Source organism: Heterocephalus glaber, unplaced genomic scaffold (assembly GCF_053883595.1).
Source record: "Heterocephalus glaber isolate CG9 unplaced genomic scaffold, H.glaber_assembly_v1.0 deba00001594, whole genome shotgun sequence".
NCBI lineage: Eukaryota > Metazoa > Chordata > Mammalia > Rodentia > Bathyergidae > Heterocephalus > Heterocephalus glaber.
The window spans coordinates 16,930,748-17,074,926 of record NW_028258369.1 but is presented as its reverse complement, the minus strand read 5'-3'; the positions used below and the strand labels follow the sequence as shown (position 1 = coordinate 17,074,926).

The following is a 144,179-nucleotide window of genomic DNA, read 5'->3' as shown; positions in this document are numbered from 1 at the left end:
CATTTCCTGCTTAGGAGATTTCAAAAGCCTGGACAAGTAAGGGGGACAAGGAAGGGCTGGCTGGGCTAAGGTCAAAGATCAATGCTTGGGTTTCTGGGAGTGAAGGAGATTGCTTGACTCAGCCAGAGCTTCTGGAAGCATTATGTGCACACAGACTGCCTGGGGTCTTGGAGACTGGCAGATTTCGATCCAGTCTGTGTCGATGCTGCTGCTGGCCCATGAACCACACTATGATTAGCAAGGTACTAGTCTAAAAGGAGCATTCAAATGGCCTCCAAGGCAGCTCTACTCAGTGGAGTCCATCCAGGGTTTAAGTGGGACATAGCTGTAGATGGGATGGGATTTGGGGTGTGAGGTTCTATAACCAAACCTCCCAACAAGACCATAACACCCAGTGGCCAGAAAGAACCTTTTATGCTGAAACTGTGTGTCAATAAGAAAGACCTTGAGTCAGCTACCAAGCATGTCCTGCTGCTTTCCAGGCATGGGAATGGAGGGAGACATCAGAAAACATGGGGAGCTCATGCTTGGGGGAGAGTGAGGGGGGTTAATCTGAAAAGCGTGGCCATTCCATAATATTGCTCACACACATGCACACACACACACATAGACTCATTACTACATGCAAAGAGCTGTCTCTTAAAATTATAGTCTGGGGAATACATCAAACAGCTAACCCTGGTTATCTCTGGACCACGGACTTTGAGGCAAAAATGTTCTTTTGACTTCTAATTTTAGACCATTTTGTTCTGTGCACTCTGAGTCATTATAATAAGCTCACTTGACATTATAATAAGCCCACCCAGTCCACTCCCAGGACACCAGGCTTCAGCTTCTATGCATATGGACAAATGCCCCTACTCACTTGTCATGGTTTAGATCTAGCATATCCCTCAAAAGCAACCTCACAAATTCTTACTCTTCTTTCAAGTCCAGCTCCTAGGCCACCTCCTCCAGGAAGCCCCTTGGTGAAGCCCAAGGTTGAATCCAGGCTCCACAACCACAGTATCCTGTTGAATTCACTGTCAGTCTCACCACAGTCTATTGTATTATTGGGGTCTTTTCTGCTTTCGTCTACAGGACAGCGAGCAATTGGGAGGCACATGTTTTGTTTCTTCCTTTCTGCATCTTCAGTCCCCAGTTTAGGGTCTCATTATCATAACCACTTAAGGTATTCTTTTAATGAATCATTTTATTAATAGATACACACATTCTCTTTTTCATGCACTGTGGGTCTAGCTTTTAGCTGCTACCATCTGATTTTGTGATCCAGAGGCCATGTTGTGATCCAAAGCAGGGCAGCAAAATATGGTCACAATGGTTTACCACAGCTTATATCCTGGGGCAAGTTCCTAATTAGGCACAAGACCCCAGAATTACTGCTTGCAGGGTGTTAAAGTGAATTAGCGAGCAAATTTAGGGTCCTATATTTGATTTTCAACAGCCATATATCTCTGGCTTGAGGTAAATATGAAGTAGCTGTTGTCAAGCTAGTATGCATTCGGGAGCTCACTTTGCCACCAAGCTACATTCCCCATCTGTAAGTAATTCCAGTTCACCTGGCCTTTTGTTTGGAGAAGGTAGCCTAGTCTTGTAAAGACGACTGGCCCAGCCCTCCCTGCTGGAGAGATCTGTCTCAGCAAATCCCCCCAAGGGGCTCTCATTTTCTCAGAGCTAAGCCAGGCTGGGGGAATGGGTAGTGTGCTGGCCTGATGCTCTGTTTTCTGGCTCTCTGTGCAAGAAATCCACTGGGAAGAAAGCAAGCAGGTTTGTTTGCAGGGATGGACTACGCATATGGCAAGCATAACAGAGAGGAACGAGCTGGAGCACAGACATACTTATTATTGAGTGACACAAATGCTCAGGGACATAGCCTTAGACACATAGAAAGGAGCTAAGAAATGCTTCCCAAAGAGGCCTAGAGTTTGCATGTGTGTGAGCCAGATCATTCTCCTTTATCCTCATGAAATTATCTAAGGCTGCACTGTCCAGGTCAGTAGCCTCTAGCTTCATGTGACAATTTACATTTCAATTAATTAAAATGAAATACTCCATTCCTCTGTTGCACTAGCTATATGGCAAGTGCTCAATAGCCGCATGACACTAGCAGCCGCCATACTTGACAGCATAGGTAAGGCATGTTTCTAGCATCGTAGAGTTCTACTGTACAGCACCCAGCGCAGTGGTGTTTTGTGCTCTTTCCTCTTCTCTCAATATGACTTTAGAGCCTTTGTGTTGGTTGTTGGTTGTTTCTGACACCCCCACAGTCCCTTGTCTACTAAGGCAGTTCTCTGAATGGAAGGGGGGGTAGTATCCACTGAGCAGGCAAAAGCTGGTGTGCACGTTCATCATCTTCAAGTGGTGTCATTTTCAGGGAACCCCCTGCGCCCCTGCTTCTGCCTTGCCGCCTTCTTGCCAGGTCTCAGCAGCCCCTGACTAGCCTCCCGGGGCCTGTTTCCACCAGGACATATCTCACACAAAGGAGAACAGGGTTTCTAGAATGAAGGAAAAGTGTGCACTTCTGACATGGGCTTTGGGCTTTCAACAGCCTTCCCATACGGGGGAGGCCAAGGCCACTCTTCTGGGTCTCTGATGCTGTGGATTCCAGCATTTTGAAGACAGCTTTTGAATACCTCTAGATATTTCATAGGCTGAGGAAATTGGGGCCTTGCTTTATAGCATATTTTAAAGGATCTCAGCAGAGTGAAGAGGAAAATAAGTCCAGATTCAAAACAGACATTCATAGAATGTCTTTCATTTTTAAAGAAAACACATATACTTTTACCAAAGTCAGTCTCAAAATATAGTTTATATAATTTATATGTATGTGTGCAAAAATTTAAAGTTTTTTACTTGTTTCTGGCCTCCCCATTAATACCAAGAAGACACCAGAGATGATGATGAATGGGCTTCAGCAAGAGTCCTGGAACTCAGAGAGGAGCCTCAGTTTGGAGGTCGCTAAGCAGACAGACCTGACTTACCTCACATTTAAAAGACATTAAGATGCTTCCATTTCCCCCAACTAATCTCTTCTGGGAGGCCCTAGATGAAAATGGAAACACTATTTGGTAAAGCAAACACGTATTGGACCCCAGCTCCCCTACCTACAGCTGGCCATATTCTTGTAAAATTACCAAGTATTTACTTCATCGGTACATCCAGAATACTATAGTGAAATGGATTAAAAAGCACACAGTCAATATATTTGTAAAGATAGATTTGATAAATTTGTAGCAATTGGTGTCTTTAAGCTTTTCTTGGAAGATAATGTGGTATAAACAAAAGAACAACAACTATAAGGCCCCAACACAGACACTATGGTCTAGAATTCTGGTGCTGCTTGCAATGAAAATTCCTTTCATGTATTAAACAATGGGTGGAAAGGAATTGCATCATATTCAATTTTCTATTTCCATTTCAAAGACAATAACCTTGTTTTGGAGAAAGAGTATTTATGTTGATATAGCTCATGGGAAGTCATTTGAGATTGCTATTTTAACTACCTTGAAGGGTGATGGGAGGGAAAAGAACCCATAGAAGAATTATAAATATATTTTCATGCATGTATTTCATACTTTAGAAAATAACATAAAAGATTTATCCTCTGGATCTAATTTATAGTATTAAAAGGAACTATGACTTCTGCATCCCTAAGAAGATTTAACTTTGTGCCTTAAGATTAGGATTTTTAATTTTTAATGTAGTATTTTCATTGTAAAGTAAGACATGGATATAAGAAATTATGCAATGCAAATATGTGCCTTGATAATGTCTTCCAAGTTAAGCCCCCTTGTAACCATCTGTAGGTCAAGAAAGAATTTTGTCAGCCACTCTTGAAGCCTCTGCCATGTGCCTAATCCCAATCCCAGTTCCTTTTCTCTTTTCCCCCATAGATAACCATCATTCTGGCTTTTCAAGTAATCATTTGTTTTAATTTTGAATATAGGGAGTTTTACAACACAAATATGTGTTCCTAGATATTGGAGTCATACTCATATATGTTAATTTGATATTTTTCAATCTCTTTCAATCTACAGGTTCTCACTCATACTTTGTTTTCCCTACAACTTGTCTGATGAAGAACCTAGACTATTTGAGCAGTAGAGTTTTCACTGAGTGGTGTTTGTTGATTTGTACTTGTACTTTCCAGATTTCCAGATAGCTGCTAATGGCATTCATTTTCTGCTCTTTGTATATTTGTGTAGGCTCCTCCAATGTGGTAGCAAAGTGGCATTGCTAAAGTGAATACTGTGTAACTTATCATAAAAGGCATTGTGCTGCTTTTCTTTTTCTCTCTCACATTGCTCCATAGGGAGACGCAGCCACCATATCACAAAGATGCTCAAACATCCAAGAAGACGCTTATGTGGTGGAGGCCTCCCAGCATCCACCAGTTCGTGTTAGCGTTCCACTGCTGTGACAAAATACTTGAGGGAAACATCTTAAAAGAAGCAAAAGTTTGTTTTAGCTCATGATTTCAGAGGTTGCAGTTCATGGTTATTTGGTGCCATTGCCTTGGGCCTGTGGCAAATCAGAAACATCACGGCAGGGAGTATATGGTGCACAAAGCTGCTCATCTTGTGGTGGCCAGGAAGCAAAGAGAGGAGAAGGAAGGGGCCAGCATCCTACGGTGTCTACTTCAAGGGCATGCCCCTAATGACTTATTTTCTCCAACTGTGGCCCACCTTCTAAAGTTTCACCACCTCCAAATCGCACCACAAGCCTTCAACACATCTGTGGGACATTTAAGATCCAAGCCATGACAAATGCCAAATTGCTAGCTATGTAATTGAGGAGGAAGCAGCTCTGTCAGCCCCAATCAAGTCTTCAGATGACCAGGGCCTCAAATGACAGTTTGAGTGTGACCTCATAGGTGGCCCAGAGCCAGAACCACCCCTCAGCCACTCTTGAATTCTCAACTCACAGAATCTGGGAGGGCAGTAAGTGTAAACTGTTGTTTTAAACCACTAAACTCTGGGAATAATTTGTTACGACCACTAGGCAAATAATGCAACACTCTTGGTGCAGTTGAATGTGTTCTTTTGTTCTTTGGAAATCAGCTGCTAGATCCAGAGATCTGTCAAACTCAGGCCAGATCCTTTTGGCGAGGACACAGGAAGATGATGTGTTTTCCTATCAATTGGATCATAATGTCTAATTGTCTCTCTTACAATAATGCCACCAGCAATCAGTGTCTAATGTTCTAGCATTCATTGGAGATTGCAAAATGGTTATTTTTCTCTTTGTATCCTTCCATTTTCACTTATTAGTTGAATACGTTTGTTTTGTTTTTGAGACAAGGTAGTTCAGGCTGCCTTTGATCTCATTGTGTAGCCCAGGCTGGCCTCAAACTCATAGTGATCCTTCTGCTTCAGCCTCTCAAGAGCTGAGATTACAGACGTGCACCACCACGCCCGGCATGGAATACTTTTATAAAGAGACACTTCCACTCATATATTATTTATTACTCAGTGTAAAATTCATAGAGGAATTGTGGGATAAATATTTGATTCATTTTGTTTATTTATCAGTTTTCAAGATAACAAATTGGTTCTCCATCCCTTTCTAAAGGTGACCAATTGTCATCCTTTTCTTCCTAAATATGAATGCATAGATTTAAACATACAGGATGAATTTCAGTCCATTGCAATTATTATCCTTGTTAAAGCTCAAATGGTACTACAGTCAGCCGGTTGGAGCCTCATCAACATGGTTCCTGAGTATGGTGGCATGATTCTAGTTGTCTTTGAAAGCATCCTTACCATCCTGTATCATACATGTCCCCGGCTCATCTGGTACATTTCCTGGCCCAGGCTTGGAATTAATTATTTCTCTAAGGACCCCTGGGCTTTTTGTAGGAAGAACTTATATTTCCAAAATCAGTTTTGCCTCTGGAGAATGCTCATTTCTACTGAGTCAGTCATCATTTCTAGGGCATTTCCATAGCCCAAGGCTGGGGGCAATGGAGGAGGAACACACACACGCTCATGAGTTCATAATGATACTTCCAATTCAAATATAGGAATACAGAACTTTCACTTAGACACTTCCAGCTCCTTTCTTAGACACTAAGAATCTTGGTTCTGAAAGACATAGAAGGCGATAGAATATCACAAACTTAAATCATTCATTTTACCTCATATTACACAGCAAATGGTCTCAGAATCACAGTACTAATAAAACTACCAATATAGTTAAAGAAACATTACAAATTATAAATGACTCCCCATCTGTCTCTCCCCTACTTTTGAGACAGTCTTGCTATGTAGCTCAGACTGGTGTTGAACTCATTACGTAGTCCAGGCCTATCTCAAATTAATGCCAATCCTCCCGCCTCTGCCTCCTTAGTGCTGGGGTTACAGGCATGCACCACCATACCAAGCTTTGCCCCCTTCACTTTTGAAATGAGTTGTACTGTGTCTGTCTTTTCAGAGAATATAACCATAACATATTGTGCTCTCTCCCTCTGAGTCACTAGTCCTCATTTGGTCAGCAAAGGAGAGTCTGCTAGCAAGGTACGTGTCACCATCTTCTATAACTCACTCCCAGGGATGACATCCCATCACCCATTCTATTGGTTAGAAGCAAGTCATAGGTCTCAAACACAGACAAGGAGAGGGGATTTCACAAGCACATCATATCTTGAACCTGGGATCTTTGATAGCCAACCTAATCTCTGTATGCAATAGCAGACTAATGCAACACTTTAGGGCAGGGAGGAATCACAGAAGCTGAACTGGACCAGTGAAGCCCAGGACAAAATGATGGGAGCAGATGACAAAGGTGTGAGGAAAGAGAATAAGCAAGACTTTGACACTTGGGTGATGAGAGTTTTGTGTCTCTCACAGGGAACCTAAGATGACAGAAGGAAATCTCCAGATGGATGGTCACAGCAACATCTAGCTAAGTTCCCACCAGCTGTTTTCACTGATCAGTGCTGTAGCCCAGTAGAGGAAAATAATGAGAGCTGTGGTTTGGATGTGGTTGAAATTTAATTGCCAGTGTCACAGTACTGAGAGGTGGTAGAGCTGTTTGTGTCATGAGGCTCCACTCTTGTGAAAGGATTAAAGTAGCTCTGCTGAGAGTGGGTTAGTTATCGAGAGGGCAGGTTGTTATAAAGTGTCCAGTCCCCTTTGACCCTTCCTCTTTGCACATATCTGTTTGCCCTTCCACATTCTAGCCAAGCAGCGGCCAGTACATGATCTTGGACTTCCAGGATTGTGAACCAAAATAAACCTCTTTATTTTATAAATGATCCAGTTACAGGTATCCTGTTATAGCAACAGTAAACAGACTGAGACATGAGGTCTATGTTTTTGTCACGGTATAATAATTGGAGATGTGTTTACTGTCCATTTTTGTGAGTTACTATAGTCTGAAATATTGAAAATAATTAAAGGATACTAAATAGGGATATTTCCCTGGATATTGCAAGATTTGGGCATGTTTATGTTTTAAAGTAAATATTTTAGAGGGTAGTTCATATTATGATTAAATCTATTTTACAACTCCAGGGGCTGGATGTAGCACTGTAGCTCAATGCTAGAGTGCTTGTCTAGAATGTGTACAGTCCTAGATTCAACCTTTAGCACTGGGAGAAAAAAAAATGTGTTTTGCAACTTAATTCAACTGCTCCCTGATGTTATCGCTCATCTTTTCATATTTACATATCCTTAAATGTCATGAGATGCTAGGAAATAGTAGGGCAGCAAGTTAGCTTCCATCGTTACTGGATCATGTCATAAGATATATTTATTATCACTGTTTAAAATACTACTTTTTCTTTCATTTCCTCCAACTGTGTTCATTCAACTAATGACTGAAAAGAAGGAGAACAAGGTATTATAATTTCAAGTGCATTCGCCAACCTCACTTTCCCAGCCGCTCCACAGCTTCAGAAGCTAAAGCCCTTCAGTGGTATCCTCAGTCTCCCACTCCCTAGTGGATCACAGAGTGTGGCCAGGGGTGAGAGCTCCTGCTCTAGAGAGAGCTTCTCACACTTCACTGGGCACACGAATCACCTGGGGCTTTGACAAAATGCAAATTTTGAGTACATAATTCTGAATGGGAGTCCATTTTCAGTAATACCTACCAAAATTAGAATTGCCTATGTGCCCTGCCCAGGAAGCCCCAAACTGGTATTCCTTCTAAGGACACACTCACACATACAGAAAATGACAAATGTATTCATTGCATTAGAGTTTGGGCAACAACCTAAATGTCCGTCCACAAGGGATTGATCATGAAGCCTTGACAGCCTGTGAACATTACAGGGAATAAACTATAAACTACATTGTTAAATAAGGAAGGTAGGGATAATGTCAGTAATTATAAACGTTTTAATGAATACACAGACCCTGGAGAAGAGTCTTTAAGAAATGGTTACCTTGATTGCCTCCAGTGAGAATTGGGAGATTGGTATCTGCTATGTTTCACGTCTAAATGTCCCTCTAAAACCTCATGTGATCAGAGGCGGGGCTTCTGGAAGCTGATTAGATTATGGGGGTTTATGGCTGACTTGGTGTTAGGAGGTGAGGTCTCTGGGGACCTGAGGGTCCCTGGGGACACGGCCTGAAAGAGTTTATCTCTTCTAGTTCCTTCCTTGATTCCGTCTGCTAACCAGCCACCATGACATGAGCAACTTCTCTGCTCTGCAATCCTGTCTCGGAGCCAGCCTGCAGGTGTCAGGCATTGTGTCTCACTGATGAGAAAGTGACTAAGACGGTATCAAATGAAAAACAAAACCAGATTTAGTAATTAAAGATTATTAGGATCACTGCAAAGGGGGAAGGGGCCATTGCAATAGGGAGAACATGTCAACTGTAAGATCTACAAGTGTTTCGAAGTGTAGGCAAAAATCTTTTTCTTCTTGGGAGAAAAAAATAAGGCTAGAAAGAACCAGGAGTAGAGAACTAGAATGATCGAGAACACCATGAGAGAGTAGATCAGAGAAGGTTTAACCCACAGGCCAACCTGCTCTCAAGAGGGGCTGTGTGCTGGCTCAAGTGTGGGGCAAATTTCTGGGACGTGGGAGGAGAACAGCCAGACCAAACTTTGGTTGCCAAGTATTTTGTTCCGATTCATCAGTGGTCAAAGAGTTCAATTAGTCAGTTTGAAGGCAAAGAGTGTGGGCTGGGGAATCTGTCTGGCCTTGTTCTAGGTTGACAAAGGGGTCACCTAGGAATTTTATTGAAGTCAACTGGGGCAAGGTGGTTCCTTGTAATAAGCCATTTCCTGGACCCCAGAAGGGTGGGCTATATCTGAGCCTCTTGCTGGTGTCCAGATGAACAAGGCTCACGGGTAAATACAGTCACTGAGGAGAGAAGGAATGGACTTTTCATGGCATACGCTTTTGTAGTTTTTGAATGTTATACATCCAAAAATAAATTAAAAATTAAACCTCCAATTTTAAAATAAATACATTTTAAATTAAATGTACAGAAAACCACAAATTGCAGCAGTTTATAACTTTTCCAAACAGCTTTGGAAGTAGGGGAGTTGTGTGAGTAAAGTTAGCATCCACATTGAAGAAACAACCCCATCTCTCCCTGGCTTTAATTTCATAGGCAGGTATTGTAGTCCATTCTCATGAATGTGCTGAGTTTTCTAATCTCCACTTCTCATACAAACTAAAAGAACAAACCATGAAATAGGAGACAAGCTCTAGTTGAAATATATGCAAATAGAGTGTTGCTATTTCTCTGTTCAAAGGGATTTTGTGGAAACACTGCAATTCGGCCACATTAATCCTTGAGGAGATTTAGCAGAGTGGGAGAATTTTCTTTTACTAATGGGGTCTGTTATTTTTCACACATTTTCAGCACTAGCCAGGAGTCTATTGTTTCCATTTGTTCATCAGCTTGCCACTGGTCAGTCATATTTTGGCCCTGGCCTTTTGATCTACAGGTGCTCAAGCCAAATTTACATAACCAAAGAGGCAGGTCTTATCAGAACCCATGTTGGTTGTAGTATTTGTTAATTTGATCTGCTGCTTCTGAGCACTAGAAACTTGATTTTAATCACCAAAGTTCACATTTCTCTTAGCAATTGAAGAGGTTGCTTTACCAACCATGTCATAATGACAGCAGAAAAATTAGTTCAGAACAGTGAAATTCAGCTTCGGGAAATGGACTGTGGATTATGCCCACCTTTCTTTTTTTTAAATTAATTTTATTGGTACATTTTAGGTATATGATATCATGACATTCTTCATTGGAAATTTGTACCCTTACATGATGTATCTTGGTTCTTATTTTTTTCCCATTCCCCTGCCCTCCCTTCAACCCCTCCATCCCTCCCTATTTACAAAGACTTTGTTTCCATTTTTTCATTTGCTAAATTAATTCCATTCCCTTATTCCCTTTCCCCTACCCCTCCCACTTCCCCCTTCCCCTCCCACTTCCCCCTTCCCCTTTGTCACTTTTCTTCCTATTTCACATTATCTTATATCTTTTAGTCCTTATTTATACTTTCACTTTCTCACACTAGAGAAGCTATTCAGTATTCACACATGTGTCCTATTTATTTCACTGAAGAGTATGGGTTCAACATGCATCCATATGGCTATAAATGTCTCTAATCTCTCATTTTTTATGGCTGAGTAGTACTCCATTTTATTTAAAAAAAACCACACATTTTCTTTATCCAGTCTCCAGTTGATGGGCAATTGGGCTGTTTCCAAGTTTTAGCTGCTATAAATTGTGCTGCTATGAACATGGGTGCACATATATCACTGTGGTATGATTCTTTTAATTCTTTGGGGAAGATACCCATCAGGGGAATAGCTGGGTCAAATGGGACTTCCAGTCCTAGTTCTTTGAGGTATCTCCATACTGATTTCCACAGTGCTTGCACCAGTCTACACTCCCACCAGCAGTGGAGCAGTGTTCCTCTTTCCCCACAGCCCCGCCAGCATTTGTTATTGGTTGATTTCATGATAGCAGCCATTCTTTCTGGGGTGAGGTGGAATCTCAGCACTGTTTTCATTTGCATCTCTCGAACGACCAGTGATGTTGAACATTTTCTCATATGTTTATTGGCTATTTCTACTTCTTTGTCAGAAATGTCTGTTCATTGCAGATGCCCATTTTTGGATTGGGTCTTTACATTTGGGAGGTCTGATTTTTTTAAAAGGTTTTTATAGATTCTAGGTAGTAGACTTTTGTCTGGGGAACACAGGTGAAAAATTTTTCCCACATTGTGGGTTGTCTCTTCACACTGCTGGTGGTTTCTCTTGCTGTGCAGAAGCTTTTTAGTAAGAAGAAATCCCACTTGTGGATTGTTTATGCTACTTCATGGGCAACTGAGGTCTTCTTCATAAAATCTTTTCCTACACCAATGTCTTCAAGAGTTCTACCTAACCTCTGTTCCAGCCAGTTCAGCATTTCTGTTTTAATATTTAGATCTTTAATCCATTTTGATTTTAGTTTAGTGTATGGTGAGAGATATAGGTTTAGTTTTAATCTTTGGCAAGTTGAAACCCAATTTTTCCAGCACCATTTATTAAAGAGGCTATCTTTCCTCCAGTTAGGGTGTTTGGCTCTTTTGTCAAAGATGAGGTGGCTGAGTGTGTCTGGAGTTGTTTCTGCAACTTCTAATCTGTTCCACTGGTCCTCAGGTCTGTTTCTTTGCCAGTACCATGCTGTTTTTATCACAGTAGCTTTGTAGTATAGTTTCAAGTTGGGGATTGTGACATCCCCTGCCATGTCTCTGTTGCTTAGAATTTATTTTGCTATTCTAGGTCTCTTCATGTTTCAAACAAATTTATGGATTGTTTTCTCAAGGTCCATGAAGTATGCTGCCGGGATTTCAATAGGGATTGCATTGAATCTATACAGCAGTTTTGGAAGAATGACCATTTGATTATTCCTACTCAGCAGCAAGGAATGTCTTTCCCTTTTCTGATGTCATCTTCAATTTCTCTTTTCAGAGTGCTATATTTTTCAGAGAGAAGGTCTTTGATTTCTTTTGTTAGGTTGATTCCTAGGTATTTCAGTTTCTTGGATGCTATTATGAAAGGAATTGCCTGCCCTATTTCTCAGTGAGTCTGTTGTTTGTGTAGAGGAAAGCTATTGATTTTTGTGTGTTAAGCTTGTACCCAGCTACTCTACTGAATTTGGTTATTAAGTCTAGAAGACTTTTGGTGGAGTTCTTGGGGTCTTCTATATACAGTATCATGTCATCTGCGAATAATGACAATTTGACTTACTCATTTCCTATCTTTATTCCTTTTATTTCTTTCTCTTGTCTAATTGCTGTGGCTAATATTTCCAAAACTATATTGAACAGGAGTGGTGCTAGTGGACATCCTTGTCTTGTTCCTGATTTTAGTGTGAAGGATTTCAGTTTTTGACCATTTAGTATGATATTGGTTGTTGGTTTCTCATAGATGGCTTTTATCAGATTGAGGTAGAGATCATCTATTCCAATTTTTTGTAGGATTTTTAATATAAATCCTTGTTGGATTTTGTCAAATGCTTTTTCTGCATCTATTGAGATGATCATATGGTTTTTGTCCTTGGCTCTATTGATACAGTGCATTACATTGATTGATTTGCCTATGTTGAACCATCCCTGCATCCCTGGGATGAATCCCACTTGGTCAGGGTGTATGATCTTCTTGATGATCTTCTGCATTCTATTTCCCAGTATCTTATTAAGGATTTTTGCATCTATGTTCATTGGTGAGATTGGCCTATAGTTCTCTTTTTCAGTTGGGCCTTTCTCTGCTTTGGGGATTAAGGTGATGCTTGCTTCCAGGAAAGAATTTGGGAGTATTGCTTCCCTTTCAATTTCACTGAAGAGTTTAATCAGCAGTGGAAGTAGTTCCTCTCTAAATGTCTTGTAGAATTCAGCAATGAATCCTTCAGGACCCAGGCTTTTCTTAGTGGGTAAGTTTTTAATTACATTTTCAATTTCATTGATTGATATTGGGTTGTTTAGAATTTTTAGGTCATCTTCATTCAACTTTGGTAATTCACACTTATCTAGGAATCTGTCCATTTCTTCTGTGTATAGGTTCTCAAAGTAGGTATTGATGATCCTCTGGATTTCTGCTGGGTTGGTTGTAATTTCAACCTGGGAGGCATGACTTTGCTCTAATGGTGGACTCTGACTCCAACACTTCCAGGAAGCTTCATCAAAGCTTCCTCAGTCTGCACCACTGCCTACATTGCTTCCACCAGCCTTCTTCCCCCTCTCCTGGTCATGCAGAGCAACACTTGTCTTAAGGTCTAAAGGCACCCCAGCCTTGCCCAGATCTATCCCCAGCCTCTCCTACAACGTTCCCTAGTGACATCTTTGTACCTTTAACACCATCTTGGAGAATCTTTATGAAAGACCTAGACTAACCCACATCCCTATCCAGATCTTGCCACTGTTTGCTGGTCTTGTTACTGGAGAAAAAATTAAATACCGTACAGTGGAGCCTTGACTTACAAACTCAATTTATTCACGAAGGCTGGTTGTAACTCAGGTTGGTCTATGAAGGCTCAGGCTCCTCTACTCAGCCTTCAAAGTCTCTCTCCTGTATACAGGCAGAGCTCAGTATCCTTAGAGAGACATTGGCCCAGGATTTCTCAGTTAACCCCACACAGGAAAGGATGTTGTCATGTTCCTTCCAGAACTCTTTAAGGTTATATCTGTGTCTGAGACCATCTGGAGGCACAAGTGGCTGTCATTTGGGTCGTAACTCAAAAGCTTTGTTCGTAAGTTAAAACTAAAATTCTGGTCATAACCCAAGTTGTTCGTATGTCAGGCTGGCGATAACTCGAGGGTCCACTGTAAGGTCCCAGCTTCACTTGTGCTTAGTTGACTTAATCACTAACTTTTAGAGCACACAGCTGGTGACAAATTATTAGTCTCCCACTAGCTTTGCTGTATGTAGTGCTTCTTCTGCCTTCTAAGACTAAGTTATGATGGCAACAGTTGCTTAGGTTACTTTTCAGGGATATGAAGGCTGCATTTTCAGGGAATAGTGACATTTGGGCCTAGGTGAGACTTGGCATGTCTGTCTTCACACTGTGTCTCTTTTGCTGCCTTAACCTTTGGGTCAGATTCTACTCAACTCTACATGTTGATCATTTAAGAAATGTTTTGTCCAGAACTATAATACAGGAGTAACTTGATCTAGACTTGTCTAACCTCTCTCCCCACCTTCAGGGCTAACAGCACCTACCAGCCACCATGACCAGAAATGCTAGACCATGAAAAGAGGTGGAACTCAAGTTCCCAGAAGATCTCTGCCTTTTCCCAGAAAATATACAAACATTCTTCCCCTTTATTAGTCTATTCGCCTCTTTGTTCCTTTTCTATATCCACAACCCCTCAACTCCCTACAGTTGAGAAACTGTGAGCAGAATTTCCACATTTCCATTCTTACGCCACTGAATAAAGCTCTTTCTTCTCCCCTCACTCTGTTTTTTGAATCATTGACTTTATCAAGCAGCAACAGAAAGGAAACTTTTCTCAGTTACAGCCTGACTGTGGGTCCCAGGCCCTTCTCATCTCATGTCCCAATACCATTTTACATTTCATGCCAAACTTATTGAGATAGTAAGTTTCTTAGGTCTAGCTTCTCTGTCTGTCCCAATTACAAATATGTCTTAATTTTCTTCTCTGTGATTTCTTCTCGTGCAGTGTACAGCATTTGTTGCCTGTGTTTCTAAGATTTTTTTTTTTTTTTTTGGTACCGGGGATCGAACTTGGGTCCTTGCGCTTGTGCAGCAGGCGGCGAAACCACTGAGCTAAATCCCCGGCCTTGTGTTTCTAAGATTTAGATTCTGCTGTTCCCAATTATTACAGCACAGATTTTTAAAATTCCATCTCTCGCTCTTTGGTATAGCCCAGAAAGTATTGGCCACCATCCCGTTAGCTTTGGCATGTCTTTTGACCTTTCGAATTGTAATTTGGGGACATTCTATGTTCTGCATTGTTTTTTGAGGGGAGGGTACCAGCGATCGAACTCAGGTCCTTGCACTTGCACAACAGGCGGTGAAATCACTGAGCTAAATCCCCCGCCCATATGTTCTGCATTTCTAAGGTGCACTGCACTTGTTGAAAGTGGTTAAAGTTACAGGATTCTTGGTAAAGTGAAGCAACATATAGGTTGGAAATGACCCCAAAATGTCTTCCCTGGCACAGAGGTCATGTCATTCAGTCAAATATACTCACTGTTTTGTCACTTAACCTCTTTACACTCATTAATACAGGTCACATCTAATTTCAGTTCATTGCAAATTTATTTTGTTGGAATGGAACTTCACTACGTCCAACATTAAAAAATATTAGAGGAAAATAATTTGAGCTCAAGACCCATGTTTACTTTAAAAACAAATTATCTTTACACTGGAAAATGATAACAATAGTATCTCTGAGAAGGACATTAAGTGTCCAGGGGGACATTAGTAAAGGGGAGGCTGGCTTTTAACTTATAGCCTTTGAAACTTTTAAATTTCATATTGAGGATACATATTTTCAAGTTTTTAAACAAGAAAAAATGGACCAGCTCTTGATAAGCAACCAAACAATAAAAATGTGATTCTCTTTGGACTATTAAGACATCTTGTTTTACCCGGTTGATTTAATGCTATGCTCAGCCTACTTCAGTAGAAGCTACATGGTAGATATAGCTCAGTGGTAGAACATTTGACTGGCATTCGTCAGTCCCTGGATTTGATCCCCAGCAACACACACACACACACACACACACACACACACACACACACACACACACAAATCTGGATAGTGACAATCTTAATCTACTCCACCTCCAACTCAACTTACCAACCACCATATCTTTCCTCTAAATGCCTTTCTCTCTGCTATTATATAGAGGCTAGTTCGTACTCTTGGCCATTACTCATTGATTCCTGGGAAGGGGAAGTAACACCTTTTGTCTCCAGTGATCACCAGCTTTCAGTTAAAGATAGCATAAAAAGTAGTATAGGCACAAAAATACTAAAAGAGAAATTGACTGTCTGTAACAACATGCTGTTCTTCCCATTTAAAAATAAAATATCCCTAAATATCTTTAAAAGCTGATGGCCTTTCAAGAGGAGAAAAAAGAGAGGCATCGCATTTTTAAGCCAACATATGGAAAGCATTATAGACTCAGGGGAGAAAGAGTCCTGAATTACATCCAGAAGATTGCCCTGGTTATAATTATAAACACTTACGAAATAAAGGACTAAATTACTAATGTATAAATGCAGCATATGAAGCCCTCAGCTCTTGGCCAGACACATGCAAATATTTCTGTTCATTCTGAAGCCAGTGATTTATATTTATAATATTTCCAAGATAAAAACAGCATTGTCATCACATTTATTCACGAAAATGTTAAATGGTCCATTTCCTGATAAATGAGAAGACTTCCTGTCACTTACGGGAAAGTAAGACAGAAAAAAGGGAAAATACCACTCAGCAAAATATACATGTTGCTTCTTTTTTCTTTTCTTTCTGAACTGACTACCAAAAATGCCATGAAAATTGAGTGTCTCACAGTTGCCTAAAATAGAAATTAAGAGAAGATTCATAGGTACAGCAAAGGTAATAGCTACTGAGCTACGATGTCCAACTTTTCACATGTGGCAGCACAAGCCCTGTGGGGAGAGAATGGAGACTGAAATAATCATTCCAAATCTCAGAACTTGGAGGTTACCAGTTCTATGATAATATGATGTAACTGCTGCTGTCAGAACCCAGGGTTTAGCAAACATAAATCAGCAGCTCTCTTGGAATTACAAAGTGAATTTAAAATTGGTCCTTATAAAATAAGTCACCTTTTCAAAACTACAGTTTCTCATCTTTTTAAAAATCAGTGCTACATTTGTATTTCTCAGAATTCCATAATTCTGTTTCTTACAATTGTCCATTCTCTTCTGCAATTTTCCATGCTCACCCACAATTTATACTGTCTCTCACCTTGTTTCTCTTGTTTCCAATATATCTGTTATTTCCACAACTCCATCTTTTCCACAGTTTCACTAGATCCCACAATTCACCATTCTCTCCCACAATGTCTTGTGTTCCTATAATTCCTGCTGTCTCCCATGTTTCTCTGTCTCTTCCACAATTCCCTGTTTTCTCACAATTCATCCACTTTCCCACAATTCACTGCTTTCCTCATAATTCCATGTGGCTTCCACAGTTGTTCATATACCTCTTAAAATTCTCCATTCTCCCTCATAATTCCCCCTTTATCATTGCTATTCTCCATTCTCTCACAATCCTTCATTCTTTAAGTTTTATATTTTCCTCTACAATTTCCATTCTTTGCAATAATTCTCTGTTCTTCCACACACAAATTCTGTCTTACCCACAATCACTTAGCTTTCCCCAAATTCTCCATTGTTTTCATAATTCGCCATTCTTTCCCATATTTCCACATCTTTGACACAACTCCTTACCTTTATCACAATTTTCTATTTCTCCTACAGTTTTTTGTATTCTCTTAGAAATACCCCCATTCTCTCATATGATTCTCCATTTTCACATCTACATTTTCTCTCAAAATTGTAATTCTCTCACAAAATTCCCATTCATTGTATTAATTCTCTAGTATTAATTCCTATAATTCCCATTTTCCCATAATTCTCTAAATATTCGAAAATTCTTCCTCTTCACCACAACTCCATGTAGTCACCACAATTCTCATTTCTTTCCCATAATTACAAACCTTTCATATAATTTCATTTTCCTCTCACAATTCTGTCTTTCCCACAAATTCTCTTCTTTCTCACAATTCCATATGCTTCCTACAATTCTCAGTTGTCTCCCATAATCCCAGGCCTTTCACACAATTCCCATTGGCTCTCACTATTCCCTGTATCTCTCACACTTCCACTTCATTCCCATAATTCCCTATCCCTGCAACAATTCCTCTTCTTTCCTACCATGTCACATGGCTCCCACAGTCCTTAAATCTTTTCCATAATTCTCCCTCATTCCCACAATTTGTTTTTATTTCCCACAATTCCATGTGGTTCCCATAATTATCCATTCTCTTTCATAACTCCATGCCTATCCCATAATTCTAATTTCTTCCCACAATTCCTGATATTTCCCTGTATTCTGAGATTCCCACAATCCTCCACTCTCTCCCATAATCCCATGCTTCTCCCATAATACCAATTTCTCCCACAGTTCTCTGTTCATCTTCTTTCCCACAATTTCATGTAACTCTCACAATCCTTTGTTCTCTTCCCCAATTCACCATTTTCTCCTATAATTATCCCTCTTTTCCACAATTATTCTTCTTTCCACAATTTCATATGGGTTCCACAATTCTCTATTCCCTCCCATGAGTCTTTGATTTATTCATAATTTCCTATTTTGCCCACAATTTTCTGTATATTCTTTGAATTCCTCCCATGCTCTCATACATTTTCCTTTTTACTTCACAACAGTTCTACATTTTCTTTCAAAAATTTATATTCTTCTTTACAATTCTCTTTTTTTCTCTAATAGTTTTTCATTCTTTTTCACAATTGTCCATTGTCTTTCGTAATTTTCATTTTTTCCTTGATTTTCCACAATCCTCCATTCAGTTTCACAATTGTATGGTGTTTCCATATTTCCATATTGCTCCCACAGTCCTCTAGTTTGTCTCATAATTCTCATTGTATCCCATAATATTTGGTTCTGTCTCACGATTCTTTTTTTTTTTCTGGTACCAGGAGTCAAACTCAGGGCCTCACACTAGCCAGGCAGGTGCTACACCACTGAGCTACATCCCTGGCCCTGTCCCACAATTCTTTATTACAGAATTTGATGCAAAATTTTGTAACTATGTCTTTAAATGTGTGTTTCTCGCATTTACCTATGTGTTCTCTAAAGTTATTAAGCTTCCTGTCTTCTATATTGGTGTAATTCACAATGCAATCTGCCAGGAGCACTAGTTCAAGCACCTCCAGTGTAGGAGGAGATGAGGAATCTGTGTTAGAAGGGCAAGCAACGCATTGCTTCGTTCATCAAAAAGTCCTCCTATGATATAAATATCATTCTCTTTAGACACTGTACTTAGTGATATAGGAAGCTGACCTTCTAGTATGAGCTTCTTATCTCAGCTTAGACAGGAACCTAGCAGTTCCTGGATCAGCACCTAAATAGCACTGCCCTTTTACCACAGTCTAGTTCCTGGTATACAGAGGATCAGTCACTGAAGTAATCAGTAAGCAGGTACTAACAGCATAAATGAAACAATGGATCTTGAATAACATAATCCATTCAACAGTATTTGTGGAGCCAGGTATTGTGTTGAACACTGAGAATACAAGGGTGAACAAGCTGGACCGAGCCTCTGCTCTTATGGACTTTGCCTTCTAGTAAACAAATAAGTCAACCAACTAATGAACAGCACAAGATTGGAACTTATTGGTTTTCAATAACCTATCATGTGAAGACATTATAATGGTGCTGAAAATATTAAACAGAATAATAACCCTTGGCAATCTGTATATAATTGTATGTGCTATCTTTTTAATGACTGGCAGAGCAGTGAGGTTGTCTTCACCAGCATAGCCACAGACACGTGGGTGATGTGTTGCACTATGATGTTACCACGACTAAACCACCACTAGGTGTTCTGCAAAGTCTGCCTGAATTCACTCTGTATTCATTGGGACCATGTCTATATCAAAGGCTTGTGTTATATCTCATATTTGAAATAAATGCTACTTTCTTCAAAAATATAATTTTAAATTTTGCAACAAATGCTATAATAGATAATTGTGGGAGAGAACCAAATGCCAGATTATAGATTACCAAAGCTCATCATTCTGTTGAATATTTTCAACACTATTACAATGACTTCAAAGGACAGAGTATTGCTAACCAATAAGCCCCAGTGTTTATACTTTTTACAATGATCTGGACTCTTTTCTCATAAACTTCTAAAAATAGTTTTATTATTCATGTTAGTATTCAAAGAATGCTCTTGATTGTGCATAACTACTTTTTCGCATGGGTCAGTACTTGCTCCTTACTGGCTCCTTATCCCCAGCTCCATACCCGGAATATGAACACAGGCCATTGCTCTTTGGAAGTTTCTCTAATTTATAATTAAATCTACATAAGAATTAACTCTCCATGTTGCCTGTACATGTGATGTATTTTTAAACTGCTTGTTTTCAATCAGTGGGAGGCTGCCAAACGACACCTTAGAATTATCTTTGATATGTTTACTTTATCACTTATATCCATTTTGCTTTCAAATCTTGTACTTTTCTCTGTTGACTCTTTTCCCTTAATTTCTACTGCCAGAACATTAAAGCCTGCATTTATCCTGATGAGTCCAGGTTCTGCATACCTGTGTACCACAGTCCCTCAATTCCAATTCTTGGAATGAACAGAGCACTTGGACATGGTCTTCCAAGAGCCATATTGTCTCTTGGACTTGAGAATGAAATGATCTGTCCTGTGTTTTTCCTGAAGCAAATACAGAAAAAATTCCTCAACTCTACAGCTCTAAACTCAAAATAGCCTATTTTACAACGCATGAAGTATGGGCTGCTGTCAAAACCAATACTTTATTTAAAACAGCAGTCCTGTTTCAGTCAATGCCAAACTCCCTTAAAAAATCTTTAAACTCCCTAAAGTCTGGAAATAACAACCCTGCCACTATCTCTCTATCCAATAATATATTCTTTCTGGCAACTCAAACCAGAGTTGTTCCTATGAACTGCTTTCAGATGCTCAACAGATAGAGTTTGAACTTCAATATTTAGAATATCAGAGACTGACATTTGCAAAACCCGTGACTGTATATTTTGTGTCATGTACAACTTGTTGTAACACAGAGAATCATTTTAACATAACTTTGTTTTTTCTTATATCAGAGGCTTACATTTGGAAACCTGTAACTGTATTTTTGTACCGTATATAATACTGAGAGTCATTTTAGTATAATTTTCCTTTTCTTTATACACTAAAGACAGAATGTTTACTAAAATGATTGTCATCTATTCTGGATGTACACAGGAAAGGCATTTTAATAGGAAATAAAACATAGCCATAGCCCTGGTGACGTCCTAATACCCAAAATATTTAACACCCAGGTAAAGGTTGGAAATTTTCACTTTAGATCAACTACCTTTCTGTCTCTAGGGCTTTCCACATAAATGTGAGATGGTTTTAGTACTTCCCATATCTTCTTTTTCCAAAATCTCAGACTACTCAATTAAGGTTTAACTAGAATATTTTTGTCTTCTTGTTCAAGTTGGAAAAAAATGTATATATTTGGAATGGTTTCATTAAACTTCTGGAAATGTCTAACTTCAATTTCCAATTAAAATTTTTTTGAAATTTAAAATTCCACAAAACAACGGGCAATTTGGTCTCATAATTTAACCTATTTTAGAGGTTGCTTATGGGGTCCCGATCTTAGTTGTACCCTCCAGAACCACAGTCACCTCAGGAATCAGGTGATAAATAGGATAAGGTAGATGTATATAGAGGAAGGAATAGTTTGCATGTTAAGTAGAAATGGTCCTCATCACACCAACATTTGTTCTCTCCCATCATTCTTGAAAATTTTCACCCTGACATTTTACCTTCAATTTATCTTCTTTGGAGAAGAAACTAGGTACAAAGAAATATTTCTCCTCTAAAAAAAAAACAAACTACCAGTTCAAATGGATCAATGAATGGCAACTCCCTTTAGCCTGAGTGTCAGTGAGATGACAGAGTACGTAGTACTCACGCTAAGGGTGGAGCGATGGCAAATGTGTGCCCAGTACAAGGACCTAGACTCTATTCACCCGCAGATAAATTGTGCCACGGCAGAGTTCAGGTCATAGGTTACCATTTTTTTAGAGGAGCCAGAGAAATAGATATGAAGGACAATTTTTATTACTTTTCTTTTTTTTTTTTTTTTTTTTTTGGTACTGCGGATCAAACTCAGGTCCTTGTGCTTGCGCAGCAGGTGACGAAACCACTGAGCTAAATCCCTGGCCCTATTAGTTTTCTTCTATGGGTTTAGATTTGTGTTTTTAACACTATGACAGCCAAATATGCTACAGCCACAGGCCACATTGAACAATTAACCATGGCATTGGACAAAACTTTGCTCAGTATTTAACAAAGCTTGACTGAATGACTGGAGGTCATGCAAGGAAATGATAAAATAGAAAGTGAAATTTTTAAACTGATGACTAGATGGGGCTGCTCTGGTGTCCACAGCAGCCTCCCTGGGCCTGTCGCTATACTTCATTCAGCCAGCCACAGTGTTATCAAGGTCAGCTCGACTCTCTGATGGCATATGACCAGCTCCCACCCAGGAGCCAGCCTCCCCAACCTCCTCAGGAGCCTCTGAGGGGACCCTCACTCCTAATTAGCCACAGGTTCCTCAGTCAAAATAGCCAAGATATCCAGAGAGAACATTTGGCTTTTATAATAATGACAGCCAAAGACGTGGCACAGAGTAGATTAACTCCAAGACACAAGCTTCTTCCTACAGCAAATGCAAATGATCTGGGAAACTTGGGGTACATTTCTTTCTGATTAAATAGAAGGGAAACATGAGCAGCCTTAGAGTAGCTCTTTGTTTCAACACCTCTCTCTCTCTCCCTCCCTCCCTCCTTCCCATTTATTGTAGAAATATTTGCTCTGTAGGATTTCTCACATTTTCCCCACATTCTGGATTTGATTGATTGATCATATCCTTACAGTGTTGCTTAATGTGTTCCCCTATTCATATTTCCTATCATCTACCAGTTAGATCCCAAGTCATAATTGGACTCAGGTTCAAAATTTTTTGTGGTACCATGGATCGAACTCAGGATCTTGCGCTTGCAAGGCAGGCGCGGTGCCACTGAGCTAAATCCCTAGCCAGTTCAAAATTTTTTGAGGAGAGGCAAGAAAACAAAAAAATATGTCCTGCGGAACATGCCGAATCAGCCCGCTGCAGACAGGCAGGTCTGCGCATGCCCTACCGAGGTCCGGAGTCCCGTGGAAGACGCCAAATCACCGCGCTGCAGACAGGCAGGTCTGACCACGTCCTACCAGGGTCCTGAATCACGTGGAACACACCGAATCAGCCCGCTGCAGACAGGCAGGTCTGTGCAGGCCCTACTGAGGTCCCGAGTGGCGTGGAAGACACCGAATCACCCCGCTGCAGACAGGCAGCCACCTGGTTCCACACTACAAAGACGCAGAGTACACCAGACCACCAGACCACAGTAATGAGTCCCACTGCTCCCAGCCCAGAGGTAGGGGCTTCTGAGCCTTTGTCCCACTGCTCCTGGTCCAGAGGAAGGGGCTTCCCAGTCACCATCACTCCTGCTGCTCCGAGCCCAGAGGAAAGGGCTTTTGGGCCACCTTCTGTCCCACTGCTCCTGGCCCAGAGGAAGGGGCTTCCGGGCCACCATCCCTCCCACCACTCCCGGCCCAGAGGTAGGGGCTTCTGAGCCGCCATCCCACTGCTCCTGGTCCAGAGGAAGGGGCTTCCCGGCCACCATCCCTCTGGCTGCTCCCAGCCCATAGGAAAGGGCTTTTGGGCCACCATCCCTACCGCTGCTCCTGGTCCCTGTCCCACCTCTCCCAGCTCAGAGGAGGTAATCTGTGCAGGCGCTGACAGCCCCCCGCCCCAGTCAAAATGAGAAAACACATAAATAAGTCTCAAAACCAGACTTCCAGATCACCTACAGCAAATCCAAAGGGAAATGAAATGGAACACTCTGATACTCAACCACCTGGACCCACTGAACTGGCAACAAAAGGGGATCTGGAAAAAATGAAATCAGAAATAATTTCTCAGATAAAAGGAGAAATTGTGCCCCTAGTACAAGACATGATTAATAAATCTAGAGAGGAGCTGAGGAACATGATGGAATCCCAACATAGGAAACAAATGGAATCCATAAAACAGATGCAAATAGATTTCCAGGACATGAAAATCTCCATTGAAAGTCTACACAGCAGAATGGAACCAATGTGAGGACAGAATTTCAGATATAGAAGATAAGATTGCAATTAGTGACCAGGAAAAGAAAAATTGCTTCAAAATTATAAGGGAACATGAGAAATCAATCCAGCAGCTGCTAGACGACGCAAAGAAGAATAGCATAAGATTGATTGGGCTCAATGAAGAAACAGGAGAGAGTGCAGAGGACATAAAAAAATCTCTTCACAGAAATAATGGCAGAAAACTTCCCAAGCAGGGGAAAAGAGCTTGACATCCAGATAAGTGATGCATATAGGACTCCAAATTGCCTTAATCTAAAAAAAGTCTACACATAGACATATAATTGTTAAGATTCCAGAAACTCAACAAAACAAAGTTCTACAAGCAGTTAGAGAAAAGAAACAAATCACATACAAAGGAAAGCTCATCAGAATCACAGCAGACTTCTCAACACAAACCATCAAGGCAAGAAGAGCTTGGAGTGACATATTCCAAGCCCTAAAAGAAAACAGCCTCCAACCCAGATTGATGTACCCTGCAAAACTATCTTTCAAACTTGATGGAGAAATAAGATACTTTCATGACAAAGAGCACCTTAGGAACTTTGTGAATACCAAACCAGCACTACAAAGAATTTTACACAATATCCTAGGAACAGACATTGAGGATCACAACCCCAGGAAGCAAAGCAGAATGAACCCATCTGGCATGACAAGAAATTAAATGTAAAGGGGGAGAACCCAACAAAAAGAAAGAGTCATGGCAATGAGAAGTCAATACGTTTCAGTTATAACCATCAATGTTAATGGTCTCAATTCACCAATAAAAAGAAATAGACTGGCAGGATGGATCAAGAACCAAAATCCAACAATATGCTGCATACAATAAACACACTTAATTCAAAAGGACACTCATAGACTGAAAGTTAAAGGGTGGAAAACAATATTCCATGTGACAGGAACCCGAAAAAAAGCAGGAGTAGCTCTCCTCTTGGCAGATCAAGTAGATTTCAAACCAACACTGATTAAGAGAGATGAAGAAGGACACTACATCCTTGTAAAGGGAAGAATCCAAGAGGAAGAGATGACAATCATAAATGTCTATGCACCAAACACTAGTGCGCCCAACTATATAAAACAAATACTAATGGACATGAAAAATCATATATGCACTAAAACAATTGTAGTGGGGGACCTCAACACCCCACTGTCACAAATAGATAGATCAACTAGACTAAAAATAAGTAATGAAATACTAGAACTCAATCGAACTCTTGAACAAATGAACTTAACAGATGTTCACAGAGTCTTCCACCCCACAAAATCAGAATACACATTCTTCTCAGCTGAACATGGGTCATTCTCAAAAATAGACCACATACTCACACATAGAACATGTTTAAGTAAGTGCAAAGGAATTGAAGTTATCCCCTGTATATTATCAGACCATAGTGCAATGAAATTGGAGATCCATAGCAAAAGAAACTCAAAAAATTTCATAAGCACTTGGAAATTGAACAACACACTTCTGAATAACCAATGGGTCACAGAGGAAATTAAAGAAGAAATCAGACAGTTCCTTCAATTAAATGACAATGACAATACAACATATCAGAATCTGTGGGACACAGTGAAAGCAGTCTTACAGGGAAATTCATAGCAGTGAATACGCATATTAGGAAAACAGAATGAGCCCAATTAAGCAACCTGATGCTGAACCTCAAGCTTCTAGAAAAAGAAGAGCAGGACAACCCCAAAGCTCATACAAGGGAGGAAATTATAAAGATCAGAGGAGAAATCAATGCAATGGAGACTAAGAGAATGGTACAAAAAATCAATGAAGCCAAGAGTTGGTTCTTTGAAAGAATCAACAAAATTGACAAACCCTTAACCAACCTTGTCAGAAAAAGGAAAGAAAAAGCCCAAATCCATGCAATTAGGAATAAAAAGGGTGAAATTACAGCAGACCCAGCAGAAATCCAGAGGATCATCAATACCTACTTCCAGAACCTATATGCCAATAAGATGGAAAACACAGAAGAAATGGACAGATTCCTAGATACATATGAATTACCAGAGTTGAATGAAGAAGACCTAAAAATTCTGAACAACCCAATATCAACCAATGAAATTGAAAATGTAATTAAAAACTTATCAATTAAGAAAAGCCCGGGCCCTGATGGCTTCACTGCTGAATTCTACAAGACATTTAGAGAGGAACTGCTGCCACTACTGTTTAAACTCTTCAGTGAAATTGAAAGGGAAGCAATACTCCCAAATTCTTTTCTGGAAGTAAGCATCACCTTGGTCCCCAAATCAGAGAAAGACCCAACTGAAAAAGAGAACTATAGGCCAATCTCACTAATGAACATAGATACAAAAATCCTTAATAAGATACTGGCAAACAGAATGCAGAAGATCATCAAGAAGATCATACACCCTGATCAAGTGAGATTCATCCCAGGGATGCAGGGATGGTTCAATATATGAAAATCAATCAATGTAATACACTATATCAATAGAGCCAAGGACAAAAACCATATGATTATCTCCATAGATGCAGAAAAAGCATTTGACAAAATCCAACATCCATTTATGATAAAAACCCTACAAAACATTGGAATAGATGGTCTCTACCTCAAACTGATAGAAGCCATCTATGAAAAACCAACAGCCAATATCATACTAAGTGGTCAAAAACTGAAATTTTTCATACTAAAATCAGGAACAAGACAAGGATGTCCACTATCACCACTCTTGTTCAATATAGTTCTGGAAACATTAGCCACAGCAATTAGACAAGAGAAAGAAATAAAAGGAATAAAGATAGGTAATGAAGAAGTCAAATTGTCATTATTTGCAGATGACATGATACTCTATATAGAAGACCCCAAGAACTCCACCAAAAGTCTTCTAGACTTAATAACCAAATTCAGTCAAGTAGCTGGTTACAAGGTCAACACACAAAAATCAATAGCTTGCCTCTACATGAACAACAGACTCACTGAGAGAGAAATAGCGCAAATAATTCCTTTCACAATAGCATCCAAAAAACTGAAATACCTAGGAATCAACCTAATGAAAGAAATCAAAGACCTCTTCTCTGAAAACTATGGCACTCTGAAAAGAGAGATTGAAGATGATATCAGAAAATGGACAGACATCCCCTGTTCCTGGGTAGGAAGGATTAATATAGTGAAAATGGCCATACTTCCAAAACTGCTAGATAGATTCAATGCGATCCCAATTGAGATCCCAGCAGTATACTTCATGGACCTTGAGAAAATAATCCAAAAATTCATTTGGAACAAGAAGAGAGCCAGAATAGCAAAAGCAATTCTAGGTAACAGAGACATGGCAGGGGGTATCACAATCCCCAACCTGCAACTCTACTACAAAGCTACTGTGAGAAAAACAGCATGGTACTGGCAAAGAAACAGACCTGAGGACCAGTGGAGCAGATTAGAAGATGCAGAAACAACGCCACACACACTCAGCCATCTCATCTTCGATAAAGGAGCCAAACACCCTCACTGGAGGAAAGATAGCCTCTTTAATAAATGGTGCTGGAAAAATTGGGCTTCAACTTGCCAAAGATTAAAACTAGACCTGTATCTCTCACCATGCACTAAACTAAAATCAAAATGGATTAAAGATCTAAATATTAAAATAGAAACTCTGAACCAGTTGGAACAGAGGTTAGGTAGAACCCTTGAAGACATTGGTGTAGGAAAAGATTTTATGAACAAAACCTCAGTTGCCCGTGAACTAGCACAAACAATCAACAGGTGGGATCTCTTCTTATTAAAAGGCTTCTGCACAGCAAGAGAAACCACCAGCAGTGTGAAGAGACAACCCACAATGTGGGAAAAAATCTTCACCTGCTCTTCCTCAGACAAAAGTCTACTATCTCGAATCTATAAAGAATTTAAAAAGATCAGAGCTCCCAAATTTAAAGACCCAGTCCAAAAATGGGCAGCTGAAATGAACAGATATTTCTCAGACAAAGCAGTAGAAATAGCAAATAAATACATGAAAAAATGTTCAACATCACTGGTCCTTCGAGAGATGCAAATGAAAACAACACTGAGATTCCACTTCACTCCAGAAAGAATGGCAGCTATCATGAAATCAACCAATAACAAATGCTGGTGGTGCTGTTGGGAAAGAGGAATCCTGCTCCACTGCTGGTGGGAGTGTAGACTGGTGCAAGCACTGTGGAAATCAGTATGGAGATACCTCAAAGAACTAGGACTGGAAGTCCCATTTGACCCCGCTATTTCACTGCTGGGGATCTTCCCCAAAGAATTAAAAGAATCGTACCATAGTGATATATGTGCACCCATGTTCATAGCAACACAGTTTGTAATAGCTAAAACTTGGAAACAGCCCAAATGCCCATCAACTGGAGAGTGGATAAAGAAAATGTGGTTTTTTAATAAAATGGAGTACTACTCAGTCATAAAAAATGAGAAATTAAAGACATTTATAGCTAAGAGGATGCACATTGAGGCGATACTCTTAAGTGAAATACATAGGACACACATGTATAAATACCGAATAGTTTCTCTGGTGTGAGAAACTGAAAGTGTAAATAAGGACTAAATGTATAATAGGTAATGTGAAATAGGAAGAAAAGGGGCAAAGGGGAAGGAAGTAGAAGGGCTAGGGGAAAGGATAGAAGGGAATGGGATTAATATGAGAAAATGGAAAAATAGGAACAAAATCTTTGTAAATAGGGAGGAATGGAGGGGTTGAAGGGATGGCTGGGCAAGGTTGAAAAATAAGAACCAAGAGAGACTGTGTAAAGGTGCAAATTTCCAATGATTAATGTCATTATATTGTATGCCTAAAATGTACCAATGATTAGAATGAATAATCGATAATGTAAAATAGGAAGAAAAGGTCCGAAGGGTAGGGGTAGTGGGAGGGGCAGGGGAAAGGAAAAAAGGGAAAGGAAAAATGATGACAAATGGAAAAAATGGAAATAAAGTCTTTGTAAATAGGGAAGGGTGGAGGGCGTGAAGGGAGGGCTAGGAATGGGGAAAAAATAAGAACCAAGATGCATTATGTAAAGGTACAAGTTCCCAATGAGAAATGTAATTGTGTTGTATACCTACAATGTACCAATAAAAGAATTTAATAAAATAAATAAAATAAAATAGGAGGAGGAAATAAAAAAAAGAAAACAAAAAAATCCATCATACGTGGTAGAATGCAGAATTGGCCCTCCATATCTGTGGGTTCCCATGCATGAATGGTGTACTTACTAAACATATAAAGATTTTTTTTCTTGTGATTATTTCTTAAACATTACAGGTACCAACTATTTACACAGCATTTACATTGTATTCGGCATTATAAGTAACCTACAGATGATTTAAAATATACAGAAGATATGTGTAGAATATATGCAAATACTACACCATCTTATATAAGGGATTTGAGCTTCCAGAATTTTGGTATCCATGGGAGGGGTCTGGAAACCAATGTCCCACTGATACAGAGGAAGTACTGTACTTCCGATTTCCTTTGAGGAGGGTACATGCTATGTCTTCTCACCCCACGGTTAGTGATCTCCAGAATGAGATGCAGGCTCCAGTGTTGTCAGCAAATAAAATTTTTTTTAAATTCCTATCAATTTCTCGTCAATAGTTTTAGCATCTATTGACAATTGATTCCTAGATCCATTACTTCTTTAGGGGATCCACAATGGCAATTGCCTAAATCTGTGACCTCTGTATTTATTAGCCGTGATCTGTCTGTAAGTATTCTCTCATCCACCACTTGGTAATGATTATGCAGATTAAAAGAAATTTAAGATGCATAGCAGGCAAAAAAAATATGTGGATCTTGTTGGGAACCAACCACAAAAAGACATTTTTGAGGCAACTGGGGAAAATTAAATACACATGGTAGATGATATTAAGAATGATTATTAATTTTGTTGGCCCTGTTAATCAATTAAATTAATAAAATCCTTACTTGTTAGAAGATGCATACTGAAGCATTTACTGATGAAAGTATACAACACCTTACATTTGCTTTAAAATTCTTCAGCAAAAAAAAAATATATGGGGGAGAAAATCTAACAATAGAATGGTAGTAATAGAAGAAGTTGGGTAATGGGTTCATGGGTGTTCATTATATTGCTCTACTTTTGCAAATTTTTGAAAATTTCCAAAGTATAAATTTAAAATACAGCAGCATTCCTGCTTTGAGCTATCAAATTCTCAGAGACAGAACATTCCTCTCTCAAAGCATCCTATGAAATACTCCTTTATATGTTACATTTACTTGCTATTCTATGGTACAAATGCAAGCAGATTAGATACCATGACAGCTACTCCAGGGTCTACACAAGAGATAGCTTTATTAGTCTCTCTAGACTCCCACATTCCTCTCATTTCCCATAATTCCATGTGATACCCACAATATTCTAGTCTCTCCCATGATTCCATACCTTTTCAATAACTGCCATTTTCTCCCAAAGTTTCCTGTTCCACCCATAATTTCGCTTTATTCCCACAATTCCATGTGGCTCCTACAATTTTATATTCTTTCTCATAATTATAATTTTCTACTACAATCTATGTCTCTCCCACAAGTCTTCCTCATTCTCACAATTCCAGGTGTGTTCCACAATCCTCTGTACTCTTTCAGAACTCCTATTTCATCCGCAGCTCTCTAATGCCTTCAACAATTCCTCTGTGTTTCATAATTCCACGTGGCTCACACAATCCTCTATTCCATCCAATAATTCCATACCTTTCTCATAATTCTCATTTTCTCTTATAATTCCCTGTTTCTCCCACAATTCCTTTACTTTATCACAATTCCACAGGTTTCCCGCAATTTTCTATTGTTCCCCATAATTACATTCTTCCCCATAATTCACATTTTCTCTTACAATTCTTTGTGCCTCTTAAAATTCCTTTTATTTCCCATAATTCCACATGGTTCCTATAATCCTCTATTCTCTCCTATAATTCCAAGGCTTTCACATAGTTCACATTTTCTCCCACAGTTCTTGGTCTGCCCATAATGCCTCTTATTTCCCACAATTCCATGTGTCTCCCACAATCCTGCATTCTCTCCCATTCCTTTCCCATAATCCCAATTTTTCCCATAGTTCTTTTCTCTCCCACAATTTCTCTTTTGTCCCACAATTTCGTTTCTCTCATGATCCTCCATTTTCTCCCATTATTGCTTATTTTCCCATAATTCTCATTTTCTTCTACAATTCTCTGTCTCATAATTCCCCTTCTTACCCATAATTTCATGTGGCTCCCACTATTTTTTGCCTTTCTCACAATTTTCTATTTCTCCCACAATCTTCTGTACATTCTTTGAATTCCCCTATCTTTCCATGAATTTTCCCTTTTCTTTCACAATTTCACATTTTTGCCAAAATATATTTTAACAATTCTTTTTTCTCCAATTTTCCTATTCTCCTTCACAATCCTCTATTCTCTCCCACAATTCTATGTTTTCAGAAGTCCATGTTGCTCCCTCAATCCTCCATTTTATCCCACAATTCCATCCATTTCTCACAATTTTTATTCTCTCCCACAATTCTTTTTTCCCCCACTATATTTGGTTCTTGTCCACAGTTTTCTATTATAGCATTTGATGCAAAAAATTTTAATTATGCCTTTAAATGTGTATTTCTCTCATTTGGCTGGGTATTCTCTAAAGTCGAAAAATATATCTTAGTAAGCTTTCTATCTTCCATATTGGTGCTACTCACAATGCAATTTGCCCAGGAGTGCTAGTTCACACACTGCTACCGTATAGGAGAAGATGAAGAGCCTGTGCAAGAATGGCAAGCCATGCATTGGTTCCCTCATCAAGAAAGTTCTGCTATGATATACATAAATGTCGTCCTAATTAGACACTGTGCTTAGTGATATAGCAGGTTGACACTCTAGCACAACCTTCCTATCTAAGCTTGGACAGGCAACTAGCAGTTCCTGGATCAACACCTGAGCAGCACTGCCTTAATCCTATTCCTGATGTATAAAGGTGCGGTCACTGAAGCAATCAGTAAGCAGGTACTGAAGGGATAAATGAATCAATTGACCTTGAATAACATCATCCATTCAACAGTATTTGTAAAGTCAGGTACTATGTTGAGCACTGGGAATACAAAGGCAAACAAGCTGGAGAGAGCCCCAGTTCTTATGGCATTTGCCTTCTAGTAAACAAATCGATCAGTCAACCAATGAACAATAAAATACACAAAGAGATACTGTCGTGTGCATTTAACGGAAGAGATATGTTTTGCGAAATGCCTCACTAAGTTGATTTTGCCATTGGTGAACATCACAGAGTGCATTTACATAAACCTAGATGGTATAAGCCAATCACTTGCTGTGGCACCTTGATGCAATCAGAAGCCATAATAAACACAAGATGTGTGAGGTTTCTGCTAGGGTAACACACCATGTTGTTTTACAGTAAACTTCCTAAATATAAGTAGAAGGAGGTATAAACCAGTAACAGAGTCACCACCTATGACCATTAGCAAGCATTATGTGCTGTACATAACTGTCAGTGCTACACTTTTATCTACTGCCAGTGCAGTAGGTTTGTTTATACCACCCTTACTGCAGACACGTGGGTGATGTGCTGCATTACCGCGATTGAAAATTTCCAAAATGTTAATTAAAAATACAACACCATTCCTGCCTAGAACTATTGAATTTCCAGAAACAGAGCAGCCTCGTTTCAAAACATCCCACTAAATGCGCCTCTACTATTTATTTGTTATGCCACAGTACTAATGCAGGCAGATCAGAGACCTGGTACAGTTACTCCGGGGCCTAAATGAGAGACAGCCTTTTTGGAGTTTCTCCAGGACTCCCTAAGAAATAGTGCAGGCTCCTAAACTCCAGGGCAGCTCTGCCACAAGAGCTGCATGATTTAAACTATCCCATACAGACTAATCCAAAGACATTGCTTTACAGAAGGTTCCCATCTCCATAGGACCTTCCAACCACAATATTTTTGTTTTCATCCTTATTTTGTTGGATTCATTGGCCACTTGCTTATTTTTATGTCCTTGCCTTCCCTGCTCTTTTCAACTCACTGCTCCCCTTCCTGTCGTGCTCTCTTGGCGGTGGCTGCTCTGTGAAAATCACCCTCATATCCTGAACTACAGCTCTGATTTCCTTTTTGAGCTCGAAAAGTACATTTCTAGCTACCCGTGAAATACACAGAGGCCCTTCCAATTTGACGCGGTGCTAGTCTTCTGATCAGAACCCTGACTTTGCATTTATTACCAATGACACCTTGGGACAGTCTCTGTGCCTCAGTTTGCTCATCTGCAACACAAGGATGTTAAACGACAGCATCTACATCTGTGGGTTGCTTTGAGGATTGAGAATTACATCTGCTGATTCAGGTAGAGGATTTAGAGTAATCAGCTCACAGTCTGCCAGAAACATGAGCTGTTGTGTTGTCAGCTGTCATCTTCGTTACTGTTGCTAGGCACTTCATGGCCCCCTGTACCTCCCACCCCAGCACCTTCAGCATTATTAGCTCCTTCAGTAGGAAGCGAGAGAGGAAAATGTCTTTCTGAAATTTTGTATGAGGCAGGGCATAGTGAGCTTGCTCAGGCACATCATCTTTGGAGTTCATGCAGTAATTTCCTCAACCACCTTGGAGTCAAGAAGTGTCATCCTTATCAGTCTGACCATCAGAAAGATTAATTAATTTACTCAAGGCCACACAGCTAATAAGAAGCAGGGCCAGAATTTGACACCAACCCAGATTCTAAACTTCATGCTTTTTCTACTATAAGATGAAGATCATTGAAAACTTATGATTACACTCAAATCTTTACCCTTTTCCAGTAATTCAAACCTGAGCCAACCAATCATTCCTGTTTGTCTCAAGCTGAGGGCTTTGCTAGGACAAGGGACTTTCGGTGCTAAACCAAAAAGTCCCAGATATAGTGAGATGAGTTATAGGGATGTCACCCTATATAATCAAATGCAAATCATCCCTGCCCACCTCTTTAGAAAGTAATCTTGGTCTTTATTACCTACAAAATTGCCATGACTTTGTCCATAGTGAGAATAACTGCTAACCATAAATGTTAGTCATTTCTAGCTTCTTTGAGAAGAAATCAATATATCCCATCCTTGTCACTTAGTTTTTCAATATCCTTCCCTTGTCAATATGGGTGCTCCTGATATTTTTATTTTAACATCAAATTTCATTATTTCTGTTTGAATAAAATTTAGTATGGAAGAGATTGTTTTGTTCCAATTTTAAAACTCTATTGGAGATAAGTGAAAATAAATTGTGGGAAAACTGGCTTTGGAAATCCAATTTAATGAAAGTAATAAAGGCTAAAGGAAGAGCAACCGGGAATTTTTAAGGTATTACACCAGTCCCCCACAAATATAAAAATAATATTTAAAAGGTATGTTTTGTGTTGTATGTATTCATATTATAAATAAACTTCAAATATTTAAACCAAGTATCGACTAGCTTGGATTTTTTTCACTATTAAAGGATAATTTTCAAAAAAGGCAAAATCCTGGTTCATAAAGATATGACAAACACATTAAAGATTTTATATAACTTATTACTGCAGGAACTAGAAAGATACTTCAACTAAGTCCAAGGAGAAACCAAAGAGCAGACACATATTTAGATCAGGAATATTGAAATGAATGTGAAAAAGCAGCTAAAACTGGCCTCTTCCCCAGGGGAGGGGGAGGTCATTTGAACTCCGGGAAGACAGAATATATACGTCTATTAAAAATGATTTTGTGTGTTGCAACCAATCGCCTATAACTTCCAAAGTTATAGACTAGTTCAAAAAACAATGGAACGCTAGACTCAGAAAGCAAGGAAAGATGTGAGCTAAAGGATGCATTGCTTTGCATTAAAGCACACGTTGCCTACACTAGCACACAATAAAATATTTTCTGGACTGACTTTTCCCACTGGCATGGTCATGAAGGTTGGGGATCTTACACAGTTGCAGAATGAAGGCTTAGAGGGTTTATGATAGACAACAGGAGGCTTAATAGAGCATGTCTTTTTAATAAGCTTTTTTAAGTTAGAAAGCATTAACAGAATTCTTGCAATAAACACTGATTTTATGTGCCATTATGCAGAAAACTACGCCTTCCAAAATATATACTTTACTGCTATGTTAGTCAGCAATGGAACTGGGAGATTACCTTCTGTTTGTTTGGGTTTTTGTCCATTAAGTCTATTGGTACATTTTAGGTATACAATACAGTTACATTCATCATTGGGATCTTGTACCTTTACATGATGTATCCTGGTTCTTTTGATTTTTTCCCCTTCCCCTGTCCTCTCTTCACCCCCTCCACCCTTCCCTATTTGCAGAGACTTTGTTTCCATTTTTTTCTTTTCTCATATTTTTTCTTTTCCCTTCTTTCCTTTCCCCTGCTCCTTTAGACTTTTTCTTCCTATTACACAATATCAATTATACATTTTTTAAAATTACAATATCAAAATTTAGAGGACATGGCCAAAGATTTTACAGAATTTAAAAGGATATAGAAAGCATATTATAAAAATCTTTTTGAAATAAATTTGACAACTTCTAAGAAATACCTTGGAAGACAAATTAATGAAGATTAATGAAACTGACTCTGGAGGAAATATAAAATTTGAATAGCACCTATTAAAGAAAGTATATTGCTAGCTTGAAAACCTACCTATATGACAACAACAGGCTCATACACATTTTAACTGATAAATTATATCAAACATGTAAAGCAGAAGAAAGAAGGAACACTTCTCCCTTCATTTCAGGAAATCAACATTGTGCTAATACTAAAACTGGATAAAGATAATAGAAAAAAGTATGAACATAGATAAAAAGTTGTTTAACAAAACAAACTATTAGAAGTCAGACCTGGCAGTATGTAGAAAGTGGTTTTGGTATAGGGATGGCAGTGTTGGTTCAGCATTGGAAGATCCAACCCCAAAAGTCATCATTTTAACAGAGGAAAGGAGAAAGCCATATGACCCTGTCACTAGTTGGAGAAAAAGTATTGGACTAAATTCTACAGCTGTTCATGGTAAAAGCTATCAGGAGACTAGAAGTAGAACAGAAACTTCTCAACAGACTAAAGACATGTACTCCATACTTCCAGTGAGAATGCCTTATATGAATGAAGAAGATACAATGCTTTCTCCCTAAGGTGGGGAACAAGGGCAGATATGCTGACTCTTCATCTGTCCATTAAATTTTGAAACATAGGCCCAAACCAAAATAGTCTGGCAATAAAATGACACAATTAGGATAGGATTGGCAAGGTAGAAGTGAAATCTTTATATGTAGATGAAATGATCATCTACAGAGAAAATACTAAGAAATCTCTAGGAGCCCCTAGAACTTGCATTTGAATATAACAGGATTAGAAAACACAAGGTATATATAAAAATTCAGGCTGATGTATACTTGCTATAAATGAAGAACTGGATATTGAAATTTAAAAGTTATGTAGGAGTACAAAGAACCTAGAAAAGTGAAAAAAAACAGTGTTGGAAGTTCAGGGAGTCCAGGTGGTTGAGTATCAGTGTTCCATCTCTTTTCCCTTTGGGGTTGCTTTAGGTGATCTGAAAGTCTGGTTTTGAGACTTGTTTATGTGTCTTCTCATTTTGATGGGGGAGTTGTTGCTGGCACCCACTTGGCTCACCTCCTGTGCACTTGAGAAGGGGGTGGTACTTCGGCTACCCAGCCTCCTCCTGGGCACTGGAAGTGGCTCACCTCCTGTGAACCGGATTACCTTCTATTTGATCCCCACGTTCCAAAATCAATGTTGGTTTTGACAGTTGGTCAGAGCGTGGGGTTGTGGAAAGAGCACTGAACTGAGAGTTCAAAGCCCTGGTTGTCATTCCCATTCTGCCACTCTCATAGAAAGCAATTCCAACCCCAATGACATCGAACTCGTGGCAGGAGTTTACTTGGTACTAGGTGTCATTCTAAGAGCTGGGACAATATTAACTTGTTTAGCTTCACAACGACCCAGGAAGATGTGTTCTTCCTATTTCCCAGCTGAGGAAAGGGAGAAATAGAAACGTAACTCAAGCAGTGTGCTACAGCTAGTAAGAGACTGGACTTTAATCTCACTTTCTTATTTGTAAAAATGACCCAAATCCTTCATAAATTCCCATGTAGCTTTGAAATTTTATGTCATAAAACAAAGAAAGTCCAAACAGGGGCTGAGGACACAGCTCAGTGGTAGAGCATGTGCTTAGTGTGGGCAAGGCCCTGGGTTCCGCCCCCAGGACCAATGAAGAAAGAGAAGGAGGAGGGGTAAGGGAAGGAGGAAGAGAAGGAGGAAGAGGAGGAGAAAAGGAAGTAGGAGAATAAGAAGAGAAAGTCAAAACAAAAACAATATCAGATAAAAAGGGGCCTACTACTTTTTTTTTGGTACCAGGGATCGAACTCGGGACCTTATGCTTGCGCGCCAGGCACCTCTACTACTTTTTAAAAGCTTGTTTTCCAAAACTTGTCTTGTAATTGATCATTTCCCATATCTACAGCCTTTATGATTAAGAATAGAAAACAGAGTTTTCAGTTTACATTGAATACATTTGAGTCGGGCAGAAAGGGAAGGCCCCGAACAGAATCACTGCACAATATTATGGGCAGTAGGGCTTGACCCACCTCCTTCAAAGGTAGTGTGGAGAATCTGTATTTACTTACACTCAAATCAGAATACAATCTTTCTAAATGCCTTATAGCCTAAAAGTATTCTCACTGGCATTCTAAGGCTGGTGAAGAAATGTGCTATTAGATGATTCATCTTTCCCAAGAATTAGCAGTTTTAAATAAATCACTTGGTTCCTGAGTCTTAGAAGTTCACCTATGTTTAATCTCATAAATGCATGCTTGGGACTCTCTCATTACAGGAAAACAGATTATGCAAATTTCAGGGGGGTGAGGGCGTATCTGGGCTCCACTTCAATAGTATTGTTCACACCCATGTGACACACACAGGCAGGTTGGGGTCCAGTCTTTTGTTCAATTCATTAAGAACAATGGGGAATAGGAGATTCTTAACTTAGTTCTCCCAAACTAGAAGTAAAATTCAACAACTCAGCACAAGTCTTATAAAAGTATTTTCCCTCCTTTGAGGGCTAGTCTATCTCAGGCTGTTTTATGACCAAAGTTCACACTTGTATTGTTTTCCCATATTTCCTGATGTTGAATGATCCCTTGATCATTCAGGACTTAGCAATATTAGGCCTTGGACAGCTGTTTTGCATGAGCTCCAATGTCACCTTTGCAAGACACACATTCTGTGTTTAATACCATTCCCCTTTTATCCAAGAGACCAAATGAATGCTTCACTATTTTAAAAACTCTTTTTAAAAAAAAAGAAAAGAAAAGAAAACTCTTTGTAAAAATACGTTGCTTTGAAAGATGCCTTAGAAAGCAGACGTGGTTTAAACAAATGATGTATAAAGCCAAACATAGACATACAACTTCACTAAAATCTTCAATTTTATTTTCTGTGATTATAAAGAAAATTAGGGAAAGGACTTGGATATATAACAATATTCAATTTACTTCACAAAAATCTTTCTAAAACTAAACATATGTTATATTACTTATGTATTTATTTACTTGCTTATTGTCTGTCTTCCCTCGTTATAAAGAAGGTCTAAAAAACAAAACAAAAATTAAAGAAGCTCTCTTAGAGCAGGAATTTTCTCTCGTCCCCTGCTCTGTCCCCCAGTGCCCACCATGTGATAGGCATAAAGTAAACCTTTATTGAATGAAAGAGCAAACAAAATCAAAACCTGTAAATGTGAAGCAAAGTCAAATATTGCCATTAGATCCGTGATGTTTAGTTAATGCCTGAATATATGTGATCATCTAAAATGTTTTAGTGATATTAATTGAACCCAGAAGCAAACCTGAAGTATTTTATTTTTATAATCCAAACACTGTTTAATACTGACAAAATATTATGAAGTATTGTTTTCTGTTTGGCAAAGATGATGGTATTTAAGAAAAATAATATTATGTTGTGCTTTGGCCATAAGTTCACAGTTGCATAAATTCTTTTCCATGGCATCCAAACAGTCCGATAGATTTGACAAAAGAAGGAAATACTAGAATTTATATACATCATAAATGGGTCACTTAGGGAATGTACAGTGTACTTTGACCAACTGAGAATAAAACATGTGTTTTCTTCATTTTACACCATACAAAAAACACCACATGTTTATGAGTTGGTGAAATGAAAGGTGTGGGGCCAAACAATGAATAAGAATGAGACTCATGAGTTTTATCCCCTTGGTTACCGTCAGTCTGGGATAAATGTGTATGTCCTGCTGAAACAGCCAGTTCTCTGTTAAAGAAGATCAAAGTACCCCACAGCTCTCTATGTGGCCCGGAGGAAGCTCAGAGCTCACACAGTCAACAGAATTGAGGATAAATGTGCCGGTCAACTTTTCATCCCTGTGAGCCAATACCTGAGAAAAACAGCTTAAAGGACGAGAGGTTTATTTTAGCTCATGGGTTCAGAGGTTTCAGTCCATGGTTGACTGGCTCCAAGGAAGGAACATCACGGTGGAAGGATGTGGTGGAGGAAAGCTTCTCACCTCATGGAATCAGGAAACAGAAAAAGAAAGAAGAGTCAAAGAGGAAGGGACCAGAGTCAAGACTTAGTCCCCCAGGTCACGCCCTCATAATTCACTCTCTTCAACTAGGCCTCACCTCTTAAATTTCCATCACCTCTCATTAATACCATCAAGTTGTGATCTCAGTGGATGTTTCATCAATCCACTGACGAAGTTAGAGCCCTCATGATGGAATCACCTCTTGAAAACTCCATATAACACATAAGACTTTAGGGGGACATTTTAGATCAAAACCGTAACAATGGACTTAAAAGGAGCTTCTCTTTCCAAGTCTGCTATACATTGTAACTCAATGTTCAGATGGAAATTATTTCTACCAGTACATATCCGTATTTTGTTTAGCGTTTCCCCAGAGGCAAGTGGGTAAGTGCCAGTAGGTTATTTGGAAGGCAATCCCAGGAAATAAGAGGAAGGGCATGGGGAGGGGAGGAGATGAATAAAGGGTAACTGATCAAGCCAGTTACTCGCACTGAGGACCTTTGGGTGCCAGAGTAGAACACACCTCAGAGTTCTCCCAACCTGGGATGACTTGACTGGGATGTTCTGTCACCAAATCGCTGTTCATCATTGCTTTGGGGCTGCTGTCAGAGATGAAAACTCCCTCTGACAAAGTTGCAGGTGTTCAAGGGAAGTACTTGGCAATGAGTGGAGAACTCCAATAAGATACATGTGAGGCATTGATAGCATCAGCTGCAATAGGCTTCAAAAGTCCAGATGTGTGAAACTGAGTCTTTCAGTTCTTCCATGCATTTTGTTTTCCTGATGAGCACAAACTGGGTGTCAGGAAGAACACTGATCAGTTGGCCTGGTTCTATTCCATTATCCTACTACCTGTAACACCTCAAGGCCAACTCCAAGCTGGAGCTGGGCCCACTTGGATTTCTCAACTATAAAATGGGAACCCTAGATCACATGATCTCGAGAATTTTTTTCCATTGTAAAACTGTGTTGGCTATGAATGGACCTCTTCTTTCCTTTCCTTGACCAGTCAGTGCAGGCTGGGCAGCCCAGGCAAAGGGCAGGAGGCACAATGGAGCAGCATTTTAATCAGGACACCTCTGAAACTGGAAACAGAAATTCACTCACTAGCTCGTGTCCACAGGAAATGGATTTAAAACATTCAAGGACTCCTGCAGAGATGGAGGGCAGCAGGTCATTGCAGGCCTTAATGGAACAAAGAAACCACAGACTAACTTGAGATAGACATAGACAGATAATAATAGTGATAGATACAGCAATAGACATAGAGTAGCAAAGAACTAGAGATAGCTATAGATGTAGTTATGGTTATAGCAGGAGAGGTATAGTGATACATATACAAGCACAGATGAAGTGATAGAGATATAGAAAACTGTACTTATAATCATAGAGATATAATTATACATATAGTGATAGAGAAATATTGATAGAGGTAGTGTTACAGATGTAGATTTATGCAGGTATAGTGACAGACATACAGAAAGAGACTTAGGGATACAGAGACGGAAAGATATAATTGTGCACGTATAGATGTAGTGATAGATACATAGAGTTGTATAGATATAAGCATATGTGAACATAGGGATAGTGATACAGATATGTAGACCTATATATGATTTCTATGTATATAGACATAATACAGATGTAGATATGGATGACTATAGTCATATATGCAGATGTACATCTATCTGGGGCTACTCAGTCCCTGAGCATTTGCTCCCTTCTGACTCCTTGGCCTTGCTCCTCCTGCTTTCCCATCAGTCCCCTGCCCTGACGGCAGTTTGGAAATGCCTTTGACTTCTCCCATCACAACCCTTCAGCCCCTACCACTTACTGTAGTCCTTAATGGAGAGGAACAATACAGCCAGTATATCTACCCTGATCCAACTGTGGCTTAGGATGGGTGGGTCGTAAGGTACAAACCACAACTGACGCCTATTACTTATATGAGATTATAGGAACTCATTTACAAAATGGGGGGGAGGGTGTCATTCATTTGTTGGATCAACATTCCTTCTTTGCTCACTTAACCCACTTTCCAATTTTAGATACAGCTTTGCAGGTTGATAGTTGACTGTCCCCCACACTTCTGCCAGATAAAATGTTAGAATCACAGAACTTTAGAGGAAAACACTTAAAGATCCAGAATCCTTTGCAAATGTCTACATAAAGGTGTAGAAAGAGGTAAACTGGCCTGTCCAAGCTGAGGAAACTAGTTGGTAGAGCCCTGAACTGAAACCTGATTTTCTCGATTTTCAGTCCTACTCTAGAGTAGCACAATTTCTGTGTGCAGAACAATGTGTTTCAGGCAATTTATTATCTGAGAGAATGTATTTTGCAAGATTTCCTATTTCCCTACTAGAAGTCATTTTATAAAATGACTCATGAAAGTAGAGGATAAAACAGAGACAAAAATTTCGATGTATAGAGCACAAAGAGTTGAATGTCTTCCTTCCTGTTTCCAAGGCACCCTGAAGTACTTCTGTTATCACCGATGCCATTAATTTTAGTAATATGTTTGCATTTCTGTCACCCAGGGGAAGGGATTATGTTTTATTCATGTCTCAACCAAGCACAGTGTCCAGCACATTATTGGCAAGGGGACAATAAATGTTTTTTAAAGGAATGAACAAGCCCATACTCTTAAGTGAAATAAATAGGACACACATGTGTAAATACCGAATAGTTTCTCTGGTGTGAGAAACTGAAAGTGTAAAGAAGGATTAAAATGATTAAAATGAATAATTGATAATTTGAAATAGGAAGAAAATCTCCAAAGGGGTAGGGGAAGTAGGAGGGGAAGGTGAAAGGCAAGAAAGGAAAGGAAAAATTATGAGAAAAGGAAAAAATGGAAACAAAGTCTTTGTAAATAGGGAAGGGTGGAGGGGGTAAAGGGAGAACAGGGAATGGGGAAAAATAAGAACCAAGATGCATCATGTACAGGTACAAGCACCCAATGATAAAAGTAAATGTATTGTGTACCTCAAATGTACCAATAAAAGAATTTAAGCCCCCAAAAAAGGAATGAACAAGCCTATAAACCATATATGCAAACTTTTTGAAAATAGGGTTTATATTTTTAAAACAAAGGATCATTTTATTTCAGGAAATTTTGCTATTTTTTTTAAATGGAAAATGACAAATGCAGTTCCAATTTTACAGTCCACAGAATGTTTCTCAACTAAGTTTTCCTAAGTCAAGTTGGAGTGACTTTGAGTAAGTCTTTATTTTTAAGGTTTGTCTAAACTGGGTGGCCCAAGTTCAGCTCTCACAAATCATTATATAGCATTTATTGAGGAAAAAAAATAGACAAGACTTGCTGCAGTATGCCACATTATTACATTCAATTATGAACAGGAAAATAGCAAAGGATATTTATATGGGGACCAAGAAGGAATCCTCAGGATGGACCCAAGCTGAAAGCCTCCCCACCTCACAAGTCAGACAGGAAAGCCCTTGCCCACTGAGAGCCTGTGGTTGGGAGCTCAACAAATTTTGTCAAAAGTCAAAACATCCAGGCAGTGAGACCTTATCCATAGGCAAGGGGACTTTTCTATTTAGTACTGACATTTCAAGCTTTGTGCCCCCGTCAAAATAGGATGAAATCTATATTGCCTCTCATCAGAACAGCCTCCCCTACACATAAAATATTATGCACTTTTTCTGATGGTGAACTGACCCTCCTCTTCCGGCACCAGTTATAGATTTCTGCTACGAAGAATGAAATTTGATGGCAAAACTGATCTCCTTGAGTTCTGACTTCAAATCCCATTTTTTTTCCATCATGTTGCCAGGTAATTTTAGAAAAGATGTTTAACTACTTATACCTTGTATTGTTCATCTGTGAAAATGGGTAAGGATGGCTGTCTTACACAGGTGCTGCCAATGTTAAATAATTACTAGCTATAAAATATCTGGCATCTAATAATCACTCCACAAATATCAGTCTCTTTCTCTTCCTCAATTACCAAAAGGAGAGTTCCAAGAGCTAGGAAAATTTGAGGGGGAGATTTATCAAGGGGTCATTTTAACTTTTAATCTTGCCTTAGGTTTTCTGCTCTGAGAGATAAGAATAACATTGCTAAAGAAGACCAAACATTCTATAAAACACATGTGAAGTTGTACAGGCCACCTTGCCAAGAAGACACAAGAAACAGCAAGTGTCTGCTGGACACATTTCCACCATGTGGCCCCATGGCCTAGCACAGAGCACAGCACTTAATAGGACCTCAATAAATATTTAAGCAACAAAACAGGAAATGATTGGAATGGGAGGGAAGGAGGAGGAGGAAAAAGGAAGGGGTGGAAGACAAGGCGATTGGAAATTTCTTCCACCTCAGAGCTTCAAGAATGGGGGTCTTGACAGGCACAGGGTAATGAAAACCAATGGGCACCTCAAAATACGCCTCCCCATACAGAAGTTAGCGCTGTGAGCCTTGAGAGTCTTGCATCTCTCCACTGACGCCTTTCACTGAACAAGAAGAGATGGAAAGAAACAGACTGGGAAAACACATCCAATTCAGAACACGATACTGGGATACAATGAATATAGATTAAGAATTAAGAGATATCGTTTTTGTCATCAATAGGAATAGTGACCAAGAAAACATCACGACATATGGAGGAGGGGCTATGTTGTGAAACATAGGGACATTAGCTCATCATGTGTGAGATATCTCAGGAAAGTAGCTTCATAGGCTCCAGATGAGGTTTCCAACTGTAAAATGTGGGCATTGGCTCATATCAGTGGCTCACCCCATTGGCTGGCCATTGGAATCACCTAGGGAGTTTCTGAAAGTTTCCATGCCCAACCCAACAGCCCAGACATTAGGACCTATGACGGTAGGGCCCAGGCAGGCATCATGAGTATCAAAGCCTCCCAGGTGATTCCAAAGTATAGCTAGACTTGCCAATGATGGGTCAGGCAACCGCAAAACTTCCATCAACCAAGTGTCCTCAGATGAGCAGCATGAGCATCACTTGGGGACTTTTTAATAATCAAGACTCTTGGGCCTCACCCTAGACCTACAGACAGAATCTGCATTTTAGCAAGATCGCCAGGTCATAGGCACTGGCATTAAAGTGTGAAAACACTGGCTTAGACACTCTTGCTCCTGGCTTTTTCTTTTGGTGCCATTTAAATAATTTTTGAATCTCAGTGCCAGGTACACTGTCAATGTTAAAAGTTGTATGTGCATCAGAAAGCACAAAAAGATCACACCCACCTGTTACACTCAGGTGGCTAAGTGGAAATAGATTGAAACATGTAGCCCTGTACAAGGCACAGATGATTTTATGAGATTCTGATCAAAGATTGCTTTTCCTTTGTAGAATGGAGCCAAGCCCCCTAAAGAGCCATTGCCAGGTTCCTCTTCAAAGTCAGCAGTGCCAGCGCAGTTATTAAAAACACCTGCCTCCAGGTGTCCATTTGGATCTGACATCTCACCTGGCCACGCACCATTGGCAGGTTCCTTCTCTACCCCTCATGCCACCTGCCAGTTCCTCTGTCCACAGCTCACCCCAGGGAACAGTAGGGGTTTGGCTGAGAAGCACTTGACCTCCCCCAAAGTTACCCTAAAGTAATGCTCATCATCTCCTTCAGCTTACCAAGGGGACTTTGGCTCTGAAGAAACCAGAAACAGCACCAAACTGCTGAAATCGAAGCTAAAAACAGATCGCTAAGCATTAATGCAAGATACTATTTTGATCTTTCTAACTCAGCATGCTAAGAAGGCAGGGTGAACACATTAGGCTAACCATGCTTAATTAGGACTTTTATGAATAATGGTTTATTTAAAGGTGAAAGTGGTTCGTATCTGAATGTTTAGGGAGAGGTGGCATGGTAGCCAAAACCCATAATATTCAACTCAGTTCAATTTCCAGACATGAGGTGACAGCCAATGTGGCATTCTGCCATGTCCCCTCAGGCCCTGCATTTCAATAGGACTGTCAACAGTCAGTGTTCACAGCCCTTTGCCCCAGGGCTTGCCTTGGCCATCTCTCCCACTCTGCCCTCAGCACAGAAGGCAGAAGTCCGGGATCAGCACCCTGGGAGAAACCATCAGGTGACGACGGAGTGGAGATGGAGCATAAATACCCTAGCACTCTCACTTTGGGGAGAGAGCACTGGGAGATGTGTGTCCCCTGCTGGTTCTGGGAGATGGCCAGCTCATGGACTTCCCGTTGCCTACAATAACGTGACATATGCCTGATACTGTCTTCTTCCCCAGTTCATCCCTCACTGCCTCCCAGGGATCTCTGTGCATCCAGAGTAAACTCTTCCACTCAGATCCTTGCCTCTGTGTCTGCTGGTTTGGAAACTCACACCAAGATAAATTCTACATTTTATTTTCTGTAAGGTATGTGGAGGTACACAGTTATATTCTTGCCTTTTAATTTTAATATTTCCAGTAAATAAAGCAAAAGGGGGTATGAAGAGTAAAAGGGTTTTGATAAGAGTCTGAAGAGGTCCTCTTATTACCTATTCTTGACACTCCTTTAACATGTGAAGCTGCTAAGGAATAAGAATTCTGACCCCCCCAAAAAATATATATATATACATATATATATATAACAGCAGTGGAGAAAAGCCCTAGCTTCCAAGCCTAGTTCTATGCTTTACTGTGTGACTTTGAGTAAGCCACTTAGTCTCTCTGAATCTTAGTCTTTTGACACTTCAAAACTGGAAGAGCGAATGTGTTTATGAGTTGTGATAAAAAATGCGGTGAGTACCGCTACCCAGTGCCACCCAACAGAAAGGCAGGCTCGGAAAAACATGATGGTGCATTCACCTCTGCCATATTCACCGGATCTGGCACTGAGCAACTTCCGGCTCTTCCCCACAGTCAAAATAACCAGGAATGGTGAACATTTTGAATTGATTCAGGACATCAAGGCAGCCAGGACAGCACAACTAAAGACACTCAGGAAAGAGAACTTCCAGAGCTGCTTCAGAAAGTGTAAGAGCTTAGCCAGGCTCAGTCCACCCTGGTTTCTGGAAGAACAAAATTTGTGTACAAAGAACAGCATCAGTTAGAGAAGCGCCCCTTTGAGAGTGGGGGATCCTACAGAAACACCCAGACCAGGTTCTAGTGATAGCAGAAAAGGCTTCCAAAGCTCAGCTATGGGACCTGGACAAAAAGATACACCTGGTACCTTCTGATCTCACAGTAGGTCAATTCTACTTCTTGATTCATAAGTGAATTCATCTCTGAGCTGAGGATGCCTAGTTTTTCTTTGTCAACAATGCCATTCCACCCACCAGTGATACCATGGATCAGCTGCACTAGGAACACCATGAAATTCTCTTTCTATACAGGGCCTGGCTGATGAAAGGGTGTACGTCTGTGAAGGGGCTGCCCCTGACACACCTGTCCTTTGCCCTCTTTCTTCCCATTTCTTTACCCTGCTTTCCCACTCTGCTTTAGACTTCTTGATTGTCAATCCATCTGTCACACCCAGTGATTATTTTGGGTTTTGTCCCTTTCTAACTGCCCTGGGGGCCCAGAACCTCAATGATCCCTTCCTTTTACTATGTTCTTTTTGGGGTGAGTGGAGGGAAATGAAATTGTGGGGGAAGGTAAGAGGCACATCAATACAGAGGAAACCTCCAAACTGATATGTCTTCTTCCCCAGTTCATCCCTCACTGCCTCCCAGGGATCTCTGTGCCTCCAGGGTAAAAAAGGAAAAAGAAAGGACAAGAATGATGGGATATCCGTATTCGAAGTGGGGGAGCACATCCTAACAGGAATCAATGGCAATGTACCCCTTACTGTAATTTTTTAAAAGATAGACATTCACCATATTTTCCCATCACACTGCAGAACACCCCCGTTTGTGCCGCTGGAGTATGCACTACCATCTCATCTGGGGTCCTACGTAAAGAAGAGATCACTTGTCACAAGTGACAGGGTAGTGCAGGATTGGTGACCATCCAACCCTAGCATCCCATGAGATTTGCAGTGTGGCCGAAAGCCTGGCAGAGTAGAAACCCTAACCCAAAGCGAGAGAACACACTGAGTCGTGTTGAACCCGAACGCTTGGTCGTGCTTTAATTTCTCACCTGCATTCTTAGTCCCTGGAGCTCAGGGCTCCCAGAAACGTGTCCCACGCCCGAAAATACGAGGCTAGCGATGGTGCCTCGAGTCTGAGGACAGTTTCTGGGTGCAGAGGCGGAAGAGGCGCGGGTCGCGCTGGAGGCGGGTCCCAACCAGATGTGCACGGCCTGGGGGCCCCGCCCTCCCGCCCTTGCTCCTGGCTGCTTCCCGGCGGAGGAGCCCACGCACCTAACCAGGGCGCCCCCCAGCCCCCGAGCGGCCCAGGAGAAAGGAGGCGGAGCCCAGGGCACTGCACATCCAGACCAGCGCCTTCCCGGGGGGTGCAGGAGGAGGGCGACGCTCCGCTGGGACATGCGGCCGCCCTGGGGTCTCGCGCTCCCGCTGCTGCTCCCCTGGGTGGCAGGTGGATTAGGGGACGCTGCCAGGTGAGTGTTTGGCTGGCCATCGACCCGGCCTCGCCTCTCCCTTTGGAGCCCCTTCTCGGACCCCTGTCCTGTGAGCACCCTGCGAGAGTGGCTGTCTGTGTGCACGCGTGCCTGTGCGCAGAGACGGGACATGATCAGGGTGCCAGGCCTGGGGTGCCCACACTGTCCTCTCGGCGGCCCTTTGGCCGCGCTTTGCATCCCGGGCGTTTGAATGTGCTGTGCCCCACCTGGCTGGGGGACCGAGGCTGGGCGCGCAGCCCGGGGTGGTGGCGGTGGGGTGCCGGGGCCACTGTGCGCGTGGGTGGCCCGGCCGGTTCCGTGCTCCGTTTGCTGGTTGCCGGTGTATCCCAAGGGCGCAAACTGGTTTTGAGTCGCTGGTTTTGAGGGGGAAGGAGGGATTCAAACTGTGGTCTAAAGGAGATTCCCTCCGCTCCGCTGCTCCTGGCCTGGCTGCCCTCTGCTTCGGGTTGTTGAACTGGAAAGAAAGGACGTGATTGTCAAGGGACAACTGTTCTCAGTCTTGCTTTGGCGATACAGAGCCTGCAGCCACTTCCTTACCCTCCCCCTCCCCCCGAGGAGCTTTTTTGAGTCCCGAAACTTATCTCTCTAGAGGTCTGCCCAGCCGCTTAGCAAAGACACGCTGCCACAGTGCTTGCTGTAGACCTGGCACAGCTGTAAGCACTTTAGAGCTATGAAGCCACAGAGAGCCCGTCACTACTCTGTGTGGAGGGCACTAATATTGTCCCACCCCTGTGTTGCAGAGGAGCAAAACGAGGCACAGAGAGGCCGAGTAACTAGCCCAAAGAGGCACAGCCAGGAAGCGATGGAGCTGGGGGCCAGGCAGCATTGTCCAGTGCCCCTGCTCCTCCCCAGTACAGCAGGGCAGCCTTTTGGGAAAGACGCCCTGGAAAGGTCTCCTGGGTCCCCGGCTGTGAGGGATTCTTTCCCTTTCCGTGTCTGCTCCAGTGGGTTGCACTGTAGCACTGTTGACCGTTTGAGTTGGGCTACATCATTCCTTGCCAGGGTATGGGGCGGCCTCAATGTAGGAAGTTCAGCAGCATCCCTGGCCTCTTCCCACTCCATGCCCGTAACAACCATGGCAGCTCCCTAACTCCCCAAGTTGTGACAAAGAACAGAGGTCTCCGGATATGGCCTGATCGGACCACCCCCGGGCTGAGCTTTCAGTGCTGATTCCCCAGAACCTGGGTTAGGCTTCTTAAAGGGGAGCCCGCCTGAGTTTGCTTGACTTACAGGAAAAGAATCTTTCATCAGAGTCAGCCATGGTATTAAGGGATTTTGAAGTTCAAACAGAACGAACCTCCAACCAGGTCCTCAGAATGTATGAATCTCGAGTCTCAATTTCCTTAGCAGAAGCAATTCGCTTATAATCTCATCTTCCTTGAAAGTGGGCAGTTCTTGTCTTGCTAGAAAGCCCACTTTAGAAAAGCCGGAGTATGATTTGGAGATGAGATGAATAGTTTAGCAGCGGGCAAACTGACCTCCCAGAGTTTCACTTTCAAAGTGCCACCAAATTAAATTAAAACCCGAAAAGCCCCCGAATAATCTGAAAAATATTAAACTGGAGAATCTTTATGTCAGGATTCTGCAGTTTTCAAGATGTGAAATGTGGTTTCTTTGCTCGGGATCGGGTTCCGGAGCCCATGAGTTATCATCTGCTCAACCCTGTTGGAAATGTCACATGACCGACTCTTCAGGAACTTCCCACGGGCCACATTCAGTGAACTCCAAACTCCACTTTAAGGACAACACATTTACAGAGAAGGAAAAAAAGTGTGCCTAGTGGGTATTTTCTGAGATTTCAGCGAAGTCTGCCGTAAAAGCTGTGGCACACAAATTTCTAACATAAGCACCAATTGTTTCTAGTTGAAACACTGTGCCACGATTTTGTGACCTGGAAAATTGTACGCCTCTTAAACAGTGCACAGTGCATGGTAGACAATTAACGCCGATCAAATGCATAATTTATTAGCCACGTGCATTTACCTCTGAAACACCAGGATTTGCCCTGTCTTACACGTTTTCATGTCTTTGGGTATTGGAACTGTTTAGATACTCTGGAACTGCTGTGTCCACTACAGCAAATGTGGTAGGCAGGAGCCCCAGGTGGCTACTGAGTCCCTGAAATGTGGCCAGGCCGAGATGAGATGTGCTGTATGAGTAAAATCTACAGTGGAATGTCAAGATGTTGTGTGAAAAAAAAATGAACAGGAAATATCTCATTAATCATTTTATATCAATCACATGTTGAAATGATAACATTGTGGATACACTACATTGGATAACATACGCTATTAAAATTAATTTCACTTGCTGCACTTTTTTTTTTTTTGTACTGGGGATTGAACTCGGGTCCTTGCACTTTCGAGGCAGGAGGCAGAACCACTGAGCTAAATCCCCGGCCCCTGTTGTACATTTTTTAAACTGTGGCTACTGGAAAATTTTACATGTAGGTGTCTGTTATATTTCTAGCACTGGTCTAAAGCATGTATTGATCTGAGCACCATTTCCAGCACTCTGGGCCCTAACACTGGAATCTATTTGCCTTGGGTACCTAAGGTTAACTTTGCATTTCTTGAGATTAAAGCTCAGAGCAGCTACCTACTTAAAACATATTTCTGTTTTACATTTTTCTCTATTGACTTCAAGTAAAAATAATGTGAGAGATGAATCAATGTCTGGGTTAGTTACTGGACCTGCTGCCTTACAAAGCATACATTATGAGATGTGATCAAAAATGCTGTGAATGTTTAATTTTTTAAATTTACAATAAAAGACACATTTCCGTTAAACCTCTCACAATATTCTCCCTTGCTTTGGACACATTTATCCCGTTGTTGCCACTCTCTAAAAGCGATTCTGGAAATCTTCTTTGATGAGTATTTTTAGTCGCACTGTTGTGGCTGCCTTGATGTCCTGAATCCTTTCAAAATTTTTCCCCTTTCATGATCATTTCAACTTTAGGGAAGAGCCAGAAGTTCCACAGTGCCAGATCTGTTGAATAAGGTGGATGATGGTACACTGTAATGCTTTTACAAGCCTGTGTTTCTGTTGGATGGCTCTTAGCAACTGCATTCACTGTATTTTTTTTATCACACCTTATAAAAGACACTCAAGAGAAAGTACTTCCAGAACTGCTGGGGAGAGTGGTAAGAACAATGGGATATGTGTGTTCGAAGCCAGAGGGAGTATTTTGAGGAAGGAAAATGGCAATGTCTTTTACTGTAATAAATTTTTCACTGAATTTTGTGATCGCACCTCATACATAGAGAACTAATTCTTCTTGGATCCCTGCTGGGGAAATTCCACTGTAACAACTTAACAGAAACCTCATGACTTATAACAACACACATTTATAGTCTTACAGTTTTGGAAATCAGAAGTCCAAAATGAGTCTTATGCAATGAAAATTAAGGTGTTGGCAGGGCTGGCTCCTCCTGGACACTCCAGGGGACAATCTGGTCGTTATTGTTTCCAGTTTCTAGAGACTGCCAGCAATCCTCAGCTGATGGCCACATCACTCGAATCTCTTCTGCCTTTGTCTCCTTGCCTTCTTTCTTGCTCTTCTTTGTCTTTGTCCCTCTAAGAAGAACCCTTGTGATTATATCATGCCCATCTGGATAACCCAGAATAATTTTCCCATCTCAAAATGCTACCTTGATCACATCTGCAAAGTTCCTTTTGCTATATAATATAACATCCACATTTTCCAGGCATTAGTATGTGGACATCTTTAGGGAGGAGGGGACTTATTCAGCCTTCTACAGGGAGCCTGAGCTATGAGTCTGTTGTTCTTGCCTTTTATCCACAAGGGTTTCATCTTTAAACATGATTTTAGTGATTTTTGACTGTTCATCATATCATTCATCTCTTTATTCTTAAAACCAGAATTTGTAAGACTATATCTAAAACTTAAGAGCCAAGTGTTTCTAGGGAATAGTCACCACGGAGCATCTAATCACAACATAGAAATCACTTCTGAGCAACCTTATTTTAGTTAATTTCATTCCTGTAATCCCAGCACTTGGGAGGCCAAGGCAGAAAGATTGCCATGAATTTGAGGCCATCCTAGACAAGGCCAGCCTGAACTACACAGAGAGACTTTGTCTCAAAAAAAAAATAGTTAATGTCATTGACTTAGAAGGTGTTAAAGTCCTGTGTATATAAATCATGGTGATGCAATCATTAAAATTAGAATAAGTATAGTATCTAGCCTTCATAAATTAGATTGACATTCAACAGATTTGAGACCCTACTATATGGTAACTCTCCAATGTTATTGCAGTAAGTTCTCTCAATGACCCTAAGAAACAGGTATTGTGTCCATTTGACAGATAAAAGCACAGAAAAACTTGCAAGGAGCATGTGATTTCTTGCGAATTACATTTCAGTTGGTCTTCTGCTCTAAGACTAGTGCTGCTCTGTGCTCACTTCAGCAGCACATATACTAAAAGACTAGTGATGCTCCAATATTCCCAATTCATTTCCTCCAAACATTGAATACATTTTTTACAAAGCTGATATTTTTACCAAGTTCTTGCTCACACATTAACACCAGTGAATCTGATTAGCCCGACTCTAGTCCTGCGTGATCATGCACTACCTTCCCAGTATCACCGCCTTCCTCTCCAAGTTCCCACCCTCTCAGAAGCAGACAGGTTAATTTGGGAGGTGACTCTAAGAAGTTTGGTAGGGAAGAGGGGAAGTGTGAGGGAAGGGAAGGGCTATAAAAATAAATCACCAGTGATACTTAATCCTGCTGGAGGATTCCAGGGGACAGTTGGACCTGAGCCTTGGGCTTATCCCCGCTGAAGACAAGGAAGCTGGGGTGTTTATACTCCTACTCCTGTCAGCCACTGGCTGAGAGTGTGGACAAGCAGCTTCTGTACTTTCATCCCACTGTGCTCCCAGGCAGAGTGACACAACTCTTGGGTACCAGGAAATGAGGCTGACCATGTACTGAAATGCACCCAATTGTCACTGATCTGGTGAGACAGGATGCTCCCTCTGGGAACTTGTGCTTCTAGTGACAAGTTCTAGAATACCACCTCCTCTGGAGGCAGTGGAGGTAGGGCATCAGCTGACCTAAGGTGAGAGGGGATAAATTATCTTTCTCTCAAATTCATATGTTGAAGCCCTAGCCCGCAGTACCTCAGAATGTGATTGAATTTGGAGATGGGGTCTTTAAATGGGGTAGTGGCACGCACCTGTAATCCCAGCACTCTGGAGGCTGATGCAGGAGGATTGCCACAAGTTTGAGGCCAGCCTGGGCCGCATAGTTTAAGCCCAGCCTGAACTACATCATAGTGAGACCCTGTCTCAAAAAACTCAAAAAGAAAAACTGGGGTGAGTTAAGTTAATGGGCCCTTATCCATACGACCAACATCCTTACAAGAAGAGATCAGGACACAGGCACAGAGGAACAACCATGTGAGCACACAGGGAGAAGGTGGCCATCTGCAAACCAAGGAGAGAGACCTCAAACAAATCCTGCCGACACCTTGATCTTGGACTTCTAGCCTCCAAAACTGGGGGAAAATGGATTTCTGTTCTTCACGCTTTGTTGTGGTAGCCCTAGAAAATCATGGCCTCAGAAAAGACAGAAACTTAATGGAGCAAAAGTTTACCTGATCTTGACTTTCAATTGCATGCAGACTGAAAACTGGGTCTCATAAGTCACTTGACATTAGGGGTGTTAAGCAGGAAATATTTTTTTAAAAAACAGAGAAAACATAGCAACATTGCTTTTTAACCCTTCAAAATTGGCTATGATAGAAAATTCACATAATCTTGGTTTAAACAACGTAGATGTGTGTTACTCTCACACGGGAGTAACTGGACTGATATGGCACTCCACAGAGTTAGGGACCTGCTACAGCCACCTTAGGGCTCCACCAAAAGGCTCTTCCCTCATGGCCTAAGGTAGCCTCCTGAGCTCCAGCAAACATGTCCCCACTCTAGCCAATAAGAGGAAATAACTGTGACAAAGGGCACTCCAGGCTGGAGATTTAGCTCAGTGGTTTCGCCGCCTGCTGCACAAGCACAAGGACCCGAGTTGGATTCCCGGTACCAAAAAAAAAAAAGAGTAGCCAGGGCACTCCATCTGTATTTACAGCCACTTCCTAAAAGTTGCACATAGCCAATCTACTTACATCCCATTGGCCCATGCTCAGTCCCAGGGCCACGCCCCATGGAAGTGAAAGATAGCACTGGAAAATGCCATCTTTATTGTAAGTAGCTGTATAATTGGCCTTTTATGACCAAGAAAGAAGGGGGAGAATAGGTATTGAGGCACCACTCACAATGTCAAGTGTAAATTGTAGATCATATCTCCTATGTGTGAGTTACACATCACATCCCCCATTGTACAGATGAATAAACTGAATTTCAAAACACTAGGTGGCTGATTTGCCCAGTATTTCATGGAGAACAAGTGGCAGATTTAAAGGCCATGGTGTCTCCCAAGGACAACTAAATCACTTTTCATCAGATATAGCATTTTGTCCAGAGGGATCAGAAGTGCCTTCGGTTCTCTCAGTTAAGTTGCCAGGTCCCAGTTTATCAGTGTCAATAATTAACCAATTTTAAACCTATAGGTCTTAGTTATGAAAAAATATTGTTAAAGGAGTCAAAATTAATTCAGCCCAGTTCAACAACAGTAACTGAACATCTGACATACCCAAACATTCTCCTGAGTGCCAGACATACATATCTATCTGCCACCCCCACTAGACAACTTTGTAGCTCCAGCAAATGTCTTTTTCAGCTGGAGGAGCTAGTTGGGGGATTACAACTCCAGCCTCTAGCTCAGTGCTTGGGACATAGTAGGTGTTGAATAAAAATTTGATGGATAAACGAAAGACCAAAGAAAGAAGATTAAAAAAGTATTATTTAATGTTATTTACATATAATGAATGAGTTATTTCAAATGAATGAATATTATTGTGTTTCTTTATATGTGTGTATTTAAATGCATAAAACAATATGTTTTATGTATATAAACATATAAAACATTCCATACACTACAGATTACAAAAAAATCAAGTGTGCCTGAGAGAGTCAGGAAAACTCAAGCCACAGACATTTAAACTGTCCTTACAGATGAATGTGAGTACTTGGTATAAAACAGAGAGAAGGCAAGTAAGTATTACAGTGCTTACTTGATAGTAGGTTTTGCATAATAGAGGAATATATGGATGGTCTATTGGTCAGTTTTCCTGTTGCTGGGAGAAAAACATCTGACATAAACATCTTAAAGGAGATTTGTTTGGCTTATGGATTCAGAGGTTTCAGTCCATTGTTGGTTGGTTCCATTGCTGTGGGTGTGAGGTAAAGCAGAACATCATGGCAGAAGGGCATGGTGGAGCAAAACTACTCACTTTATGGCAGCCAGAAAGCAGAGCACAGGGGAAGAGCACTAGAGAAGAAGGGGCTGGGGACCTGGTATAGTCCTGAAGGTCACACCTTCATGGCCCACTCAGAGACACCCAAATGTGTGGTTTACTAATCCCCTAGGCAGGTTCCAAGTCAATCAAAATAAACTGTCACAGATGGGTACATCCATGCATAAAGAATGAAAAGGACAAGTCCCGAGTTCGATCCCCCATCCAAAAAATAAAAAAAGAATGAAAAGGAAGGAATTTTCCAAGATACACAGTAGACTGGCCAGCACATGCCTGGTGGTCATGAGCCACTCCAAAATAAACCATTTGCACACCAATCCTGGTCTCATGGCCTGCCTTTGGAGGAGCCCAACTAAGGCCCTCCTCACCCTCAGTCTGCACCTAACTCCTGAGCATGGAAGATAAGTGAGAGAAACAGAAGCACAGAAAGCTCCAAATTTGGCTTAGGTTTACTACTATCCTGGTTCCCATACCACTCATGGCATGAGAAATTTGAAGACACAACAACCCACACTGGGCTAGGAGAGCTTGTCAGCCTGGGCCAGGTTTTACTGGGCTCTTGCTCTTCAACCTTTACATATCCGGGGCGGCAAGATGGCTTGAGGTATGCTTGGGCCTGTTGGACTTGGATTATGTTTCTTAAAGAGAATGGGAACCTAAAATTAATTTTAATTAGGTACAATGAACTTGCTGTACTGGGAGTTATGATGAGGATAAAACCAAACAAAAATCAACAACAACAAGAACTCTCACAGCTGGGCCTTGTTATCGCTATTTAGGGAAACTTATTTGCATAGTGATATTTGAATATATTTAAAAATAAGCAAAAGAGTTTAACTTCTCAATTTATCTTGGAGAATATCGTAAAGTTTCCTGGAGCCTGACCATAAACAAGCATACTAAGATTTCTGGCACAGTATATTTTTTGCAGAAAATAAGCAATCCTATGCAGAAATACTATACTACTTACACAATCCCTGGAATGTTTTAAAATTAACTTCAGCTGTGGAGACAGTGATTTTTCTGATTAATTTGATCAATGTAGACAGCAAGTTCTAGAATGCAATAAAGAAACTCTGGGGAGTTCAGCATTTAGCTCAGAATTCCCCAGCTCAGGGTCTCCTCTCCACAGAGAGTTGCTCACCTGTACTGACACTTCTCTGTCTCAAGACTGGTTTCGCTGGGTCTTATATAAGCAAAAATTGTTTAGGAAGAAACTTGTGAAAAGAGAGAGAAATAAAGGGAAGCTGACCACCCCATGCAGGCCTCTCAAGGTGGCAGGTGTTGGTGGGATCGGGACAATCCAAGATCAGAGGTTCTCCTTCTAGGGTGATCAATTGCTTTTGATCTATTACCCAGGTCGTATCAGGTCCCATGAGACTGAGTCTATCCAGGCAAATACATAAAAGCTTATTTCTATTCAGACATCTATGAAATACCAGTGATTGACACCATACCTTAACTGTTTATCTTTTTTTAAAATTTTTAAATGGCCTCTGTTTTTTCTTTAACTTTAACTGTTTATCTTTGATATTCCAGAATGTATTGGCCCAAGTTTTTAAAATCTGCACATCTCATAAATTTGGAAATAAATGCAATTCATATTGATAGCTTTATAAGTTTTCTGTACACATACAAGTGGATTTACATACAAAGGAAAAACAACACGTGCTTGACTTTAGGGAAAGAACTGGTTTTTGTAATACTATTGTGTCGATCAGGGCCGGGGGTTTAGCTCAGTGGTTCTGCTGCCTGCCTTGCTAGTGCAAGGTCCTGAGTTCGATCCCCGGTACCAAAAAAAAGAAGTGAGAGGACTATTGTGTTGATCAGGGTAGGCCACTGCTTCAGACCATCTGGAAATTGCAGTGACTAGCCACAGGAAGGTTCTTTCTTTGCCTGTGTCACAGTAGAAGACCTGCTTGAAAGACTTTGCTGCATGCCTTCACCCGGGGCCAGCCTCCATCTGATTGGGACGCCATCTTCCTCCAGGTCCCAGAGCTCCTCTTTATTCCATGAGCTCATGGGAAAGGAGCACATCGAGGATCCCATTGGAGTTTTGTGAGCCAGGCCTGAAAGTTGCCCCAATCCCATTCACCACATTTTACCATCCAAAACCAGTCACGTGACCCTACCTGACTGGCAGGCAGCTGGGAAATGTAGTTTTGTGCCCAGTAAACCTATACATGGATTTCATGAGCACTTAACCTTCTCTTCCACATTCATGAAGTTGTAACATATGAAATCACAAGTATTTGGTCATTTTTAACTTCAAAAATGGAAATTTCATTGTCTATAATACAACCAGGTATTAAGGTAGAAGAATTATTGAGTTAGCGATGGGAAAGCTAGTAAGTGGACATGGAATTATGGCAAAGGGCAGGTAGAAGGAGAGGATGCTGGGAAAATAATACAGTTCATTTTCTAACATTAACTTGGACTGTCATTTGAAAACTCTGTATAGAGATAAAAGTCAAAGCTTTTTGCGGAGTATTTTTTAAATTTTTACAAGATAATGTGCTCTACTATTGCTGCTTATTTTGTGCTGCATTCCTTCCCTCCCCAGGATCATATTGTTTCACCTTAACATAAATATTTTAATAATTGATTTTCTTTTTATCTATAATTTATAATAGCTGCATATGTATATATTTTTTAAAACTGGCAGCATAGAACACAGAACTGGATTCTTGGTGTAATAAATCAGTTCCTCTGGCATCTACATATCATCAAGTTAATTATTAGCAATTCTACTTACTAATGATTTTCCCCTTTAAACTATTTTTCCATTTTCATGACCAGATGTGCCCTTTGATGATTTAAACCAGTAAAGTCCCTGTTGTGGCTGGCTCTTTGAAGCTATCTCTCAAAACGAAGTGAATACATAGCCCTCACACTCCTTAATTAAAAGGCATGTTGCTCATTTACAGACAGGCTTCTTGGATGGTTTTTCCTACAGCATTGACGCATGCTTCATGGTCTCCTTTAGGAAATATGCTCAGAACATGTTACTGCATCCCCAAAGCAGCCAAGGGCTGCACCAGTGTTTTCTGAGTTGTGTGGTTGTCTGAATATCAGGATCCATTTTATAGTTCTCACTCATGAGTTGATCCTTAAGCAACTATTGTTTGCTCCTTTTAAACAAATGAGAATAAGGCTAGAGTTGATGACAAATTGCTGACGTCTTCCAACAAAGCCGTAATATTAAGCTGCAGTTGTGATCTGGGAAGGGATTCCTAGGTGTGGATAAGAAATCTTACTTTATTCACAAGATTTCAATGGCCCAAATGTTAGTCATTAACACTTTGGAGAGCTTTATAAATGACACCATACTATGTCAAAAATGGTGACTCGGGAGAAATTAATATACCTCAAATTTCCTGGTTTCACCTTTTCACCTGAAGGCATGCATGTGAAAGCAATAAGCCTGGAGAAAAAGAAGATTTCCCTGGAGAGCTGTGGTAATGGAAAAGCAGTATATGAATTTCATCTTCTGGTAACTTTCTCCTGTTAGTTAACCCCAGGCAGTATTCTTTGCAATCCAAACTAATTGGTTTTGACCAGTACATATGAAATAGGTTTGGCCACCTGTACCAGAGACCCTGGGCTGGCTTCTAATTAGGTTTTTAAAAAATATCGTATTTTGACACATTTCCATTTGTTTTTGTGTGACTTCCCATGCAACCATTTCAGCAATCTTGTTTCAGTTTATTGAGCTTACAGTACTTCTCTAGAGGCCGTTGCATACATTGCAAAACCTTTGATGTTTCCCGCTGCTTGAAATCCTTCTATAACTCTCCAGAGCCTTTAGGATGGACAAAATGTTTGCATGGACACGGGCCTTTTCTTCCTGACTCCTGGTTTCCTCCCTACTCCTTCTGTGCCCCCCATTCCTCTAGCTTCTCCTTCCCTCCTCTGCTCCAAACACTGCCCCCTGTGGATATTCCAGTTTGCAGGGCACCAGCTGCTCATGTCCTCGTGGCTGCAGGCCATTTTCTCTTGACACCGCCTATTTTCTCCACCTGGAAGATCTTCTCCACCATGCAGCCTTCTCTCATTTCACCTGGGTAATTTCCACCAGCTACCAGGTTTGTATTGGGCCCCACTTTCTCTAAAAAGCCCCTCACACACCCATCCCAATGTAGCAATTCTTGTATCTTCCCCTAGCTCTGAGAACTCATCCCTTTTGTAGGGGTCATATGTTGGGAGTATAATTATGTTTACTTACCCATCTTTGCCCCTAAAATCTATGTTCTTCGTGGACAGGGGCTTTCTCATACACCCCCTACAGTCTCAGTGCCTAGTACAGTACCTGGCATGTGTAATTAACCTAATATGTGGATTTGATTATGACAAATGGCTGCATTATTTCTCTGTCAAAGCTTCTCAGGGCTGGGGATGCAGCTGAGTGGTGGAATGCTTGCCTAGTATGCTCAAGGCTTTGTGTTTGATCCCCAACACTGGGCGGGGGAGAACTGCACAGAGCATTGTAATGACTCCTGCCATGCCGTTCTATGCCTTAGTGCATCTGTTTACAAGAGATGGTAAGTGAGCATAAGACAGTGAAGACCACTCCTTTTCATCACCGTGTTCTGTGTACCTAAGTCAGTGCTCAGAGCACAGCAAATGCCCAATAATTTTTCACTCTAAAGTAATAGTACTTAATGGCAGACGATCTTGCCTTCCAGAGGACATTTGGCAATGTCTAGAGACATTTTTGATTGTCACAACTGGAGAGGTGTGTGCTACTGGCACCTACAGAGGCCAGAGATGCTGCTAAATGTCCTGCAATGCACAAGACAGCCCCCAACGACAAAGAATCATCTAGCCAAAATGTTCTATAAAGTTTGAGAACCCCTGTTCTGAGCACTTGAGCCAATACTTCCAAATTCCATTTTAAAATGGAAAAAGGGCTTTTCAAGAAGCAAAGAATAAACTCCTCCTTGCATTTTGTACTCTCCGTTAATGAACCGTCCCAAGCCATATGTTTACAGCTCTCAACTGAGCAACTAAGCTCGTGGGAGAGGCTGAGCATGAGGGAAACCTACAAGGTCATTTAACTACCTGACCCTGGCTAAGATATTATTAACTAGCATAGAGTTCAGTCCTGCTGCAGGAAGCACGTGGTAAAATGTGCATTCCTTGTCTGTCAAAGAGCCCATGAACCATGTTTGCAGTGTATTTAATATGCATGAGGAATAGCAAATGCAGCCCTCCATAAAACACACAAGGCAAGTCTTTGCTTCCAATGTGCCAGCAACTGGGTCCAACACCAAGACAGTGAGCTGTTTTATCCCTGGCTGCTACTTAGGGCATTTGCTGGGGGCCCGTGAGCTCCCTCCCTCAATCCTCTGGATCAGGGGTTGTGGGCAAGCTACCACCACGGGCCAAACCTGGCTGGCCCCATTTTTCCACAGCCGGTGAGCTAAGATCAGCTTTTACAGTTTTAAATGGTTGGTCATGAATCAAAAGAACACTATGTCACGACATATGAAAAGCATATTAGATTCGCATTTCAGTGTCCATAAATAAAGTTTTATTGGAACCGTTGTGCTTATTGGCTTGCTCTTGCCTGTGGCTGATTTTGCTCATGGACAAAATAGAGCTTAAAATATTTACCCATCTTGCCACTTACAGAAAACGTTTACCGACTCCTGCCTGATAGAGTTTATTTAGCAAATTATGTTTTCAGGAGGTGGTGTGGGAGGAGAAGGCTCCCAGGCTGGAATCCCCAACAGCTGGCCATGCTGGCTGCAACTCCACTCTATGGGGCCGGGTTTCCCCCTGTGGAACACGAGAGGGCTTCGCACTGGAAGGTCCCTAGTGTGCAGTGCTTCCAGTCTGCTCAGTGAGGTAAAGTGTGGAGCTCTTGTCTCGGCCAAAGCCGCACAGCCTGGAAGTCACCAGATTCAAAAATATAAATTTTGGGTCACTTTCATGTGCCCTTTTTTTTTATTATTTGTAATACTGCCGATTGAACCCAGGGTCCTTGAACTGAGCTACATCCTCAGCCCTGTTTTACTTTTTGCCTTGACAGAGGATCTTGCCAAATTGCTGAGTTAATCAGGCTGGGCTAAAACTTGCAATCCTCTTGCCTCAGCCTCTCAGAGTGCAGGGATCACAGTCATGCATCACCGTGCCTGGCTTCATGTGCCCCAGCTTTATTGGTTATGTAACACAATTGTTTTAACCCTGGGCAAAGGAAATGAACAAACTATTGAGGAAGACTGGCAAGGCATGGTCGCAGAGGCTGACAGCTTCACAATTCAGGCTTTCAAAATGGAATTTAGCACTTTCCATAGGTCTGTTGAAATTAACCAGGTATTTGACACCTGTCCAGTTCCTGTAATAACAGGGCAGAGTCTCCGTTGCCATTGCTGTTTTCTCAATACTAACGTGTGATTCTTTCTGCACAGTCCAAGGAATCACGGCTTGTCGGTGTTGGCGCACCAGCCTGGGCTTTGTCACTATGGAAGTAAACTAGGCTGCTGCTACGGCTGGAAAAGGAACAGCAAGGGAGTCTGTGAAGGTAATTTTCATAAAAACTCGGAGCACCTTGCAGCCCTGACTTGGGCCAGGACCCTTAGGGTTTTATTTGTGGATAACTCTGGAGACTGTGGCTGACACCATCACAGTAGACATGATTTATCTTAGGAGACTGTCTTGTCACTTATCTCTGTTATGATCTTAGTAAGTATAATTTGGTTGTTTTGGCTTTGTTTTTCTTAATCTAGAGAAACTGAGATGAGCAAAAACAAACCAATTAATTCTTTCTCCTAATTATAGTTTTTCTCAACTAATTTCAGATGAACTATACATTTTAATCATTAATCACCCAACCAGTAGGCTTTGGCTGTGAAAAAGCAAGCTTTTACCTTATGGATTGGCTACTCACATTTTTTAAGTTCATAAGACTAGTTTCTAGATGATAGTGAGAAACACATGCGTATAGGGAAAGATTTTAAGTATTTTTCCAATTCTTCTGTACAAATTGCAAACTAAAACCATCGTCTGCCTTGGGACTCTAAGAGCAGCTTCCAGTAATTTCAAGAGGCTTGGAAAGGACAGGTGAGCATAGAGTTCTCTCTTGTTTTGTTTTTTATCTGACTTTCTGTAACGACCAACAGTCACAGTGTAAAATCTAGGAGGGATGCAAATTTGAATCCTCCTCAGTGAGAGAGAATAGAAGGAAAATGCTAGCTAGTTTGAGGAATAAAAATACTACCTTCTTTTGCTAGAAGCAACCTTCCTCCTAGCTGGTCCAAAACTGTCTGGACTGGTCATGGGTGAAGGCAGAACTAGATAATATCTGAAATCCATGAAACAATGGAAGCCATTGATGCCCCTTCCTTATGCTCAGTACTATGCAAAACCTTCTGTCACCACAGTTCCCTTGTGAGGAGATGGTAAGAGTGTGAAGATGCCAGAAAAATTAAGATTAGCTGGGCATGGTGGTGCATGTCTGTAATCCCAGCACTCTGGGAGGCTGAGGTGGGGGAATTGTAATGTCAAGCCCAGCCTGGGAAAGTTAGTGACTTAGTGAGGCCCTGTCTAAAAAAAAAAAAAAAAAAAAAAAAAAAAAAGGATATCACTATTACCCATTCAGATAAAGTTAGACCATTCCCTTGGGAACTGTGTCAATGAAATGGGGAATATATCCTCCCTTTGTTTGGATGTACAATAGTGTCACAATCAGTGGCATTGTTGACTGGACTGACTGATGGTGGATGACCTTGGGCAAGGTAGGTAGCTCACTAAAGCTCCATTTTGCCCCCGCCACATGGACAGAGTAGTACCTACTTCAGAGGGTACAGCATATAAGCGTTAAAGAGTGTGCTTATTACCCAGCACACGTAGAAAATACCTCATAAATTACTATTGATTCAGAAGGGACTAATGATTCTCATCACAGACTCTGGTCCATTAGAGTACCAGGTAAAGGGAGGATTAAATCTGGCTTTATTCTTTTTCTAGACAACATGACATATTTTTATTTGAAGTCAGTCAGGTAGAAAGGGGTAAGAACCACGTGAGACACATGATTTGGAACCTCTCTTACAGTTGCACAAACCTCAATACCTACTGCCATAAAACTCGTAAGGCCTGGTGTATCGCTGGTGCATAAATGAGGGCAAGCTGGGGCTTTCTGGAAGGGCTATTCTTTAACTGGATCAGAGCAGCGTGGCTCATCTGCATAGCCAATCACATCCTCAATGCTTTCATGACTGTATACATCCACAGGCACGAAAGAATTTGAAGTGAGACTTTGAAAGGTCAGATGTAGAGGGTTTAAACACAATGTTCAATATGCAAGTTTTGCAAGGTGAAAAGATCATCAGCACGTCTACTGCCCCAGTCAAATATTTAAGTTTTAAATTGCATGACTTTATATCTAAAGTATGCGTCATATTTTATTCAATTTGCATGGTCCTTCTAGATGGGAAAGTCGTATGTTTCTTTGTTTTCTTTCTTTCTTTCTCTCTTTCTTGGTTTTTTTGTTTGTTTGTTTTTTGTTTTGTTTTGGTACCGGGGATCGAACTCGGGTCCTTGCACTTGCGCAGCAGGCAGCGAAACCACAGAGCTAAATCCCAGGCCCTAAAATCTAACATCTACTCTTTGATTTTTTTTTTTTTTGGTACTGGGGCTCGAACTTGGGACCTTATGTTTGCGAGGCAGGTGCCGGAACCACTGAGCTAAATCCCCAGCCCCTCTCTTTCTTGGTTTTTGAGACAGAATCTCACTATGTAGCCCAGGCTGGCCTTGAACTCACAGTGATCCTCCTGCCTCAGCCTCCAGAGTGCTGAGATTACAGGTGTGTGCCATCATGCCTGGCTAAAGTCATATGCTTCTTGAGGCACCAAATAACAGGGGTGGTTGTTCCCTGAGTCTGGGTTTCGGATTTCTAAGTCGCCAGGCGTGTGGGCTTCGAGGTTAGGAGAATACACATCAACCTGCCCAAACAAGCTCAATCAGACCCAGCTGGGAGATCCCAGTCCACACAGGCCCTGTCCTCTATCCGTCTACTCGCCCACTGTTTTCCTCAAGCCCCTGGTTCTGTGTGTGCTGGAGTTTTCCAGCTCTTGGGCTCTGCCCTGTCTAAATCTGTCTCCAGGACAGGGTCTGTATCAACTCCGTATCATTAACCTTAAAACGTATGTCACATTATCGAGGTGCAATAAAGAGTTGTCCGTGAACAAATCACTATTGAAAAACTACAGATGGAGGAGATTCAGGGAGAATTGAACAAAAGAGTTGTACTTTATGTAAGGCATACTTCACTCTCTGGCCATTTTGGACCCAGACTGAAATTCCCTCTGCTGTGGATTGGCTGTTCAAGTCACAGGTCCAAAGTTACTGTAAATTGAAAACATCTTTCTGAAGATTTGACCTTAGAGCAAGGGTATTATTCACCATTTCTCCTATGTGCTATTTGGCATTTATCCTGGGCTTTCCTGTCTGATCACACTGGAAGTCAGTTTCCAGGGAGCAATAAGAGGTCTTCAGGGCTTAAAAAAATAAGGGATTTATTTTTCTAACATCTAAACTTAAAGCTGCAGCCCCAAGTACACATCCATAATAAAATAGACACTAGAAATTAAGAGTCTATTTCTTTTGTCTCTAAAAGTGGAAAAACTTTGTTGTGGAAGCATTTTTTCCCTACCTTCTCAGTTATGATTTGTCCAGGCCCCTAAATAGGCAGAGATGGGTTGCAAGAGAAGCCGAGCTTCCTCATGGTCCCAGCGAAGCTCCGGGGTGGTAACTGCACAGGAGTCAGACTGCCAGGAAACAAGGTCCTGGGCTGTTAGACCCTGCCGCACTGAGGCACTGGTCACAGGAGAGAGAAGTGCTCAGCCTAATGTCCCAGAAATGGGGGCCAAGATGTTTTCCATTCACTAGATAAACATTTGTTCCAAGGCTGAATTGGTGGTAGAAACAGGGATAGAGTGTTATAACTGAGTGATTGGAGAGCAAGAAAAAAACCGCTGAGATTCTGAGAAGAGGAAACTGGGAAAAGGATGGTGACACGAACAACAACAAAAAATGGAGTCTGGGTTTAAAGATGGTGGGATCTTAGGAACAGGCTTGCTGAGAGGTGGGCCTACTCGGAGCCAGGAAATTAGGGGCAGAGCATGAGCAGCCCTCCTGGGTAACTGCTGGGTGACTCTTTCCTGAGCTGCTGCTAGATCCAGAAATTGCTGGGAGCCTGCAGTACTCTCTGTGCCTCCTTTCTCTTTCATCATTTTTTCTCCTTCTGCACTTCTTTCCTTATTCTCTCTCTCTTTTTTTCCTATCTAATGCTTTTTCCTCCTCATCTCTTTCCTGGGAGGTGGACTCAAACACCCGTCATCTTTCACTACATCTTCCTGTTCCTTTCTTTTCTTGAGAACATACCTCTTAGTATTCTATACGCCTTTATTCCCAATCCTCTCTAGCTCATTTTTCCCCAATATTCTCTAGCAATTCCTCCCAGTACTCTATAGGCCTTCATATCCCAATTTATTTCTAGCCTGTTTCTCCCAGTATTCTTTTGTTTTTTGAGACAGTGTCTCACTATGTAGTTCAGGCTGCCCTTGAACTCACTGTGTAGCTCAGGCTGGCCTCCAACTCCTGATAATCCTCCTGCCTCAGCCTCCCAAGTGCTGGGATTACAGGTGTGGGCCACCACACCTGGCTTATTTTTTTTTCTTGTCCCCACCTCAATCAGTTACATTTTCTCCTGGTTATTGCTCTTCCTACTTTATGCATCAAACAAACATTGATTGAGTGCCGACTTTGTGTGAGGTGTTGGGTTACAGAGGTGAATAACACAAAAAGCAAATTCTGCCCTTATCATGCCACCTCATGGTATGTACCATCATCGTCCTCATCAGCATCCTTTGAGTTCCCATCCTAAGGACTGGAAGCAGCGCCCCCTGCCTCCAGTCTGTGGGTTGTTCAGGTTGACTGATAAGCACAGCATTAAAAAGAGTTTGATGACTCAGAAGAAAAATAGGAGAGAAAATCTGGCAAGAGATGGAAAGAAGAACTTTGGCACTTGCCCCAGGGTTCCACCGGGGTCCACTTCCTCGTTCTTTGGTTACATGTCTTGTGGTGACAGGCAGAACTGTCTGACTGAGGCCTGGGAGGCTCTGTATTTCTTTGCACACCACAAAAGACAGGAAGGTGCTCAGCAAATGAGCACAATCAATTGGCACTGGTGGGTGGCCATGCAGGGATGATCGCGTCACAGAAACCCTGTCTAGTGTCTGAAAGGTGAACACAGACTGGAGAGCAGACAGAGCATCCTCTACGTGTCCCCGAGGCAGTCTCTGTGCAACAACCACTTCCGTGCTTTCATGGTCAGCACGTTTTCCTTCCACAGCCACCTGTGAACCTGGGTGCAAGTTCGGCGAGTGTGTGGGACCGAATAAATGTAGATGCTTTCCAGGATATACTGGGAAAACCTGCAGCCAAGGTAAGTGCACCAGGCCGGGGTCATAGCACAGATTCCAGCACCGCAGTGGGCTTTGGGACAAAATGTGGCGCACAGGATTTCTTAGGTTGCTGTAGTCCAATCTTCAAGTGAACGTGGTTTCAGGATGAGATTTTTCAGCCAATCTCTTCTCTTGATAAAGGGAAAACTTCTGGGTTTTGTCAAGGTGCCCAGTAAAAGGACTTTTAAAAGTACCCAATAATGTACATTTTTTATTTTTAAAAATCCAACAATGCAAAAGGACAGAAATGATAAAGTAAGAGTGGCCATCCCTAATTCTTATTATAACCTAGCTAGCAGTTTGTTCTGGATCTTTTGGGCCCTTTTCTCTGGCACATATATTCTTGGAGGCCTCTTCCCTAGTCAGCACTGAGCTACCTCGTACTTGCCACGGCCGCCTCCTGTCCCTGGTGTGAACACTTTCATCAGTGCTAAACAGATCTTTTCACAACCATCAATTTCCTGCCATTGCAAACAGGGCTCAGTCAAATACCATTCTATTCATATCTTTGCACTCTTGAGTACGTTTGTGGAATGAATATCTAAAAATGAAATTGTTGGGTTGAATGGTGCTCATATGATATATTTTCCTACTTTTCTTTTTCTTTTTTTTCTTTTTTCAAGACGGGTCTTGCTATGTAGTTCAGGCTGGCCTTGAACTCACTGTGTAGCCAAGGCTGGCCTCAAACTCAAGGCAATCCTCCTGCCTCAGCCTCCCAAGTGCTGAGATAATAGCATGCACCACCACTCCCGGCTGTAACTGATATATTTTAAAGGACCATTTGTGACATTTGTCCTATGCTCTTTATCTGAAGGCCTTAAAGTATTTATTTATAACACCTAGAACAGTGGTTTGCAACCTGCATTGATTTTGTCCCCCAGATAAAATACAGATGCCCACTGTATTTTAATAAATAAATTTAAATTTCAGATAAACAATGAATAATTGTATAGTATATGTTTGTTCCAAATATCGTATGGGATTAGTCATTTGTCTGAAATTCAAATTTAACTGGGAATCCTTTATTTTCATTTGCCAAATCTGGGAGCCTTACCCCAGGGTGAGTGTCTGAAGACATTTGGAAGGGAGCTGTGTAGTGCTTAGAGCCCAGGGATGTCACGAAACATCCTGCAGTGCACCGGAAAGTTCCTCACAAAGAAGAACAATCAGATCCAAATGTGGGAAGTGCTGAGGTTGAGCAGTCTTGCGAGCCACTATGGTGAATAAAAATACCTCATTGGAGCAAGTGGTCTGTTCTGTACCACAGACCAGCAGTTTTGAATGGGATGATTTAGTCACCCAGGGAACCCTTGGCAATGTCTGGAGACAATTTTGATTGTCACACTGGGTGTGGATGGACACCAGGGATCCTGCTAAACACAGAACCTGCAATGCACAGGACAGCCCTGCCCCCAGCAAAGAAGGGTCTGATCTGGGTTCTGGGAGTCTGAGCAGGAAGGTCACAAGTTCAAGCCCAACCTAGGCAATTTAGCAAGACTCTGTCTTAAAATAAAAAGGGTTTGAGATATAGCATAGTGCAAAGTCTCTGGGTTCAATCCCCAGTGCCCCTTGTACAAAAAAAGAATGCTCTGGACTCAAATATCAATGGAAGGTGAGAAACCTGGCATGAACAAACCTGCAACATTAAAAACTCCTCCTGATCCTATCAGAAAGTTGAACAAAGAGCAGCAAATCAAGTCTAGCTGCCCTTAAGAACTGCTGCCAGGGTTATAGAAGGGAGGATGGAGACTGAGCCACAGGCAGACATCCACTGCACTCTACCCTTCCTGCTCCTGGCCGCCAATCCCAGAGCTCAGCTACACACACTGGAGTAGCTTTTCTGCACTCCAGCAGCCCTACAGCCTCAGAGAGGGATCTCTGTCTCTCGTGTCCCACCGCCAGCATGGAGTCCAGGCCAGGGCCCCACACGTGCTTCTCAGATCTCCATCCAGCTGCCTGAGAGAGGTGCATCAAGAATCACACACTCGGACCAGGGATTTAGTTCAGAGGTTTCACCACCTGCTGTGCAAGCCCAAGGACCAGAGTTCGATCCCGGGTACCAAAAAAAAAAAAAAAAGAATCACACACTCCTAGTGGCATGCGCCTGTCATCACATCACTCGGGAGGCTGAGGCAGGAGAATTGCCTGGAGTTCCAGGCCAGCCTGGACTACATAGTGAGACAGGTCTCATAAAATCCAAAAAGAATCCTGTGCTCCTAAGTGATAGCTCAGCTGTATTCCTTACCACAGGTTGCACAGCATAAAATTCGGTTTTCCATATGTTCTAGATTCTGTGCCAAGATATTTTCTCAAGAGACTTGGAATAGAGACCATATTTCTCATGCTAGTTTTCAAGTCCCAGTAAAACATTAGCACTGAGGGAGTGGTCCAGTTGGCTCAAGTTTGGGGCTGTCTGTCTTTCCCTGACAGCTTCCCTGCCCCACTGTAGCCTGATCAAAGTCCACAGATATCCAGTCAGGGCAACAGGCCTCAGCCCTCAACTGATGTCTCTCACACAAATCCTCCTTCCAAGGGACAAGTTGGAGCCAGGGGTAGGGTATTCCTGGCTTTGCCATTAGGTCTGGTCAGCATTTGCCAGCTTCCCCTCCTGCTTGAAGCTGTTAGGGTCTTGTGACGGAGAGGATAGGGCAGAGGGCACAGGCAGTGGAGAAGGGAGTGTCAAAGGTCCAGTGAGGGCCTAGAAAATCCCCACATAGAGATTTCGTCAGAAGCAAAAGGCACAGTGTTGTGACTGTGGCCATGCTGAATTTTCATCTTCCATGGAATGTGGTGGTTTTGTCTTTCCTTGGGCGATGTAAGATTTGAGGCCCCCGCACATGACCATATATTCAAAAGTAAGATCCTCTACCCACTTTCCTTCTGTATTATTTGTTTGTATTTTAATAAAAAAAAATGTTACCATTCTCAGGGTTTAAACTGTCTTTTAGAAAGAACTGAAAAGCACAGAGGAGAAAGACACCCTACATCTGGAGTTCCCAACCCCTGGGCCACTGACCAGTCCATGGTACTGGTCCAAGGCTGGTTAGGAACAGGGCCAGCTAGCAGGAGGCAAACCTTGAGTGAGCCAGCAAAGCATTGTCTGTGTTTACAGCCACTTCCCATGGCTGGCATCACCACCTGAGCTCCACCTCCTGTCAGATCAGCTCTCGAATTAGATTTCCATGGAAATGCAAACCCTATAGAGAACTGTGCGTGTGAGGGATCTAGGGTTGAGAGTTCCTTTGAATCATCCAAAACCACCCACCCACCCCCATCCTACCTCAACCCCTGTCCGTGGAAAAATTGTCTCCCACAAAACTGGTTCCTGTTGCCAAAAAGGTTGGGGACTGCTGCCCTACATCTTACCTCCTAAAGACAACCATGATTAGCATGGAGAGCACACCCTCCCTTTTTTCTTATACTTTATTTATTTATTTATTGTTTTACAAATTTGTGATCCATCTATATATAATAGCTTTCTGAACTTCTCTTATCACTTAACAGCATCCTGTGAACATATTTACAAGGGAGTAAATGTCCTCTGTTTTCTCCTCCATTCTTGACATCCAGCAGTCTGACAGGACTGTCTCTAGAATGATATGAGCCAGGACAATTGGGCCAGTCCAGAGCCACCCAGAGAACAATGGAAAGGAGGCTGTGCTGTTGGCGTCTGTCACAGGCTGTCTGGGAAAGCATTTGAGGCAGAAATTTCTAAATTGTATATTTCTAACTTTTAAATTCCAGTAGTATACACATAGAATTGTGCATATAGAAAGTGTGTATAACTCAATTTTCACACATTCATGTAAACTGGTGAACAAATCAAAACAGTACAAACACAACAGTCACTTCCCCAAGTAATCACATGCCCCATCTAGTCACTTCCACCCCAACAAGCAAAGCATCTCTCGACCTCTTGGATCACAGAGTAACACAGTATGTAAGCATATGTGTCCCCCACTTCTTCCACTCAATATCATGTTTGTGAGACTCATCTCATTGCCATGTAGTATTCCGCTGCATGTGTATACAAGGCACTAATCTATCCTATTGGGTAGTATTTGCATTAATTCCCATTTGGAGATATTAAAACTAGTGCTATTAGGATCATTTCAGTGGATGTTTTTGGTCTTTGGTGAGCACAAATCCACATTTCTGTAACATATGTACCCAGGACTAGAATCACTAGGGCATGGGTATGTCTCTAACTTTAGTAGATTCTGCCAGTTTTCCAAAGTGTTTCTACCAATTTCCATTCCCTCCAATGTTGAATGATCATTCCATCTGCTCCACATCCTCACCAGTCCCTCGAGATGGCACTTTATGGTGGTGCAAGAGGTGACTAGGTAGCAGATTCCAGAGAAGCCAGCCCAGCTGTCCTTTCTAAGATTGGCATCTAGGGTTCCTCATCTAGATGCTTCCTCATCCGGTTAACCTTTCTCCATTTTCCAACAACCCCGACAGATGTGAACGAGTGTGGAATCAAACCCCGGCCATGCCAGCACAGATGTGTGAACACACACGGCAGCTACAAGTGCTTCTGTCTCAGCGGCCACACGCTCATGCCAGATGCGACATGTGCCAGTAAGTTCCAGCAGCCAGGCCACTCTCGGTCAACACTTGAGCCTTTGTTTTTGCCATTTCATGCATGGGAAAAGGTGGACTTGAGTGATTTTTTTTTTTCAATCTCCATCATTGTCCCAGGCTAAAACATCTTTGGGCACTTACTTTAAAAAACTTTATGGTAAAATACCTAAAATATGAAGTTCACCATTGTAACCGTTTTAAAAAGTGGCATTCAGTGCCGTCACAGTGTATTGCAGCCATCACCACTATCGAGTTCCCCAACATCTTCACCCCAAAAAGCAACTCGAACCCATGAGCAGCCCCTCCCCACTCTCCCTCCTTGCTGCCCTTGGCAGCCACTCATCTGCTTTCTGTCTCTGTGGATTTGCCTCTTCTGGACACTTACTTTACAAAGGAAAAAGATGAAGTGGGAGGAAAATAAATGATGTATCTATATCCGTATCTCCACATGGGCAGGGGTGGGTTGGGTTACATCATGAAACTGAGCTCATTGACTAACATGAGCATATTGTTTGGGGAGGTAATAAACTTCCATGCCATCTCAGGCCATCAATCCTCCCCTCCAGCTACCTTTCTCACGCCCCCTGCCTCACTCCCAAAGATTAGTGGCTCTTTCTGGAAATGCATTCTGACTCACATTCCTGAAAAGAAAAGCCCTTCTGTGATAAAGAAACGCCCCTCTCCTGTGGGAGAGTCGGAGTCTATATCCATTCATTTATGGAGAGGAAAGGCTTTTCAGGTTTTATGTTGCAGCTGAAAGGCAAACCCTTGCTCCCTGCCCACCTTCTCTCCTCCCCTCCTCTCTCCCGTCTCCATCCTCCACCCTGCAGCCCCAGCAAACCCAGCTTCCTATGTTGAGAGTCGTCCCGGGCTTTACCAAGGTTATAAAATCTGCCCTAGTGGATGTCTCACTGCCCCCCTGGCTCCTCCTTGTCATGTCCCTCTTTGGCAACATGCCCCCACACTGCTAGTCACTCAGATGCTCCATTAGCAGGCAAGCCTGGGAGATAAAGCAGGCACTCAAAGCGTCTTGTTTTAAAAATCCTTATTATTATAAATTATATGGAAACTCACAGGAAGCAAATGCATAGCTTAATGAGTCCTCAAAAAGCCAGCACCCTGATAAGAACAACCAAGTAGAACTTCACCAGAGCCCCCCGCAACAAGGCTTTTATAGTGATCTCTCCAAATTTCTAAAAAGACAGATGCTAAAGGATGCTTCTGCAGCATTCTGTGAGAGCTCAATTGGTGCCAAAAAAGATTTCTTTCCCTAAATGGAAAGAAGAGTCACGTTAATTTTAAAGAGTAAGTTTATTTTATTTAATTTTTTCCCGGTACTGAGAATTGAACTCAGGACCTTGCACTTGCCAGCTAGGTGTGGCACCACTGAGCTAAATCCCCAGCCCAAAAAGCAAGTCTAAAGAGGATGGCCAAAGAGAAGAGAAGACACAAGTAATATAACCATCAATCAGGAGGTGCTTTCTGCGTCCCCTTAGGTCTCTGTTTCTGAACCTCCTTTGTGTTTCTGTATGTCTAGGGGTTACCTGTGCTCCCTGTCTACAGTTTAGTGTCCAGGCTCCAGGCAGCCATAGACCTCTCTCCTGGGTGCTAATTATATCCCACTGGCCCCTCAAAATCCCTTTTTCTTTCCATTGAGTTTATTGGTACATTTTAGGTATACAATACAGTTACATTCATCATTGGGATCTTGTACCTTTACATGATGTATCTTGGTTCTTAGTTTTTCCCCTTCCCCTGCCCTCCCTTCATTCCCTCCACCCTTCTCTATTTGCAAAGACTTTGTTTCCATTTTTCCTTTTCTCACAATTTTTCTTTTCCCTTCTTTCCTTTCCCCTACCTCTCCCACTTCCCCTGCTCCTTTAGACCATTTCTTCCTATTACACAATATATATTATACATTTTTAATTACAATATCAAAATTTACAGGAAATTACCACAGATTTTACAGAATTTAAAAGGATATAGAAAGCATATTACAAAAATCTTTCTTGAAATAAATTTGACAACTTCTAAGAAGTACCTTGGAAGACAAATCAATAAAACTGACTCTGGAGGAAATATAAAATTTGAATAGCACCTATTAAAGAAATTATATTCCTAGCTTGAAAACTGACCTATGATACAACAACAGGCTCATATACATTTTAACTGGTAAATTGTATCAAACAGTTAAAGCAGAAGAAAGAAGGAACACTTCTCCCTTCATTTCAGGAAATCAACATTGTGCTAATCCTAAAACTGGATAAAGATAATAGAAGAAAAAAATATGAACATAGAGAGAAATTTGTTTAACAAAACAAACTATTAGAAGTCAGATCTGGCAGTATGTAGAAAGTGGTTTTGGTATAGGGATGGCAGTGTTGGTTCAGCATTGGAAGATCCACCCCTATTAAGTAACATTTTAACAGAGGAAAGGAAAAATCCATATGATCCTGTCAGTAGTTGCAGAAAAAGTATTGGACTAAATTCTACAGCTGTTCATGGTAAAAGCTATCAGGAGACTAGAAGTAGAACAGAACCATCTCAGCAGATAAGCCATGTACTCCATACTTCCAGCAAAAACGCCTTAAATGAATGGAGAAGATCCAACGCTTTCTCCCTAAGGTGGGGAACAAGGGCAGATACGCCTACTCTTCATCTCTCCATTAAACTTTGAAACAAAGGCACAAACCAAAATAGTCTGGCAATAAAAAGAAATAATTAGCATAGGATTGGCAAGGTAGAAGTAAAATCTTTATATGTAGATGAAATGATCATCTACAGAGAAAATACTAAGAAATCTCTAGGAGCCCCTAGAACTTGTATTTGAATTTAGCAGGATTAGAAAACACAAGGTATATATAAAAATTCAGGTTGATGTATACTTGCTACAAATGAAGAATTGGATATTGAAATTTAAAAGTTATGTAGGAGTACAAAGGACCTAGAAAAGTAAAACAAAAAACAGTGTTGGAAGACATTTAGTAACTAATTTTAAGACTTCCTCTAAAGCTGCAATAATCAAGGCAGTGTTGCCATAAGGAAAGACATATAGATCAATGGAATAAAACAGAGAATCTAGAAATAGAACCACACATATATGGTCCACTGAGTTTTGAAAGATTATTTAACATTAATATTTTATGGAACATAAACTCAATTCAAGAGCAGAGGAAAAGATAGTATTTTCAGCAAATGGTACTAGAACACCTGGTATCCATATGTAAAAAATAAACCTCAACCCTTTATTTCCATACATAAAAATAACTTGATAGGATCTATGAACCTAAATATGAAAGACTAAAACTATAAAACTTTAAGAAGAAATTATAAGGGAAAATGTTCATGAATATAGGGTAGGCAAGAATTTCCTAGGGTACACAAAACATGATGTATAAAAGAAAGAAAATGATAAATGAGATTCCATCAAAATTTAGAAATTTAAATGACATCATTAAGAAAGTGAAAAGTAGTCCTTAAACAGACCATATTTATAATACATATAACCTAAGACCAGAATATTTTTAGAACACTTACAGCTCACTAATATACAACCCAATTAAAAAGTAGACATAAGAAGATGAGAAATAGCCAGTACAGATAGGTATTGACTTATCATTGTTATGACTTTTTCTTTTTGTTGGATTCTCCCCCTTTGCATTTAATTTGTCACGCCCAATGGATTAATTCTGCTGGGCTTCCTGGGGTTGTGATCCTCATTGTCTTTTCCTAGGATATTGTCTAAAATTTTTTGGAGTGCTGGTTTGGTATTCATGAAGTTCCTAAGGTGCTCTTTGTCATGAAAGTATCTTATTTCCCCATCAACTTTGAAAGATAGTTTTGCAGGGTACATCAATCTGGGTTGGAGGCTGTTTTCCTTTAGGGCTTGGAATACATCACTCCAAGCTCTTCTTGCCTTGAGGGTTTGTGTTGAGAAGTCTGCTGTGATTCTGATGGGCTTTCCTTTGTATGTGATTTGTTTTTTTTCTCTAACTGCTTGTAGAATTTTGTTCTTCTGTTGGGTTTCTGGAATCTTAACAATTATATGCCTATGTGTAGATTTTTTTTGATCAAGGCTATTTGGAGTCCTATATGCCTCACTTATCTGTACGTCAAGTTCTTTTCCCTTGCTTGGGAAGTTTTCTGCCATCACTTCTGTGAACAGTTCTTTTATGTCATCTACACTCTCTCCTGTTTCTTCACTGACTCCAATCATTCTTATGTTATTCTTCTTTGCATCTTCTAGCAGCTGCTGGATTGATTTCTCATGGTCCCTTACTATTTTAAAGCAATTTTTCTTTTTCTGGTCCATATTTCCAATCTTATCTTCTATATCTGAAATTCTGTCCTCACATTGGCTCATTCTGCTGCGTAAGCTTTCAGTGGAGTTTTTAATCTCGTGGAAATCTGCCTGTATCTGTTTTATATATTCCATTTGTTTTGATGTCTAAACTGAGAATAAATATGTTGGGATTCCATCATGTTCCTCAGTTCCTCTGTTTTTTTACCTGTGTCTTCTCTAGATTTATTAATCATGTCTTGCACTATGGGCACAATCTCTGCTGTTATCTGAGAAATTATTTCTTATTTTATTTTTTCTAGATCCTCTTTTGTTTTCAGTTCAGGGAGTCCAGGTGGTTGCATATCAGAGTGTTCCATCTCATTTCCCTTTGGGGTTGCTTTAGGTGATCTGGAAGTCTGGTTTTGAGACTTGTTTATGTGTCTTCTCATTTTGAGGGGGGGGTGTGTTGCTGGCACCTGCAATGCTCACCTCCTGTGGACTAGGGGGTGGTAGGGCAGCCCAGAAGCCTCCTCCTGGGTGCTGGGAGTGGCTCACCTCCTGTGCTCTGGGGGAGGCAGTGGTATGGCGACCCAGAAGCCTTCTCCTCCCCTCGAAATCTCTTTTGTCCCACTGGGTGATTGGGATGTTGTGCAAGAGATTGGACAGGGCCAATGTATTCACTGTGCTCCTCTGCTGTGGACATTAGGCTGGAACCATAAGAATATTTTAGCCCTCATGTATTTATGATCCATGTATGCTGGACCCCTGCTAGAGAAGTTACGCTATGTCATACACACATCAAAGGTAGGGGAAACTCAGGGGACAGAAGTGACACAAATGAACGAATACCATTTTCATACTAGTCCCTTTTATCATGTAGCAATATCTTTTTGCAGAAGCTCCACCCCCTCTAATCTTTATAGCTTTATATTTCTTTGGCCACATGAGTCACATGGCCACTCCTTGCTGTGGGGGAAGCTGGGAAAAAGACAAATACCTGGTTTTTCAGCCCCCATGGTGAGAATGACAAGAGAAAATGGGTCCAGGATGGCTTTCGGGCAGCTGATCAGCAGTATGTGCCATATGTTTTAATACATGTACCTGAAAGACCAAGTCTTGTGATTCAGTGACTCTTACTGAGGGCATATATGCATGGGGAGATCTCAAGGATGGGTTCATCTGCCCTACTGGTTTACACTGACAGCCTACACAAGCATTACATTTTACCCCATAGAGATCAACTAAGTGACATAAGGGAGTGACCCAAGGGCACACAAGAGGAGGAAGAGATGCAGTCAGAGAGCTGTCCATCCTCCCTACAGACCATCAGGCTTAAAGCCTCACCCAGAAAAACAGACTACAGACAGGATTCAACCCAAGGGCCAGCAAGACATGGATCCCTGGCCTGATTCCCCTGGGCTTTCCATTTGAGACTCATATACAATAAAACTTGTCCTTTAATGCTATTCCACATGTTGTATTTAACATCTCAGAATTCAGAGATAGTTCTCAGGAGGAACAGGCTAATCCTTGTCTACTTTTGCAGAGTCTCGAACCTGTGCCAGAACCAACTGCCAGTATGGCTGTGAAGACACAGAGGAAGGGCCTCGATGTCTGTGTCCATCGTTGGGACTCCGCCTGGCCTCAGATGGAAGGGTGTGCGTAGGTAGGACAGCAGGAGTGGCCTCCACTTCTACTCTTCTGCCTTGACTCCCCCTTTACTGAATGAACTCCTTTTCATGCATCATAATCACCCTGCTGGCCAGACACTGCAAACTTCTAAACTATAGTGTGTGTCCATTTCTGAGATGATGTTTGCAGTCATTTCTGCTCTAGACACACTTGGTGATGCTAGAAAGAATGCTTCACTAGTGTCATCACTCAGTGAGTAAGATCTTAAGGCCATTGGGCTATATTCCAAGTTCAAGCAGTATTTTCCTAGAAAAAATGTATATACATATTTTTGGACATAACATTAGTGAAAATAGTATACACCATCTCCATTGTTTAACTTAAATTAGCAAGTAGCCAATTTTACCAAGAAAACTTACTGTAAATTACATAAGCTAACTATTCCACAATTACTTTTGACTGGAGAAAATGAGCAGACTAAATCAGTAATATTAATCAAGGAGCACATAAAACTTCATTTATAACTTTGAGTTTCATCAAATCCATGGCATAGAACTTCTATCTCTTGCTCTCTTTTGTCTTATTTTGTATCTCAGTTTTGGGTTCCATGGAAGCTAAGCAAATAACTGGCTGGGGAGATTTCGGGAAACAAACCCCAGTGGAGGAACAGGGAAGTGACATGGGAGAAGGAAGGCACCAACCAGCGCCAGGTGAATTCAGGGAGCAAGTTAAATGAGTTATGGCACCTCTGGGAGACAGGGGAGGCTGCCTCTGAGATTTTCCTCCTGGGGAAGGGTGCTGGGCATGTCTCCATCAACTCTGCCCTTCACAGATAGGGGCCTGCTCTGGGGCATGCCTCTCCAGTACTCCCAGCCTGCCCCAGGTGGGGACGGGAACAGAATATGTCACAGGTCAGGCAAGCAGCCTATGGCAGCTATGGAAACTGAGAGCTAAGAGGGTATGGGTGGAGCACCCACAGGCTTCCCTGGGTAATGGAAACAACGCTATACATCTTGTGATTTGGTTCTTTTGTGAATCTGAATTGTGGTCGTCCACCGAATTGTATATACTCATAACAATTATACTCCATCAAATTGTTATACTCGTAACTGTTGCACCAAATGTACAAAATATTCAGATCAAGTGAGTACAAAGCCTCAGAAGGGAATATCAAACCAAACCAGAATGTTAAAAAGAGTTCTTAATCTTTTTAGATTTCAGTATCAAATAGCAGCATGATTTAATAATCTTCAAAGCAATAGAAATATTTTTCAGTCAAGGTGCTAGACATTTATTTATCCTAAATGTACACAATTTGATAAACTGCATTTAGTAAGTAAACTCAGTCAAATAGGTCCTACATCAGTTAAACACTTTTCAAAAATATATGTGTAAATTAAAATGTGTCTTCTGTTTGAAAGTAGTCGAAGATTGAATTACAGTCACAGCATTTAGTATTCTTTAGTAAATAAGACTCATGGGACAAGGCAAAATCTTGGCCAAACTGAATCCAAATTTCTACCCACCTCTTGGATTTGTTGGGTGCCATTTTAATCGGAAAGGAAAGAGTGTGGGCATGAAAGTGATCACTGAAAGCTACTTTTAGTCAATCCAATTCTTGTTATTTTCACAATGCCCACAGCAGCTTGCACATTTAACCACAGGTCTGGAAGGAGAGCGAAACATCTAGCCGACTTGATGTCTGAAAGTTAAAGCAGAGCTTGAGTCAGTGATTGTCAGCATAGCTGTCAGCCCCTCTTACATGACTCTCAGTGGGTGGAAGAGGACCACGCCTATTTGGGGCTAACACTGCATCATTACACAGTCACCCTTGACCCACAATGTATGGAGAAGTGCATTCCTACACAACCACCTTTCTTCTGTGCTTTGAGTCAATACTGCAGAATCCTTAGAGGAGCTTGAGAATGGAGTCATTCTTTTGTAAAATGTAAATCTTAACTGTGAATTTCGTTTGCTGAAAGTGTAGCTGTTTTCAAAAATTGTATATGTTATACAATAGAGTAGCTGGGGAGAATGTTTATTCACTCACTGCACATATGATGCATGAATCCTAAATGCCAGACACACACTCCCTGACCCAAAACAGCCAAAGCCTGACATGACACCAGATGCGACTATAAGTAGTGACATTACAAGGAGGTACTGCCCTTAGGAAAAGATGTGCATAGGAGTATAAAGATGTCAAGGGAAGAACTGGGTATGTGCCTGGAGGGAATCTAGAGCACTTACTGAAAGGTAGGATACTGGCACCAGATAATCGGGTCTCTTGGCAAGGAGACTGCGCATGTGCGTCCACACTGCATGCTGTGGCTGCGAGTGCATAGTGCATGTGTCGAGGCTACTTTTCTTGTCATTGCTGATACCTTCTGGTTCTACACCCTAGATACTGATGAATGTGCCTCTGGTAAAGCAGTCTGCCCCTACAATCGGAGATGCGTGAACACATTTGGAAGCTACTACTGCAAATGTCACATTGGGTTTGAGCTGAAATACAGCAGTGGTCGATATGACTGTGTGGGTAAGATCCAGTGGTGCCTTTTCCTTTTTTCCTCCCCCACCAAACCAATAGGCTTTCCATGCAGATACTTTGATGTCAGCTCATTCTGTCAGTTGAACAGTCTACTGTAGTGACCAGCTTAACACAGAGAAAAGCTCTATTAAGTTTCCTGCATTTAGGGACAAAATTTATGAAGCCAGATCAATAAAGATTTAAGATATATAGATATAGATATAGATATAGATAGATATATATGGCTATTGTGGAGGGACACATCTTGACATGACTTTTGTGGGGGGGTTGTTTTGTTTATATTTTTAGTTCTGTCTCCAATTACACATATAAAATAGGAACAATAAAACCGTATTTATATTTGGTATAAGGAAGATTAACAAGATCTCAGTGGTCTGTTGATAGCAGTTTCCACTAGGGTAGCTTTAGGAAAATGAACAGAGACAAGAACACATGCTCTTTCCTCTCTTTTCTTTTAGTCCTTTCATAGTTTGAGCTCCAAATAAAATGTTCCTTTCCCACAGTCATCAAAATCGCTCTCTGATAAGATTCTGGTACCTGTCAGCTATTGCCCTAACCCACGTGAAATAAAATATTTTACCCCTTAGTGAAGGGACCCCAAGTCTCAATGAGCACAAGAGGTGGGTGTTTGGAGAGGCCCTTCAAAGTATTCTTCTTACCCTTGCTATACCTTCCAGTTGGGAAATTTGGGCTCCCTTTAGATTCCTGTTCACATAACTTGTGTAACAAAGATGTGTTCATGACATGGAAAGCTAACAGTTGGGAAAAATAGGATTTCTTTCAACCCTATTCTCAGGACTTCCCAGGACATTTCTTGGGTAATGGTGTTGGGGCAACACTCCATTGCTGGGATTTGAACCATCTCGTGAAATTTCCACAGTTCTTCCCTCCAGTCTTCTCAAACATAGCAACTGTCTGAGACAGGCTCGGAGTATCCATGTTTGTCATGAACTCCAACCCCGTGGCGTCCTACAGACCCATCCAGCTCTGTGCTCCAGTGTCTGTGTTACACAGTGTATGCTTGCTGCCTGACACCCCAGGGCAGTTCCATAGGTTGGGTTGGGGATTCACACTGAGCGCTTCACAATTCCCAAGGAAACAAGTCTCCAAGGCTTTCAAAGTAATTAAGATTAGCATCTGAGCTCCCTTTGTGGCTGAATAAAAAACAATAAGCCATTTTGTGTGCCCTGTCTACCAATGCATAGAAAGAAAGCAGGATGGAGAATGGAGTAAATGAACCTCTCACTTGAGTGGAATTTGGCAAATTTTCCACCTCTAAATCCACCAGACGAGCTCAGACCAGCCTGACCCTATCTTCCAGGAGGCTTTAAACAAAATGCCCATGCCTCTGAGTTCGGATGATGTCAATGATTCCTGACTGATCTTGTCTTTTGTTTGTTAGGAGCTTCAAGCCCTTCCAAATATAGGATTTATTTTCTGTTCTTGCTATTTAGCTCTAAATTAGATAGATGAAAAAGTTAAGAAAAAGCCTTGACCAAGTTACAGACTTCCAGGCCATGAATAAGTGGGAGATGCACAGCTAGGGTGAAGGGAGATGAGCTGCAGCTTCCCTCCTCACCTGCTAGGCAGGCAGTAGGCAGAGCCAGGGCTCCTGGCCAGCACCTCTCAGTTCCCAGGCAGTACTTGATTTGCTGGAGGTGTTGAGTGGCTGGCCTCGGAGTTGCTTGAGTATAAGGGATAGTCTCTCAGTGAGCCCTGTTATCATAAAGTTGTTCACTGGAATGAATGTTCGTGTTTTTAGATATAAATGAATGTGCTATGAGTACCCATACATGCAGCCCCCATGCCAACTGCCTCAATAGCCAAGGATCCTTCAAGTGCAAATGCAAACAGGGATACAAAGGCAGTGGACTTCAGTGTTCTGGTAAGTAGCACCTGGCCATGGTGTTTTTGTGATTGCTTCTCCCCCCACCCCCATGTGCCACGTCTACATTTAATTCTGCCTCAGTCTTGTCTCTTTTGTTAGTTGGACCACATTTCCAATACTCACTAAACTTGTAGTCACTAAACTAAAAGAACAGCAAGCGTTCTTCATATTTTTCTGGTCACAACAGACTTTCAATTACTGAAAATAAGATATAAGGACACAAGACACTGAGCAAATACATCCGTCAGAATAGACCAGGGTATGGTATAGTAACACTGAGCGATCCTTCAGGGTGAATTGGGACCTCTTCCAGAATGCACAGTCAAAACAAAGTATGTTGAAGCAGAGAGCATCGCCTTATCACGATCAAGCCTGGATTCACTTTTTTGAATGTATAGTAGAGTTCCATCGTTCTTGCTGGTGAATTCTTTAATGATTATGAGTTAAAACTTTACATTTATAATCCAGATATACAACTATAAAATGTCACTGCTGTTGACAACTACAAGAAAGATCTATTTCTCATGTGTGCTGTGTCCACAGAGAGTTTACAGGAAATTTCTTTTCGATATAGTTATGTAGGGACCCAGGTTGACAGTAGCCATGCCACCTTATGGCACTAGGTCATCCATCCAAGGCCTACAGTTTGTCACAGCAAGAAAAGAAGCATAGACAATCACGTACTAGATCTTAATTAATTCAGCTTGGAAGTGTCTAAGTTCAGGGGGCAAAAACTCCCTAATAATAATCCTCCTGAGTACCCTGAAAGAGAAGAGAACTCGAAATCATGACCGCAGCTGTCTTACCGGCGAACAATGTCTTATGGCGTCTAAAGTCGGCTAGGCTTCTCCCTCTAGTCATGTCCCGTGTAATGCTCACTCATTGTGTGACTATACTCATTTACTTCCCTGTCCCAACTATCTCATGTACCCCTTAGCAGAGTTCCCACATGTTTCAACAAGTATGGCTGCAAGTCTACCCTACGCTTTGTCACATGCCATGCCCCATGCAGTCAGTGCTCCTGAGGATGCAGACAGCTGTAACGGGGCATCCACTTGGTTGTGCAAAAATGAGCTGTGTATACCATGATGGACATTTAGCAGCACACTCATAAAAGGCCATGGCGCCCCAGTGGGCTGTGGTTGGTAACTCTGGCCAAGAGTGTGTGGAAAAGAATCTAACCAAAGAAAACAAGCCTGGAAACCAAGTGCCATGAAGAACTGCCAAAGAATGGGGCAACCTGTAGGCTGGGAAAGAAATAGTATGGAAACACATAAGCTGTGCCTAGCTCTTCACATGTTAAGATGTGTGAAATAAAAATGTCTTCCCAAGGCAGACTAAAGCCAGTGGGTGTAGGTTATATTCTATCTTCAAAACGTCTGTTGGGAATCCAAGAATGGAGCAGGGAGCCCATGCAGTAGGCATTACACTGCCACAGGCCTTCAGGCTCGGGGCTCTGGGGGTGTCTTACAGTGGACCCAAGGTGGGATTAAGGGGCTGCTCTGTCACTGGCAACTCACTGCTGTGCTTTCTATCCCTCTGGGTAGAAGTACCCGATCATGTCCTTCTGAAAGCGGGGAGGACAATTTGGAGGAGGGATTCCAAAGGTTGGGAGGCCTCCAGAAAAGAAATAGAATCAATCAATCAACTTTTCATATTTAGTGAGTGCTCGGCAACCTGTACCCAGTGACCCTTTGCATGCCACCAAATTTGAACACGTGCATTCCAGGCCTGGGTTTAAATCTTAGCTCTATACCACACTGGCTGGGACTTCTAACAAATTTTTTAACCTCTTTGAGCTCACTTTCTCCAATCCAAAATGAGTCTCATGGTAGGCCTGTTGTGGGTGCTTGTCTCTTGGAGCTCCATAACTCCAAGGAGGCAGGGTAGACATTTCTGTGTATATCCCTAGCCATGGTACAATGGACTTTTATTGTATTGTGGCCTCAGGACTTTCTCTATTTTTATATTTTTCTTTCAAATTTTAATTTTTACTGGGCCAAGAATTTAGCTCAGTGGTACTGCACCTGCTCACAAGGTCCTGAGTTCGATCCCCGGTACCATACACAAAAAATTAATTTTTATTAATACCTTAGCGGTACATAATGATTACTTTCCTCGTGGGGAGTTAGTACATGTGTATAGCACATCTTAACTCTTTTTGGTCCCCTTCCCTACCTTTCCTCGCCCCCTCCAGCTCTTGGTCCCTTGCCCTATTTGCAAAAGATCTCTCTGTTTCTTATTATCTATCTTTTATTTTTCTTCTTTAATTATTTATGCTTTGGATTTCTCATATAAGAGAAACCACTCAATATTTCAGTTTGTGTGTCTGATTTATTTCACCTAACATTATGGTGTCAAGGTACATCCATTTTCCTACAAATTACCCAATTTTATCCTTCTTTATGGCAGAGTAGTCCTCCACTGTGTACCAATACCTCATTTTCTTTATCCAGTCATCTATTAATGGACATATAGGCAGCTTCCAAGATTTAGCTATTATGAGTTGCGGTGCTATAAACATGAGTATCAGGGCTTTCTCTAAAAGGCTTCTTAGCCCAGCACCCAGAAGGAAGCTCCCCCACTGCCATCCCAAGCTCCTAGGGCAGAGAAGGTGAGCCGCACGGGCACCAGAAGCACACCCCCCCATGGAAATGAGAAGACACATAAACAAGACTCAAAAACAGACTTCTGGATCACCTATAGCAATCCCAAAGGGAAACAAGATGGAACAATCAGATACTCAACTACCTGGACTCTCTGAACTGGCAACAAAAGAGGATCTGGGAAAAATGAAATAAAAAAAAATTACTCAGATAACAGCAAATGTTGTGCTCATGGTGCAAGACATGATTAATAAATCTAGAGAGGACACAGATAAAAATTAGAGGATCTGAGGAACATGATGGAATCCCAACATAGGAAACAAATGGAATCCATAAAACAGATGCAAACAGATTTCCAGGAGATTAAAAACTCCATCGAAAGTCTGCACAGCAGAATGAACCAATGTGAGGATAGCATTTTAGATATAGAAGAAAAGATTGCAATTTGTGACCAGGAAAACAAAAATTGCTTTAAAATTATAAAGGAACACGAGAAATCAATCCAGCAGCTGCTAGAAGATGCAAAGAAGAATAACATAAGACTGATTGGAGTCAATGAAGAAAGAGGAGAGAGTGCAGATGACATAAAAAAACTGTTCACAGAAGTGATGGCAGAAAACTTCCCAAGGAGGGGTAAAGAACTTGACATACAGATAAGTGAGGCATATAGGACTCCAGCTAGCCTTGATCAAAAAAAAATCTACCCATAGGCATATAATAGGATTCCAGAAATCCAACAGAAGAACAAAACTCTACAAGCAATGAGAGAAAAGAAACAAATCACATACAAAGGAAAGCCCATCAGAATCACAGCAGACTTCTCAATACAAACCCTCAAGGCAAGAAGAGCTTGGAGTGATATATTTCAAGCCCTAAAGGAAAACAGCCTCTAACCCAGATTGATGTACCCTGAAAAACTATCTTTCAAATTTGATGGAGAAATAAGATACTTTCATGATAAAGAGCACCTCAGGAACTTCATGAATATCAAACCGGCACTCCAGAAAATTTTACCCAATACCCTAGGAAAAGACAATGAGGATCACAACCCCAGGAAACCCAGTAGAATGAATCCATTGGGAGTGACAAATTAAATGCAAAGGGGGAGAATCCAACAAAAGGAAAAAGTCATGACAAGGCTTTTAAAACTTTTGACTTCATCTCTCTAATGAGTGTATAATTCAATCTTATTATTGTACTGATTAGTATTTTTCTGATTCTCGAGTTGCACACCATTCCTTGTGCTATACTGGCTATTTATCATCTTCTTATGTCTACATTTTAATTGGGTTGTCTATTAATGAGCTCTAAGAATTCTTTATGTATTCTGGTCATAGGTTATATGCATTATAAATATGGTTTGTTTAAGGACTACTTTTCATTTTAATGATGTCATTTAAAGTTCTAAATTTTGATGGAATCCCACTTATCAATTTTTTTCTTTTATACATCATGTTTTTGTATCCTAGGTAGTTCTTGCCTACCCTGAATTCATAAACACTTTCCTTTATAATTTCTTCTTAAAGTTTTATACTTTTAGGCTTTCATATTTAGGCTCATGGATCCCTTCATTTTCATGTATGGAAATAAAGGGTTGTGGTTAATTTTTTATATACGGATACCAGGTGTTCTAGTGCCATTTGCTGAAAATACTATCTCTTCCTCGGCTCTTGAATTGAGTTTATATTCTATAAAATGCTTACATTAAATAATCTTTCAAAACTCAGTGGACCATATATGTGTGGTTCTATTTCTAGATTCTCTGTTTTATTCCAATGATCTATATGTCTTTCCTTACACCAACACTGCCTTGATTACTGTAGCTTTAGAAGTCTTAAAATTAAGTACTAAACGTCTTCCAACACTGTTTTTGGTTTCTTTTTTAACTTTTCTAGGTCCTTTGTACTCCTACATAACTTTTAAATTTCAATATCCAATTCTTCATTTATAGCAAGTGTATGCAGACCTGAATTTTTATATATACCTTGTGTTTTCTAATCCTGCTAAATTCAAATACAAGTTCTAGGGGCTCCTAGAGATTTCTTAGTATTTTCTCTGTAGATGATCATTTCATCTACATATAAAGATTTTGCTTCTACCTTGCCAATCCTATCCTAATTGTGTCATTTTATTGCCAGACTATTTTGGTGGGGCCTAAGTTTCAAAGTTTAATGGACAGATAATGAGTAAGCATATCTGCCCTTGTTCTCCACCTTAGGGAGAAAGCATTGTATCTTCTCCATTCATATAAGGCATTCTCACTGGAAGTATGGAGTACATGTCTTTAGTCTGTTGAGAAGTTTCTGTTCTACTTCTAGTCTCCTGATAGCTTTTACCATGAACAGCTGTAGAATTTAGTCCAATACTTTTTCTCCAACTAGTGACAGGATCATATGGCTTTTCCCTTTCCTCTGTTAAAATGATGACTTTTGGGGGTGGATCTTCCAATGCTGAACCAACACTGCCATCCCTATACCAAAACCACTTTCTACATACTGCCAGATCTGACTTCTAATAGTTGTTTTGTTAAACAAATTTCTATCTATGTTCACACTTTTTCTTCTATTGTCTTTATCCAGTTTTAGGATTAGCACAATGTTGATTTCCTAAAATGAGGGGAGAAGTGTTCTTTCTTTTTTCTGCTTTAATTGTTTCATATAATTTATCAGTAAAATTGTATATGAGCCTGCTGTTGTCATATAGGTAGGATTTTAAGCTAGGAATATACTTTCTTTAATAGGTGCTATTCAAATTTTATATTTCCTCCAGAGTTAATTTCATTAATTTGTCTTCCAAGGTACTTCTTAGAAGTTGTCAAATTTATTTCAAAACAGATTTTTGAAATATGCCTTCTATATCCTTTTAAATTCTGTAAAATCTTTGGTAATGTCTCCTAGATCTTGATATTGTAATTTAAAAAATGTATAATTGATATTGTGTAACAGGAAGAAAAGGTCTAAAGGTGCAGGAGAAGTGGGAGGGGTAGGGGAAAGGAAAAAAGGGAAAAGAAAAAATGTGAGAAAAGGAAAGAAATGGAAACAAGGTCTTTGCAAATAGGGAAGGGTGGAGGGGGTGAAGGGAGGGCAAGGGAAGAGGAAAAAAAAAAAAAGAACCAAGATACTCAGGTAAAGGTACAAGATCCCAATGATGAATGTAATTGTATTTTATACCGAAAATGTACCAATATACTTAATGGGAAAAAATTAAAATAAAATAAATAAATAAAAGGCTTCTCAGCTCCCTGCAGGTGCAGCCCAGGCACAGGGGAAGTTGACAGCTAAAAGGAGCCTTCAGCCAGTGGAGGACAGGAGTCTCTGGATAGACACTCCACCATCCCCTTCCCAAGGCAGGACAATTCTGAGGCATGATCTACACTGGATCCCAGATGTCCCCAGTGGGACTGAGCCCGAGTTACCAACAGCAATTACCTACCCATCAAGACACCATCTTTTGACTTTGCTCTCTTCTTGTCTCTCTGTCTCCATTCCCCCAACTTGCGCCTCATGGAATCACCTCCCAAATGAACCACCTGCACCCAAATCCTTGTCTCAGGCTCTGCTTGGAGAAACCCACACTAAGACAAATGCCTCTCTCCAAGGTTCATCATGAGGTTTCAGTGAGGTAATACAGGGAGAGAGCTTAGTTCAGCTGGGTACATAGTAGATGCTTAAAAAGTTACTGGTGGTCATCGTTGTTATTAGCACCATTTCTAATAGTTGTTAAGAGCCAGCTATTTGACTCTGAGATGCTATAAAGACAAATGAAAATGTGCTGCGAAAACATAGTAGCAGCCTCAGAAAGACACTTGTTACACTAAATTACCTTCCCCTCTACCCCCAGGCCTAAGAATTGAAGAGATTAGAACGAATTTCCCAGAGTAAACCTGGAGTCATCTTTTTCATCCTCTGACCCACATCGTTTGACCACCACCGTGTGCTATTCCTGCCCATAGGGAGACAGCTGCTTTAAACGTGCCATTAGGTCGTGGTTTGAAGCCCATGGTTTCTACATAGTAACCCAGTGCTTTGCAATTATAAAACTCACATTAACACAAACATTTCTGTCTTTTCCATTTTTTCCTTTTTGTTTGTTTATTGAGACAGGGTCTCACAATGTACTACAGGCTGGCCTTGAGCTCATGTAGATCCTCCTGCCTCAGCCTCCCAGGTGCTGGGATTATAGGAGTGTGCCACCATGCCTGGCTTTTTTTTTTTTTTGCACAAACATTTTTTTGTCAAGAAAACTTCTGTTTTTCTTTGAGCATCCAACTTTAAGTACATTTGGGGGTAAAACAAAATTTTCTTTATGCCTTGAAACCTCAAATTTACTGTTCCACTTGACATCTGCAATTTTTTATTTATCCATTCTGCAGCTGAATCATTTTGTTAGTCTTTCACTAGGATGTTTACTTGAAGGAGAAAACTATCTTTGGGTCATTTATTATATTGTTCAGCCCTTTCCATTTTTAAAAATTCTCTGTGAAATAAATAAACATATTTCTGTTGAAAATCGATTTCAGGGCCGGGGATTTAGCTCAGTGGTTTCGCTGCCTGCTACACAACCATAAGGACCTGAGTTCGATCCCCGGAACCAAAAAGAGAAAAAAAGAAAAAAGAAAATCGATTTCAACAAACCTATTACTTAAAGAAGGAAGATAAAAAGTTTATCCTGGGCCGGGGATTTAGCTCAGTGATTCCGGCACCTGCCTCAAAAGCACAAGGTCCCAAGTTCGATCCCTAGTACCAAAAAAAAAAAAGTTTATACTTATGTTTGTGAAAAAGTTATACAAACAAAAATGAGAGGCAGGCTCCGGAACCACTGAGCTAAATCCCCAGCCCTGTAGCAGCTTTTATCATGAGCTTGTTATTTTGAGAATTCAGACTCTACACTGTAGTAATGAAGCAGATTGTCCTTGCATGCCACCTGTACCCCAGGGACGAAGCACCATCAATGCAGATATGTCTATTTTTAACTATTCTAGGATATGGGAAGCTTAATAATACACAACTAGATATTTTGGTCTTGATTTGACAGGAGCTATACTTTATTCGAAGAAATTAAAAACGTAGATAAAATCCAACTAGGGGAGTAACAGTCGATGTAGAAAGGGAAACTATGTCTTTGAGGAGTGCAGCTTTTGGGATCAGATTACCTTAGTTTGACTCCCAGATCCCTGGCTCCCTGCCTCTGGACTGAGAATAATTATTTATCCTTTCAGTGCCTCATTTGTTTGGTGTGCAAAATAAGGATGATCATATGTAGCCATTCATATTTTTTGATGATTAAATGAAATGATCCGTACAGAATGAACAAATGTTCCTCTAAAGGGCTTAACCCCAGCCCATAATATATTAAATGCTTCATCAGCATGCACTAGTGTTAGGAGTGATAATGACAAAGGCTTGCTTTTTTTTTTTACTAAAATCCAACAATTGTTCCCATCAAAAAAAAAACTTTGTCATTAAAAATGTGCTTATGGCTTCATTCAATTTATATAGAGCTTATTTAAGAAGATGGGTTTAGGGCCGGGGATTTAGCTCAGTGGTTCCAGTGCCTGCCTCCCAAGCACAAGGTCCCAAGCTCGATCCCTGGTACCAAATAAAAGCAAAGAAGATGGGTTTGGGTACAGCCAGGCCATCTCAATTTAATGAGTCTCCATTAGTAATTTACAGGTAGGGCCTGGGAATTTTACTTTTAACTCAGTAAAAGGTTTTAAATATTCTGGTGATGACCTGTCAAAATAATAGCAGACCCATAGTGAGTATGTTGGAAGCACTGATCTTAGTAACTGATGTGTATTCAGTTACTGAACCTCACAATTCTTATTCCACTTTTGTAGATGGCGAGACCAAGGCTAAGAGAAGTTAGGGACTAGCTTGAGGGCATATGGCTAAAAGATGGGAATGAGGAGTCAGATCCGGGGCTCAATGCTCAAGCACACGAGAGGTGTGTTCATACCCTGTGATGGAGAAAGCTCCTCCTGGTCCCCTGCATGACAAACTCTCCTGGCTCAGCTTTCCTTCCATCCCAGCCCCTTCCTATTTCCTGGGTCCCACGGTGCAGTCAGTGGATCCTCCCTGTAGTTAAGCCTGTTCTCCCAGAACTGTGGCCACAGCGCAGACTGGTGGGACGTTTCTCCTGGCGGGCGATAGGGCTTCATCTGGTGGACTAAGCACAGGTGAATGAATGTCAAAGTTATGGTGATCTCCATTACTAAAGTCTTTTTTTCCCATTACTAAAATCTTATCCCAAAGATATGAAATTAAAATCAAGATTTTCAGATAAGTAGATGTTGTAGACAGAGTGGACACTTACAAAAATCTCTAATCCCTTCCAAAAGATATTGTCAGCTTCAGCTACAAGACTGGCTTATGACCTGAAGACTTTGGAATTCCCTGTTTGTGTGTCTGAGTTCTCAAACACAACAAAGACCCTCCTGCTGCAACTTCCACCCACATTTTCATATTCTCAAAAAGATGACACAATAATTAAGAATTTTTACGAGAAAACAGTCATCAGTGATATCAAATTTGAAACACTGATACCCAGGTAAAACCGAATCCAGCTATGCACATCTTTAGATTGCAGTTTTATCTTTGTTCAGCTTTCTCTTTGCATATGAAGGGAATGAAATTGTTGATACAAAGGCTATGATGTTTTGATGATTTTTTTCTTTTCAACAGGAAAATTTGAAATTTCAAAGTAAAAAAGCGAAAGCAGATGTTTAGGATTGCCTAGTGTGGGCTGAAACCCTGTCCTCATTATTTATTAAAGGTCCTTAGTTTTATGTTATTGATTGAACAAAGGAAATTTGCAGGGAATGGCTGTTTCCTGTTAATTTTTCATGTGGGTAGTGGGAAAAGATTCCGAGGAGCGTAGACAGAATTACACGGTGGGGCCTCCAGAGGAAGGGCGATGTGTGGTCAATGCATTTTCATCAAAGCTGCACACACAACCTGTGGCAAAGGAATGAACGCAGCCACGTGAATGTCAGAAACATGGTAATGATGCATTACTTCTGCCAGCACCAGTTGATTTCGTACCTGTAAGTACAGGTTATCACAATGATAAATAACAGGGACATTTCATTGAAAACAGAAATGTTACACTTTTGTCCTACCGACCCTTAGATGGACATCAGAATAATGCACTAATTAACAGCATACATATTTTCAAAGCATTTTCTTTCCCTCTTTGGCTTATCCAAAATGTTGTGAACATCTCCTTGTTTATTTTTCTACTACTTTGGTACAGATTGAATTAGGCAAACGATGAAGAAGGAATGAAGCAGAAGAGATTAAAACATTGCCAAGAAAAATATCCTAATAAAATCCCAAACCAATTTTTAGAGTATTACACTAAGCATCAAAAATGATGTCTACTGCCTTCTCTCAATTCCCTCTGAAGTCTAAACTATAAGTGCATTGGCTCAGGTGTTTACAAACCTTCTGCTTAGTGTTAGACTACCTCATGCCTAGATATTTTATAATAGGATAATATATTCGATTTTAAAGATCTGTGTTTTTAAATTTTTTTAAGTTAGTCACTTTTCCGTATCAATTAGAGATTCTTAGTTAACATGTTTATTCCTGGAGAAAGGACATGTATCTTTGGATCATAGATTTTGAGGAACTTGAACCAGTCTAGAGAAAAGTAATCCTTAAAGCAAGAATAAACCAGAATCAGGAAAAGAATGATTCATATGCTTTACTTTCAATCCACGCCCTACCCCAGCTGCAGAGTGATCTTGCGCGAGTCCCTTACCATGACTTAGTTGCCCCGTCTACGAAGCAAGAGTCGTGAGGCAAATGACCTTTTTCTACCTCTTGAGTTCTTCTACACTAACAGTCCCTCACCCCAGAGTCACTGCAGGATAGGAAGAATCAATCTAGATATGTGTTTTTAAAAGCAACTTAATTTCATGGCCACAAATAGGAAATGGACATAAAACCGTAAATATAGAAGCCTCTGTAAAAAAGAGTTCAATCAATAAAATCACTTAGGTTTAGATAGTGGTTGATTGAGTTTTTCTTCTTTTCATTAAGTTTATTGGTACATTTTAGATATAAAATGCAATTACATTCATCATTGGGATCTTGAACATTTACATAATGTATCTTAGTTCTTGTTTTTTCCCCATTTCCCTGCCCTCCCTTCACCCCCTCCACCCTTCCTTATTTACAGAGACTTTGTTTCAATTTTTTTCTTTTCTCATATATATTTCTTTTCCCTTCTTTCCTTTCCCCTACCCCTCCCACTTCCCCAACACCTTTAGACCTTCTTTTCCTATTTCACGTTATCAATTATAACATTTGAACCTTATTTATACTTTTAGTATTTCACACCAGAGAAACTATTCGGTATTTACACATGTGTGTGTCCTATTTATTTCACTTAAGAGTATGACCTCAGTATGCATCCATTTAGCTATAAATGTCTCTAGTTTCTCATTCTTTATGGCTGAGTAGTACTCCATTTCATAGAAAAACCACATCTTCTTTATCCATTTTCCAGTTGATGGGCATTTGGGCTGTTTCCAAGCTTTAGCTATTACAAACTGTGCTGCTATAAACATGGGTGTGCATCTATCACTGTGGTATGATTCTTTTAATTCTTTTGGGAAGATACCCAGCAGAGGGATAGCTGGGTCAAATGGGACCTCTAGCCCCAGTTCTTTGAGGAATCTCCATAGTGATTTCCACAGTGGTTGCACCAGTCTGCACTCCTACCAACAATGGAGAAGGGTTCCTTTCTCCCCACAACCCCGCCAGCATTTGTTATTTGTTGATTTCTTGATAGTAGCCATTCTTTCTGGGGTGAGGTGGAATCTCAGTGTTGTTTTCATCTGCGTCTCTGGAATAACCAGTGATGTTGAACATTTTCTCATATGTTTATTTACTGCTTTTACTTCTTTGTCTGAGAAATGTCTGTTCATTTCAGATGCCCATTTTTGAGTTGAGTCTTTGAATTTGGGGGAGTCTGATTTTTTTCAGTTCTTTATACATTATAGATAGTAGTCCTCTGTCTGAGGTACAGCTGGTAAAATTTTTTTCCCACATTGTAGGTTGTTTCTTGGCTCTGTTGGTGGTTTCTCTTGCAGTGCAGAAGCTTTTTTTTTTCCAGTACTGGGGATCGAACTCAGGACCTTGGCATTGGGAGGCAGGCGGCGGAACCACTGAGCTAAATCCCCGGCCATGCAGAGGCTTTTTAATAAGATGAGATCCCCGTTGTTGATTCTTTGTGCTAGTTCCCATGCTACTGAGGATTTGTTCATAAAGTCTTTTCCTATGCCAATATTTTTGAAAGTTCTACCTAACTTACCTTCCAGTAAGTTTAGTGTTTCTGTTTTAATATTTAGATCTTTAATACACTTTGATTTTAGTTTAGTGCATGGTGAAAGATAGGGGTCTAGTCTTAATCTTTGGCAGGTTGAAATCCAGTGGTTGATTTAGTTTTAGGCATTTAAAAGGGAGAGAGAGGGAAGAAAGGGAATTAGGTTTGTGTACAGTGAACCAGAAATCACCCTCCTTGGAGGTCACAAATGGCACATTACTGGCAATTTATATGGCTCAACCTAATGCTGTCTAGCTGTATTCTTTGAATATCAAATTTGAACAAAACTCTAGGGCTCCTTGGATAATACCAGGATTGGGGAGTTTCTGAAAACAGAAATATTAGACGATCCTGGAAAAATCAATTCCTTTGAGATCTGTGGCCCAATTGGGTAATAGCAGGTATTTCACTAGTTTCTGAAGCAAAATGAAGTGTGTCCTTAAGCAAAAGGTAGTGGAGGTAACTGCCATAACATTGGAACTGCTCAAAACAGATGCAAATATAGTTTCTCCTAAAATCTCACATGCCAGAGCCTCATATGGCTTGATTCTGGAAACACGAACTTACAGCACTTCTAATGCGTTTCATGGTTTACCAGTGACCTGATTATCAGCTACTAAGAGTGGTACTTCTCAATTTTTTATTTTTTGTTTTAGTTATTCCTGAAAATTCTGTGAGGGAAGTCCTCAGAGCACCTGGGACCATCAAAGACAGGATCAAGAAGTTGCTTGCTCACAAAAACAGCATGAAAAAGAAGATAAAAATGGAAAGCATCACCCCAGGTCCCACTGGGACTCGTGCCCCTAAAGTTACCTCAAAGCCTATCAGCTATCAAGAGAGTCTTTCCAGGGGTGGGAACTCTCCTGGAGAAAAAAAAGAAAATGAAGGAAAAATCAAAGAGGAGCTTGAGGAAGGGAAAAGAGAAGAGAAAGCCCTGAAGAACCTTGTGGAACAGGAACGAAGCCTCCGAGGAGATGTGTTTTGTGAGTATCACGTTTGTTATTTAATGCATTTCATGAAGAATGAATTGTGATTCCTCCTGAAAAATACAAGAAGAAGATCAAGGAGTTTCACACTTTAAGTAAAACAGGTTGGGCCTTAAGTCCTAAGAAGCAGGCTTCTGTGTGAAGTCTAGAGATGAATAACTTCTGCAGATACCAAACCCAGTCTGCTGCTCTGGGAAACAAGCAGGGTAAGTCCTACTCCCGTAGGAGGGGGGTTCATGTTTGGGGCATGGGGAGCTTGTTGGTCCTGAAAGCACAGTTGTCTGGCTGCTGGACGCCACCAAATCAGAGAGACCCTCACTGTGCAGATCAGCCAGGCTCCACCTTTTCGCTTCTCAAAGTCACTTGTCGCAGGCTCGCGCTATGAAAAGGCAACTTCACAGTTGTGCGGTTATGCCTTTAAAAGCCAAAAAAGAAAACCGGACAGGGAAAAATGCTCCAGCAGAGCTTAAGTTTTCTCCATGAACTAGATAAGCACCAAATCCCGCTTTTCATCTGTTGCTGTGCAGAACCTGCCTTAAGTCTTAGCCCCTCCAGGACAGTTTCCATGTTGACTCAGCCTGGATCCCAACAGTGAGATTTTCCATTTCCTTCTTACTGGGCATTCACTGCTCCCTCTCATATTTTGCCTGGTCTGTTCTTGGCTCTGTGACTGGTGACCAAACATACAAATACCAGTTGGATAAACCAAAGGAGAAGCAGACACAGGCCCACCTATCTAAGAGATACCATCCCCAGTGACATTAGCTCCCTTTACAGTGACAGTCCCCAGGAAGTAGATCTCCAAAAACTGGTGAGAAGGGATATGCCAGGAGTGTAGATAGTTGGCTCACTAGGAAAACCCCTGGAAAAAGATGTTCTAAATTGAGATGCTGGGACCAATGTTAATGATTTGGAAATGGCAGGGAGACACTGCTAGACTACTCTCTGTGATTATAATCCATGATGCTGGGGATATAGCTCAGTGGTGCCACCGCCTGCCTTGCAAGCGCAAGGTCCCAAGTTCCATCCCTGGTACCAAAAAAAAAAAAAAAAAGGAGAGATACAATCCATGATGAAGCTTTCTTTGTTCAGTCATTGGATTCATACCTTCTGAGGATGTGGGGTTCTAAATTTTTCTTAACTGATCAATTGTTCTTTATCAGCCTCTAAGGTGAACGAAGCAGGTGATTTGGGTCTGGATCTGGTCCAAAGAAAAGTGCTGAATTCCAAACTGGAATACAAAGGTAAATGAAGCTTTCTCACACTGTCCCATGTCATTTTCATTTCTTCATAGGATGAGGTGATTGTTTTTTAATCACTGCTTCATTCATAAAAACCCAAGGGAAAAGTCATTACATCATGACACATGGTATCCAAATTAAAACAGCCGGCCTTAGCATAATTAGTACCAGTAATTACAAAGCTGTATGGCTGTTTTCTTCTCTCTGCTGCTCCCACCTGATGCCAAGAATAAAGAGCTGAGGCAGACTCTCTGTGTGGATAGTGCTTCACACTCACTAAGCGTCCATAAAGAACTATTTGGGCCCTTTTTGAATCCCCAAACTGACTGTTTTTCGCTTTACTTTTTCTTCCATGATTCTTAATGAAACACAGGAAGTTGCAAATGTTGCCCATAACCACAGCCCTGTGATCTCAACAGTCCTTGAGAAAGGTGTCCTGAAGGGCGCAGTCCTAATCAGAAGACTCAAGTGTGCACTTTAATTCTCCTGCTTGCTTTTTGCCTTGAGCTAGTCACTGAGACTTGCTTACTCTATTGCTTCCGCACATGAACAACACTCCTCTCTTAGGTACTGTATTAGGCTGGTTTTCTCGGAAACAGACCCCAAGACAAGAATTCGGGTGCAAGTGGTTTATGGGGGCAGTGACTCAGGAAACAGTGAGTGGGCACAAGGAAGTGAGATGGGAGAGAAGGAGGCAGCAAGGGGTGTGTTATCAGGCACGTTTCCACTGTGGAGAACTGGGGAAGTCTGCGAGCCAGTGTAGACCACAAGGCACAGAATGATCCTAGAGGAGGTGTAAGGGACCTAGAGGACATGCGTCAACTCCCATCCGAGCTTGACTGAAGGCTGCTCTGAAGAATGCTGCAAATTCCCTGGCACACATGGCCTCCTGTGAAAGCAGGGAAGGGCACTGCTATGGTAACTGGACCTGCATCCCACTTGGCCCTTCTGCAAGGCAGGAGAGCTCCTCGACTCCAGTCTGACTTGAATTCACATCCAATCCCAACACTTACAGGTCCCACTTAAAGGCAAGGAAATGGAAGTTTCCTACCATTTCCTATCCATCTCTGATTGAGGGCTGTCCCCAGGGAAAGAAATCACCAGCATTCTAGCAAACCTGGCTTGGGCCAAGAATCCTCCAGCCAGAGAAGACCTTCACACACATAGCTGTAATTGCACAAGAAAGCTACGTGCCTGCAAGGGAACATAAGTACTGATAGATGCTGATGTGGCACCAACAGCATCTGCTTCAAGGCTAGCATGGATTAAATCGGAGAATGGATTTGAAAGCCCTTTGCATACCTTTAAGTGCTATGCTAATGAACTAGTCTGCTCATGAGCCCAAAGGTTGGCTATGTATGATTCCATTATCTCACTTTACATGCCCCATTAATCGTGTGTTGAGGAGGAGGGAGTTTGGGATAAATGTGCCACCACATAAACCAACTGAAAAATTGATGTTCCATTGTTTGTGGGATGGCAATGTCAATTTCTCAAACTATAAAAGCACTTCTAAGGAATATTGAAGACCAGAAACAAGTATTTGCTTGCCATTTTTTTCATCTGAAAATTGGAACTAAAATTACCTTTGGTGACATAGGGGAAAATGGAGAGTGAAGGAGAAAGAAAAGTGAGAAAAGGGGCAGTGTGTTTGTGCTGAGTTAGGGTATGTGACAAATGGACAGCCCTAGATTCCAGTCTAACTTGAGGTTCACGTTCAGTCCCAGCACTCCGAGTCTGTGGAACTTGGACAAATCACTTCTGAGCCTCAGTTTTACTTTCCTAAAATTGGGTTTGATGATCAACTTTTTTGGGAAAAATCAAATCAAATAACAATGTTTCTGAAAATATTTGGCAAGTTAAAATGAGTCAAAAATCAGCTGCTTTTGAATTTTTCCCCTTCCTTTATTCCTCAGCATAAATAGCTAAGAGCCACAAAATTCACTTTTAATAAGAAATATCTCAATCAGCTCCCTTTCACAGTGTTATTTTGTGTTATCTATGTCAGGAGTTAGTGAACATTTCTCTAGAAAGGGCCAGGTAGTAAATGTTTTAGGCTCTACGAGCCCCATGGTGTCAGTAGCACCTACTCAGCTCTGTCCTTACAGCGCAAAGACAGCCATAGACAATATGGAGATGAATGAGCAGGTATGCCTCAATAAAACTGCAAAACGGGCAGTAGGCCAGGTTGTCAGTATGTTGACCTCTGAGCTACATAAAAGTAACCAGAAGTGCTGGCCTCAAACTTACACTAGCTGACTCTGCGATGATATTTCTTTTTTTTTTCTTAAATTCTTTTGTTGGTACATTTTAGGTATACAATACATTTACATTTATCTTTGGGTGCTTGTACCTGTACATGATGTATCTTGGTTCTCATTTCTCCCCATTACCTGTGCGCCCTTCACCCCTAAACCCTTCCCTATTTACATACTTCATTTCCATTTTTTTTTTCTTTTCTCATAATTTTTCCTTTCCATTCTTTCCTTTCCCCTTCCCCTCCCACCAACCCTGCCCCTTTGGACCTTTTCCTATTTCAAAGTATCAATTATTAGTTATTAATCCTTTTAGTCCTTATTTACACTCTCAGTTTCTCACACTAGAGAAACTATTCGGTATTTACACAAGTGTGTCTTATTTATTTCACTTAAGAGTATCGCCTCAATATGCATCCAGTTAGCTATAAATGACTCTAGTTTCTCGTTCTTTATGGCTGAGTAGTATTCCATTTTATAAAAAAAACCACATCTTCTTTATCCAGTTTCCAGTTGATGGGCACTTGGGCTGTTTGCAAGCTTTAGCTATTACAAACTCTGTCACAATAAACATGGGTACACATATATCTCTGTGGTATGATTCTTTTAATTCTTTTGGGAAAATACCCAGCAGAGAAATAGCTAGAGAAAACAATCCAAAAATTCATTTGGAACCAGAAGAGACCTAGAATAGCAAAAGCAATTCTGGGCAACAGAGACATGGCTGGGGGTATCACAATACCCAACTTGAAGTTATACTACAAAGCTACTGTGATAAATGCAATGATATTTCTCTACTACGTCTAAACAAGGCAATTGTTCTACCATAAAGAACCCAGAAGCAATTTAGAGACTGACAGTGTGTTAGCTTATTTGATCCAACATGTCAGTGGCAAATTTCTAACTGGAATGTTGGAATTCTGAAGCAAAGAAAGGAAAGTTTTGCCACTTAGTATGTCATTTGTACCCATGGGGTTTTAATTGATGGAAGTGACTAAGTGACATGGAGAGGCCAATGGCATTGAAAGGATTTCTTACTTACATTTCCCAAGAGAAGGGTGTGCAGCATGGCACACAGAGCCACAGAGGAAGAAGCATCAGGGAGGGGAAAGCCTAGGCCATGGCCTTTCCTGGGGTTTCTGTGGGAAGAAAGGCAACATAGAGCAGGAGAAATAGCTTAGGGTTGGCCAGTCTGAATAACTGCAGAAGGCCTTGGGGAAAAGGGGCTGTCCCTAACTGCCTGGTACCTAGCACAGGGTTGATTTAGGGCAAAGGAAAGATTGGCTCTGTGTGTGTATATGTGTGTGTGTGTGTGTGTGAGTCAGTTTTCTGTCACTGTGACAAAATACCTGAGGTAATCAACTTGTATGGAGGAAAGGTTTATTTTGTTCATGATTTCAGAGGTTTCAGTCCATGATTACTTGGCCTCATCACTCTGGGCCTGTGGTAAGGCAGAACATCAGAGTGGAGAGTGGGTGGTAGAACAAAGCTGTTTACTTTATGGTGGTCAGGAAGCAGAAAGAGAGAGCAGGAGCCAGTGTCCCAATATTCCCTTCAAAGGCACAGTGACTCACTTCTTTCCACTAGGCCCCACCTCCCAATAGTGTACCGGGCTGGTGAACAAACCTGTAGCATGTGGCCTTTGGGGGCCATTTCAGATCCAAACCATAACAGTGTATGCAAATTAGATAAAGGCCGCAGTTGCCTTTTGAGAAGACATGGTCTCAACTCAATTGTCTGTGATCGTAAGAATTAGCTCACCCTGGACTGGGAGTCTGTCTCCAGGTCTGTAAGGCTCTCTGAGAGTCAAAACATCATACAGTCCAGGAAACAAAAAAACATGATGTACTACAAGAATGTTGATAAGTCATGTGTCATGTACTACATGAAACATCCTATTCTACAAATTATCTAGAAAGTTCTGGCGAGGTCTTCACTTCTTTATTTGTGTAAAGGAGAATTTATTTTCTGGGATAAATTTTATGACCAATTGGTTATATTCCTTGTTTTGCTTTGCTGAGGGAAGTCTTTCCCATTACTCAGTTTTTTAAGAAATCATAGATTTTTTTGTTTTATAAGATTAAAGCAGAATTTATTGAGAGTAGGCTCAAAGATTTAACTCAAAGCAAGGTATCTGGTTTGACATTATACCTAAGGGCATTTCACTTGCTTTGATCTCTACCAGTGATGGCGAACCTTTTAGAGCTTTCAATGATACAAACAGTCTCTGTGGTAGGTATGCCGTAGGTTCGCCACCACTGATCTATACTCTACGTCACTAAAAATGTGACATTTCCTTCCAAAACACCAAATGGTATCTATCTTTCTAATGCTCTTACTGGTTATGAAGTGTGTTCTTTTTAAAGCAGGTTTAAATATCTCAGCTGACTGCAGCTTTGATCGTGGAGTCTGTGACTGGAAACAAGACAGAGAAGATGATTTTGACTGGAATCCTGCTGACCGAGACAATGGTATTTAGATTTGATCATTTCATATTGCATAATATGGCAAAGGGAAAGAAAGCTTTTGAGTGGCAGAGGGTTATAATTCCTGTCACTCCTCAGGTCAGTATTGTCATCTTTGGAAACCTTTAGATCCTCCAAGGTCTCCCCTGATGGATAACAAACCTGGTCCAGCATATAATCCCCTTTAATCCCTCATTTACCTACCTGTCCCCACAAAGGGTGTGGCAGCTAACATCTTTTTTTTTTTTTGTACTGGGGATCAAACTTGGGCCCTTGCGCTTTCGAGGCAGGCAGCAGCACCACTGAGCTAAATCTCCGGCCCAAACCTCCTCTATATTTACCCCCCTGCTTCTGAGAGCGAAAGATGTATGAAGTCATATAAAGTTTAGGAGTGTTGGCAGAATGAAGTTGTTCCCTTTGCCTAGTTTACCAAACAGTGGTGGTCTGTGGTTTTTATGTTCTTTCAGGAGAAATAAATCTTGAAACATGACCTCTTTCCAAACTGAGAGTTTTAGTAGAGTCACCTCCCTCAAGGAATCAAATTAATTGAGTGCCACATACTGAATGTCAAGTCAGCAACCTGAACTCCTGGACTACACTTTCTCTTCAGTTGCTGAACGATGTCTTTCTGGCCCCCTGATCTTAGATTTTTCTCAACCACATCTCTGAGCTGTGTACTTGCTGCCCTTCTGCTCCCTACTTCACAACTACTGATGGACTGGAGCTTTCCCCTTGGGTAGAGTGCCCTGCTTGAAGATCCACTTGGAGCACTTATTAAATTTCTATATCCTGAAGGCTGACTATATAACTAAGGTCAAGTGTTACACCTCGAGGACTTCAGTTCCTTACCAATCAACTTTTTTCTTTGGGGATATACAGGCTCAGCCTTCAGTTAAAAGATTCTTCCTTGGGACTGATTCTTCTCTGAGATCATTCCTTTCAAGTTTTCATATACAATCAGAAAACTTGGGTATCTCTAAAAAGAAATCCTTTTAAATTGTGGGATTAGGGCAGAAGGGATACATCACCCACTGGCAGTTATGTAAATGGGACTATAACTAAAGATTCAGGATGAACACAGGGCACATTTAACCAAACCAGCAATAATACATCTTTGGGGCCTGGGATTTAGCTCAGTGTTTCTGGTGCCTGCCTTGCAAACGCAAGATCCCGAGTTCAATCCCCAGTACCAAAAAAAAAAAAAAAAAAAGGCCAGGGATTTAGCTCAGTAGTTCTGTCCCCTGCCTTGAGAGCACAAGGTCCCGAGTTCAATCCCTGGTACCAAAAACAACACAAAAAACAAACAATACATCTTTGGAGAAACTATCTTGTTGATAACTAAGCTCAGTTCCTTCTTCCTCCATGATGGCTTCTCTAAATTTATTTTTAAAAGAGCTGTATCACACTAGGAGTCCACATGTTATCTCAGGGTCTTGACAGTTCACACAGTCAGCAATGTGTTGCATTGAATGTCCCATCAGTGGCAAGTCTCCTATTTACAACACCCAATTCACAAATAATCCTGGGGTTCTCAGCTTCTCTGCCACTCAAATCATATATTCTCCCTTCCTGCACCTCCACCACATCTCTAGGTAGGTTTATCTTTCCCTACAGGATTAATAGAAAAGAAACATGAGATTAATTGTTTTTTGTTTTTTTTTTGGTACCGGGGATCGAACTCAGGACCCTGTGCTTGTGAGACAGGCGCTGGAACCACTGAGCTAATCAATCAGTATTATTAAAGGGATAAACCCTCAAAGATAGATCAAAGTGAGATGTAGCTAGAAGAGAAGAGTGTGGGTGACACAGTTACTGTATAGAAAGTCTAAATTTTCAGGTAGGCATTGACTACTTTTTAGTATGTCTTGGATCTATTGTTTATCTGAAATTTAAACCCCACTGGGCATCCTGCATTTTTATCTGCTGTATCTAATAACTCTACTAGCTGAAAAAGAAGACCTGGCAGTGTTGGAATCCAGTGAAAACTAAGGCAATGTCAACCTGGGTTCTGCAAGTGTCTCCAAGAATTGCACTAAAAGATTCCACCCCACCCCCAATGTCATCCTCCTAGCTTTTATAGGAATTCCGTCTTCTTCTCAACTTCCTCAGACCCCACTCTGCAACAGTTTTTGCTCAAGTTCATCAAAACCACAATCAGAAGATTGAAGATGAACAAAAAGCTACTGCCGTAGGTTAAAAGATTCTTAGAAGATTTGGGGGCATAGGAAAAGATATACTCCTGGCATCCTAAATCAGAACTCAGAGTGATATGTTACAAATAGTGGTTGAGCTCCATGAAACCATTAGGACAAAGCCAGGTGTGTTGTAGATTAAACACTACTCTATGGCCATTGGACATATCATTGGCTCATTGGGAACTGCATTCCAAGATTCCAACAATCAAGTTGGAAATAAAGTTCTGGAACACACGTTTCCTATTACCTGCAAATTACCTGCAGTGCTAATGGCCCACTTAATTAGATTCTTATCCCATATCTGCTACTACCAAGCTTTGTGAATGTGGACAAATTCCTCCATTTCTCTGACCCTCAATTTGCTTCTTCATATGGCAAAAGGTTTCAACAGTGTAATCCCTAAAATCCATTGTAGCATGAAGATTTTTTTTCCTGTGTTCAAAATGTAAAGGACTTCAGCTTTCTGTATGGGACACTGTTGTTCATTTTTAAGGCTATTTCACATATAAAAGCCAAACACTTTAGAGTGGCCTTATTAACTGCATCTTTCTTCTCTTAAAGCTGTTGGGTATTATATGGCAGTTCCGGCCTTGGCAGGCCACAGGAAGAACACTGGCCGATTGAAACTTCTCCTCCCAAACCTGCAGCCCCAAAGCAACTTCTGCTTGCTGTTTGATTACCGGCTGGTGGGAGACAAAGTAGGGAAACTTCGAGTGCTTGTGAAAAACAGTAACAATGTGCTGGCATGGGAAGAGACCAAGAGTGAGGATGAAAGATGGAAGACGGGGGAAATTCAGTTGTATCAAGGGATTGATACTGCCAAAAGTGTAAGTGGAAAAAAATGGTTAAACTAGATATTTACATCTTTTTCAGTGATTGAAAAAAACAAAACAGGGCCAGGGATCTAGTTCAGTGGTTCCGTCACCTGCCTCGCAAGCGCAAGGACCGGAGTTCGATCCCCGGTACCAAAAATAAAAAATAAAAATAAAAAAATAAAAAATAAAATAAAATAAAAAACAAAACACTGAAGTACCCTAGGCACTGGCGATACAAGGATGAATGAGACTTTTCCCCTACACTTAAAGAGCTTCCATTCTGGAGTAAAATAGTCAAGGAGATTAATCAATACAACTAATGCCAATACTTGTCAGGTGCACGCATATCACGTTCCATGGAAAGGACCTGTTTTTTGTGTCTGGCTCCTCTTACCAGCTTCCTCCAAAACCAGTTGGGACATTCCTTAAGAGGCAAAAAAAAAAAATGTCTTCCTCATTTGTTCTATGCACCAAATGTGGCATGACAAATGGCAGCCAGAGGATGATTTTTTTAAATGTTGTTTTCCACTGAACTGAGAAAGTAGCTGTTGTTGGGTGTCTCTGAGACCACCTTCACATTCAGTGAATCCCTAGAAGTTTGCATAGAATGCTAAAAGCTGTTGTATTCATGATACCAGTTTATAGAGATTAAAATAAGCAACACATAAAAGCACACAGTGCAGAATCCAAGAGGGACAAGGCACAAGCTGATAATTTTCCTCCCCAGTAGAGTCATACGGCAGTTCTTAATTCTCCCAGTAGCCATGTGTGACAACACTCAGCCAGTATTCCCTCCAAGGAAGCTCACCCAAGCCTTGGTGTTCAAAGTTTTGTTAATGAGTCAGCCTGCCCACGTGTCTGCTGATGTGGCTGACTTTAGTTATTCCGTCTCCACCCTCCCCAGAGGTCAGGTTGATATCATGTAATCCAAGTCTCCTACCATAAATCACACTGTTAGCATGAACTATCTGGCTTGGCCCAAGATCTCAGGTAAACAATGTCAGGTACGATATTCTAAGGTTTAGAAGTTATCTTGCAGGAGCCAAGCACGGGCCAAACTTTCTTTAGAATGTACAGGGTTTGGACGACTCAGATCTGCTTAATTAATCCTTCACTGAAGAAGTAGGCTTAATAAAGGAAAAGGAAACACAAAGTCTTAATAGGAAGTTAGTTGATCAATGGTATGAAACACAGAAACAAAAAACCGAATAAAAAGAAAGAGTTTATCGAGTTTGACTACCAAGAGGTAGCTGGTGACCTTTGGAGTTGTTTCTTTAGAAGGAAGGGTCAAAGGCCACAGGGACCAGAGCCTGGAGATGGCCAGAGTGGACCCTGATGGAAAGTTTGGTCAAGGTGAGAAAGAAAAAGGCAAAAGATAGAAGGAAATACATGAAGAGGCAGGCCATCAGAGAGAGACCAACTGGGAGATCCATGAATCGGAATCCATTTATACTTTACTTGTGTAAGACAATGATTAATGTAAGTACAGTCCCATTTCTTGGCAATAGGCATCAGACCAGAAATTGTAGTTAGTCCCTAGTGTCAGACATTAAATTTAACATCTTTTCATTTACTCATCACACTGTAATTAAAGCAGAACATCTTATTTTAAATGCCTCATAAGACATGACCATAGGGCCGGGGATTTAGCTCAGTGGTTTCGCTGCCTGCTGGGCAAGCGCAAGGACCCGAGTTCAATCCCCGGTACCAAAAAAAAAAAAAAAAAAAAAAGACATGACTATAAATAAAAGTGCATGTTGGGTTCTTGTTAATGAATTTCCTAACCACTCTTTCCCTCTGCAGTAAAAGAAGTCAGTGATTTTTCGGGACTGACACACACAGCAATTCAAATGTATTCTCATTGCGGTACATTTGAATCAGTATAAATCCAATCCACATGTTTACGTTGTTGTGCTTGCAGCATGCTTTGGGGACTGTAGCACCCTTGGAGAGTTTAACTATGCCTTTGCACAACATTCATGATTACTTCCATGTTGCAAATTCATGTGCTAGTAGCTTGGGAGAAGGTATATTATCAAAACGGTGTCATTTTAAATTCACATTTTGAAAGCATGCCCCCAAAGAGCACGGCCAGCCATCACATTATAACACAACAGTGCTAGGTTAAGAGGGATGCTGAGACCCAGGCACCTATGTCCTGAATTTTCCAATTCTGTGAGAAATCTTGATGGGGGATATTGGAGGGCGAGAAGGCTGAATAATCCAGACTGAAGAATATATTCCAGTTTACCATTGCTGTACTGGCTGTAGATATTTATGGCATGTGGTTGGTGACTTTCCCGGCATAACCTTGAGTGTAAGAGATAAGTTGCATGCTTCCTGTAAAGGCAATTCTATCTGAATCCAAAGTCCTATCCCAAAGCCCTATCCCCCGCCTGGGGAAGATTCAGTCTCAGCGATTTGCTCACACAGGGTTGGTGGTGGGCCTCTCTAAGGTTTCCCCTGCTTCTGAAAGACTGGGATGGTACAGACATTCAGAAGGAGGCAGCGCATCTTCATTTCATCATGGGGCTATGGATACCCACAGCTTTTGCTTCCATGTGAAGCCATTTATTTCTTCAGCTTCCATGCCACGTTGGGACATAATCTTGTTGCTGAGAATTCAGCCTCAATAGGCACATCAGGCAACCATCTCCCACTCAGGGCTCTGCCAGAGAGAGGTAGTGGTGGTTCTTCCCAGTTGTGCAGAAGTAAGCTTCTCCCCCTCACTTCTACTTAGTACAGTCTCCTCAAGGAAGTTAAATTTGCTGGGAGCAAACATCAAGAAAGCCATTGTCTTCCAGAAAAGTCTGCTTTGATTGTCCAAAATCTCCTTGACAGAAGAGAACATTAAAAGCCTGCCTATGTTTTCTGGGGGAGCAAGGTAAGGAAAATGTAGTGAAAACACACAAATTAATATGACAAATAATTATCCTAAAGTTTATTTTTAATTTTCCATATCAGTGATGGAAAAGACACCATATCCCAAGATGTAGACACACCCACCCTCATTAGTCTGTTCACTGCAGCTTCTGTGAGGGATCTGCTCTTTGGCTCACTTCTACTTTATTAAAATTATCCAAAGAGAATCTCTTCCTGAAAAGAGTTCCCTCCTGAGAAGAGAACAGAGAAAGAAAAGACTTCTATACCCAGTGATGATATCTCTTCTTAGTATTAGCTTGTTTCCAACAGTTCTCAAGAAAATGTATCCATCTTGAAAGCAAAAGAGAGGCCTGACCAATAATAGTCACAGGCTCTTGTCACTCCCATTCCCCACCCCCAAAATTTCCTGTCATCACTTCAGAAAGCCTGGGAAAGTTGGATACAGTGATGATAGCAAGCCTAAAGTTGCTTCACCTCTGTCACGCTGAAAACTACTCTGCAATTCTTTACAGAGCAAGAAGGAAGGCAATCAATGATGGTGACTGAGCATGATTCATCTTCTTTTCTCTCCTCTCCTCTCCTCCTCCTTCTTCCTCTCTCTCTCTTTCTCCCACCTCCTTCTCTCCCCTCCCCCTGCTACTGGAGATTGAACCCAATGCCTTCACAATAAGCTAAATCCCCAGCCCTTTTTATATTTTATTTTGAGACAGAGTCTTGCTAAGTCACTAAATTGCCCAGGCTGTGCTAAAACTTGTGATCCTCCTGCCTCAGCCTCCCAGAGTACTGGGATTACAGGTGTGTGCTACCATTTCCAGCTATGAGCATGATTCTTAAAGGATCTTTATTTAAAATGCCATTTTTGTTTACTTCTGTGTTTTTTTCTGTTTGCTAGTTTTTGTGGTATGGGGGATTGAACCCTGGGCCATTGCACTGAGCTACATCCTTGGTCTCCCCTCCCATTTTTTGAGACAGGTTCTCACTAAGTTGCTAAACTGCCCAGGCTGGGCTCAAATTTCCTCCCACCTCAGCCTCCCAGAATGCTAGGATTACAGCTATGTACCAATTTTCTGAAAGTTTAAATTTATAAAAAATTTAGACTAGAAAAGGGAAGTTTCTTTATTGAAAAAAAGTAGATTCATAATCAAACCACAGTAATGAGTGCTTTCATATTTTGTGTTTTGCTTTTCATGTGAATACATATTTAATCTATTTATAACCATAATTGGCACGAGCTATTGTCAAATTCCATTTTGACAGACCTTATGTGTGTGTGTCATTTTAAAGAACATGTTCCGAATTAAATATTCTTTTCTCTCTAATGCTTTTGTTTCAAGGAAATCTTAATCATCTTTGAATCCGAATCTTCCTTCTGTCTTCTAAGTCTGCTTATTTCTGATACTGAGAATTATAAGAGCCCACTAGGCCCATCATTCCCCTCTTTTTGGGAGACATACAAGAAGTATAGGAGGCAAACTTCTCCTCATACTGAATCATATTGAATAGGTTCTCCATATATTATAACTATTATTTTCATCACTATTAATTTTGAAAGTATTTTGGTGTTTTTTGTTATAAAATTAACACAAACTATTTTAAAAGCATTATAATATTGAAGAAAGATATAAACATTCATTCAGCAAATGTTTATTTTATCAGAGTTATTTGAAAATATTTTCAGACAAGTAGGTAAATATAAAAGTCACTGTGCACCTTTAATTTTGTTAAATGAGTTCTCTGTCATTTTGTATCCAAAGATAATTCTCTTTAGGGTTCATCCGCTCTTCTAAAGATATCAGAAATTTCTAAAATACAAAAAGTTGCTTTCTCTTTTGAATATTAATAGATTTCTCAAAATAAAATGGTTATAGCATCAAATTGTGAAACATTTTTCAACACATGAAAAATGACATTCTAGACAATTTCCAAATACATAAGCAAAAAATTTAAGAAAAACAACTATATACTATAAACTACCAAAATCTGAATGTGTCAAAAATAGTTCTCTTTTGACTATATAGTTTTGCATTAGATGTTCATGGAAATACTCAATTTCTTTTTAACCTGGTTTTTATAAAACTATTTTTTTTGGCTTCATTTATTTTCTTTAAATGGGATTTCCAAAGTTTCCTTCTAAGTCTTACCCTTCTTAGCTTTATAGGGCTTTTCAGAATCTTTAGATTTTGCTATAACTGTGTTTACTCTGAACAGAACTCTCAGTGTGGATACCCGGTGTCTGGAAAACCTATTCCTATACAGTCAAAATATTACTATGTAGTCAGTGTCAAAGCCAGTTTCTGTGCGATAATGATGCACGTCTTAGTTACTCTCTCATTACTGAGACACAATAGCCAACATTCACAAGTGTAAGGAATGGAGGTTTATTCTGGCTCACAGTTTGTAGAGGTTCCAGTCCACAGTCGGCTGGCTCCAAGGCAGGGCGGCATGGCAGAGGGGCATCGCAGAGGAGAAACAGCTCATGGTGTGGCCAGCAGGAAGCAGAGAGATCAAGAAAGGCAGGAGGGAGATAGACTCTTCCAGGCCACACCCCAGTGACCACTTCCTCTACCAGGCTTCACCTCCTAACATCACATTTAGTTATAAACTCATCATCCACTGATGAGTGTGACACCCCCATGATCCAATCATCTCCCCCCGCCTATGAGCACATGAGGCTTGGGGTGGGGCATCTAGATTAAACCATAATAATGCATGAGTTCAGTCCTTATTAATAACTGTTGAATCATTTGGTTAGATCGTTGTTTTGCATATTTTGAAGTAAATTTTTATTCCTTCTCCATTGTTAGATCATTTTTGAAGCAGAACGTGGCAAAGGCAAAACTGGAGAAATTGCAGTGGACAGCGTCTTGCTCGTTTCAGGGTTATGTCCCGATGGTCTTTTACCTGTGGAAGGTTGAATGTTACTATTGTCTTTTAGATCATAATATTTAGCTTTTGGTGTCAGTTCTCTATTTCTTAGTGCTACATCATAAGATTCCCCATTTTAGAAATACAACCTGAAAATTGTAATATACCAATAGAAACATTGTAAAATGTCTTTCTTGTATCAGATGTGCCAATATATGCTTTAAATACAGTGCCACTGTGTCTTCATCATTTCTGAACTTTTCCCCAATATATTAGAAAATGTGGCAGAGACAGTCCATCTCTTCCCCTCCGCCCAGTAGATCTGATTTTTCTACATAGGTTGTTGAGCTTCTCCGTGCAACATTTCTAGAATAACAACAAAATTCCCAGAGAAATGTTTGACTGTTTGACTTTTATGATGCTTCTTGGAAACAATGATATTAAAGATAAGCTTTGCCTATGTGGCTCAGCCTGGCCTTTCATAGCCAAGCATGTATATTTAAATTCTTTGTAACAATATCTAAATAATCGCTTTGTGTTATGGTTTAAATTTTCCTAAGAAAATACGTCGTTGATCCTGTGTTTACATATGTGTATGATTATTTGCTTTCCTGAAAATGCAGTTTTCATTCTTTTCTCTATGGAAATACTTTATATTCTTACAATTACTTGCTATTGTGGGAAAGATGATTGCTTCGTTAGGCTGCATAACTGCAATGCAAATTATCAGATATAGTTGAACTCAAGGCCTCAGACAACTATCAAAAACGAAATTAACAGGCAATAGGATGGACATTGAGGCGATACTCTTAAGTGAAATAAACAGGACACACATGTGTAAATACCGAATAGTTTCTCTAGTGGGAGAAACTGAAAGTGGAAATAAGGACTAAGAGGTATTATAGATAATGTGAAATAGGAAGAAAAGGGGCACAGGGGAAGGAAAAGGGAGGGGTAGGGGAAAGGATAGAAGGGAATGGGATTAATATGAGAAAATGGAAAAATAGGAACAAAATCTTTGTAAATAGGGAGGAATGGAGCGGTTGAAGGGAGGGCTGGGCAAGGGGGAAAAAAATAAGAACCAAGAGAGATTATGTGAAGGTGCAAATTTCCAATGATGAATGTCAGTATATTGTATACCTAAAATGTACCAATAAAAAGATATACAGTTTTTTTAAAAAAAGAAATTAACAGGTAATAGGACTCCAAAAAAAGATTGATGCTTTCTTTTCTATCTCTCTTTTCATCCAAATTTAAGATTAGCTTTGTGTGGTAATGAAGCCTGAGGGTATTCCTTGAAGATAACATCATACAGCCCCCAACATATGATGGTTCAATTTAGGATTTTTTAGTTTTATGATAAAGCAAAAATAATATGGACTACATAAAAACCATACTTTGAATTTTGAATTTGGATTTTTCTCATGCTCTCATTATGTGGTATGATCCTCTACTAGGAAGAAGGGCAGCAGCAGTGAGTCACAGCTCCCAGTCGGGCCAAGGATCCCGAGAAGAAACAGCCCATATGCTACAGTGGACTGTGTTGCTAGCAGGTTTGGGATGTCGTGTTTCCACATCCTATCATGTCTACGAAACTCCCATGTGTGTCTCTACATGAGATATTCAACACTTTATTATAAAAAGGAATTTGTATTAGGAGACTTTCCCCAATTGTTGCCTGATGTAGGTGTTCTCTGCATGTTTTAGGTAGGCAAGGCTAACCTATGATGTTCAGTAGATGAGATGTATTCAATGCATTTTTGACTTAGAATAGTTTTTCCATATGATGGGCTTATTAGGACATAATCCCATAATAAGTGGAGAAGCATCTTTATACTAAGATTCTGCATCAGAAGTAGGTCCAACCATAATGTCAGGTGAAATAAATCAGGCACACAAGCTTAACTATCACTTGGTTTCTCTTAGAGGAGAAACCCAACGTATAAAAAAAATTAAAGAGCATTATAAAAGACGAACAATAGGAAACAGGAAGATAGATCTTTTGCAAAAGAGAAGGGGACCAAGAAATGGAGGGAGGGGAGAAGAAGGGGACAAAAAATTTAAGACGAGTTATGTACATGCACCAATCCCCACGAGGAATATAATCATTATAGACTGCAAACATGTATTAATAAACATTTAAAGATAAAATAAAATAGGACAAATAAAGAAACATGTCAAGACAGTTCCCCAATAGAAGATTCTCCAGATTTGCCTGCTATCACCTAAAATAATTAGGACATTGAGCCAAGTCTCACAAGGAGGGGAATGTGGACACTGTACACAGTGGGGTCGTGCCATGGCCAAGAACCCCAAGCTTAGGAAATCCCCAATGTTATAAAAGGGCTGATAGAAAACCTGCTCAAACTTTGCACTGGCAGGAGAAAATACTTGGTCAAGAACCCAGTCTGCACTCTGGAAGGAAGACACTATCTCTATTTTCCACGGCTGTTCACTATACGAATATCTTTGCAAAGATGGTATGGAACCAAAGCTCCCACTGCCTTTGTGCAGAAGATGGGCAAAACTCCAAGGCACGCTGAGATTCACTGCCCAACGGCAGCCTCTTGGCTTGCAGATGGCAGAAGGGATGGGAATGTTGGTTCCTTACCAGGCCATGGCATCGCACATAACATTCTCACCCTTGACAGCAGCCCAACTCACCTTCTCTGAGTGAAAGGAACTTGGACTTTCTAGAACTTACTTTTCCAAGACAGATATTTAACTCCTGCTCCAATCAGACCACACAGTAGTAGTTAGGTGATGACACTGAATAAAATTCTCCATTTTGTGGGAAAACTATCATGTTTTTGGAGCATGTTTTGATAGGACAGTCTGCTCCAAAAGTGGTTATTTGTTTTTGAGTCAAATAGTCTTGTCTATTAGAACATGTAAATGCTTTGGAAGCCTGTCAGGGTGAATTGGATAATGATTACTTAACATAATTTTGATAAACGCAATTTTTAGGGAAGGTAGAGTGCCATCAGACTGGCAGTCTAAAACACATTGTTTCTCCCCAAGAAAGAAAAGAGGATCAGGATAGTGGCTAGACACATGTCTCTATTTTTGTAAAAACTGGCTTTTATTGAATGTTGGTGAATTTATCTCAGTACACTGGTTTTATGTGAGATTTTTAAAAACTCCTTTGACAAGTTTGAGGCCCTCCAAAGTTTAGACTGGGTCAACATCTAAAAAAGAGCCAAAGTAAATATTCATTCAATGAAATGCTATAAAGAAATGTGAATGGGCCAGGGATTTAACTCAGTGGTTCCGGCGCCTGCCTCACAAATGCAAGGTCCCAAGTTCGATCCCCGGTACCAAAAAAAAAAAAAAAAATGTGAATGAACAACCTAATGCTACTCATAGCAACACAGATAAACTATTAAAATATTTCATTAATTAAAAGAAGCCAGAGAGCACTAACTACATATATGTTTCCAGTTAGGCAAAATTATCTCTGGTGGAGAAGTTGGAATTGTGTTTACTCTGCAGGGGGGTGCTGAGAGGGAATACCAGCGGGAAGCTTCTAGAAAGCTTATAATTCTGTTTTTTTTATGTTTATTAAATGAATATGTTCACTTTGTGAAAATTATTGAGCTGTACACTTAAGGTCTGTGCACTGACTTTTCAATATATGTGTTACACATGAGTAAGAATTTATTTCAGAAAATGGAAGAATTACCCCCTTTTAAAAGGCAAACGGTGTGTATGATCTGAAGAGAAACCAGAGTACTTTACATCCTCCTTTAAGATAAATCTCATCTGTCTGACATTTTGCCGGATGACTTGGGACACCTACAGCAAATGCCATCAATGCCAAGCAGGTTGTGACTGAAGTTACTCTGACACTTGTCTTGTGTAATCCAGACCCCGAAGTCTCTAACACTGGGGATGTCCCTTGGCCTGTCATGCGGGCTACCCACAGGCCCTGGACATCAGCAGGCTGCTAGAGCTGAGTGTCCCTGAAACATTGAAAAGTGGTCAACTCTTTGGGGTGAAGGCCTGACGAAATAGTCCTACTGCCCAGGGGCCTGGAGCTCTCATCTGAATCACAGCCATTGCTCTCTCTGGACAATGTTAAAAGTTTCTATACCCCACTCTTCTGCCTTGATGAGTCCAAGCTACAGTCACGCCTAGCAGGAGACATTGGCCACTTCGCACGTCCATTGCTTTAACCTGAGTGCCAGCATCGCCCCCTTGTGGCAGCCTATACACATTGCGTGGCTGCCGCCAAAGAGCAAATTCGGCCTCTTGGTTCCCTCTTTTCTCCATCTCTCCCCCTTTCTGGTGTCGTGAACTCATGCTTCTCTCTGGGTACCAACACCTTCCAATTCAGTCACTCTGAGACCTTGAAGAATCCAGTCTTGCAGACATTTCCTTCCCTCCCAATTCACCCCTGTCAACGCTGACATGTTCTAGGTCTCACTTGGCTAGTCTCCGGCAAGCGAAGGGAAATCATTCTTCTAAGGTGATTCAGGCATGGGAAATAAGAGCATCAAGTGTAGCCTTTCCTAAGTAATGTTTTATAATAGCTTCTAATGCCTTGATCTAAAAGAATGAGTAAGAAGGAAATTTCAGCACCACGGTAACGTAGAGATTCTCTTCTGACTCTCCCCAAATCTCAGAGCCATGTTAAAATGGTTGTGTCAGTGTTTGCTGGTAACAAGCAGCAGAAACAGACAAAGGGGGTGAGAATAAGGAAAGTAGGAGTGTGCAAGTGGATAGAAAGAAAGACCAGACAGCCAGCCCTGGAAGTAGGCCACAGGGCTGGAAGCGGAAGTGTGGACAAGGAGCCACTGCAGGCATGGTTTAAGAAGGGTGTCACCACTGCCTGGATGATCTCTCACCATGTTTAGTCTCCATGGTACTCTGCTCACGATTCACATTCCAGGGAGGGGCTGCAGTCAGTGCAGTGTAGGTCATGTGGCTGTCCCCTGCCTAGGGCAGAAGGGGTACCTGAGTGGCTGTTCAGAAGGTGAGTTCAAAGCTGGATGGTCCAAAAGTACCAAAGTCCACCTGCAAAAGTCCCATCCTGCAAAAGCTGGAATTGAGGGCAGGCAGTTATCCCAGGCAACACATCAGCTGAAGTGATTCACTCTTGTCTCGACAAGAGTTGACAACTTCAGTCGCTTCAGCAGCCAGAAACCTAGGTGGCCTTTGAGTCTGGCTTGAAATAAAGAACAAGTAAAATAAGCACTTTTCTGTGTGTATGAGCCAAATGATGCATAGCTACAATGTGTTAGCTTGCTCTGGAGAAAACAAATGGGGCTGAACTGGAAAAGTGCTGCTCTCAGACACCATAAATCAGAATGGTACACTTCTGGCCAAACATGTCTACTCTTGAAGATTCACAAGAGGACATGGCTATCTTTTATACTGTCACTGTTGATGAAGGGGCTTCCTGGCAGCAAACGCAGGTCGTGTGATGTGCACTGTGGATGGCATGTGTAGTGTCTGCCCATGAGGATGTCCAGGAGGCTCCACAGTGCGAGGACAAAAAGTAAGGAAGCCACAGCAACCAATGCTTTCCAGTTCAACACTTATGTCTCCCTGCTGTGATGACCTGCCTTACATAATGACCTTCCTTTAAGATGAAAGCCAGGGGACCAAAGGACATGGGGCATTTCACAGGGCAGTGCACACACCAGGACAGCTGGCAGTCTGTGTTCCTCCTTCATGTGTGCCATAGCAGCAGAAGCAACCCCAAGAGAGGGCCTCAGCAGGGATTTCTGCTTTTTTTCACATTTTGTTTTTATTAGTCCATGTTCGCAGTAGATAATTATTACAATCCTCATGAGGAGTTGGCCCATGTACATAACACAGTATTGTCTTAGTTACTTTCCTGTCACTGAGGCACAATACCCAACATCCATGACTTATGCGAAGAGAGGTTTATTTGGGGTCACGTTTTAGTCCTCAGTCTTCTGGCTCCAAAGCAGGACAGCATGGCAGAGGGGCATGCAGAGGAGAAGCTGCTCAGGTCATGGGAGCAGGGAAGCAGGGAGGAGCAAAGGAGGAGCAGGGACAGGAGATACACCCCTTCAGGCCATGTGACAGTGACCCGTCTCTTCTGACCAGACCCTACCTGTTAATGGCATACTGCCCCCATTATCTGATCACCTCCCCAAAATCCCACCTATGAGCACATGAGGCTTTACGGGGACATCTAGGTATAAACCACAACAATACTCAAGAGAATAAATCCGTATGTCCACCAAAAGTCATAGATAAAAAAGGATCATAGCAGCTTTATTTACAATAGTGCAAAACTTAAGGAAATTAAAATATCTATCAATAGTAAAATGGATACCACACAGAAGGAAAAATCACAACAGGGGTGAATTCTACAGACATAAAATGAGTGAAAAAAGCTAAGAAGCTAGATACAAACAAGTACACAGCAAGTGGACAGAGAGGACCTGGGCCGCATGGAGCGGGGCTCTATGCCGACCGTGCCCCACCTCCCAGCAACCAGCTTAGCCACATGGGTGCCTGCAGCACACACACACCCCCTCCCCCTGCCTCTGGCCTCCTGGCTGTGCCCGTACCTGGTTCCACACTATAGAGGCACAGGGGGTCATAAAGGCCATTGTCTTGAGCTCCACAAGATAGAGCAGTAGTGAACAACAGAAAGAGGGCCTCTCTCAGTCTCCTTGATGAAAATTGAAGCCCACTGGAAAAGTGAAGAGAATCTCTGCAATAAAGGCACACCAGACCACCGTACTTGGTAAGTTGGAGGAATGACCACCTCCCATCGGAACCTGGACTAGCTTCAGGGGAAGGACAGCTGGAACCTGCAGTAGAATCTTTCAGAGTTCAACCCTGCAGGATGACAGGGAGCTCAACTTGGGCCTTGCAGGCAGAAATCTGCCCGAATCTCATGGGTCTGCTACTGGTTTGCTGCGACTCATTGACTTATATCTGCACACTGCTGCCCACATTGTCTATTGTGATAGCAGAGACGTACCCTGAAGTAGGCCCTTCATTTTTATTTTTTATTTGTTATTTTCAAAATTATTTTTTGCTCTTATTTTTAATTTTTTTCTACTCTTTTCAAATTTTTCTTTTTTCTTCTTTTTTTTCTTTTCTCTTTTTTCTCTCTCTTTCACTCTCTCATTCTCTCACTGTTCCACATTGCTCTTCATCTCCTTTTGTTCCTGTTCTGGACCTAATTCAGATTTCTTCTTTCTTTTTCTTTTTCTTTTTTTTCTTCTTCTTTATTTTTCTCTTCTTCTCTTTTTCCTTCTCTCAATTCTCATTAGTTTTAAAGGAAATTAAATAGAGTTTGTAGCCTCCTTATTGCTGTTAGGTTGTCCTGTTCTCGTCTTTGTTCTTTCATCCTGTCTTTTCCTCTTGTCTTCAACAGTTTCTTAGAGTTTGTGTGATCTTTCTGTGTCCTCTGGGCTCACTCCTAACCTTTCCCTATCCTTCTACCTATTTATCCCTCCCTCCCCAACTCCTTCTAACTCCCCATCCTGAAGGGTAAAGTTGCTATATTGAAGAGTTTATTCACTATAAACTTATGTTGGGCTGGTCCTCGATTTTTATTTAATTGACACAGTTAAAGGTGATAGATTAATAACTACCATAAATTGTCATTTTCTAAGAGGTACTTGATGCTCTGGTGTTGCTGATTGTATCACTTGGGCTAAGGTGTTGTGATTGATCTACTCAGTTGTCCTTCCTGGTATAATGAAAATGAGACAGCCTCAGAGTCATTAGAAACTCAAAACCTAAAGACCAGATATATCTGGAAGACACCTCTGAGAAGCAATCATTCCATAAGGGTTCTAAATACAAGCAACAAAGCTACTTACAATAAGCAATTTCAAAGTATCAATCCAGGAATTAAATCAAGGACAGTACCAAAAACAAAAATGAGAAGACATTTAAGCAAGGCACAGACCCAGAATTCCACCCCAACAAAGGCAAATTCTGGGGGAAATGAGGTGGAAAAGTCTGATAATCAACCACCTGGACACCCTGAACTGATAGCACAGGAAGTCACAAAACAGATGAATGAGGCTCTAGAAAAATTCAAAACAGAAATAATTTCCCACACAACTACAGAGATGGTGAGTAGAGAGAAAGACATGGTTAGAGGCTCTAGAAGAGAAATAGATAAAAAAAAAAAAAAAGATCTCAGAAACATGCTGGAAGCCATGAATGCCCAGCATAAGAAAGAAATGGAAACCATGATCACCCAACATAGGAAAGAAATGAAATCCATGAAACAGATTCAAACAGATATACAGGAGATTAAAAACTCCATTGAAAGTATTCATAGCACACTGAGCAAATATGAAGATAGAATATCAGATATAGAAGACAGGATTATGGTTAGTGACCATGAAAACAGAGATTTCTTAAAAATAGTAAGGATCCACGAGAAATCAACCCAACAGCTGCTAGATAATGAAAAAAAAGAATAACATAAGACTGATAGGAGTCCACAAAAAAGCAGGAGAAAGTACAAATGACATTAAAAAAACTGTTCACAGAAGTAATAGTGGAAAACTTCCCAGACAGAGGTAGAGAATTGAACATACAGATAAGTGAGGCATATAGAACTCCAACTAGCCACGATTAAAAAAAAATCTACACCTAGACATATAATAGTCAAGATCCCAGAAACCCCACAGAAGAAAAAATTATACAAGCAGTTAGAGAAAAGAAACAAATCACCTACAAAGGGAAGCCCATCAGAATCACAACAGACTTCTCAACATAAACCCTCAAATCAAGGTGAGCCTGGAGTGAAGTATTTCAAGCCCTAAAAGAAAATAACTTCCAACCTAGACTGTTGTACCCTGCAAAATTATCTTTCAAAATCGATGGGGAAATTAGATACTTCCATGACAAAGAACACCTGAGAAATTTCAGGAACACCAAAGCAGCACTACAAGCAATTCTAAACAATATCCTAGAAAAAAGCAATGAAGGTCACAACTCCATGAGGCCCAACAGAGCGAAGCCACCAGTCAAGGCAAGAAACTAAAGGGAAAGGGGGAAAAATAAAAAATGAAAGAGCCAACAACAGTAAAACATCATGACAAGGATGAATCAATATCTATCAATTATAACCATCAATGTTAATGGCCTCAATTCACCAATCCAAATAAATAGACTGGCAGAATGGATTAAAAAGGAAAATGCAACAATATGCTGTATAAAAGAAACACACCTAACTCAAAAAGAAACTCATAGACTAAAAGTAAAAGGATGGAAAACAGTTCTCCATGCCACAGGAACCCAGAAGAAAGCAGGGGTAGCAATCTTGTTTGCAGACAAAGTAGAATTCAAACCAAACCTAATTAAGAGAGACAAAGATGGTCACTACGTCCTTACGAAGGGAACAATCCAAGAGGAAGAGATGACAATCCTAAATATATGTGCACCAAATACGAATGACCCCAACTATACAAAACAAATATTAATAGACATGAAAAACCAAATAAACACTAACACAGTTGTAGTGGGGGACCTCAATACCCCACTATCACAAATAGACAGATCATCTAGACAAAAAATCAACAATGAAATTCTAGAACTGAACCAAGCTATTGAACAAATGCACTTAATAGATCTATGGAGTGTTCCACCCCACAAAATCAGAATATACATTCTTGGTGGCTGCACATGAGTCAGTCTCCAAAATAGACCACATGCTAGCTCATAGGACATGTTTAAGTAAATGTAGAAGAATTGAAGTTACCTCCTGTATATTATCAGACCATAGTGCAATAAAAATGGAGATTAATAGCATAAGAAACCACAAAACCTCCACAAACACATGGAAATTGAATAACACTCTCCTGAACAACCAATGGGTCATAGAGGAAATTAAAGAAGAAATTAGACAGTATCTACAAGTAAATGAAAATGCCAGTACAACATACAGGAATCTATGGGACACAATGAAAGCAGTTATATGCGGGAAATTCATAGCAGTGAATGCCCACACTAGGAAAACACAGCGAGCTCAAATAAACAACCTAATGGTGACTCTTAAGCTCCTAGAAAAAGAAGAGCAAGACAAACCCAAAGCTCATACTAGGGAGGAAATTATAAAGATCAGAGCAAAAATAAAACAAAATAAAATAAAAAATAAAAAACTTTTTAAAAAAGAGAGGGCAGGAGATTTAGCCCAGTGGTTCTGCCGCCTGCCTCACAAGCACAAGGACCCAAGTTCGATCCCCAGTACCCCCCCAAAAAAAAGATCAGAGCAGAAATCAATGCAATGGAGACTAAGAGAACCATACAAAAAAAATCAATGAATCAAAGAGCTGGTTTTTTGAAAGAATAAATAAAATAGATAACCTTTAGCCAACCTTATCAAAAAAAGGAAAGAAAAGGCTTAAATCCATGCAATTAAGAATGAAAAAGGTGAGGTCACAACAGATCCAGAAGAAATCCAGAGGATCAACAATACCTACTTCGAGAACCTGTACTCTAATAAAATGGAAGAAATGGACAGATTCCTAGATACATATGAATTGCCAAAGAAATGGACAGATTGCTAGATACATATGAATTGCCAACGTTAAATGAAGAAGACATAAAAATTCTAAACACCCGAATTACAATGAGTGAAGTTAAAAATGTAATAAAAAATTTACCAACAAAGAAAAGCCCAGGTCCTGATAGCTTCACCGCTGAATTCTACAAGACATTTAGAGAAGAACTATCACTATTACTCTTTAAACTCATCAATGAAATTGGAAGGGAAGTAATACTTGCAAATTCATTCCTGGAAGCAAGTGTTACTTTGATTCCAAAACCAGGGAAAGACCCAACCAAAAAAGAGAACTTCTGTGGTGCCTGCCTTGCAAGCACAAGGTCCTGAGTTCAATCCCTGGTACAAAAAAAAAAAAGAAAAGAAAGAAAAAAACAACACCAACATCATACTAAATGGACAAAAATTGAAAACTTTCACACTAAAATCAGGAACAAGACAAGGATGTCCACGATCACCACTCCAGTTCAATACAGTTCTGGAAACATTAGCCACAGCAATTAGAAAAGAGAAAGAAATAAAAGGAATAAAGATAGGAAAGGAAGAAGTTCAACTGCCATTATTTGCTGATGATATGATACTTTACATAGAAGACCCAAAAAACTTCGCCAAAAGACTTGTAGACTTAATTGAAAGATTCAGTAGAGTAGCAGGATATAAGGTCAACACTCAAAAAACAATAGCTTTCTTATACACAAATAACAGACTCACTGAGAGAGAAATTAGGGAAACAATTACTTTTACAATAGCATCCAAAAAATGAAATATCTAGGAATCAATCTAACAAAAGAAGCAAAAGACCTCTACACTGAAAACTACAGCACTCTGAAAAAAGAGATCAAAGAGGATATAAGAAAATGGAAAATGGCCATACTTCCAAAACTGCTATATAGATTTAATGCAATGCCAATTGAAATTCCAACAATATATTGCACAGAACTAGAGGAAACAATCCAAAAATTCATTTGGAACCAGAAGAGACCTAGAATAGCAAAAGCAATTCTAGGCAACAGAGACATGGCAGGGGTTATCACAATCCCCAACTTGAAACTATACTACAAAGTTACTGTGATAAAAACAGCATGGTAGTGGCAAGAAACAGACCTGAAGATCAGTGGAATAGATTAGAAGATGCAGAAACAACTTCAGACATACTCAGCCACCTCATCTTTGACAAAGGAGCCAACCACCCTCACTGGAGCAAAGATCGCCTATTTAATAAATGGTGTTGGAAAAACTGTATTTCAAACTGCCAAAGATTAAAACTAAACCCATATCTATCACCATGCACTAAACTAAGATTGAAGTGTGTTAAAGATCTAAATATTGAAACAGCAACACTAAACTTGCTGGAAGATAAGTGAGGCAGAACTCTTGAAGACATTGGCTTAGGAAAAGACTATGAACAAAACCTCACTGGGATCTCATCTTATTAAAAAGCTTCTGCGCTGCAAGAGAAACCACCAACAGAGCTAAGAGACAACCTACAACCTACAATGTGGGAAAAATTTTTTATCAGCTGTACCTCAGACAAACGACTACTATCTAGAATACATAAAGAACTGAAAAATATCAGACCCCCAAATTTAAAGACCCAATTCAAAAATGGGCATCTGAAATGGACAGACATTTCTCAGACAAAGAAGTAAAAGCAGCAAATAAACATGTGAAAAAATGTTCAACATCACTGGTCATTCGAGAGATGCAGATGAAAACAACACTGAGATTCCATCTCATCCCAGAAAGAATGGCTGCTATCATGAAATCAACCAATAACAAATGCTGGCGGGGCTGTGGGGAAAGAGGAACCCTGCTCCACTGCTGGTGGGAGTGCAGACTGGTGCAACCACTGTGGAAATCAGTGTGGAGATACCTCAAAGAACTAGGGCTATAGGTCCCATTTGACCCAGCTATTTCCCTGCTGGGTATCTTCCCCAAAGAATTAAAAGACTCATACCACAGTGATATATGTCCACCCATGTTTATAGCAGCACAGTTTGTAATAGCTAAAACTTGGAAACAGCCCAAGTGCCCATCAACTGGAAACTGGATAAAGATGTGGGTTTTTTTTTTATAAAATGGGGTACTACTCAGCCATAAAGAATGAGAAACTAGAGACATTTATAGCTAAATGGATGCATATTGAGGCCATACTCTTAAGTGAAATAAATAGGACACTCATGTGTAAATACTGAATAGTTTCTCTGGTGTGAGAAACTCAAAGTGTAAATAAGGACTAAAATGATTAAAATGAATAATTGCTAATGTGAAATAGGAAGAAAAGGTCCAAAGGGGTAGGGGAAGTGGGAGGGGAAGGTGAAAGTCAAGAAGGGAAAGGAAAAATTATGAGAAAAGGAAAAAATGGAAACAAAGTCTTTGTAAATAGGGACGGGCACACAGGGAATGGGGAAAAAATAAGAACCAAGATACATCATGTACAGGTACAAGCACCCAATGATACATGAAAATGTATTGTATACCTAAAATGTACCAATAAAAGAATTTAAGGAAAAAGAAACAAACAAAAAACAAAACTAGTACACACAATGAGTCCATTTTCATGAAGTTTAAACAGATAAAACTAATCTACAGAGACAGAGGTCAAATAGAAGTTGCCCAGGGTGGTGGGAGGGGCAGACAGAGGAAGCCCTGGGGAAGAAATGTTTATATGTGTTTTAACCTAGGTAATGATTAGCTGGGTGTGTATGTGTATACATACAGATAAAAGTTTACCGAAATGTAACCTTAGTATTTGTACATTTTACTGTGTTGAAGTTATTCCTCGATAATAGGAACTAAAAACACAACTTAAGCATCAATGACAATTAAATCCAAAAGGCTACACCAAGAAGGAAGTCCTTAGACAATTTTTTAAAGTGAAATGTTTAAACTAGGTGAAAAACTGTTTTGAAACCAGAGGCACGTCTCCCTCCCCACCCTCCCCTATCCCATCTAGCTTGCAGAAAGGCTGGCTGGGGTCTTTGACAAAAGGTACTCAGCATACACTTGTCTCAAACCTGGTTGAGAATCACTGGTTTAATTCATCCCTGGGCCACCAGTCCGACACTGGCTGATGTGTGCAGGAAGGAAGTCCTCTGGCGAGTCTCCTTTCTCTGGGGATGTTCACTGCTTCTCTGTCATTTCACTTGCATCAGTCTAAGATATGCAGCAGAACTAAACATAAAGCCTCTATTTCTATAGTCTGTGCATTTTTGTTGTTTCCGGACATTGTGTAACTCCTGAGATTTGAACCCTCCCCTTCCCCTTCCTCTCCTGTTCCCCCTCCCCCTCCCCCTCTCCCTCATTTGGTGCATTATGTTTTGTGACCTACCACAAAATCCCCAGTTAAGCCTCATGTCTAGTCCCTGTGTTTAATCAGAAAATGAACATAAGTCAGCACCTTAGGGCCCAGAAACATGCCATTTCACTGACCTCATTCTGTGGAAAACATCTGTAACTGTTCTGGGAATGATATGTAGCCTTAGCCTATGGAGAGGGCCATAAAGGGTTTTGCTGTGTTCCCTGGGAATCTGCAGGAAAGAGCTGTCTGTGTGATCTCAAAATATTAATATTGCCACTCAGAAACTTAGTAATGATTGAAAGGGGTTTTTACTGCACTAAAGGAAATTCTTCAGAAAGAATTCCAGAGTATTGAAACTGATGAAAGAGAATTTTAAAACAAAGACCGGAAAACTGAGTATAAGTAATCATCATAGGAATGAGTACTTTTATAGATTGCCTACTTAAAAATTGCCCAAGAGAATTAAATTCTGTGATATTTTTAGAATCCATCACCAGCCCTATATAGATTCATTCCTGATGAAGTCAGACAGTGCTGCTCCACAGAACTTTCTGCAGCAATGCATGTTCTCCAGCTGTGCGATCCAATATGGTACCCACTGGCCACGGGTGATGACTGAGAACCTGACACTTGGCTAGTGCAGTTGAGGAATTGCTTTTTAAATTTTATCTGAATGTAAATAGGCAACTGTAGTGGACAAGGAGGGACTACACAGTAAGCATAATTTACCTCTTATGTCACATAATGCTTTTCCTTCACATGAGAGGAAAACCTGGATCCTGACTCATTTTTGTTTTTCAGAATTTTGACTACTTTCTTTTCAGTACCAGAGATTGAACCCAGAGCCTTCATAGTCAGCTACATCCCTGGCCCCTACTTTTAATTTTTTATTTTTGAGGTAGGGTCTTGCCAAACCAGTAAATTGCTGAGGCTGGGCTTGAACTTATGCTTCTCCTGTCTCAGCTTCCCAGTTGATTAATTTCGTTTTCCCCTCCTCAGGACAGAGTTCATGAGAAATTGGTTATAATGCCCCTCAAAGCAGCACTAACAGTATCTAAAGTGACTTGTGGTTTATAAACTAACCCCTTCAGGTTGAGTCCTTTATAGTACAATTTTCTTTTTGTTTTTTGTTTGTTTTTGTTCTTTCTGGTGCTGAGGATTGAATCTAGGGCCTCATGCATGCTAAGCAAACATTTAACAACTGAGCCACAACCCTAGCCCAGCACAATTGTTTTGACAAATATTAGATATTTGAAGAATTGAATGTTACAAGTCTAATCACAAAGGAAGTATTCTCCCTAGGTCACTGTTTAAAACCGGAGCTTGTTGATCTGAAGACCTATAGTGTTATGTATTTTAAATGGGTGTTTCCAAAGGAGGGCGAGAGTACTCAGAAAATGAACCCAAAAAGTGACAATGGGGAAAAAAGAGAAATACCATTAAGTCTTGTTAAATTAAATAAGCAGGAAGCTACCAACCTGAGGCTGTGTCTGTACTTTGAGCTCCTTCATAATGAACACTAACCTAACCTAGCACATAAACAACCTGAAAACCTAACCTACACATAAAATAAATATGTCTCAGCCAAACATAAGTAGCCAAGCTTCAGCCAATCACAGTCTGCCAACTGATCAAACTATATCCAAATAAGGCAAATGTGGAGCTGCAACCAATCAACCTGTTTCTGTACAGTAGTTTACTCCCATTATCTAGAAATACTGCTTATGGAGCTACCTGAACCTTTTCCGGTTCTCTGAGCAATGCCCAATTCACAAATTGTTTTTTGCTCAAATAAATTCTGCTAAATTAAATTGTCTGACGTTTTTCTTTTAACAGTCAAAAGTAAAAGTAGACAAAGATTCTTTGTTGGTCAAATTTTAGTCAAGCTTCTAAAACTTTTCCTGGAGCTATCTGTGCACTTCCTTTCGAGACCAAGTTTCAGCAAAGAGCCCCACTAAGTTAGTATGCTAACTGATGAACCAGCTGGAACAGTAGAGAAGGCAGTCTAACCCTAACAGGCAGCTCCCACATAGGTTAGGTTAGATTTGTCAGGTGTCAGGAAACTAGGTCTGAAGCCATGGTGCAGGTAATCAGGAGGGTTTCCTGGAGGACATGAAGACATAAGGAAAAATAAAAGCCCATCAACACAAAACAAACCAAAAAAACAAACCTCTCACCCTCAGATGTTGCCTGATCCTGGCCTGTCTTCACCAAGAATCCTATTAGGTCTCTTTAGCCAGAATCCCCCTTATCTGTGACGTTTCCCTTCAGCAGTTCTCTATCCACAGCCCCAACCCCATTCCTTGGCTATAAATTCCTATTTGCCAATGCTATATTTGGAGTTGAGCCCAGTCTCTCTCCCTCAATGCAAGACCCTGTCACAGTGCTCCTGATATCTATGGTGATGGTCCTAAATAAAATCTTCCTTACCATGTTTTAACAAACATCATGGTATATATTTTTCCTTTAACAAGATATTGCCCTTAAGTGAAATTGCATTAAAGTTTACAATAGCAAACATTTTATCCCTGTAATTGTTTAAAGGCCACAGAGAAAGAGAAAAGCAACCCCTGACAGTTCCAAGCTGGTTGAGCATTCACAACGGGACATTGGTGCTTTTGTGTGGAACATAAATAATTTCCCAGAACGTCAGCATCACATAAAGCTACTCTTTGACAGTGACGGATCATGAGAAAACAAGACTCCTTTGTAATCATGCCATGATACCGACAAAAATATAAATATTGTCCAAACCACACAAAAATATGATCAAACATCCCCTACCATGACCATTGTGAGTCACTGGTCTTGTCCTCCCTCGTTCTAGGTAAGATTTATCACACTACTCAATCACAGAATCACGCAGCATCCACACCAGAACACTCGGCTTCCTTAAAGCTTTCCCTACATTATTTTGGAGCAGGGGATCAGCAAAGGAGACTATCACATTCTCTGGTTCACTGTGACCCCTTGCAGGCAAAGGACGTGCATAGGTGAGACGTTCAGGATGCGCCTGACTACTTAATATTTACTACTTTCAGCAACTGATGTATGAGACTATGAAATAAATACTTGTTGGATTACTGTTATGTCCACAGTTATTTCAAAAACTAGCTAAGCACGGTCACAAATGTCTTGATAGAAAGCAGAAAGGGTAAACTGGACGGTAGTTTAACTACGCTGCTAAATAAAAAGAACAGTAGCCGACTTGGTTTCATTCCTGGCCCACGTGTCCCACAGCCCCTCCCTCAGGCAAACCGCAGAGGGACCGTTCTGCGCAGGCGCCATTTCCCTAGTACGCATGCTCGGGTCCCAGGCTTGTGTTCTCGGCTCGGAAGCTTGGATTGGTTGACGGTTCTAGCCCTGGGAACCGGAAGTTCTCTCTGGACCGGGAGGGGTTGACGACTCCCTGGTTGCGTCTGCGCGTTTCGCTGAGCTATGCTCCAGGCTTGTGTTTCACGGAAGGGTTCGCCCGTTTCCAGTTAAGGCCAACCCCGCTCGCGGAGGCTCTCCGGCGCGCCGTGGGCGGTTAGGCCCTATCCTGCACCTTCCTCCCCTCCAGCCGAGTTCGCCGATGTGGGCAGCCCTTTTCAGGCCGCCGCTGTCCAGTGCTGGCTTCCGGGCCGTCACTCCGGCACGGTGAGCGCCAAGCTTTGCTGGGGTACTCGGCCCCGCCCACCGGAACCAGTCCCCCTGCCCGGGTGGGGTCGTGAGCTGTTCTTCTCCTTGCTGCAGCTCTGCTAGGGATCGTCGTTCTGGGGAAGGATCCTAGCGAGGTGTTGCTGCAACGCCCTGCCACCACCGGGCGTCATTTTTTTCTGTAGAAGGGACTTCTTATGAAGCTGGAGAGTTTGGTGGGTGATCAGGCTATAAAGTTAAAATTTTCTCTAACTCTTTTAGAGAGTTAAACAAATCTGGTTACCAGTTTAGGAAATTTTCACCTAGATCTTTTCATGTTTCTCAGGGTTTAGGCTATTTTGATGCAGATCTTACCCGTAAATTAGTTTTTATTGACAAGCTTTTATATGCACTCAGCAAATATTTAGGACCTACTCTTGCTGGCACTGTAAAAAGTTTGTTTTTTAATATATATTCAGCACTTAGAGGTATAGGTGTATATCTGAGCATTATCCATTTTAGGATATGTTCTAAAACTGCTGTCCAATAAGGTAGCTACTACTGGTTCCATAAACCTTGAACGCTGAAAATGTGATTAGACCTGAGATGACCTGTAAGTGCAGCAATTTGTGGGAAATTAATAAAAAAAAACCCCTCAGTTTGTTTATATCTATTACATGTTAAAAAGACAATATCGAGGGCCAGGGGGGTGTAGTTCAGTGGTAAGAGTACATGCTTAGTCCCTTGTTAAAGCCCCAGCACTATATTGATAAAAGGAGAAAGAAAAGACAGTATTTTGGATGTGCTGGCTTACCATAACATATAATAATTATTAGCTATATATAATATATTTATATTTCCATAAATATATCAAGTATATTTATTTATATATTGATATATTTAAATATATATTTTATACTTATAAATATAAATATATTTTATGTTTATATATTTACAAATATATATTAAATGTATAAATATATACATTTATACTTATTCTAAAATTAATTATATAACATACGATGTAATAATACAGATATTGTGATATTGTATTATATAATTACTGTAATTATTTTCATCTATTTTTGTTTTTAACTTGTCTATTGGAAAATTTTGTATTTGTGACTTATTCTATTTCTCTGAGATAACACTGATCTAGAAAAGGATCAGCAAACTGGCCTACCGCCTGCCTGTGTTTGTAAACAAGTTTTCTTAGAACCAAGTCATGCCCATTCATTTATGTGTTTTCTTTGTCTGCTATTCCTACTCCCAAGAGCAACAGAGTTGAAAGTCCATGCAGAGTTTGTATGGCCTGAAGAGCCTAAAATATTCAGTCTGACCTTTTACAGATGTTCACACCCCCTCTTTGGAATAGTAGATCTTTTTAAACCTTTTATTTGTAGACCCGTCTAATTGTGAATCAGGCTTGCTATGTGACATGCATAGCTCTAAGCACTTTATAATGACTGTCTCATTTAGTTCTCATACTAGTCCTAGGATCCTGGATATTCCTCATTTTGTAGATGAGGAAATAGAGGCACATGGTGATTAAGAAACTTAGCTAACTTGCTTACCTCCCTTCACTTCTGGGAACTTTTCTCACACACACACACGCACACACCCCGCTTATCCAAAAGGCTTGACTTCTCAGACCCACTTGCTTAGCCCACAGTGGACACCATGGTTTGCTTTGATCTCAGATTTTTAGAATTAGAATTGAGATGGGCTTGGCCTCCCAAGGAAGAAGCTGAGTGGCACTGGGCTTAAGTGCAGTGAGCATAAGCAAGCCGATCTGTAGTGTGAAGCAGTGAAGCTCACAGCAGAGAGAAAAGCACATTCTGGATGCTTGCTACTTGTTTAACAAAAGAAAATATTAGTTAAGTAATAGTAAGCACTGGCCAGGTGTTTGCCAGGTATGTATGGTGAATAAAACAGATGTGCTTATTCCCTTATGGTCTTGTGGGGAAGGCACACACAAAATGTTTTTCAAATGTGGTAGACACTGTGGAAAAAGCACCGTGCAATTATTTAATATTTTAACAGGTTTCTCTCACTTGCAGGCTTGGAGATAAGCTGTATAACTATCTTGGGCTTGTGCGGATGGAGATGACATGAGTGTATATGGCACGTAGACTTGCTCAATACTGCTGTTAAGAGGTAAGCAAGCGAGTGGATCTCAAGAATTGTAAACATTATGACACTTGAATCATTACAGTCGCCAGTTGTAATTTGTAGAGTTTCTCAGGTGGGTGGTACAGGGTAATGCTTTGAGTACTTTCTGATTTAGTTAAGACTCAGCAAAATCTAAAGTCAGAGAGGTTCTGTACATTTGCTTAAGGAATGGGAGTGCCAATGTCTTTGGGCCCAATGCAGCCTGTCTGGGAGGCCCGGCTGTGCTCTGGGGGCAGTGGGGTTGAGCGTGTGTGTAGTGTAAATCAATCAGCTGAAGAGCTGAACATATACACAGGCCCTACCCTCAGAATTTCTACTTCATTTTATCTAATGAGGCTTTGGCATCGTTTTACTTTCTTATTGTTTATTTTAACCCCAGATGATTCTAATGTACCAGCAGGATTGAGAACCAGCCCTGTAAATCAATCACCTGAAGAGCTGAACACATACACAGGCCCTACCCTCAGAATTTCTACTTCATTTTATCTAATGAGGCTTTGGCATCGTTTTACTTTCTTACTGTTTATTTTAACCCCAGATGATTCTAATGTACCAGCAGGATTGAGAACCAGCCCTGGGGAGAGAGACAGAAACAGAGAGGCAGGAAGAGACAGACAGAGGCACACAGACAGACTGACTCAGGGACCAGCTGGAGCAAAACCAGAGAGCTGTGAAATGGGCAGTGCCCATCTGTGGTTGAGAGTAGTTGTGCAAGAGTCGTGGGGCACTTTTTGTCACCTGGCTGAGGAGCTTGGGCTCCATCCTGCAAGCAGAGGGGCACTTTGAAGGCCTTTGTTTTGTTGTTGTTGTTTGTTTGTACCGGGGATCAAACTCAGGACCTCTCGCTTGCCAGGCAGGTGCTTGCCAGGCTGGCGCTGTGCCGCTGAGCTAAATCCCTGGCCCTGAAGGGCTTTAAGCAGAACAAGGAGAGACTGTCTACGGAGTTCTGTACCGGAGGATAGTCCCTCTGACAGAGCACCAGCAATCAGGGTGAAGGGAGTAAAGAAGCAGTTGCAACTGGCCAGATGGTGGAGAGCCCAAGCACAGTTAGGAATCCACCACCTATGTGCTATGATTGGCCAGTTTCTTATTGTTATACTCACAAGGCTGTCAGCTCCTTCGAGGCCAAGACTCTTTAGCTTCGGTCCCCAGAACATTCTAGCTACTTGATAAATATTTGTGGAGTGAATTATGAAAACTAAAATGGACATGCAGCTTACTTTGTCCTTGGATGGCAGTTCTCAGGATTTTGTGTCCCATTGGTTTCCCTGTTACAATTTTTTAGGCAGTAAGTACTTTATATCCATGTGGTTATTCCACAAGGAGAATAGAAAGTTTGAAAAGATTTAAGTGCTGTGAAAACTGGAAAAGAATGGCAAAAGCAGTATGGGGAATCTTCAGAATCTTATAAATAGAATTAGCATATGATCCGACAGTTCCACTTCTGGTATATACTCAACAGAATTGAAAGCAGGGACTTGAGAGGATAGTTGTACACCCATGTTCACGGCAGCCCAAAGGCAGAAGTAACAGAAATGCCTGTCAGCAGATGAATGGATAAACAGACTGTGGCCCGAACACGAAGGGGAGTGTTGCTTAGCCTTAAGAAGGAAGGAAATTTGGACACATGGTACAACATGGATGAGCCCTGAGGATGGCATGTGAAATAGAATAAGCCAGACACAAAAGGAGAGACACTAAAAAAAAAAAAGTAAGGAGAGGCACTATATGATTCCACTTCCATGAGGTCCAAGAGAAAGTAGAATGGTGATTTCTGGGGCAGGGAACAGGAAGTTGTCATTTGATGGGCACGAAGTTCAGCTCTGTGGGATGAAAAGTTGCAGAGATGCTGCAAAGCAATGCAAATGTGCTTAACCCTGCTGAGCTCTACACCCAAAAAGGGTTAAAGTGGTAACTTTCATGTTTTATATATTTTACCATGGTTAAAATTTTTAAATACGAAGAAAAGGCAAATAAAACATATGAGAGCTGGGGTGTAGCTCAGTGGTAGAGCACTTGCCTAGCTTGTGGACAGCCCTGGGTTCCACCGTCAACGTGGAAGGAAGGAAAGGAAGGAAGGAAGGGAAGGAAGGAAGGAAGGAAGGAAGGAAGGAAGACGGCAAAGTGCTTTTTGGTTGTTTACACATGAATACATTAACTTCTGTAAATTTATATAAGTACAATAACGTGAAAGTTTTGCTGGTAAGATAAAGTGCTGCTTTCATAGCCCTGAAGCCCTGAAGCTGCAGTTAGAATCTCCCTTCAGATGCTGTGGCCCTCAGCTGAGAAATTCTGACCCAAGTCAAATATCAGTCACCGTGTGGGCGTCTAGCCTGTCCCTTACTGGCCCCTGTCTGAGATGCTGCAGACCTCATGATTTCTTCAGTAGCGATGCCAGAGCATGGGTGAATGTCACTCTGTCGGGTGGGGCCAAGTGTCCCGAGCAGTTTGAAACCTGTCACGTGGTGCGACTGCTTGACTTCTCCAGTATCTGAAGCTGCCACTTAGAGAAATGCTCTGCTATCGAGCAGGTGTGTTTTTATTTTTCTGTGCTATTCTGCCTGTTTTTTGTTATCAAGCCTTTGGTTCTTAGGAAGACTTCTTTTACTATTTGCAGTCTCTGAAAATAGAATTTTCAAAAGGAAAAAGTATTATCTTTAAGTATCCATTCTCAGTAATTAGGAAAATTTCTGAAGATCCTGAATTGATGGTGCACTGAGTGACTGTTAAACTGGCTTTAAAAAACAAAAGAACAACTACTCAGGTTTTCTCCATAGCGGTGTAAAACTTTGCAAGACACAGACTCTCATTGGTAAACTATACCTGCAGGGAAAGGACAGAGGGAGGGAAGCTCATAGTTGTGGCCAGGGCTGCTTAACCTCTTTCTTTGGGGACAGAGTTTAAGGAGACATGCAGCTATTTGAGATTCAGAAGTGGCAGGTGCTGTAACCACCATTTTTTTTTTTTTGGTACCAGGGATCGAACTTGGGACCTTGCGCTTGTGAGGCAGGCAGTGGAACCACTGAGCTAAATCCCTGGCCCAGCTGTGACTACCTTTAAGAGACCATATTCTCCTTCCAGAGAGGGTTGACCAATCTCCTTCCAGTACTGTTTTTCAATAGGCAGGTATTTCCAATGTATGTCATTCATAAGTGAAATTACATGCATGCTCATCACAGAAAATAGAAGAACAAATAAAAATCACCCAAACTCTTACCATTCAGAAAATGCCACTCTTTAAACTTTTGTGTATCTCTATCCTTTTCACATGTGATTCTAATACCTTTATTCAGATGTAATTCATATACTACACAAGTCACTCATTTATTTATTTTATTTTTTAATACAACCATAGTTTTTATTGTTACATACTAGTTTCATCATATTTACACAACATAGGACCCTCTGTGTGATTCTGATAGAATTAAAATTTTTTCTTTTGTTTTTAATTTTTAAAAATTTATTTTTCTTAGTACATTTTGCAATTCATGCAGTTTACAATCATCTTGGGAGTGGTTACATGTATATATTACAACTTGTTTCCTTTTTTTTGAATCTCTTTCACCGTCCCTCTTCCTCCCCCACCAGTTCCCCTCTTCCCTTTTTCATGCTTGTTGATATTATTTGTCTTCACTCATATCATGATGTATAGTGTTTACATTAATTGGGATTCCTAGGTTCCTGTTCTTTATTCTACCTATTTCCCCTTCCCCCTCCTCCTCACCCCTTGTCCTTGTTCCTTTAGACCACTTCCCTATTGCAAGAGATCCATCCCCTTGTCCCTGTGTAGGCATCCTTTATCATTTTCTTTGAACTTTGCCTCACTCAAATGAGAGTTACCATCCAGTATTTAAGCTTGTTTGTCTGGTTTATTTCACGCAACATTATATTTTCTGGGTGCATCCCTTTTCCTACAAATGTCTCAAATTTGTCATTCTTTATAGCCGAGTAGTATTCCATTATATATAGATGCCACATTTTGTTTATCCAGTCATTTGTTGATGTGACCCATTTATTTATTTATTTACTTGGTTCTGTGTTTGGAGACAGTGTCTCACTATGTCTTCCAAGTTGCCCTTGAACTCACTATGTAGCCCGAGCTGGCCTCGAACTTCTGACAACCCTCCTGCCTCGGCCTCCTTACTGCTGGGATGACAGGTGTGCCACCATGCCCAGCAATCACCCATTCAGGTGGTTCTTAGTATGTTCACAGTTGTATAACCCATTACCACAATCAACTTGGGATTTTTGCCACCGTTCCCCAACAAAAGCCCTGTACCCCTTAGCAGCCACACCCCCTCCATTTCACTCCCTGCCCTTGTCTCCCAGCCATACCTAGTCAACCACTATTTCTTTCTGTCTCTATACATCTGCTTATTCTGGATGTTTCATAGAAATCATACAATATGTGGTGTTTTTGTGTCTGGCCTCTTTCACTTACCATAATGTCCTCAAGGTTTATCCGTGTTGTACCATGAATCAGTACTTCATTTCTTTTTGACTAAAAATATTCTATTATATGGATATACTACATTTCACTTATTTACTAAAGAGTTGATGGACATTTAGGGCTTTTCCATTTTTTGGCCATTATGAGTAATACTGCTATGATTGTAGAAAAGGTTTTGTATGGACATATGTTTTCATTTCTCTTGAGTAGATCCATTGGATCATATGGTAAGTCAGTGTTGAATCTGGTATCTACTTAATTCTCCATCCTCATTTTTTTCACATAACATTATGACTGTTTTCCCATGTCATTCTCTAAAAATATAATTTTAAATTGTTACATTATTGTATCATCCTAAGGTTGTGCTATATTTTTAACCATTCTCCTATCTTGTGGCCTTCTAATTTTTTTCTGAGTTTGAAGAAAATTCTTGCATATACATTCTCCACATTTCTCATTTCCTTGATGTAATTTTATCGAAGTAAAATTACTGACTAAAGGTACATTTCACTTTAGGGCAATCGTCAGATGGTTTCTAGGGAGAGTGCATTAATTTTTTCTGTAATGACTCCAGTGTTGTTATCCTGCATATGTTCAGTGATTATTTAATATGAAATGGAGCCCATGGAATTGAAAAGATCAAGTCCCTGCCATCAGGATGTTTGTGTTTATATTTAGACCAGACAGATAAATATAACGAGGGCTTTTAGCTAGACAAGGTACATTAGGTGGAGGTTAGATAAAGTAAATATTTGCCTGCCTGGGATGAGATTCATGTAGACATAATCATCTAGCAACTTCTTGTACTTAAAAGTTATTTTAAAAAACAAAACTGTAGGAGCTGGGCTGAGCCAGGAGGATCCCAAGTTCAAGCCCATCCTGTGCAACTCAGTGACTTAGACCCTGCCTCAAAAAATAAATAAATAAATAAATAAGTAAAACATAGACTGGGGATATAGCTCAATGTGAAGGCCCTGAGCTCAATGCCTAGCACTGCAAAACAAAAACAAAAACCACCCCATGTGAAAACCAGTCAGTCCAGAGTCATACATCGTCTGCATTGTTTGCCCTGCTGTTGAGACGACTCAGCTGTCCACACAGTGCAGCCTGTGGACTTTTGGGGCCCACCACACCTAGCTTCAGCTGCTTCCCATCCTGTGCTTTCTTAAAACTTCTTTAGATTCCTTGAGACATTTGCATCCTTCTTTCCTCTTGATTTTTCTTCTTTCATTGCAGAAAAGTACCATTCTCAAGGTTATAAAATCAGCAAGTATTTCAGTTATATTGCAGAATATGAGGGAAAAAACAACCCAGCGTTGCTCAGCATTATCATATTGATGCTGACACGGCATGATTTCATCCCCAACATGACCATCAAGTTCCACCCAAATGAGTTGACTAATCTTGATCTAGAAGGACATTGATTTGTACAACTGGAGTTAGAAAAAGAGATGCTCGACCAGTAAGACTCTTAATGTCAAAATGCTTTGTAATGCCGTTTTTTGTTGTTTTTTTTTTCTTCAGCTACTGGGAATGAAAGTCTTATCATTCCACATCTCAGATTCCATTCTGTGACATGTCACACCCACTTCCATTACATTACTCCTTCAGAAAACAGTGTATGAATAACTGCCCGAAAATGCCCTTTCACTCTCCAGGAGCTGTGACTAGCAAAAGTGAGCTTAAAAAAATGGAAACTTCTTTGTTTCTTTGCAGCTGAAAAGATGTCTGACAGAAACCACACAGCTGCCAGCGCTTCCCTTATTGAGCAGCTGATGTCTACAAGGAATTTTAAGGACCTTGGCAACCATCTTACTGAGCTAGAAATGATTTATGTGACTAAGGAGCATCTGCAGGAGACCGATGTGGTCAGAGCTGTGTACAGAGTCCTGAAGAACTGTCCCTCGGTGGCTTTGAAAAAGAAAGCCAAGTGTTTGCTGTCAAGGTGGAAAGCTCTTTATAAGGATACTCACTTCAAAACAAGGGACCTCTCTAAATTATCCTCTCCAGGTGGTAGTAAGGAAGACGCAGGAGTTTCTCATGACCAAAGTCAAGATGAGATCGTGGGCACCTGCAGCTCTAATTCCCTGCCAACATACTCACCCCAGGATATTGCAACCCGCACCGAAATGATCATGCCTGAAAATGGCACTGTTCAAATGGACCTTAAGGAAGAGCATTTTGGGGCTGGTGACCCTAAATCCTCCAGCAGTGGATCAAGTGAGTTGCAGGATCCCACAGTGCCCATGAGAACCAAATGCATCGAGCTTCTTTATTCTGCTTTAACTAGTTATTCCACAGATCAGGCAAATGCTGATTTGTGGCAGAACTTTGCAAGAGAAATCGAAGAGCACATTTTTACCCTTTACTCAAAGAACATCAAAAAGTACAAAACTTGTATCAGAAGCAAAGTTGCCAATTTGAAGAACCCTAGAAATTGTCACTTGCAACAAAACTTGCTCTCCAGGACCATGTCTCCAAAAGAATTTGCCGAAATGACCACCATGGAGATGGCAAACAAGGAACTGAAGCAGCTGAGAGCTGCCTACACGCAATCCTGTATCCAGGACCATTACCTTCCCCAAGTGACTGATGGCACACAGACAAATAAAATCAAATGCAGACGCTGTGAGAAGTACAATTGCAAAGTCACTGCGATTGCCAGAGGGACACTTTTCCTTCCAAGCTGGGTGCGGAATTCAAACCCAGATGAACAAATGATGACCTATGTGATTTGTAATGAATGCGGGGAGCAGTGGTACCATAGCAAGTGGGTGTGCTTATAATTGTAAATGGATGTTCCCCTAGCAATATGTACCGCAAAGGATAACTTGCATTTGTACAACCTTTTGTGCTTGTTAAAAAAAAACTCAGATATGCCATTCTTTGTTTTTTTAACTTGAAAAAGCATACTTTATTTTAGTGGCAGGTATTTTAATGACGATTAGGAGGCATGGTTGGGCTCATAAGCAGAAGTTTTTCATACAACCTGGATATATTTCATATCATATATATGTATGTATGTAAATTTTCTTCAAGTTTCCTCAAAGTCTCTTACACTATTTTAGTTTCATATGAAGCAGTATTTATTTTTGTGGTACTGGGGATTGAACTCTAAGGGTCTTCTCACTGAGTTACATGCCCGACCCTTTTTTTTTTTTTTATTTTGAGTCAGGGTCTTGATAAATTTGCCAGGCTGGCTTTGAACTTGTGATTCTATTGCCTCAGCTTCCTGAATAGCTGAGATTATAGGCATGTGCTATCACAGCTGTTTTAAAACTGTTGTTGTTGTTGTTTGGACACAGGGTCTTGCCATGTAGTTCAGGCTGGCCTTGAATTCACTATGTAGCCCAGGCTGGTCTTGAACTCCCAGGGATCCTCCTGCCTCAGCCTCTCAAGTACTGGGATTATCGGCTTGTGCCACCACATGCAAACCTGGCAAAACTCTTTCAATAAGGTAAACACAGGGCCGGGGATTTAGCTCAGTGGTTTCGCTGCCTGCTGGGTAAGGGCAAGGACCCGAGTTCGATCCCCAGTACCAAAAAAAAAAAAAATAAGGTAAACACAAATACAGATCTGCTAACCAAATACCTGTTCTCTGGGGTTATTGTGTGCCTTAGAGTGCTGTTCTTCCTAGCGGTAAACAAATCTACAGTTGTCTTACCAGTTACTAAGTTTATGAGTTAAATGAGACAGAATTGCTGTGTAAAAGGTAAATGCCCTGTTCATACGCAGGTTTCTGTTGATCAGATCTCAGTGTGGCTGGAATAGAAAGCCAGCTGAGACTTTGTATGAGGTGACAGTTTGACATGTCCTCGGTGGTCTCTGGAGAGGCCACTCTGTAAAACAGGGTGTGAATGTCCCTGAACCTCAACAGTATCAGGAAGAGAGTGATCAAGAAAATGAGTAAGTATTGTTGCTGCAGTATTTTTCTCGTGGAATTTAGGTAGTTTTTTCCTTATTCTACTCATTGAATTGGCATATAAAATTTGTATTTTCTTAAAGATCTCTTCTTCTTAGGGCCGGGGATTTAGCTCAGTGGTTTCGTCGTCTGCTGCGCAAGCACAAGGACCCAAGTTCGATCCCCGGTACAAAAGAAAAAAAAAAAAAAAGATCTCTTCTTCCTAAGGCCAGACTAGCTTTGATAATTTAAAATATAGGATATACAAATAGGAGTGTAGCTCAGTGGTACAGTGCCTGGCTTGCATGTGTGTGAAGCCTTGGGTTCAATACTTAGTTCAAAAGCAAATAATAAAACAAAAAACACCACCAAAACCAAAAATACATAGTATACAAATTGCCCCTGTGTGTGTGTGTGTGTGTGTGTGTGTGTGTGTGCGCGCGTGCGTGCATGCATGTGGTAACCGGAACTGAACCCAGGGCCTTTGTACTGAGCTACGTCTCCAGCCCTTTTTTGAGACAGGGTCTCCCCAAGTTGCTGAGTTGTCAAGGCTGGCCTAGAATTTGTGATCCTCCTGCTTTAGCTTCCCAGAGTGCTGGGATTAGAGGCATGTACCACCACACCCAGCTATAGATTGCCTTGATTCGAATAATCTGCCTTTGTTTTATTTATGTATTTTGGGGAGAGGTGAGACAGGGTCTCACTTTTTAGTTCAGGCTGGCCTTGAACTCGAGATGATTCTTCTGTCTCTGCCTCCTGAGTGCTAATGTTGTAGCAAACTGAATCTGGGAAAGGAAGACACCCAGGGAGGCAGGGGGCAGTGTACAACTCTTTTATTGCATTGATGGACATGACTGGGATCGCTCCCAAAGAAGTCAGGCCCAGAATATCAGCGGGCAGGCAGTTTTATAGGGTTGACAGCAGGAGGTACAGAAGCAGAGTTTACACAAAGCAGAGCAGCCAGTGGAGGGGGCAGATCAGAGTGCTAGCAGGACTTTTTGAGTTCGTTATGCTCCTGTGGTGACAAATTACAGAAATTGTCATGGCTACTCAGGTACATTCTACAAAGAGCATAGCTACCTAGTTAACCCATAGTTGCTTAATAACACAGTTAACTCATAGTTGCCCAATTTGGTTATTTTTTTGTTAGAAATATGTCAATCTGCCTAGAAATTCCCTTTCACTAAGATTACAGGTATGTACCACTATAATCTGCCCCTTTAAAAAAGTAAAATGTTCTTTTTGCCTCTTCTGGAGCTTAATATGAATTGTGAAAAAAACAACCAAAGGACTCCAAGAGTGCTAGGATAATATATACTGAATATATTTTGTCTGAGAGACCAACAGAAGCAGCTACTATTCTACCTCACCAATGAAAGAGTACTACAATGCATTATTTGAAATTAAGTTCAAATATTCCCCCTTTTTAGCTCAGGTACAGCTACCAGGGGAGCGAAGCATCACTTATCATCTACATTTCTTTATTTCCGGTGGGAACATTTGCAAATCACAGTGGCACTTCTAGAACCCTAAAAAAGCGAATCCTTTCCTTTGGGTGGAATGTGGAAGCCCCAGATAAGACCAAATGTAAAACCTAGCTCTTTGAAGCTAAGCTTTTGAAACTGCTTCCACCTTTAACCATAACACTTGACTTTAACCAAAATTGAGGCAGGATATTCAACTTTTTACTTTGTATTGTTCACCTCCTAAAGGAATGGGAGCCTCTGAAAAACAGGGTCCCAAAGATAAGTAAGAGGCCCCCAAAGATAAGCTGCTTCTCCCAATTTCTGACAGAAGTGGTAGAGATAAAGAGCCATTTCTTTGTACTAGCTGTCAGGAATCTTCAAACATTTTTGGCAAACTAAATCTAGACTGGTGAATCCTAGGCCCAATAAAAATCCTAACCAGTCTGTTAAAGTTTGCGAACCAGACAAACTGGCAGCTAAAGGAAACTAAAGAAACAATAGGACTATTTTGTGAGCTACCAAAATTAAAACAGGCAGACACTGTTCTATAGTGAGTGCTGCTCACGCTCCTAAAGATTCGATGTTTTGTGATTGAGTTCTAGTAGTCATAAGCAAAGAGATGTCTTACCTTGCTCCTTTAGATACTTAAAAAACAAGGTAACTATTTTCTACTTGCTTTCTCTATTGAATTGTACTGAAATAGGATTCACACTTCTAACTTGCTTTTCCTAAACTAGTTAGGATATCCTGAATACAAATGTAGTAGGAATAGTTGTGTTGTCATTACGAAAACAAAAATCAAAAGTTTTGTATTTTCCTGTAGTGTGACTACTTCAAAAGAAAGTTCAGTTATTGTGACATGTTGATTAGTGCACAATCATAAATGGTTAGAGCTGGGAGCATATGGTGTTTATTTTCCCCCAGTGTATTACATCCTCTGCAGAAGAAAAAGTCTAGTCATTCGCTTAAGACCACACACCTACAAATAGAAAGAAAATCAGGCCTTATCTTGTACTTGTTTTTTAGAGTTTGGAACTAAATCAACAAGACAGCTCTGCTTCAGTAGGACAGGACCTTGTTTTGTGTAAAACTCCCAGAAAGAGACATTCTTCAGACGCTCATTCCCTTTCTTGTCTGCCACCTGCAAACAACACTAGAGAGAATATTTTTGGAAATATATGTCAGTATGCTTTATCCAAGTCCCTAGCTATACCAGATCCCAAATCTCTTTTCATGCCATGTAGGTTTTTTTTGGTTGGTTGGTTTTTTTGAGGGGGGTTGGTCTCACTATGCAGTTCAGGCTGGCTTTGAACTCATGTAGCTCAGGCTGGCTGGCCTCAAACTCCTGGCGATCCTCCTGCCTCAGCCCCCCGTGTGCTGTATGCCATACAGTTTTCAAACTAAAGCTGAAAACAACCAAAAATGGTTTTGAAAGGCTGGAGGTGGAGCTCAGTGGTACTGTATGTGCTTAATATGCACAAAGCCCTAGGTTTAATACCTAGCACCAGAGGGAAAAAACCCAACAAATAAAACAAACTCCCACAAAAACCGGTCTAGGGAGATTATAAAGTCTTCTAGTAAGGGAACATAAGGTGTTAGGATAGCCAGAGCCTTCAGTGTTTCAGAAGTCTAAACTTGCTACATCCCAGGGCATTTAAACTTTGAAGTTTAATCAGATTTCCCCCACAGTTGGAAAGCTTATCTCTTCTCTACATGTACATTTGTTCCTCTTTTTCATTCCAGTCTTCACTGCATAGCCCACACCTAGTTTGACAGCTTGTACATTTTCTAGCTGGAATATAGGGAGATAAAACACATCTAATCTATGTTGGAAATATTCGGGCAGCAAGATGTCCTGAGATTCTCAACAAAAGCAGAATATTCAGAAGATATTCTTCTGAGTCCGAGGGTTCTTGAATCAAATTAGTGAGGATTCAAAGAGTGGAGGGGAAAATAAGCTACTTGTCAGTTCGAAAGTCACTGACAATTTTTATCATTCTCTAATTAGATAAGGAGGAAAAAAATGAACTCGAGCAGGAAGAGGCAAGAGTCTCCTAGGGTCTGGCATTTGAGAAAGATACTCAGTTACTGTGCATTTCTGTTGTTTTTCCATGGCATATGGCAGGACATGGGGACTTGCATGCCCAAAGCCGGGTTACTCTTATGTTCCATAATTGTGTTGCTAGCATAAGTGTTGTTGCCACGGAAGCTGGCTGTGCCCCAGACAAATGGAGTGCTAGTTTCTTCCCACAAATCTTTATCCCAGTCTTCATCACATGGGGGGCACTGCCATGTGCTCTCAGCCAGACTCCTGTCCAAGCTTCCTGGTCTGCTTGACCACATCCTGCTCAGTACAACTCTTGTTATCACAGCTGGAGATATGATGACTGATTTCGGGCAGAGGAACCTGGTGGTGAGCATTGAAGGGACAAGTAGCCAATTTGTTTGCAGCATCAGGATGATTCTTTCTGCACTTGATAAGATGCTAAGCAAACCTGCAGGCCCTGATCTGGTGGTTTTATCAAAGGGACACTGTAATGGCTTTTCAGAGTCCAGGAAGTCAGTGTAAGAGTCTCCCATGCTGAAAATGAGGGAGCTGATTGCAGGTGCTCAGGGGGGCCATGCTTGCCCCATAGCCGTGCTTGGGCAATCCTCACTTCCAGTCCCTGGTGCCAGCCAGATATACCATTCTGAAGACAGTCCTAAGACGAGGGAAAGAGAGTGGTTTGCTGAGGTACCCCCACCATCACTGAAAGTTTTCCTTTGGGGAGAGAGAGTAGATGACTATTTTCGTTGTGCTTTGTGGCCATTTAGTACTCTGGAAATGAAATCAGCTCCATATAACTGGGAGCCTATTAGAAATGCAGGCTCTCAGGCTCTCTGCTACTGAATCTGAGTCTGCATTTTGGCACAAGCCCCAGGTGATCCTTGAGAATACTTTGAGAAGCACTGCCGTAGCAATAAGTCTGTGGTTCACAACAGTGGCTGTGTATTAGAACCTTTCAGGCCAGGCGTGATGGCCCACACCTGTAATCTCAGCACTCAGGAGGCTGAGGCAGGAGGATTGCTGTGAGTTCCAGGCCAGCCTAGGCTACATGGTTCAAGACCAGCCTGAACTATAAATGAGACCCTATATCAAAATAAATAAATAAATAAACAAACAAATAAAAGAGGAAGAGGAAGAGGTAGAAGGAGAAGAAGAAAAAGAAGAAATCCACTGATGCCAAGGTCCAGCCTAGAACAACAGTCTAAACCTGTGGGACAGGGCCCAGGCTTCAACATTGCTTTTGGCATTCCTTGAGGTATATTTTAAGATGCAGTCAGAGTTGGAGAACTATTCATAAATAGGCTCTCGTTTGATCCTTTTTATAGCTCTAAGACATGAGTGTTCGTCTGGAGAGTTTACAGATGAGTGAACAGGTTCACAGCCTGCGGGGGCTTGCCCAGGCATTACAGCCATAAATAGCCCAGCTCAGACTGATCCCAGATTTTCTCCCTCCAAATTCACAGCCTGCGACCAGCTCAGAATTGATTTCTGAGAAATGCACTTCTGGAGATGGAGGCTCTGATCATGGGTGACCAGAGCTTCGCTCTTTTCCCCTTGCTTTTCTCACTTTGCGCATCTCCCTTGGGCCACGAAAGTTACCCTAGAACTCATCCTACAGTTCAAATTCGGTTTAGAGCCCTCTTGCAGGTTGAAAGATTTGTGCATTTTTTTTCTCTCTTTGCATGAGTTCTTCATAAACTCTGACATTTCGTGCCTGGTGCTAGGACTCTCTGTGTTCTGTAGCTCAAATTCTGCTTTAATGCAAATGTCAATAATCTGTCAGAGGAAGTCCAGCGCCTCAGCCTTTGCATCTGCCAACACTTACTTACCTAATAAATGAATTGAAGATGTTCGTTGTTTTGTGTAGTTTTACAAAGTTTACTCTGTGTTTACAAACCTACACATTTTCATTCTGTACCAGACTTTTCTACTCTCTCTCCAGTCTTCCGTTACTGGAGTCTGAAGGCCTCTCCATGTGTCCACTTTACCTCTCAAAACACTACCCCAAAAGGTGTATAAAGCTAAAATACATTTATGATTACAAATGACCGAAGAAATCAGCTTGAGGCCATCAAGTATGAATTCTAATTCTGTTTCAATCTCTCTTTCTTCCTGTGGCTTGCCTGGGCCACTTACTGTGATGCAAGATGTTGGTCTTTTAAACAGTAACTTGCAAAGTCATCTAAAACTTAGATGTTTCACAAAGTGGTTTCATATGACTTGGAATGATCCTAAAAACTATTCAGTGGTTATGAAAGAGCACACACAGCACATGGAAAGCAAGTTTATTAGTTCACGTAGCTGTTGGTGTTTTAGTTTGGGGTATGAGGGTGAGGAGTTATTTATATGAGAATTTTGCAAACAAACTAAATTTGCAGACAAAAACACTTGAAGTGGAAAATCCCTTATTCGCCACAAAATAAAAATTTGTGCAGTCTTCTTCATTTCATACCAACTTTGTCAGTGGAACTAGAGATAGATAATGTGTAGGCATTTTCTATCTGGTCAGAGACAGTGTAGCATTTTGTAAGTATAGATAATAATTCTTTCCCCTAAAGAGAAAGGGTTTTACTGTAAAATTGCTGGTGGGTAAAGACTGCAATTGAAAATCACTCTTACAGGTACAAGTGCTAAGGCATTCAAGCTCCATGGGAGGGTGGCTGATACAATCAAGGGACAGCAAGAGTCCACCACAGCTAAGGTGCGATAAGCAGCAGGAAGGAAGAGAGATAATATCAAAGAGGCCAGAGTTCATTAGGGCTCTTGTCGGTCATGATAAGGATTTAGGGCTTTTTAAAGTGTGCTGGAGAGCCACTGAAGCTAGAGAGTTGCAGTGATGAGATTTGAGCGCCCTTAGGAAGGATCGCCCTGCCGGCTGTGTTGAGTTAGGTGTGCTGTGAAGCAAGGATGGATGCAGGGACACCGATTAGATGGCAGTTGCAATGGTCTAAATGTCACGTAACTGGCTACAAATAAAAGTATAGAAAGACTGGTCTCCCTGCGTCCTTGTAGTTAACAAAGCCCATGGCAGGCTTGCAAGTGGATGTTTCATGAAATACACTCAATTCAGACTTCCCTATCTGTGCCCCATAATAATTTTTAAATAAAACCCCCCAAAAATAGTGCAGAAATTCAACACAAGTAGAGCCTATACCCTGGTTGCCATAGTTACTGGGAGTAAGTAACTGCACAGGGCCTAAACATCAGTTGTG

The 144,179-nt window shown here is 41.0% G+C and overlaps 2 protein-coding genes and 1 pseudogene across 16 annotated transcripts; 2 read left to right on the top strand and 1 right to left on the bottom strand.

Annotated features, from left to right (window-relative positions):
• Positions 1 to 47,800: 47,800 nt before the first annotated feature.
• Positions 47,801 to 110,428, top strand: Egfl6 (EGF like domain multiple 6). 8 transcript variants are annotated; one of them, XM_087193743.1, is made up of 13 exons: positions 47,801 to 48,020; positions 61,855 to 61,967; positions 66,801 to 66,893; positions 71,377 to 71,496; positions 77,328 to 77,447; positions 79,818 to 79,952; positions 81,727 to 81,849; positions 94,448 to 94,774; positions 95,941 to 96,021; positions 100,640 to 100,744; positions 103,495 to 103,760; positions 106,489 to 106,632; positions 109,436 to 110,428. In XM_087193743.1, the coding sequence occupies exons 1-12, from the start codon at positions 47,947 to 47,949 to the stop codon at positions 106,600 to 106,602; spliced, it is 1,671 nt and encodes a 556-aa protein (XP_087049869.1). In that variant the 5' UTR covers positions 47,801 to 47,946; the 3' UTR covers positions 106,603 to 106,632; positions 109,436 to 110,428. The 8 variants fall into 8 exon arrangements, with proteins under 8 accessions (XP_087049869.1, XP_004871062.1, XP_021104790.1 ...); XM_087193738.1 differs by lacking the exon at positions 47,801 to 48,020 and adding an exon at positions 61,547 to 61,759; XM_087193740.1 differs by lacking the exon at positions 47,801 to 48,020 and adding an exon at positions 61,548 to 61,759 and having other exon boundaries at positions 100,643 to 100,744.
• Positions 110,429 to 126,671: 16,243 nt separating this feature from the next.
• Tceanc (transcription elongation factor A N-terminal and central domain containing) lies at positions 126,672 to 142,817 on the top strand. 8 transcript variants are annotated; one of them, XM_021249112.2, is made up of 4 exons: positions 126,672 to 126,952; positions 128,992 to 129,088; positions 132,080 to 132,225; positions 135,270 to 142,817. In XM_021249112.2, the coding sequence occupies exon 4, from the start codon at positions 135,278 to 135,280 to the stop codon at positions 136,337 to 136,339; it is 1,062 nt and encodes a 353-aa protein (XP_021104771.1). In that variant the 5' UTR covers positions 126,672 to 126,952; positions 128,992 to 129,088; positions 132,080 to 132,225; positions 135,270 to 135,277; the 3' UTR covers positions 136,340 to 142,817. The 8 variants fall into 8 exon arrangements, with proteins under 8 accessions (XP_021104771.1, XP_087049851.1, XP_021104770.1 ...); XM_087193729.1 differs by lacking the exon at positions 126,672 to 126,952 and adding an exon at positions 126,959 to 127,167; XM_087193725.1 differs by lacking the exon at positions 132,080 to 132,225.
• LOC110346980 (gametocyte-specific factor 1 pseudogene) lies at positions 141,006 to 141,500 on the bottom strand (annotated as a pseudogene).
• Positions 142,818 to 144,179: the final 1,362 nt, after the last annotated feature.

Coding starts and splice junctions, on each gene's coding strand:
- Egfl6 (XM_087193738.1), top strand. CDS start 61,644: ATGAACAAACTATTGAGGAAGACTGGCAAGGCATGGTCGCAGAGGCTG. Junction 66,894..71,376: donor TGGGAAAACCTGCAGCCAAG/GTAAGTGCACCA, acceptor CAACCCCGACAG/ATGTGAACGAGTGTGGAATC. Junction 100,745..103,494: donor TCCTGCTGACCGAGACAATG/GTATTTAGATTT, acceptor CTTCTCTTAAAG/CTGTTGGGTATTATATGGCA.
- Tceanc (XM_087193725.1), top strand. CDS start 135,278: ATGTCTGACAGAAACCACACAGCTGCCAGCGCTTCCCTTATTGAGCAG.